The sequence below is a fragment of the Chlorocebus sabaeus genome, chromosome 13 (assembly GCF_047675955.1).
Source record: "Chlorocebus sabaeus isolate Y175 chromosome 13, mChlSab1.0.hap1, whole genome shotgun sequence".
NCBI classification, from domain to species: domain Eukaryota; kingdom Metazoa; phylum Chordata; class Mammalia; order Primates; family Cercopithecidae; genus Chlorocebus; species Chlorocebus sabaeus.
Genome location: NC_132916.1, coordinates 16,559,712 through 16,703,890, shown reverse-complemented (window position 1 = coordinate 16,703,890; position 144,179 = coordinate 16,559,712). Strand labels below are relative to the sequence as shown.

The window sequence follows — 144,179 nt, the reverse complement described above, 5'->3', positions numbered from 1 at the left end:
AACTTGTGGCTCAAAAATAGATCATCATAATTTTTCTTTTTGGTACTGGCAAAGGCAAATCATATCACCCTCTTATTTATCCAGGGGCTCTATCACTAGACTGTCTCTAATTTCTTCCATAGCCCTAGATACTTCTAGTTCTTAAAAAATCTATAGTAACCAGTGTATTTTTAAGCTTAGACAGGTTCCACTGGAAATGTTTTTTAAACTTACCATTTGAATAATTGACTTTTTGTCTTTTAAAAAATCAGTGTCTGTTAGATTCACGAGGCATCTGTGTGTGTGTGTGTGTGTGTGTGTGTGTGTGTGTGTGTGTGTGTGTGTTCGTAAATTGTTCCTAGGGAAGAGAGAAAGATAATACTCCAGGTTTTTCTGAACACTATTCGAAACTCATGCTATTCAGCAATTTAAGGCTTTCTTGTGTTTCTATGGTTATTCTTTGATAAATATAAAATAGAATAAACCAGGAAAAAAAATAACCAAGGGGAAAAAAACCAACCCTTCTTGATGGATGAAAATGTTATCAAGAATGTTGAAGCAGCAAGAGAGAATAACACCATGATAATAATTCATAGTCACCTGAGGCACAAGGAACCACCCCGAGTCCAGCGGAATGGCTTCAACACTCAGCAGACATAAACAAGCAAACACATTTTCTATTTCCAGAATGGAATCATAGTTTTTGCAATACTTCCTATGGTAATGCTGCTAAAATTTTCACAGTAACTGGCAAAGATCCTTCAGCATTCTGCCTATGTAGAGTCTAATAAAATGTCCTGATCAATGTCTCATAGAGCGGCACACCAATCTTGAATCCCCAACAGATATGAAATTTGGGGCAATTCACTAAGCGTGTGTACATGAACTCTATGGCAACATCAGTTCAGAACAATTTCAACATGACTTTTGGACAAAACAGCAAACCATGTAGCAACAGGACAGGGGATCAAGATGAAATCACTCTTCAGGGGAGAAACAGAAACTCAGAACTTCAGGTGTGCTTCTGAATGCCTAGTCCATTCACTCTATCCAGATGACTATTTTTTCCTCCTCAGTATTCCAACATCTCCTCTCCAAATTTCTAGCAGCAAAAACGGAAGCTCTCAGAAGACATCCTTCTCTTCCTAGTCCACCAAGTCCACCAAGATCAAGCATCTGTGCTCATGTAGAACACAACTCTCCTATATTATGGAGGAATAGCCTTTCTTCTAGATGAAGTCAATTCCTCCTCCTGTATCCTGGATCCCAGCCTTGCTCACCTACTTAGAAACTTGCTCCTGAAATTACCTGGGTCGTCTCCCCTGGGATCAAGTTCTCTCTGTTCACTAGAACATTCTAATGACATAGCAATCATGTGATAAGTCCCATCTTTAAAAAGTCCTCTTGCAAACCCCATACCACCAGCTTTGCACACATTTCTTGCTCCCTTTCATAGCAAAAATAAGATAAAATGATTTTTATCCTCATTGCTGCCATTATTTTTAATAACCCACTCTCTCTTGAACTCATCAGTTCAAGCTTTTATCCCCACCACTCCACTGAAGCTAGTCTTGTTTTTGGTCAATAACGACATTCATATTGTCACATCCAATAGCCATGGTTAGCCCTCTTCTTATGTGATCTCTCAGCAGTATTTAACCGAACTGTTCACACTTTCTTCCTTCAAACACCTGTTCACTTGGATTTGGGGACAACATACTTTTCTGATTATCTTTTGCTCTCACTGACCGTTTCTTCTCAGTCTCCCCTTCTTTTTTTGGGTGCTATACATGTTCCAGACTTCTAAATATTGGCATACTCCAGGGATCCATCTTGCACCATGTCTATTCTCTAACTACAGTTTGTCTCCAGGTGATCTCATACAGGACCATGTGTTAATATTGTCCACGAATTAAATTAATGACTCCAATAACTAGACCTCAGCTCTGACATGCCCTCTGGTATCTATCAAATATCTAATATGGCTAATCCTCTGTTTGCCCTTCTCTACCCTGCTCTGTTGCCCAGGCTGGAGTGCAGTGGTGCGATCTCGGCTAACTGCAACCTCCACCTCCCTGGTTCAAGCAATTCCCCTGCCTAAGCCTCCCGACTAGCTGGGATTACAGGTGCACGCCACGCCACCATACCCAGCTATGTCTTTGTGTGTGTGTGTATTTTTAGTAGAGATGGAGTTTCACCATGCTGGCCAGAATGGTCACAAACTCCTGACTTCAGGCAATCTGCCCACCTCAGCCTCCCAAAGTGCTGGGATTACAGGCATGAGCCACTGCACCCAGCCAATATAATTCTTTTTATGTTGACAATATGCAAAAGATAACTCTAAGTAGTAGCACTGTTATCCTAATTTCTCCAGCCAACAAATACAGAGTAACCTTTGATTCCCATCTTTATCCCAGACCTCACCAGCAATCCATCAACAAACTGTGTCATCTCTAACTTCAACTTCTTCTTATCTCTAGAACTCAGTCGTCATTATCTTTCACCTGGAAACTGATTAAGCCTTTAAGTCATCTCTCTGTTTCTTCGTTTGCCTTTCTACATCCATATTCTGGTTATCTATTGCAATGACAAACTTTATTAGAGCACAGTAACTTGAAAGCAACAATTTTATGGTTGTTCATAGTTCTGTGTGTTGACTGTGCTTGACTGACTGATTATTTGGCTGGCTTCACTTGGTGTCTTTAACACAGTTGGTGATAGAGAGTTACCTGGACAATGAGAAAGCTGGACCTCCCTCTCTTTGTGGAGCTTCAGGGCCTGTCCTCTCAGGGCCTGTCCTCCCCATGTGGTTTTTCAGCAGAGTAACCAGGTTTCTCCCATGGTAGCTAAAGACTCCCAAAGTGAGTGGTTCAAGAAAGAGGAAGCAGAAGTGGACGGTCCTCATAAATGCTAGATCTATAACTAGGACAACATCTCTTCTGTCACACTTATTGGTTAACATATGTCAAAAGCCAGCCTAGATTCATGGTGGTGGGAGAGGACTTCACAAAAAATGACTTCTGAAGAGTACGGGCCATTGGGCTCCATCTTTGGAGGCTAGCTGCACATTCTCCAGAGTTATCCTTTCAAACAGAAATCCCATCATGTTACCCTCTGCTGTCAATACTCCCAAAGACTTTCCATCGAACTCAAGATAAATTTCAAAGTCCTTAGCATGGCCTACCAGATCCTACATGGCCTTACTCTTGGATGCCTCTCTAATATTATTCACTCCCACTCACTGGAAACGCCACACATGGTGTTCTGGTTCTAAATTATCTGGATGGTTGCCTCCATCCTTTAGTGCATCTGACATTTATAGTCTCAGGAGGGCCACAGGAATCTCACATTTAAACAAAGTCACAGGTACAAGGTAAACAGATTAGAAATTGCCATTGTTCCTGCAGAACTGAGACTCTCACAAATAGAATTTCAATCACTTCTTCAGGCTTTATGGCCTATAAATGCCCACGTATTCATCATATCTCTTGATAATGGCATTACAGGCAGTGTGGGAATTACTTTCCTCATTTTTAGATTAAAAACCCAAATCTTTTAACCACAATGACTTGTCTAATGTCAGAGACGTAATAAGTGGTTGATCCAGAACATAGAAATACTCTTCTAATTATTTGCTCAATATTCTTGTTACTTTCTCATAATAAAAGGCCAGAGAGAAGAAACTCAGAAATACCAGACTATTGAAAAAGGAGAGATAAAATGTATCAATTTATACTTGTAGTGTGCTGTCTGATCGCCTCAATTCAGTTACTGGATAAAAATTACAGTGCCAAGTGCTCCTTTGGAACTTGCTTTTGTCATTGTAAACACTAACCAGAGATATAGGAGAACAAAATGTAGTCTTTACAAAGCCTTTTTTTTTTTTTTTTTTTTTTTTAAGATGGACTAGGGTGAGTCAAACTTCTCTTTCTCCCTACCTGGTATTTATTCATGTATCAATATATTCACACTTTCCTTCCTCCTTTTGTACATTCAACAATATCTGTAAGTGCCACACACCCTCGATTTGTGCAACTCTTTTGTAGGTCATGCCACCACTGCAAAATAAATAGAAGCCAGGACTTCTGCCTAAAAGGAGTTTGAATTGTAGCTGAAGGAATGAAAAATAGAAACAAGGCGATGTGGGAACAAAACAAGAGACTTAGCCACAAATGCAAAACAAAAGTAAAGGTGAATGTGGAAAAAGCTTTTTAAAAAGTTTATGACCTCTTATTGGAAGATCTAAAATTATACTGTTCCTAGGCATAAACTGCTTCTCACCTCACAACTAAGCCTAAATGTTTCTCAATTGTTATTGGAACAGTTATTCCCTGCAAAGAGTTGAGGGATATTACAAGATATAGAAATTTTTTAGTGAGTTTCTGAGCTATGTATTTGATCTAAATATTATATTATTAATCTGGCTCACAATCTCACAATCTGGATTACAAAACATACAGTTAAGCCTTGAACAGCACAGGTTTCAACTGCGTAAGTCCACTTATTTGCAGATTTTTTTCAGTAAATATATTGGGAAAATTCGTGAAGGTTTGGGACAATCTGAAAAACCTCACAGATGAACCACATGGCCTAGAAATGTCAAAAACAATTAAGAAAAAGTTTTGTATGTTATGATACTAGTGTATTTTATCATGTACTATAATAAAATAGATACGTCTATTATAAAAAGTTAAATACATCAAAACTCACACACAGACACAGACCATATAGGATACCACTGGCAGTTGAGATAAATGTAAACAAATGTAAAGATGTATTATTACATCATAACTGTATAAAAGTAAGTGTGCTAGTGTAATCATTTTATAACCATCTTTTGTTGCTATTGCAGTGAGCTCGTGTTGTGAGTAGCCACTTAAAATGCCCTGTCATGCTAATCATCTCCAGCTGAGTGGTTTCTAGCTCCAGTAACTTGCACGTGGTAGTAAAAAGCGAGCTCTCACTGTTCTCACGTATTTTTCATCACGTTGAGCACAATACTGTAAACTTTGAATATAAAGTGCACGCAGTGCCGCTGCAAGTGCTTCCGAGGAGCAGATAAAAATTATGGCATTACAAAAAAGAAAAAGTTGGACTGCTTGATATATGCCCTACATTGAGGTCTGCAGCTACGGTTGCCAACCATTTCAGACAGACAAATCATCTTGTAAACGGTTATCAAATTACCGTATGGATAAATACAGTACAACACTATGAATGTATTTTCTCTCCCTTACGATTTTCTTTATAACATTTTCTTTTCTCTAGCTTACGTTATTGTAAGAATACAGCCGATAATACATGTAACACATAAATACGTACTTTTTGACTGTTTAAGTTGTCATTAAGACTTCCAGACAACAGGAGGTTATTAGTTGTTTAAGTTTTGGGGAAGTCAAAAGTTGTATGTGGATTTTTGACTGTGGCGGGAGCGGGGGTAGGGGGGAGTAGGGGCAGTGCCCCAATCCCCACGTTGTTCATGAACCAATTATGCTTCAAAACTTGCCTTATCCTGCAGACAAACATTCTCGTGTGCTTAGAAGATCAGAGAGAGCAGCCCCAAGGTTTTCATCATTAGTTTCCGAAGTCTGATAATGCAAGCTGTATTGCAGACAAGAGCAACCTCTCCTATCGAACCTCAGCCTCAAAGTACGTTGTGAGCTGACTAAATGTAACAAGTTAGAGGAACAGAGTAGGGCACATTTCCAAAGCAGCATACCCAGAGATGTATTGCTTTGGACACAGCCTGATACTTTGTTCAACAGCCAAGTGACTTGTCTATCCATTTTATGAGAGCCGGGGGGCGGGGTGGGGGGGAAGAGATATCGCTGGTCTCAGTACCAGCAAGGATTGTGCTTCTCCGGAGCTACTAGTTTTCAGACCCTATCAGACACATAACTGCTTATGTTCCTTTTCTAGTAAATGTATAACATTTCATGGTTATGAAGGTTAATTTTGTATCAACTGACTTGAGCCACAGTGCCCAGATATGTGATCAAACATTCTGGATATTTCTGTGAGGGTATTTTGGATAAGATTAACATTTAAATGAGACTTTGAGTAAAACAGCTTGCCTTCCTTAAAATGGGGAGGCATCCTCCAATCCGTGGAGGCCTGAGTACGGCAAAAGGCTGACCTCCCCTGAAAGTGAGAATTCTGTCAGAAGATGGACTTGAACAGCAACATTGGCTGATCCTCAACCTGCCAGCCCACCTTGATGATTTGGAACTAGATGATCTCCATATTGGAGAAATTTCATAAAACAATACTCTATATATTCTCTATATACCCTCTATATTCTGTATATATTGGTTCTGTTTCTCTGGAGAACGCTGACTAATATGATGGTACACATTTTGTACACTTCTCATTATTTCGATTTTAACACATTTTTCTATTCCTTACTTCTCCTTGATCTCCCTTACCTGGTTTCATTTTAATTTATCTTGGAAAACAGAAAAGCTGCCCTTGACAGCCAGGAGCTGGCCTGGCACTTACAGCTATGCCTTGATGTTCTCCTCTGTAACATAATTTCAGAGAACATCAATATCAGACAAGGACACTGTGACTGATGGATTAAGCCAAAGACAAGACCACTCCAAAACTGTGTCGAAATACAGGCAAAATTATTGACGTTGTTCAAACCACAAAACTGTCTAAACACACCCCGTTCTAGCTAAGATGAGTGGCTGATTTCAACCTCAGTCTAGTCTTCCCTCCTTCTAGATGTGATTTACCCAGATAGAAATAACCCCGGTCTCTGAGTATCCAATCCAGAGTAAAGGCTGCTTGCTTAACTCTTCTGAAAATCAGTAACCTCAAACCCGAATTCTATGTAAAAAACAAACAAACAAACAAACAAAGTTTTTTCAAAAACCGTTCTACTGAGGTGACTCGGTTTCCTATGGCCTTTGTTGATACAAACAATAATTCCAACTTGTTCTGTTACAGGTAAATTTCTCATTGTCTTTGTCTAGAGAGCATTGACAATCTCAATTTATTATATGTATCATGAGTTGCCTTAAGTAATTTCTGGATCAAATCAAGGTGACATGTAATATTTAAACAAGAGTAGCATGAAATGTGAAACTTGAAAAGTGCGGTAATAGTTTTGTATTTTAAACACATTCTTAATACTACATTGACTGATTTCAATGTTTATTTTGGTATCACATCGCTATAAACCAATATTGTATATGAAAAGCACTTCATGAGTTGTCTTAGAGTATTACATTTTCCTAAGTGGCTATACAATATCCTTTTCCTGAAGAAAACCACAGGTTTGTATCATTATAATTCTAAGTTCTATGAGTGTTCTTTAGTGATCAAACACTTTCTAACTGCCACTGCTAGTGCAACCACAAAAAGAAAATACATAGGTTGTATAAATTCCATTTCAATTTAGAAGACAATTAAAAACTCAAATGATTTTTTAAGGGCCAAACAAATCGGATGGAACCACAGAAGAGAAATACAAAGAGAAGACACAACATAATATGACAGACATAGATTTAAAAACAAAAGAGATTTAAGGTTCTCTTTCTAGCCAAGATGGAATAACAGATATTTCATTAACCCTCACTGAAACAATAAAAAGAGAATAACAAAAACAAAAGTCTTCAAGACATTGAAAACAAAAGTCTTCAAGACATTGTACATCCAACAACAAAGAACAATGATCCCTGAGAGACAGGAAACAAGATGAGCCCACGGTTGCCCTGGCTTAGTGCCTTGAGTTTCCAGGCCATAGCACAGGAAGAAGAAACCGAGGCAGAGCATCTGAGCTGTGAAGAGAGAAAGCAAAAAGTCCAGGAAAAGCAAGGCAGCTAGAGCTCACCAGGCAGAATACTGGAGAGGCGAGGGCTACAGAGATAAAGAACCCTGGAATCTGCAGAGGGTGCTTCTTGAGTATTCAACATAATACTGAACAGTGCAGAGGAAGCTATTAAAGACTTGAAAAAGAACTACCCAAACACGATTAGAGGGAACAGTATCTGGCACTCATCCCGTGCTAAAAATATTGCCTATTTCTACTAACCAGATGGAAAACTATCATACTTTATAGGGCACTGTGCAGAGTAGTCAAAACTTCCCCTAATCTAATATTTTTAAAAACCCACAAAGGTAGATAGTAGAGAAGGGAGAATGATGTTTTCACAATTTTATTTATCTTCTTGAAAATCAGCGTGTTATTCAGTATTATTTTCCTGTTTTCTATTTTATTGTTTTCTTCTCTGACCTGTATTATGTTCTTTCTTTTACTTACTTTGGAATTAATTTTCTCTTCTTTTTTAGTATCTTAAAGTAGAAGCTGAAGTCATTAATCTGAGTCACTAATTTTTCTAGTATAGGACTTCGGTGCTATGCATTTCCCTCTATATATTGCTTTAGCTACATCACACAAATTTTAATATGCTGTGTTTTCATTTTCATTCACTTCAACATACTTTTTTAATTTTGCTTTTAAATTCTTTTTTGTCCCATGAATTATTTAGATGATCTCTAAGATTATAGATCTTAGAAGTATAGATAGTTCTTAAAGAAATATCTCAGAGATATTTCTTATTATTATTGCCTTGTACCTTAATTCAATTTTGCTCAATGAACATATTTTCTATGACTTGAAACTTTTAAATTCTTCTGAGACTCATTTTATTGTCCAGGATATGGTTTTCCTTATTAAATGTTCCATGTGCACTTAGAAAAATGGACAGTTTGTTCTTGTTCAAAGAAACATTCTATATATGTCAATTAGGTCAAATTAGGTGAGAGTGTTAGTCAAGTCTTCCATATCCTTACCAGTTTTCTGTCTACTTGGTCTGTCAATATCAGAATGGGTATTTAAATATTCAACACACGTTATGGATTTGTCTGTTTCTCCTTGGTGTGCTTTTAGTTCTTCAGTTTTTGCTTGATGTATTTTAGGTGCTACTATTAAATGCATACATATTTGGGATTATGCATTCTTAATGAATTGATCTCTTTATGTCATTTAAAACCTCTCTTTATTGCTGGTAATATTATTTGTTCTGAAATCCACTTAGCCTAACATAATATAGGTGCCCCAGGTTTCCTTTGATTACTATTAGTATGGCATATTTTTAACCACCTTACTTTTTAAGTTGTTATTTTATCTTTTTTTCTTATTCCTTTTTCCTTTGGAGAATCTATTTTACATATATTAGGCTACATAAAGTTTCCCACAATTCTTTGATGTTATCTTCATTTTGTTCATTCTTTTCCTGTCTGTATTTTATTTTGAAGCGTTTCTATTGCTAAATCTGTAAATTTTTCTTTTGCAGTGTCTAATGTGCTGTTAATCTCACCCAGTGTATTTATTATCTCCATTATTGTAGTTTTCATTTCAGTAAGTTTGATATAGAGATTTTTCCTATGTCTCTACTTAATATGCTCATATCTTTCATAGCTTCCTAAACATATCAACTATAATGAAAATAACTGTGTTACATTCTTGTCGAGTAATTCTATTATGTGTATTATTTGGGGATTGGATTTGGTTGATGGATTTTTTCCTTCATTATGGATCATATTTTCCTGCTTCTTTGGGACACTTTGTGGACACTTTGTGTATTAGGGTTCTCTAGAGGGACAGAACTAATAGGATATATATATATGTGTGTGTGTGTGTATATATATGTGTATATATATGTGTGTGTATATATATATGAAGTATTAACTCACATGATCACAAGGTCCCACAATAGGTCATCTGCAAGCTAAGGAACAAGGAAGCCAGTCCAAGTCCCAAAGCTGAAGAACTCGGAGTCCAATGTTCAAGGGCAGGAAGCATCCCACATGGGAGAAATATGTAGGCTGGGAGGCTAAGCCAGTCTAGCCTTTTCATTTTTTTCTGCCTGCTTTATATTCTACCCATGCTGACAGCTGATTAGATTGTACTCACCCATATGAAGGGTGATTCTGCCTTTCCCAGCCCACTGATTCAAATGTTAATCTCCTTTGGCAACACCTCACAGACACACCCAGGATCAATATACTTTGCATCCTTCAATCCAGTCAAGCTAACACTCAGTATTAACCATCACATTTAGTAATGTGTTATTATTATAAGCCAACATTATGAAATTTACCTTGTTGGATGCTAAATATTTTTGTGTTTTTATAAATACTCTTAATCTTTTTTTCTGGAACAGAAGATAAGTTACTCAGAAACAGTGAGATTTTTACAGATCTTGCTTTTAAGTGTGGTTAGGGAGGAGCAGAGAAGCCTTTATTTTAGTGTTAATTTTCTCTACTACTGAGGTATTTGTGTACTTTTCTTGATGCCCATGATTTAGGAGGATTTTTTTACTATGGTGGAAGAAGAACTATTCTCAACCCTAGTGGAAGCACTGTTGACTTTTAATACTTTCAGGCTGTTCTTCATCTGGCCTCAGATAATTTCCTCACATGCACGTCCTGATTAGTAAACACCTGAAGTTCTGAGAGGGACCTATGCAGTTCCGTCTACATGCGGCACTCTTTTCTCTGGTATTCTGCCATACTTATTCAAGCCACCTTGTCCTCTCCAGGGACACACAGCCTTCTCTTCCCAATTCAGGAGACCACCAGGTTCTATTTGAATTCTTCCTCCCCATGTTGCAGCCTCAAAACTTTCTTCAGGCAGGAAATTGAGGCAATTTTCAGGCTCACCTTGTGTGTTTCACATTTCCCAGGCATCACTGTTCTTTGTTTCCTGATGTCCAATGAGTTGAAAATCATTTTCTCAGGCAAGAGGTTAAATTGAGTCTCTGTAACTCCATTTCCACTGAAAGCATAAGTCCAAGAATTACAGTTTTAAATTTATAAAATACTGATCCCAAATAGGAAAAGAATCCAAATTTGACATCAGATTCCCTGATTTTGCTAAACTATGTATTTATTGGTGCAGGAAGCTGGATAGCTAATAAGAATAGTAAGAGTTGATATTTTATTAACTTTTTTCACTCCATACACAATAAAGGGAAGAATTAATTTCTTCCATTAAAGGCATCTGAGTCTGCTACTACTCTTATTTTCTAAACTGCTATGGACTATTAATTCTCCCATCAGCTACATCAAAGGGAGAACACTTCACCAAATAGAGTGACTGGATAGCTGTCATTTGTTTTGAACGCCTTTTTCTGCATTGAGTACAATATGCAGAATTACTCTGGGAATGATTCAGGGAAGTGAAGATGATAAACAGTGCTCAGTTGTATTTTCCTTTTACTGCTTCTTTATGGACTTCATGTTGCACTTGGGTTGAAGTTCATAGAGGTTTTAATAAATTTAAACCCTGAGAGCTCATAAACCATGTTCCAAACTCTACAGCTGTAATTGTTATTTATTTTGCTCTGCTCTAAGGGATACTAGCACACACTATGTCTCAAAACAATTTTCCAACCTATTTAGCTTATGTATTTATTTAATAAGTATTTATTGAGTACTTACTATGTCAAGACACTGTATGAGACACTAAGCATGTAATACATGAGACAAAAATTAGGCTCTGAACTAAAAAGTACATAGTATGGTAGGAAATAGGTAATACAAGTAAATAAATAAATATGTATTTAAATACATGTTGTGGCCAGGGGCGGTGACTCATGCTACCCAGGATTTGGGGAGGCCAAGGTGGGTGGATCACTGGAGGTCAGGAGTATGAGATCAGCCTGGTCAACACTGTGAAACCTTGTCTGTACTAAAAAATATAAAAATTAGCCACATGGCAGATGCCTATAATCCCAGCTACTAGGGATGCTGAGGCAGAAGAATTGCTTGGACCTGGAAGGCATAAGTTGCAGTGAGCTGAGATTGCACTGCTACACTCCAGCCTGGGCAACAGAGCTAGGCTCCATCTCAAATAAATAAATAAATACAAATTGTGTTAGATGCCAAGAAGGAAATTAACAAGCTGTTATGCTACAGAGTCAAAAGTCCATCAGTTTTGATAATATAGGGGAGTCCTCTCTACAACAGCAACATATGAACTAACCCACTAAGTGACAAGAACTCATCACATCACAGGAATAGCACAAAGGAGAGTAGGTGAAGGGGTATGTTTGTGCTGAAATATTAAGGAAGAACTTGATGTGTTCGAGGAAATGGAATAAAGTTATTGTGGCTGAAGCACAGCAAGGGAGAAAGTAAAACCAGATGAGTCTGAAAGATCAGCAAAAGCCATGCAACTCAAGGGCCTGAATGCAGTGGCTGTGGAAGAATTTAAAGCAGGGGAAGACCTTGCTGGTTTGGGGAACTAAGTGAACAATGATGTCATTTACTAAATGAGAACAGACTCAATGATAAAAGTTTTAGAGATGAAATAAAATGTTAAGCTTGGGCCCATTAGGTTTGGGATGCTAAGAGTTATCAGAATAGAGACACTAGTAAGCTGAATAAATATTTCAGAAGAGGAGTTTGAAATATAAATACAATGTTGGTAGTGTTCAAATGTAGGTTATATTTAAAGGTATCGTCACTGGAGCCTCAGGGTGTTGCTTTGCCAACCAGAAACCTCTGGGACAGGTGGCACTTATGCTTGGGTTTTGCTTTACATCCACTGGGCTCGGGCCAGGCACAGTGGTTCTCACCTGTAATCATGCTTGCTCATTTGGCTCCGGCTCTGTGCAAGGCTGCAGCTGGACCAGGTATACCATAAGCAGCTTCCACTGTGGGCACCAGGGAACACAGAGGTGCCCAAAAGCTCAGAGGTTCCAGGAACACAGAGCCCCAAAGAGGTTGTTACAGCTTGTCACAGCCCAGGATCAGGGACCCACAAGGTCTGGACTCCCAGAAGGGCCACAGGTCTTCTTTCCTTCTTGCCACCCACAGTGTGGTGAGCAAGGGTGGGAGGGCATGTTTTGAGGGGGCATATTTTAGCCCATTTGTGTTACAGCTCTTTCAGTCCCACTGACCAACTCTGGCCTGTGGTTCCTGGACTGGCCCAGCCCCACCACTGCTTCCTGTTGCATGGGGTGACCACTGGAAGCCAGTGGAAGGCAGAAGAGCTATACTGTTACAGCAGCTCTGGCTTCAGGAACCCCGAAATCTGGGCTTCCAGAAGGGTCACTACTCTTCACTCCCACAGTCCAGGAGTGTGTCACTGCCTGCAGCTCAGTGAGCCAGCCAGGAACATGTTATAGTTCCTTTTGTTCCTGCTGTTATCCAGGAAGAATGAGGTATGAGGTTATGCAGACAACTGTAGGGTGAGCAAGTGGAGAGGAGCTTTACTGAGAGATAGAACAGCTCTTGGGAGACCCAAAGTGGGTAACTCTGCAGGCAGATCATCCCAACAAGTGCCTGAGTCTGACTTAGTCTGTGGTTTTTATGTGCCAGAATGGAGGAAGCGGATGCTGACTGGTCCATGCGTGGCTGTGGGTGGGCCTTGAAAAAGCACCATCCAATTGGCCAAAAGACATCAAGGAAGATCTTACTCCTGGTCACAGATTCCACTTGGAACAGTCAGCCCAGCTTCCAGGCTTCAGGCCATCCCTGGCTGGAAGATGAGGTTTCACTGGGGACCCATCCCTTCCCAGCTAGTAACCTGTCTGCCTCCCACTGCCATCAACATACCATCTGCACCAGCCAGACTGTTCATTCTGAGGGACACCTACAGGCCCATGCCGAGTCCCACCCTCAGCCCCCTGCCAGACTTTGTCCCTGAGCTAGTTGGCACCCAAAGTTTCAGAGGTGGCTGAGATGGGTTCTGTTTAAGGCAGTAATTGAAACAGAAATCTTAAGATCAGCAGCAAGAGAAAATAAGCTCATTTTGATTAATAACATACAACAATACGACATTTTAAAATGTACCAGTGGTGGTCAGGTGCAGTGGCTAACACCTATATTCCCAGCACTTTGAGAGGTCAAGGTGGGAGGATAACTTGAGGTCAGGAGTTCGAAACCAGCCTGGCCAACATGGTGAAATCCAGACTCTACTAAAAAAATACAAAAATTAACCAGGCATGGTGGCATGCAACTGTAGTCCCAGCTACTTGGAAGGCTGAGACAGGCAATTGTTTGAACCCAGGAGATGGAAGGTGCAGTGAGCCGAGATCATGCCACTGCACTCCAACCTGGGCAACAGAGTAAGATTTCATTAAAAAATAAAAATAAAAAAATAGACCCTAGAGGCAGTAAGAGAAAAGAAACAAATAATACACAATGAACCTCAATATATCCAGTTGCAGAGTTTTAGATGGAATCCTTACAGGCCAGGAGACAGAGTCATGACATATTTGTTATACTGAAGGAAAAAAAAACTTTTACCCTAGAATAGGATATCCAGTGAAAATATCCTTCAAACATGAAAGAGAAATAAAGACTTTCCCAGACAAACAAAAGTTGGAGGATTTTATCAACACCAGACTTGTCCTACAAGTAATGCTAAAGGGAGTTCTTCAGTCTCAAGGAACGGGATGTCAATGATCAATAAGAAATCATCTGAAGGTACAAAACTCCCTGGTAATGCTAAGCATAGAGAAAACATGGAATATTATAACACATATGTGGGGTGTAAACTACTCTTATTTTAAGGAGAAAGACTAAATGATAGACCAATAAAAAATAATAATTATGACACTTTTCAAGACATAGAACAAGAAGACATAAAGAGAAAAAACAAAAGTTAAAAAGCAAAGAGATGCAGTTAAAGTGTATAATCTTTACTCATGTTTTGCTTTCTGCTTTTTTTGTTTATGCAATCAGTGTAAAACTGTCATTAGTTTAAAACTATGAACTATGTGACAGCCTCATGCTTGCCTCAAATCAAAAAACATACAACAGATACAGAAAAAAATAAAAAGAAAGAGATTAAATCATACCACCAGAGAAAATCACTTTCACCAAAAGGAAGATAGGAAAGAAGCAAAGAAGGCAGAGAAGACCAGAAAACAACCAAATAGCAGGAGTAAGTCTTTATTTATCAATAATAACATTGAATGTAAATGGCCTAAACTCTCCATTCAAAACACAAAGAGTGGCTGAATAGATGAGCAAATAAGATCCACTGATCCGCTGCCTTGAAGAAACACACTTTACCTATGAAGATACATATAGACCAAAAATAAAGGGATGGAAAAAGATATTCCATGCCAATGAAAACCAAAAAAAGAGCAGGAATAGCTATATTTATACTAGATAAAATAGATTTCGAGAAAAACATATGACATACATTTCAAGAGACAAAGAAGGTCATTATGTAACAATAAAGGGATCAATTCAGGAAAAAGATATGACAATTGTAAATATATATCTATCCAACACTGGAGCACTCATATATACAAAACAACTATTATTAGAGCTAAAGAGAGAAATACACTTCAATACAATAATAGTTTGAGATTTCAACAGCCCACTTTCAACATTGGACAGATCTTTCAGACAGAAAATCAACAAAGAAACATCAGATATAATCTGCACTATAGAGCAAATAGACCTAATAGATATTTACAGAACAATTCCTCCAATGGCTACAGAATACACATTTTTCTCCTGAGTATATGAATCATTCTCAAGGATAGATCATATGTTAGGTCACAAAACAAGTCCTAGAACTTTCAAAAAATTTTGAAATAATATCAAGTATCTTCTTTGACCACAATGGAATTAAATACAAATCAATAACAAGAGGAATTTTGGAAACTGTATGAAAACATGAAAAATACACAATATGTTTCTGAATGACCAATGTGTCAATGAAGAAACTAAGAAGGAAATTTAAAAATGTATTGAAACAAATAATATTGGATGCACAACTTACCAAAAACTGTGGGATACAGAGAAAGAAGTATTAAAAGGGAAATCTATAGCTATAAGTGCCTATTTCAAAAAATAACAAAAACATTACATAAATAACCAAATGATGCATTTTAAGGCACTAGAAAATCAAAAGCAAACCAACGATAAAATTAATAGGAGAAAAGGAATAATACATATCAGAGCAGAAATAAATAAAACGGAAATGAAGAAAACAACATAAAAGACTGACAAACTGTTTTTGTTATAAACAAAATTGACAAACCTTCAGCCAGACTAAGAAAAAAAGAAAGTAAACCCAAGTAAAATCAGAGATGAAAAAGGAGACATTACAACTTATATCACAGAAATTCAAAGAATCGTTGGTGGCTACTTTGAGCAACTATATAACAATGAATCGCAAAATCTAGAGGAAGTGGATAAATTCCTAGACACATTCAACCTACCAAGATTGAACCCTGAAGAAATCCAAAACCTAGGCCAAGCATTGTGGCTCATGCCTGTAATCCAAGCATTTTGGGCAGCCAAGGTGGGTAGATCGCTTGAGCCCAGGAGTCCAAGGCCACCCTGCCCAACACGGCAAAACCTCATCTCTACTAAACATACAAAAAAATTAGCCAGGCATGATGGTATGCATCTGTAAATCCATCTAATCGAGAGTCTGAGGCATGAGAATCACTTTAGCCTAGGAAGTGGAGGTTGCAAAGAATTGAGATTGTGCCACTGTACTCCAGCCTGGAAAAGAAAAAAAAAAGAAATCCAAAACCTGCATACAATAATAACAAGTAATGAGATTGAAGCTGTAATAAAAAGTCTTCCAATAAAGAAAAGCCCAGGACCTGATGCTTTCACTGCTGAATTCCACCAAACATTTAAATAAAAGCTAATACTAATCTTACTCAAACTATTCCAAAGAATAGAAGAGGATAAAATACTCCCAATCTCATTATACAAGGCCAGTATTACCTTGATACCAAAACCAAATAAAGACACATCAAAAAAATTACCATGGGCCAATATCCCTGAATATTGATGCAAAAATCCTCAACAAAATACTAGCAAACAAAATTCAACAATACATTCATAAAATCATTCATTATCATGAAGTGAAATTTATCCCAAGGATGCAAGGATGGTTCAATATATGCAAATCAGTCAATGTAATACATCATATCAACAGAACGAAGGACAGAAATCATATGATCATTTCAAATGATGCTAAAAAGCACTTGATAAAATTTAACGTTCTTTCATGATTAAAATAAAACTAAAACCGGGTATAGAAGAATATACCTCAACATTAAAATAAACCATATACAATAGACCCACAGCTATTATCATACTAAATAGGGAAACACTGAAAGCCTTTTCTCTAAGATCTGGAAGAAGACAAGGATGTCCATTTTCACCACTGTTATTCAACATAGTACTGGAAGTCCCAGGTAGAACCATCAGACAAGAGAAAAAAATAAAGAGTATCCAAATTGAAAATGAAGAATTCAAATTATCCTTGTTTGCAGATGATATCATCTTATATTCAGAAAACTGTAAAGACGAGCCTAAAAAACTATTAGAACTGATAAGCAAATTCAGTAAAGTTACAGGACACAAGATCAACCTGCAGAAATCAGTAGCATTTCTCTATGCCAACAGTGAACAATCTGAAAAAGAAATCAAGAAAGTAATCCCATTTGCAATAGCCACAAATAAAATTAAATACCTAGGAATTAACCAAAGAGTTGAACAATCTCTACAATGAAAACTATAAAATGTTAATGAAAGAAATTGAAGAGGACACAAAAAATGGAAAGATATTCCATCTTCATGTATTGGAAGAATCAATATTATTAAAATGTTCATATACCGATAGAATCTACAGATTCACTGCGATCCCTATCAAAATACCGATGACATTCTCTACAGAAAGAGAAATATGTAATCTTAAATTTATATGGAACCACGAAAGACCCAGAATAGCCAAAGCTCTCCTGAGCAAAAAGAACAAAACTGGAGGAATCACATTACCTGACTTCAAATTGTACTACATACAGAGCTCAGTAACCAGAACAACATGGTACTGGCATAAAAACTGATGTAGACCAATGGAACAGAATAAAGAACCTGGAAATAAATCTATACACCTACAGTGAACTCATTTTTTTACAAAGGTGCCAAGAACATACATCAGGGAAAGACAGTCTCTTTAACAAATAACATGGAAAAATTGGATATCCATATGCAGAACAATGAAACTAGGCTCCTATCTCTCACCATATAAAAAATCAAATCAGAATGGATTAAAACCTAAATCTAAGATCTCAAACTGTAAAACTACTACAATAAATCATTGGGGAAAATCTCCAGGATGTTGATCTGGGCATAAATTTCTTGAGTAATACCCAGAGCACAGGCAACCAAAGCAAAAATGAACAAATGGAATCACATCAAGTTAAAAAGTGTCTGCACAGCAAAGGAAGCAATCAACAAAGTGAAGAGACAACCCACAAAGTATATAAGAAGCAATTTTATCACCACCACAATGAAGATACTGAATAATATCAATGATAAAAGTTTCTTATGGAAATTTTTTTTCTATAGGAAAATATCTAATAATCTGATCAAAAAATGGGGAAAAAGTTTGATTAGACATTTCTCCAAAGAAGATATACAAATGGCAAACAGGCATATGAAAAGATGTTCACCATCATTGATCATCAGACAAATGCAAATCAAAACTACAATGAGATATCATCTCACCCCAGTTAAAATGGCCTATATCCAAAAGACAGGCAATAACGAATGTTGACGAGGATATGGAGAAAAGGAAATTTTCATACACTGTTTGTGGGAAAGTAAATTAGTTCAACCACTGTGAAGGACAGTTTGGAGATTCCTCAAATAACTAAAAATAGAGCTACCATACAATCCAGCAATCACATTGCTGGGTATGTACCCAAAAAGAAGGAAATCAGGATATCTAAGGGATATCAGCACTCCAGTGTTTATTGTGGCACTGTACACAATAGCCAAGATTTGGAAGCAACCTAAGTTTCCATCATCAGATGAATGGATAAAGAAAATGTGGTATATGCACACAGTGGAGTACTATTCAGCCATAAAAAATAATAACGTTTTGTCATTTTCAACACTATGGATGCAACTGGATGTCATTATGCTAAATGAAATAGGCCAGACACAGAAAGACAAACTTCGCAGATTCTTGCATATTTGTGGGAGCTAAAAATTAAAATGATTGAATTCATGGGGATAAAGAATAGAAGGATGATTACCAGAGGATGGAAAGGTTAGTGGGGGGTGGGTAGGGGGAAGTGGAGATGGTTAATGGGTACAAAACATAGAATGAATAATACCTAGTATTTGATAGCACAACGGAGTGACTATAGTCAATAATTTAATTGTACATGTTAAAATAACTAAAAGAATATAATTTGATGGTTTGTAACACAAAGGATAAATGCTTGTGGCAATGGATACATCATTTACCACGATGTGATTATTACGCATTACATGTATCAAAGTATCTCATATACCCCATAAATATATACACCTACTATGTACCCACAAAAATTAAAGAAAAGAAAGAGAAAATGAGTAGGTTGAGGAAAGAGCTGGGTCAATTAGTTTTATCAGAGTAAAAGTCGAGAGTGATCTTGTCAAGCGCCATTTCCATGAAACAATGAAAGTGAAAGCTAGGTTCAATAGGTTGAAAAGTGATAGGAAGTGAGGAAGTCGAGATTGAATGAGTGACAACCTGGAAGAAATGAGTTTGAAGGAAATACATGAAGTGGTCAATAGAAGGAGACATGGGATGAAGCAGGGGATTTACAAATATAGGTGGTTTTCTAATGTGCTTACATATATTTTCTCACATTTCTCACCAAAACAAACCCTGAATAAAATATCCTTTCTATTTAACAAGAAATGATGGTTTGTGATACAGATTCTTATACAATTGCGGTAATTCCTGTCATGTAGGTCACTATGAAACATTTTCTCACTGTCTATATAAAACCAAGCACTACCAGAACAAAAGCAGAGAGTTTGACTCCAGATGTCACTTCAAAATGAGGTTATTTTATAATTTCACTGAAAAAAAAAAAAATCCAGCCAAACTTGCAGGATATTTTCATCAAATATGAAAATCATTTAGTTCTTCTCCCATATGTGAGAGACATACAGATAAACGAAAGACAGATAAATAAACTTAGATGAGGGAATAGGGAGGGCATCTCACTGCAAGGAGGCAGCCAAGACACTTGTTTTGGTATTTAATTTGACAACATATAAAGTTTAAGTAAAGGGACTAACTTTTGATTTAACAGTTTCCACCCAAGTAAATGCACGAAGCATATTCTATTCATTTTTTCTAAACACAGTGAGGTTGACTCTATTACCTCAAATTTACAGATGAGGAAACAGATTTGTGGAAGTTAGCTGGGAAGTGTCAGATCCAGGGTCAAAGGCCAGCTTGTCCATCATTAAAGCCAATGCTGAAGATAAATTGTAATGAGCAACAGTAAGGAAAACGGGTAGAAACATAAGCTAGGAAGCAGACTACCCAACTGATACTCAATTTTACTTCATACTAACTCTGTAAACTTGTGTCAGTTATTTTTATATTCTATTCTGGTTTCCAACCTATAAAATGAGGATAAGGAAAATGCTTACTACATGGCATTGTTATGGAGATTAAATGAATTTAAACAGTGCCTGGACCACAGACCTTTATAAATGACAAGTGTTAGTATATTATCTTCTCTTAAGAAAAAAATGGTCTCTCTCTATTTGGAAAGGTCACCCCTTTAATAGAGTATTACTAGTTAGTTTAGTGAGCAGAGATATTTCTCAGTCAAATCACCATAAACCAGTTTTGATCTTATATCTGAATAGAGGTAACTAGAATTTTAATTTCAAAATCATCTCATCCAAAAACAAAATTGTCTTTGGCTCGTCACTGCATGTGTATTTGCTTGTTGTTCAAGATTTCCTTCCCACCAATAACTCTTTGTTTGTCTTCCTGTAAAGAAAATGACGAGGGCTAAATCCATCAGCACCAAAGCTGGGAAGCCCTCCAGGTTCATTTGGAGGAAAATACTCCTTCGAGCTCAAAGGAAGTGTGATCTGTCACAATATTGTATGCCTGCACTAAGTTTGCATCCTGAAAACTCACAGGAAGATAGGAAAGCAAGCAAGAAAAAGCAGCTGGGTGAGACAGGCTTCTGAATTCAGTGTGTGGTCTGAATTCAGTGTGTGACTTTGCCTGCACAAATTGCCCCTTCCTCCTACAAACAAGAGAATTTGGTCAAGTGGATGTGGCAGAACTGGGCTGTTCTGAGATGACAGAAAAGGGCTCCTGCTTTTCCTTTAATTGCAGCCCCTTAGTCTTGTGGTTGCTACATGCAATAAATCTAATTTGGTCAGAAGGACCAGCCCTTACATCCCATCAAAATGTTTCCTGGAAACCTGGAGCACAGAACTCTGATATCCTCTCGCATTGTGGCAGAAGCAGCACAAGGCATAGTGCTGAAATAGCATGGTCCAGGGTAGGGTACAGTTCATTTATTTTGTTGAAGAAATCATTTTCATTGCATTTGCTGGAAGAGCAGGAGTAAGGGCTACTTGACACTCATCTCTTAAATGCTGTACATTCCACCTTGTCCCTGTGATGTAAGAGCAGGAAATGAGGAATACCAAGCACAAAAATAGTAGTTAACAATTGTGTGGGTTAAATGATAAAGCGTGTGTGTGTGCATGTCTGTGTTTTCTCAGAGTGGCCATGGAGTAAGTGATATTTATGCCAAATTATGGTTTTATAGAAATTATTTCAGAGTTCCTATGGTGACTTCTTAACTTATCAGAGTTGGCAGCTTGGACGACTTACAGAGAAATATAGGACTCCCAGCTAAGGAAATTAAATGTTTACAAAAACCAGCCAATAGCAAAGAGAAGAAAAGCTTTGACAGATTAAAAAGTTTCACAAGAGTGGTATTTTTTAATATAAATATAAACTGCCTCAAGACTGCGTAATTATCTTTGTACACCTATGTGCGTGTGTATTCACACAATGCTCATACATACAAACAATTTAAGACCAGGTAATTTTAATTGAAAAAATACATATTTTTCAATTGCATGAATATTCAAGAAAAAGTAAACGTTATTCTGACCACAACTTTTAAAATGATGTCAGTTTTCTACTATATTTTTGTGTAGACCATTTTAGAACATTTCCTCTTTTCAAAAAGAAATCATCTTTGACAGACATTAGTATGAGCACAATATAGGCCCATTTATTTATTTATTTCACAGATGGACAACTAATACAGATGGTACTATTAAAATTATGTCACATCAATGTTTTCAGAGAACTTGGATCTAACTTTAAATATGAAAAAGGATTCATTCAGTAATAGAAAGGGTGATACTTTGAGAGTCAAGGTGAGTCCACTTTCCAAGCAATTCAAGCAATACTTCAACTATCAACTAAATAATTTATTGGACTTCCACTTCCAAATGTAAAAACTGAAATATCTTCCTTAATTGCATTTTTAGCAGTTATGTAATGAGACCATATCAATAACACCAATGGAATTGAGTATGTACAATCGTTGCCCCAGCAAAAGGTTTGGACTGAACAAAAGGTTTGGACAAAAGGTTTGGACGTAACTATGGGCTAAACAATAGAAATGTAACAAGCTATGATTTTTAATAGGTGTATTTTAATAGTTGACACATTTCTGAAATAATCTCAAGCAAGTAAAGCTCAGTAGAAATAAACATTAATTATTTAATCACTGTCATAATAGAAACTTTCCACAATGTTTAAATTATTAAGAATTTTTACTCCTCAGAAAGTAACAGTAAATGGATCATCAACTTTTATTCTGGATCATGAATAGATATGTGTATTTCCTTCCTTTAGATCTATTGGGCACACTTAAGCCTAAAATACAAATTTTTATAGTTCCCAGTTTGGGCAAAACAGTGGCCTTTAGAGTGTCATTCTACTTTCCAAGCCCTCTTAGGTATTATCTCTCCAAAGGATTAAAGTGGCCAATAGTGCCCGGCCTGGAGTCTTAAACTCAAAGATAGAATTTTGCTCACAATTTCTGTTTCTATTATATTTTCATCAATTATTTTTTTCTGTCTTAAATGTATTAATTTTCAGCAATGTTCAAAAGTTAAAATAGAGTCTGTGACATATTTTCCAAAAATGAATGAAATTTAAGTGTCTCAATCAGTTTGGGCTACTATAATGGAATACCAGAGACTGGTGATTTAAACAACAGAAATTTATTTCTCAAAGTTCTGGAGCCTGGGAAGTCCAAGAACAATTTCTGGTGAGTGCCTTCTCCCTGGTTTGTAGATAGCCATCCTTTGCTGTGTCTTCACATGGCAGACAGCAGGGAGAGAGGAAGAAAACCCTCTTGTGTCTCTTCTCATAAGGAGACTCATCCCATCACGAGAGCTCCACCCTCATGACCCCACCACCTGCCAAAGGCTCCATCTGCAAATGCCATCATATTGAGGAATAGGGTTTCAACATATGAATTTGGTTGGTGGGGGTGGGGAGGACACAAATAGCATATGAATGAATTTGTTGCATCATATCCTTGATGATTTAGGCCTGCCAAAAAAGAATGTTTTCAAGTGGACATTAGCTTTGAGTCTCAAACATTTTGATTCCTGCTTTTTAAATTTATCCAATAATCAAGAGAGAACAATAACAATGAAGGATGTGATGCATAGAATATCAACCAGCTACAGCCAGGAAACTTCCAAAAACTAACATGTGAAATTCTAAGAAGAGCTTATAAATAGCTATGTTCATTGCATTTTAGTCATTTAAATTTTCCTGTGTGAGACAGAAAATAAATTGAGAAATTCTATAAGCAATGCCATTCAAGTACCTGAAATAATCAATGCATGTTGTCAAAAGTTACAGAAATAATTTGTGAATTTATTCATCCAACAAATGTTTATGGGGAACCAATTTCATATTGGACAAAATTTTCTGCCTTCATGGAGTTAACATCAAAGAGTAGAAAACAATAAACACATAAGTAAAATTTAATAGGTTGAATAATGGTAAATGTTTAATAAAGCTTAGTAAAATAAAGTATCAATATTGTGTCCATTAGTTTACTATTGCCACCAGATTGTCACATTTCAGCAATACGTGTTTGTTGCTCATGTGTCTGAGATCTGTCAACTATGCTGATGTTGGCAGGGGTTGGCTGACTGAAGGGTGATCAAAGCTGACTCTGGCTAAGGTGACTGGAGAAACCAGCATGTGTCTCCATCTCCAGCATGTTAGTCTGAGCAGGTTATCAGGCTTTGGAAGGGGTGGGAGGACACGTGGAAACAGCCAAGGCTTCTTGAGACCTAGACTTGCACTAGCACACTGTCACTTCTAGCTCATTCAATTGGGGAAAGAAAGTCATATTGTTGATCCTAGAGTCAAAGAACAGAGCAGGTCATCCTGCCTATTGATAGAAGGAACTGGAGAGTCAGATAGTAAAGGATACAGAGACAAGGAAGGGTAAGAAATGGGGCCAATGAAAAAGACATATGGAAAAAGACAAAAATTAGATCAGTCTCTTACATCATACATGAGAATAAATTCTGAAGGGATCAAAAAGTAAATTCTAAAAAATTAAACACTGTAGTACTAGAAGTTAACATGGGTAAATTCTATGGCGTGGATGCTACTTTAAAGGAGAGGTCAGGAAAGAGGTTACTGATCTATTTGATCTAAATGATAAGACACCTTAAGGAGGTCAATAAGTGAGCCACAGAAATATCTGGAAGAAATATTTCAAGTGCAGACGCCATAAGGCAGTATGGAAGAAATGAGGGAAGTGTGGTAGAAATGAGGTCACAGAGGTGGTGGAGGAGTGAGGTGGGACACAAATCTTGTAGGTCCTTTCAGGCCATTCGAAGAAACTTGATTTTACTCTAAGTAAGATGAGAAGCCAGTTAAAGATTATGAGGGAAGGAAAAACATAACCTTATATTTAAGAGGTTTCCTACCATGGACAAAAAGCTGAGCAGGCCGCTGGTTGTCATAAAGAAAATGAATATTAAGAGCCACAGACAATGAGATAAATTGATAAATTCGACATGCAGGTTCATATATACAAAACTACATACCTGGTACCTTAAGGGAAATTTAATGACGATTGAAGGTAAGGTGATTTAAAATTTGCTTATGCTGAATTTAGAAAAAAAGCCCAGCTAAGCAGAGATTTCACCAGAAGCTATGTCCTTGAATATATTACTGCTGGGCCCACTGAGCACAGATATCCTTTCATTTATGTGGTATATGCATTTCTAAAGGTCTATGGAGTTTTGAATTTTAAAGTGAAGTAATTTTCCCATTACTATAATTTAAGATGTGTAGCCCCATGCAAAAATGAAGTTAAAATTCTCCAGAATAAAAAATGTGCCTTAAACAATAAGAGAATTGAATAAGGCATAGGGTATAAAAAGTAAGCCTGTCAAAAGCAATATCCTATATGCACATATAATTAAATTGAAGATACAATGGGAAAGACGACCATATTTGATATAGCCAAATTATATAACAATATAAAATATCCAGGCTAAATTTTAGCAAGAAATGTTCACATCACTAGAGGAAATCTAGAAAACACTCTTCAAAGACACAAAAGTAAACTTAAACAAATGAAAAGATACGCCACGTACTTAGGAAGAAGCAACCTTATAAGGAGATCAGTTATCCCTCAGGTAATTTTGAAATTTAATACGAGACCATTGAAAACCACCAGATTTTTCTTTTCTAGAGCTTGAGAAGTTGATTATAAAGTTCATTTGGGGAAAAAAAGCAAACATACGGAGAGAGTGGCTAGTCTTGTTCTTAAAATCCACTAAAAGTCTCATAACGGTGTAGAATGTGTTATGTAACAAGGCAGAGAGACTAATGGAACAAAATTTAAAAATTCAGAAATCAACTTGGTTACCTATACATACATACATAGAAAATATAGGATACAAATATAGGATACAATAAAGATAGAATCTCAAGTCTAAGCTGAAAAGATGAACTTTTAGTAACTTGAATTGAGATAATTGGGTGTTCATATGGAAAAAGACAAAAATTAGATCAGTCTCTTACATCATACATGAGAATAAATTCTGAAGGGATCAAAAAGTAAATTCTAAAAAATTAAACACTGTAGTACTAGAAGTTAACATGGGTAAATTCTATAATCTGAGAGTGGGAAAACTGCCACAACAAAGTCCAGAAGTAATACAGGAAAAAATTGATGAATACGAGTACATAAAATAAAAAGATTTTTTGGTATGGCAAAATCATAAGCAAATAAAGACAAATGACAAACTGAAAAAAATAGCTAAGTGCTATATCTCTAATATATAAAGATCTTCTAAAATAAAGAAAAAACAGACTAATAGCCCTATTTTTAAATGGGATAGAAAATTATAGAGATCTCACAAAAAAGCAAGTGACTCTTAACTCTCATAGATGGTCAACCTCACTGATAAGAGAAATGCAATTAAAACTACAAGGAGATATCATTTCTCACCTACTAGATCAGCACAAATCCACAAGGTTGAAATCATACTCTGTTGTCAAATTCATGAAGAATCAGACACTCATATATATTTCTTGTAGAGTTGCAAAATGTACAATTTCCAAGGAAAAAAAGTTAATAATATCTAGCAAAATTACATATGCATGTATCCTTTGACGCAGCAGTAACTCTAGGAATCTACCTCAAAGATACGCTGGCAAAAATCCAAAATGCACAGGGCAATTCACTGTACTCCTGTTTAGAACAGCAAATGTCAGAGAATAACTCAAATGTTCATTAATAAGGTACTGGTTGAATAAAGTATGGTAATTCCAAACACACACACAAATTGTTTACAATTATAAAAAGCAGTGAAATATATCTCTGCATATCATTATGTACTATCACAGGAAACTATATTAAAGTAGCAGGTTATAAAATTACACACAAAAAGCATAAGAAAGCAGGGAAGAGATAAAATTGTATATGTGACAACAATTACCTAAGGATAGAAGAGAAAATACTGTTAATACATATACATATCTGTTTATGGTAACAATTTATGGAGAAACCAAAAATTTTAAATTACCTTTAAGTGAGGGAAGAAGGGGAAAAGGCAGTGAGTAAAGAGTAGCCAAACTTCTTTAGAAGGTACTTTACTTTGTATACCTGACTCTGATAAGAATTTAAATTGCTGATAAAACATATTGCAACACTATAATTTTTAGAAGTGAATTTGAAGAACTTATGCTGAAAGTTATTTTCAAGTTTAGGAATTCTAATTCAACTTTTGTAATATGACATTAAGTTATTTTCTAAAGTTAGGAATACGCAACAGCTATTTTGGCATGTGTGAAAACACACACGTGTGGACTGTATTTTTCACTGTGATAGGAGCTCTAGTATACAGCAGAAAGAGATGGAGTCTGGTGGAGAATTTCTCAATTGGAAATCAGGTCACCAGCCAAATAAACAGAAAAAAAAATTCTTTGAAAACAAACAGAAAAAATCTACAATGGTTACAGATTGTATCCAGAAATAATGATTGGGATTTATTCCCTTAATCGATATGATCCTGTTTATGTAATCAAATACAAATATCTCAGTTTACTTCTTAGCTTACTTTTTCATTGGGCTATCAAGCTGATTTTGACACAAAATTGACTTGTTTACCTCCCCAGCACTTATCACCATCTGACATTACATGAAACTAATTTCTTCCTCTCTCCCTCTCTCTTCCTCTTCCTTCTCATACCCCATCTTTCTTTCCTCCGACTGCAATGTAAGCTCCATTAAACCAAGGACTTTGTGTTTTTACTCTTTTAACTAAGTGTTTGGTACCAGTGCCTGACCAATAGGTGATGCCCAATAAATATTTGTTAAGTAAATGAATGGGTGAGTATTATTCATTTGTCACAGCCAAAAATCTACCTGAGATTTGATATGGTCACAGTGCATTTTGCCATGTGTCTTAATCCAGGTATTTATGATGGACAGAATCTCTTGTAGGCTTTTAATGGCACTGGGGCACAGGTGTACATGAGATCAGGGCAGACTGCCATGGCTAAAGAGGATAGTCTCTGAAGGCGTTCACTCCATCTTCCACAGAGCCTAGTTCATGTACCTGCATACAGAGACTTAGGACAGAACCTACCTCATGTGGTTATTCAAGGAAAGTACCCAATACAGTGTCTTGCAGACAGTCAAGAAAATGTATTGTTCATACCCATAAGTTATGAGAAGGGATAAAGGGAAGAAGTCTGAAGGAGCCATAAAGCCCCCCCAGCACTTAACTTCCTCTATTTGCCATTCTGCTATTTTTCATACAGGTGACAATGGTTAAGGTTTTCGAATAGTTTGAGCATCAGCTTCTGAATTAGAAAAGTTGAAACAAAATAATTCCTGCTCAACAAAAACATCAAACAAGACCATTTAAGTGGAAGTGATATGTTGCTATATAATTGTGCTGTGTCCTTACCATCTACCCACTCAAACCACCTAGTCAATTAAGCCAACTGTTCAATCAATCAATCAATCAAACAGCACGTTTACACACCAAGTGTGAGGCACTGAACTCTTCACCATGTAGAGTAATGTAGGTATTTACAGCACTCCCCAGGGAAACCACAGACAAAAGATTCACTAAAGTCTTCTGACTTTTGTTTAACATGCAGCTGCGGGCACTCAGGTATAAACAAAGAGATTTTTTTTTCTCCCAAGAATATATTCTTGGGGACCAGGCACAGTGGTTCACACCTGTAATTCCAGCACTTTGGGAGACCAAGGCGGATGGATCTCTTGAGGTCAGGAGTTTGAGACCAGCCTGGCCAACATGGTGAAACCCTGTATCTTCTAAAAATACAAAAAATTAGACAGGCGTGGTGGCCCGCACCTGTAATTCTAGTTATTCAGGAGGCTGAGGAACGAGAATCACTTGAACCCAGGAGGTGGAGGTTACAGTGAGCTGAGATCAGGCCACTGCACTCCATCCTGGGTGACAGAGCATAGCTCTGTCTCAAAAACAAACAAACAAAAAGAAGAAAATATACATCCCTGGGTTCCAAGTTCTTTCTCACTTTCTATTGTGCCCCATTAATTCCTTTCTTTTGTCTTTTCTGACCCTGCATATCAAAAATGTGAGAGACCAAAACCCATTATAGTCCTAGTAAATAATAAGAACAGATTAAGTCTTGTGATGTTGCCCCAAGAGAAAACATTTGATACTCTTTTCTAATCACAATGTCATTCTCCTATCCAAACTACAGGTTCAGGAATGAAGACTTAGCCCCTGAAAATACTACTATCCCCTGACACAGGGTAACCTTTCTCTTCATGTTTTACATGGAAAAACAAAGTGTGTTCTATTTAAACAATATGTGTTCTTGGATTCAAGGCCCACCTTCTTTATATCCAACATTAGACTATTTTCCAGGAACCTCACTCCAACCTCTTAATATCTTCTCTTTCTGAACACACAATTTTTCCCCCACAAATTTTGTTTTTTCTTATAACACAAATGTCCTACTAATATTACCATATTTTTATTTTTTAATTTTAGTTTGATGGGTGCCTAGTAGGTGTACATACTTATAGGGTACATGGTATGTTTTGATACACACATGCAATGTGTAATAATCACATCATGCCAAATCGAGCACCCAACCTCTCGCGCCTTTATCTTTTGCATTACAAACAGTCCAATTACATTATTTTAGTAATTTTAAAATGTACACTTAAATTATTATTGACTGTAGTCACCCTGTTGTGCTGTCTTGTTTTGTAGGGGGCTTACTGATAGCATGCTTTTTTAAAAAATGAACTTTATTTTTTAGAGCAGTTTTAAGTTCACGGCAAAATAGAGCAGAAAGTGCAGAGAATTTCCATATGACCTTTGCTCCCTCTCTCTCTCACACACACACACACACACACACAGAGCATCCCCACAATTAACACCTTTTGCCTTTATTACAATCAACTAACCTATATTGACATGTTATTATCACCCAAGGTCCATAGTTTACATTAGAGTTCACCTTTGTGTTGTACATTCTATGGGTTTTGACAAACTTGTAAGGACATGCATTCACCATTATAATACCATATGGAATAGTTTCACTGCCTTAAAAATTTGTACACTCTTCCCATTTTTTCCTCCCTCCCTCCAATCTCTCACAACCATTGACATTTCCCCTGTCTCTATAGTTTAGTCTTTTCCAGAATGTCATATGGTTGAAGTCATACAGTACATAGCTTTTTCAGATTGGCTCATTTCACTTAGAAATGTGCATTTAAGGTTTCTCTATGTCTTTTCATAGCTTGATGATTTCTTTTTCTTTTCTTTTTTTTTTTTTTTTTTTTGAGACAGGGTCTCGCTCTGTTGCCCAGGAACAAACATGGCTCACTGCAGCCTCTCCTTTCTGGGCTCAAGCAATCCTCCCATCTCAGTCCCCCAAGTAGCTGGGACTACAGACACATGCCACCATGCTTCGCTACTTTTTGTATTTTTTGTAGAGATGGGTTTTCCCCATGTTGACCAGGGTGGTCTCAAACTCTTGGGAGCAAGTGATCCATCCACCTCAGCCTCCCAAACTGCTGAGATTATAGGCGTGAGCCACCACACCCAACCGATAGTTTATTTCTTTTTATCCCTGAAAAATACCCCATTGTCTGGATGTACTACAGTTTATCCATTCACCTACTGAGAGACAATTTGGTTGCTTCCAATTTTGACAATTATGAATAAAGCGGCTATAAACATCTGTATGCAGGTTTTATACGGACACAACTTTTCAACTCATCTGAGTAAATACGAAGGAACATGATTATGGGATTGTATGGCAAAAATATGTTTAGTTTTTTAAGAAATTGACAAACTGTTTTCAATAGTGGCTGGGTGTTTAGCTTTTTTAAGAAATTGTCAAACTATTTTCTACAGTGACTGGGGTTTGGGCCATACTCCTGAAAGATGCCATTCTAAATGCTGTAATATCAAATGTTGGAATCCCAAAATATCAAAATCCCCAATGTCTAAAATTCCCAAAATTCCAATACTGATAGACCAAAATCACAATATAATTCTGGAAAGATAATTTTAAAAAATGTTTAAAAGACATTTACTTACATTTGTAAAGAAGGTTTGCTTGAGAAACATAAAAACACAACTGAACAGTTTATAGGCATTTGAGATTATGGCATTTGGGATTTTGTCTTTTGGATAATGATTGGCACTGTGAATGGCTCTACCATTATGCATTCCCAGCAGCAATGAATGAGAGTTCTTCCTACCCCAGCAAGAACTGGGGTGTTGTTCATATTGTGCATTTGAGCCATTCTAATATGTATGTAGTGGTATCTCATTTTAATTTGCAATTGGCTAGTGGCATACAATGTTGAAAACTGTTTCATATGCTTATTTGCCTGGCGTGTGTCTTCTTTGGTAAGTTTTTAGAGTACTTTGGACACTAGTCCTTTATCAAAAGCATTTTGCAAATACTTTCTCCCCATCTGTGGCTTGTCACTTCATTCTCTTGACAGTGCTTTCACAAGAATAAATGTTTTTAATTTAATGAAGTACTGCTTATCAATTATTTCCTTCATCGATCATGCCTTTGGTGTTGGATCCAAAATATTCAGCTCAAACCCAAGATCATCTAGATTTTCTTCTACACTGTATTCTAGTTTTATACTTTAGCATTTTACATCTCAGTCTATAATCCATTTTGAGCTGATTTTTGTGAAGAGTTTAAGGTCTATGTCTAGATTCATCTTTTTGAGTGTGAACATCCCATTGTTCAACACCATTTGTTGAAAACTTATCTTTTCTCCATTGTATTCCCATTGCTCCTTTATCAAAAATCAGTTGATAGTATTTATACGGGTCTATACCTGTGCTCTGTTCCATTGATCTATTTTTCTCTTCTTTGGCAAATACCACACTGTCTTTATTACTGTAGCTTTATAGTAAGTCTTGAAGTCGGATAGTGACAGTCCTCCAACTTTGTGCTTCTTCAATATTATGTTTGCTATACTGACTCTTTTGCCTGTCCTTATAAACTTAAGCATCAGTTTGTTGATATTCAGGAAATTATTTTGTGGGATTTTGATTGGGTCTGCCTTGGATCTATGCATCAAGTTGGGATGAAGTGATGTCTTCATAATATTGAGTCTTCCCATCCATAGACATGGAATCTCTCTCTATTTATTTAGTTTTTTATTTCTTCATCAGAGTTTTATGAATTCCTCATAAAGGTCTTATATATTTTTGTTAGTTTTATTCCTAAGTATTTAGCTTGGGGGTAATATTGTAAATGGGATTTTGTTTTTAATTTCAAATCCCATTTGTTTGTTGCTAGCATATAGGAAAGCAATTAATGTTTGCATATCAACTTAATTTTGCTACCTTGTTAATAATTGCTTAGTAGCTCCAGGAGGTTTTTTTTTTTTTTTTTTTTTTTTGGTTTTTGTTTTTTTTGTTTTGTTTTGTTTTGGGTTTTTTTGGTCAATTCTTTCAGATTTTCTACATAGATAATCATGTCATCTGCAGACAAAGGCAGTTCTATTTTCTTCTTCCCAATCTGTATACTTTTTACTTCCTTTTCTTGTCTTATTGCATTAGCTAGGACTTCCAATAAATATGATGTTGAAAAGTGTTGGTGAAAGGAGATGTCCTTATCTTGCTCCTTATCTTAATGGGAAAGCTTCAATGTCTTACCATTAAGTATGATGTTAGCTGAAAGATTTTTGTACGTGTTCATTATCAAGTTGAGTAAGCTCCCCTCTATCACTAGTTTGCTGAGAGTTCTGATCATGAATGAGAGCTGGTTTTGCTAGATGCATTTTCTGCATCTATTGATATGATCATGTGATTTTTCTTCTTTAGCCTGGTGCTGTGGTGTAATTAGACTGCTGCCACAGCCAAGTGTATAAAATCCTCTGGTGAATCTCTTGTGATGATTCAAATCCTAGAGTAATCTCCTGAAGAAGAGAAGAGCCTCTGCTCCATGTCCCATGGCTTCCGCCCTCCTTTCCCGTGCAGGGGCCCAGCCTCCTCCCCACAGCCTTGGGGGCTCTTGCCCCTCCTGTGCTAATAGTAGGTCTTATACAATCTTTATAATGATTTTTTTTTTAACCCACTGAGTATCCCCACCTCCCCCATACCCTCTGACTACTCTTCCCAGTCTCTGGCAATAATCCTTCTACTCTCTATCTCCATGAGTCCAATTGTTTTTATTTTTAGATCATACAAATAAGTGAGAACATGTGAACTTTTTCTTTCTGTGTCTGGTTTGTTTCACTTAGCATAATGACCTCCAGTTCCATCCATGTTGTTGCAAATGAAAGTATCATTCTTTTTTGTGGCTGGGTAGTACTCAGTAGTATATATAAATACTGAGTAGTATATATAAATATATAGTATATATATGCTGAGTAGTGTATATATATATACTGAGTAGTATATATAAATACTACATTTTCTTTATCCATTCTTCTGTTGATGGACACTAAGGTTGCTTCCAAATTTTGACTACTGGGAACAGTACTGCAATAAACATTGGAGTGCTGTTTTCTCTTTGGCATACTGATTTCCTTTCTTTGGAGTACATACCCAGCAGTGGGATTGCTGGATCATGAGGTAGCTCTATTTTTAGGTTTTTGAGAAACTTTCAAACTGGTTGTACTAATTTACATTTCTACCAACAGTTTATGAAGGTTCCCTTTCTCCACAAACTCACCAGCATTTGTTATTGCCTGTTCTTTGGATATAAGCCATTTTAACTGGAGTGAGATGATATCTCAGTGTAGTTTTGATTTGCATTTCTCTGATGATCAATGATGGTGTCATCAATGATGATCATCAATCATCAGTGATGATCTTTTCGTATACCTGTTTTCCATTTGCATATCTTCTTTGGAGAAACATCTAATCAATTCTTTTGCCCATTTTTAAAATCAGATTATTAAATTTTATTCCCTGTAGAGTTGTTTGACCTCCCTATACATTCTGTTAATTAATCTCTTGTCAGATATGTAGTTTGCAAATATTTTCTCCATTCTATAGGTTGTCTCTTCAGTTTGTTGATTGTTTCTTTTGCTGTGAAGAAGTTTTTAAACTTGACATGATTCCATTTGTCCATTTTTGCTTTGGGTGCTTGTGCTTGTGTGGTATTACTCAATAAATTTTTGCTCAGACAAACGTCCTTGAAAGTTTCCCCAATGTTTTCTGGTAGTAGATTCATAGTTTGAGGACTTAAAGTCTTCAATTCATTTTGATTTTATTTTTGTATATGGTGAGAGATAAGGGTCTAGTTTCATTGGACTGCATACGGATATCCGGTTTTCCCAGCATTATTTATTGAAGAGACTGTCTTTCTCCCAATGTATGTTCTTGGCACCTTTGTAAAAAACTGAGTTCACTGCAAGTGTGTAGATTTGTTTCTGGGTTCTCTATTCTCTTCCATTGGTCTATGTGTCTGTTTTTATGCCAGTACCACGCTGTTGGTTACTTTAGCTCTGTAGTACAATTTGAAGTCAGGTAGTGTGATTCCTCCAGTTTTGTTCTTTTTGCTCTGGAGAGCTTTGGCTATTCTGGGTCTTTTGTGGTTTCACATAAATCTTAGGACTATTATGTCTCTTTCTGGAAGAATGTCATTGGGATTTTGATGGAAATTACATTAAATTTGTAGATTGATTTCAGTAGTATGGACATTTTAACAATATTTATTCTTCCAATACATGAAAATGGAATATTTTTCAATTTGTTCGTGTCCTTTTAAATTTCTCTTATTACATTTTTTATAGTTTTCATTATAGACATCTGTCACTTCTTTGGTTAATTTAACTCCTAGGTATTTAATTTTACTTGTGGCTATTGTAAATGGAATTGCTTTCTTGATTTCTTTTTCAGATTGTTCACTGTTGATATATAGAAGTGCTACTGATTTTTTGTATGTTGCTTTTGTATCGTGTAACTTTACTAAATTTGTTGATGCGTTCTAATTGTTTTTTGGTTCAATCCTTAGAGTTTTCCAAATATAAGATAATATAATCTGTAAACAAGGATAATTTGACTTCTTTTTTTCCAATTTGGATGCACTTTCTTTCTCTTGTTTGATTGCTCTAGCTAGTACTTCCAGTACTGTTAAATAACAGTGGTGAAAATAAGCATCCCTGCCATGCTCCTGATCTTAGAGGAAAGGCTTTTAGTTTTTCCCCATTTGGTATGATAGTAACTGGGGGTTTGTAATATATAGCTTTTATTATGTCAAGGTGTGTTCCTTCTAGCCCCAGTTTTTTGAGGGTTTTTATTATTAAGGAATATTGAATTTCATCAAATGCTTTTTTCAGTATCAATTGATATGGTCATATGTTTTTTGGTCTTCATTCTGTTGATATGATGTATCACATTGACTGATTTGTTTATGCCTTGAATCCCAGGGATAAATCCCACTTGGTCATGATGAATTATCTTTTCAATATATTGTTGAATTCAGGTTGCCGGTATTTTCATGGGGATTTTTGCATCAGTATTCATCAGAGGTCTTGGCTTGTAGTTTTCTTTCTTTGCTGTGACTTTGTCATGTTTGGTATCAGGGTAATATGGGCCTCATAGAATGAGTTTGGTAGTATTCCCTCCTCCTCTATTTTTCAGAATAGTTTTAGTATGATTGGCATTAGCTCTTCTTTAAATGTTTGGTAAAATTCAGTAGTGAAGCCACTAGGTCCTGGGCTTTTCTTTACTGGGAGAACTTTATTCTGGGTTCTGTCTCATTACCTGCTATTAGTTTGTTAAGGTTTTGGATTTCTTCATGGTTCAATCTTGGTAGGTTGTATGTGTCTAAGAATTTGTCAATTTCCTCTAGATTTTCCTATTTCTTGGCATATGGCTGCTCATAGTAGCCATTAATTATCCTTTGAATTTCTGCAGTATCAGTCCAAATGTCTTCTTTTCCATCATTGGCTTTTATTTATTTGGATCTTCCCTCTTTTTTTCTTAGTTAGTCTGGCTAAAGGTTTGTCAATATTGTTTATCTTTTCAAAACCTCATTTTTTGTTTTGTTAATCTTTTGTTTTTTTTTTTTTTTTACATTTCAGTTTCATTTATTTCTGCTATGATTTTTATTATTTCTTTTCTTCTACTAATTTTATCTTTGGTTTGTTTTTGCCTTTCTAATTCTTCAAGATGTATTATTAGGTTGCTTATTTGAATTTTTTTAATGTAGGCACTTAATAGCTACAAACTTCCCTCTTAGTACTGCTTTGGCTATATCCCACAGGTTTTGGTATGTTGTGTTCAAACAAACATTGTCATTTCTTTCAAGACTTTTTTCAATTTCCTTCTTAATTTCTTCATTAACTCATTGGTCATTCAGGAATATATTGTTCAATTTCCATGTGTTTGTACAGTTTCCAAAATTTCTCTTGATATTGATTTCTAGTTTTATTCCATTGTGATCAGAAAAGATGCTTGATATTTAATTTTGTTGAATGTTTTAAGACTTGTTGTGTGACTTAACATATGGTCCATCCTTGAGAATGATTCATGTGCTTAGGAGAAGAATGTGCATTCTGTAACTGTTGCATGAAATGTTCTGTATTAAGTCTATTTGGTCTATAGTGCAGATTAAATGTGAGGTCTCTTTGTTGATTTTCTGTCTGGAAAATCAACAGTTTAATGTTGAATGTTGAAAGTTGAACTGTTTAATGTTGAAAGTTGACTCTTGAAGTCTCCAGCTATTATTGTATTGGGGCCTATCTTTCTCTTTAGTTCTCATAGTATTTGCTTTGTATATCTGGGTGCCCAATGTTGGGTGCAAATGTATTTGAAATTGTAATATTTGCTTGCTGAAGTGACCCCTTTATCATTATATAGTAATCTTCTTTGTCTCTCCTTATAGCTTTTGTCTTGAAATCTATTTTGTCTGATACAAGTATAGTTACTCCTGCTCTTCTTTGGTTTCCATTGACATGGGATATCTTTTCCTATCATTTTATTGTCAGTGTATATGTATCTTTAGATGTAAAGTGAGTTTATTTTAAGCAACAGATCAATGGGTCTTGATTTTTAATCCATTCAGCCACTAATTAGGTTTCAATTGGAGAGTTTAGTCCATTTTCATTGAATGTTATTATTGATAAGTAAGCAATTATTCCTCCCATTTGGTTATTTGTTTTCTGGTGGTTTTGTGGTCTTATCTCCCTTCTTTTTTCCATTGTATCTGCCTTTCAGTGAAGGTAATTTCCTCTGGTTATATGGTTTTATTTGTTGCTTTCTATTTTTGGTGTATCCTTTGTATTTTGAGGGATGGTTATGTTACCATGAGGCTTGCAAATACTCTCTTGTAACTCATTATTTTAACCTGATAACAATTTAACACTTTTTGCATAAACAAACAAGTAAAAACAAAAACTTTAAACCTTAACTTTTTCCCCCTACTTTTTAATGTTTTGTTGTTTCTATTTACATCTTATTGTACTGTCTATGTCTTGAAAAGTTTCTGTAGTTATTATTTGTGTATTGGTTTGGTATTTATTCCTTCTACTTAAGATAGGTTTAGATTATATACTAAAGTTATAATGTTATAATATTCCATGGGTTTCTGCGTACTTACTATTACCAGTGAGTTTTGTACCTTCAGATGATTTCTTTTTGTTCATTCATGTCTTTTTCTTTCTGATTGAAGTACTCCCTTTAGCATTTCTTGTAAGACAGGTCTGGTGTTGATGAAATCACTCAGCTTTTGTTTGTCTGGGAAAGTATTTATTTCTCCTTCATGTTTAAAGTATATTTGATGAAGAAATAGGGTAAATGGTTTTTTTTCTTTCAGCACCTTAAATATGTCATGCCACTCTCTCCTGGCCTGTAAGGTTTCCACTTAAAAGTCTACCCACCAGACATATTAGAGCTAAATAGTATGTTGTTTGTTTCTTTTATATTACTGCTTTTAGGATCCTTTCTTTACCTTTGACATTTGGGAGTTTGATTGTTAAATGCCTTGAAGTAGTCTTCTTTAGATTACATTTGCTTAGTGTTCTATAACCATCTTATATTTGAATATTGCTATCTTTCTCTAGGTTTGGAAAGTTCTCTGTTGTTATCCCTTTGAATAAACTTTCTACCCTTATCTCATTCTTCACTTCCTCTTTAAGGCCAATAACTCTTAGATTTGCCCATTTTAGGGTTATTTGCTAGATCCTGTGAGTGTGTTTCTTTGTTTCATTGTTTTTTATTCTTTATTATTTTGTCTCCACTGACTGTATTTTCAAATAGCCTGTCTTCAAGCTCACTAATTCATTCTTCTGCTTCATCACCTCTGTTATTAAAAGACTGTGATGTATTCTTCAGTATGTCAGTGCATTTTTCATCTCTATAATTTCTGTTTTATTATTTTTAATTATTTTAATCTCTGTTAAATGCATCTGATAGAATTCTGAATTTCTTCTCTGCATTGCATTGAATTTGCTTCAGTTTCTCCAACATAGCTATTTTAAATTATTTGTCTGTATGTCACATATTTCTGTTTCTCCAGGAATAGTCCCCAGTGGCTTATTTAGTTCATTTAGTGGGGTCATGTTTTCTTGGATTGTCTTGATACTTGTAGATGTTCATCCGTATTTGAGCATTGAAGTATAAGGTATGTATTGTAGTCTTTTCAGCCTGGGTTGGTTTGTATTTGTACCTGTCCATCTTGGGAAGGCTTTCCAGATATTCAGAATAACTTGGGTGTTCTAATCTAAGATGTATCTGCTTTATGGAGCACCTCAACCCCAGTAATGCTGTGGTTCTTACACATTCACTGAGGTACCATTTTGATGGTCTTTGACAAGATCTAGAAAACTTATCTGAATTACCAGGTAGAGACTCTTGTTTTTTTCTCTTACTTTCTCCCAAACAAATGGAGTCTCTCTCCCTGTTCTGAGCCACGTGGAGCTGGGGGTGGTGTGACACAAGAACCCTTGAGACCACCACTACTAGGACTCTGCTGGGTCAGACCTCAGGCCAACACAGCACTGGGTGTTACTCGAGTCCTGCTGTAACCATTCCCTGGCTTTGGCCTATGTTCACACAAGGACTTGGGACTCTTTGATCAGCAGGAGGCAAAGCCAACCAGGCCTGTGTCCTTCCCTTCAGTGTGACAAGTACCCCTTAGGCCCTGGGCATGTCCAGAGATGTTGTCCAAGAGCCAGGTTCTAGAGTCAAAATCCTTAGAACTCTATGTGGTATTCTACATTACTGTGGCTGAGGTGGTACTCAAACCACAAAATGCAGTCCTTCCCACTTTTCCTTTCTTTCCAAAGGCAGAGGAGCTTTACCCTGTGGCCAGAGCCACTATTGGCCCATGGGGAGTACTGCCAGACTACCATTGCTGTTCCTTTAAGTCACAAAGGCTCTTCAGTCAGCTTGGCATGAATGTACCCTGCCTGGGACTCACCCTTCAGAGCAATGGGCTACCCTCTGGCCCAAGGCAGGCCAAGAAATGCTATACAAGAGCCAAGTCCTAGAACCCCATGAACCTACTTAGTACTCTACCCCACTGGGGCCAAACTGGTATCTAAGGAGCAAGACAAAGTGCCCTTTGTTTCCCCCTCCCCCCTGCCACTTTTCTTAAGTGGAAGGAGTCTTACCCCATAGTCACTATGGTTGGGAACCTGCTGAGTCTCACTTGAAGCCATGAAGTTCTCAGTCTCACTTAAGGCCCTCAACATAGTACCTGAGTATTGCTGTTGGTTATTCAGGGCCCAGGGGCTCTTCATTAGCAAGTGATAAATTTTTCCAGGACTGGGTTCTTCCCTTCAAGGAAGCAGGTTCTCTTCTGGCCCAGGGTGTGTCTAGAGATGTTATCCAGGATCTAGGGCCTGGAAAGAGGGCCTCACGACAATGACTGGGGCCATATCCTGCTGTGGCTGAGATTCAAGATGCAACACAAAGTCCCCCCCACTCTTTCTTCTCCTCTTGTAGAGTGGAGGAAAGGGGTCTCTTTGGAGCTGTGAGCTGTGCAGCCTGGGGCTAGGAGAGGAGTGATGCCAGCTCTTCCTTAGCCATCACAATGCTCCTATAGTCCTCTGTCTATTGGCCAAGTTCAGCACTAGGACTTGCCTAAAAGTTGCAGTCCTTGTGGCCTAGATAGTCTTTCAAGTTTATTTAAGGCCCCAGAGCCCTTTAGCCCACAGTGGTGAGGCTTGCAGGAACTCAAGTTCAGACCACTGGGATTAGTGATGCCCCTCTGGCTAGGGCTGGGTTAAATGCTCCCCACAGTTTGGTCCAGTTCTGTTTTCTGCTATAATAGGACAGCACTGAGTTCAATATGTCACAAATGTTGCAATCTCCCTCTACCTAGCACACAGAAACACTCTCCATGCACTGCCCACCCGCTGCTGGGGAATGGAGGAGGGATGGTGTTGGTGATTCAAGACTGTTTTTCCTACCCCTTCAGTGCCTCTTTCTCTTTCAGTGATATGAAGTTAAAACCAGGTGCTGGCTGGGCACGGTGGCTCACGCCTGTAATCCCAGCACTTTGGGAGGCCGAGGCAGGCAGATCATGAGGTCAGGAGATCGAGACCATCCTGGCCAACATGGTGAAACCCCGTCTCTACTAAAAATACAAAAAATTAGCTGGGTGTGGTGGCGGGCGCCTGTGGTACCAGCAACTCAGGAGGCTGAGGCAGGAGAATGGCGTGAACCTGAGCGGAGATTGTGCCACTGCATTCCAGCCTGGGCAACAGAGAAGAAAAAAAAAAAAAAAAAACAGATGCTGAGTGCTTACCTGATTTTTGGTTCTTATGAGGTGCTTTCTTGTGTAGATAGTTGTTAAATTGGTGTTCTTATATGGGTGACAATTAGTGGAGTCCTTTATTCTGCCATCTTGCTTCACCAGAAATCCAATATTATTATCTTATTTGGTCTAGCTTATCAGTAGCCCTTCTCTTGTAGAGGTCTCCATGGGGCTTTGCTAAGCTCAAATACAGATTCACATATTAAACACTGCCCCCTTTAAACTCTGATGTGCTCTTAAAATATTTGGATATACATAAGACTGACATTTTGTAAAGTAGTATATGAGCAACGTGACAACAAATTAAATGTTTCCTTTAAAAAAAACTAAATACTCTAGAATATGAATAAATGAAAGCAGTCTTTCAAAATGGTCATTTTGTAAGATTATCTGTTTCTGAAAAAACTTGCTGGTTTAAGAACTAATCTTGAAATTGCTTTAAAAAAATTCATAAACGTGTTTTTTGAAAATAAATTTCATTCACATACACTAAAGCTGAATGTCTTTCTTTAAACCACAAATAAAATAATATGAGTACAGTGAATGCATAAACTTGGCTTTAATATTTCAAAAAAAAATCAATTCTATCCTCAAGAAATAAAGACTTAAACACTTGCAGCTATATTAAAGGATATGTTAATATACAAGGAAGCACAGTTCCAGATGAGATTTTCTAGACATATGATGGATGATACGGTTTGGCTGTGTCCCCACCCAAATCTCATCTTAAATTGTAGCTTCCATAATCCCCACATGTCATGGGAGGGGCCCAGTGGGAGTTCATTGAATCATAGGGGCAGTTACCTCCATGCTGTTCTCATGGTAGTGAGTTCTCATGAGATCTGATAGTTTTATAGGAGGCTTTTCTCCCATTCACTCTGCACTTCTCCTTGCTGCTGCCATGTGAAGAAGGACGTGTTTGCTTCCTCTTCTGCCGTGATTTTAAGTTTTTTGAGGCCTCCCCAGCCATGTTGAACTGTGAGTCCATTAAACTTCTTTCCTTTAATAATTACCCAGTCTCAGATATGTTTTATTAGCAGCATGAGAATGGACTAATACAATGGGCTATCATTAATAATTCTGTAGCCTCCTATCAGGAAATGTTTAGTCATATACCCATGTACATTATATTCAGGTCTGTTTCCTTAAAAAGTAGTAGAATACCTGACATACTGGAGACTTCTGAGAGTTTCCCCTTGGTGTGCATTTACATTTAAGAGAGGAGATTTTAACATATTTATGAAGAAGGGTAAATCCTGGTTTTTGCTCTTGAGGTCCATAAACTTGATTAAGAAAATAAAAAGACAGGCATTGTGGGGACACCGGGGATTTTAGAACTTTTCTTTTATGCCCAGAAAAATTTTAAAGCTTCAAAACAGAACTATATCTGTCTCTTTAAGAATTTAAACCTTTTATAGTAAGGTATTATTAAGAATGAACTTCAAAGCATCAATTTACTTTAATAATATTCTTACTATGTACTTGGACACTTACAAGGAAAATGAGGGGGAAACAAGTAAAATTGTAAGCTAAAGAAACAGAATAATAGAAAATATTCACAAAGTACATGCACTGGACTTTCCCAGGAGCAAATTAATTTTTAGTACAAAACTTTTTTTGTATTTTCCCCCTATAAGATTTGGAAAGTACAGAGAGATTAGAGAAAAAAGACAGTCTGGTCTTGACCAACCTGGTGAAACCCCATCTCTACTAAAAATACAGACAGATTAGAGAATAAATTTGGGTAGTAGACCTTGTTCTTTGTCAATTTTGGCAATCTCCTCACCGAAAAGAGGAAGCGTTCTATGAAGGTGAGAAAGATTGAGAGTGATAAACACCATTAAAATACATGGATTGCTTTCATTGTTCTTACATGAAAACAATCACAGAACAGATAAACACAAAGACAAGTTACACTAGTACTGCTCTATGAACCTACAAATGGATGCAAATGAAGCCTAGACTACATAATCCAAGATAAGAAGCAGAAATTTCAGCCACAAAGAATCTAAGTGTAACTTAATTCTAAGGTTACCATGGAAGTTTAATTTTATATTTGAAGCAATCAAAAAAAATAAAATGTTCTATGGTAGTTTAATCTCATCAAAAGCTCTGTGAGTAGTTCACATTTCTATAAATCTCATTTCAAAAATGCAATGTCCTACTGTTAATATGAAATATTGCTATTTGGGCAATTTTAAATTATTATTTTACTAAAAGTGCTTAAAGAGAAAATTATCAATTAACTGTTTGGCACAGGTCATTAAGTTCTGAGGTATGCTGTTGCATATGTCTAGAATACACCAAACCATGGAGTCTACACCACTCTCCTGGCAATCAGTTGCCACAGAAAAGACTGAGGAGCTGCAACATTCCATAACTGCCAGTCTATAATGTCAACAGAACCAGTGTCTTACAGTGAGTCAAGAAATGTTTATTGGCTAGGTGCAGTGGCTCACGCCTGTAATCCCAGCACTTTGAGAGACCAAGGCGGACAGATCCTTTGAGGTCAGGAGTTCGAGACCAGACTGACCAAAATGGTGAAACCCCATCTCTACTAAAAATCCAAAAAAAAAAAAAAAAAAAAAAAAAGCTGGGTGTGGTTGCGCACACTTGTAATTCCACCTACTCACGAGGCTGAGGCAGGAGAATTGCTTGAACTTGGGAGGCGGAGATTGAACTTGGGAGGCGGAGATTGCAGTAAGCCAAGATCACGCCATTACACTCCAGCCTGGGTGACAGAGTGAGACTCCATCTCGGAAAAAATAATAAAAATAAAAATCAAAGTAAAATGTTTATTAAATATCTACTGTGTGCTAGAGGAAAAAAATGAGCAAAAACAGAGAAGAAAGAGCGAGCATGGCAAGTACAGGGAATTATAAGCCGTTCAGGATTCATGGTGAGCTAGGAGCAAACAGTGGGTATCCAGAAATGCAGCTAAAAGGGTTTGTCCTCAAGGACCTTAGATGTCAGGATGCTTAACTTTATCCTGTACATTATGGGGAGCCAACAAGCATCATCAGCAAGGGCACAGTCTGATTTCCATTCTTTTAATCTCTTTCTGGCTACAGTGTATAGGATGAACATGTAGGAAAATAGATCAGTTAAGAGCTCACTGTAAAACTCTGTATGAGCCATGAAAGTCTGAACAACAAAAATGATACCAAAAGGTAAAATCAACAATCGTGGTAGTTGAATGTGGAAAAGGCAGTGAGAGCAGTCTATGATTTTCTTTAACAAAAATTTATATGATGCATATTGTGCCAAGGACTCTTGTAAGTGCTTTATTAATGAAGCTCATTTAACACCCATAAAAGTCTTATAAAGTAAGCTCTACTGGAAACCCAATTTTACAAATGAAAAAATCAGGCCATCAACCAGCTGATTAAGTTGTTCATAGTCACACCAATTGCCTGTGATTGAAACAAGATTTTAGCAAGAAATGGGGTATGAGAATTTATACTTCTTTTAAAATTGTTTTTGGAGACAGGATCTCTCTCTATTGCCCAGGCTAGAGTGCAGTGGCACAGTCATAGCTTACTGAAGCCTCGACCTCCTGTGCTCAAGTGATCCTCCCACCTCAGCCTACCGAGTAGCTAAGATTACAGGCATGCACCACAACACTTGGATAATTTTTTGTTTTTGTAGAGATGGGATTCTGCTATGTTGCCCAAACTGGTCTCAAACTCCTGGGTTCAAGTAATCCTCCCACCTCTGACTCTCAAATGCTGGGATTACAGGCATAAGCCACCTCACCCAGTCCAAAGTTCACATTTCTAACCAATGAACGGTGCTGCCTACCTAGAAGACCAAGGAAGGCTGCCAGATTTTTGCCTTGCGGAACTAAGGAGATAGTGATGCCATTAAGAGAGCTATGTTTGGATAGGAAGGTGAAAATGCTTTGGGCTTGTTGTATTTCCAGTGCTCGTGAGGTATTTAAGTGGAAATGTCTACCAAAGTTATCTGTATTAGAATCTGAAGCTTTAGAGAAACAACTGAGCTGGAGATGTAGGTTGGATCTGTCAGCATATAGGTTAAAATCAAGACAAGAATGACTTGAGATTACTTAAGAAGAACATGTTGAAAAGGTTAATAGAGAGAATGCTGGAAAACATCCACATTTAAAATGCAAGCAAAGGAAGAAGAAAGCATTAAGATAAACCAAAAGAAATTGTCAGGGTGGGAAAGTAATTTTAAAAAATAAAGTTATGGAAGAGAGATAATAAAGAATATCAAAAAGAGAGATGCTACAAAATAAAGACTAAAACACCAATAGATTTAACATTAAGAAAGTCCCTAATGTCCTTGGAAATAAAGGCCAGATTTTAAAGTGTGGAGGAGGAGAAAGGGAAGCTGTGAAAAACAGAGAGAAAATTGAAGGCAGGCCTTGGGTTAGAGATGAAAATATGAATAAAATGCCAGTTTTTAATGAAAATGGAATAGTCCCATGGAATTAACACCAACGAGTCTTTTATACAAAGTCAGATGTGCAAGGGTTTGAAAGCAGAATTAAAGCACTGCAAAAGTGCTACCCTCACTGCTTTCTCTGTGACCCTTGGAGCATGAAATTCAGGGAGGGGAGGATGAGAGAAAGAATCAAGGGAAAGGAAGGACAGAGAGTTGTACGGAGATAAGAATGCAGGTTAGTACATTTTGTTTGTTTGTTTGTTTTGTTTTGGTGAGTATTGAAGGCTATAATGCAAAAGAGTGATTTGCTCAAGAAGTGATTTTAGAAAGATTTACATGGCACTGGTACAAATGTTCAATGGAGTAAAAGGAAACAAAAGAAAGAATCTGAGACTTTTTTATAATGACCTAAATCAGTGCTTCTGAAAGTATAGTCTGTGGATTTGTAGGGTCTCTAAGACTCTTTCCATGGATCAACGTGGTTAAAACAATTTTAATAATAATTCTATAAAGTTAAATGGCTTTTTCACTATATCGCATTTTTGCATGAATGGTGCATAAGCAATCATGAGTTCAACTGCTCACACCTTAGCAGGAATCGAGACAGTAACCCCATGCTGTACTAAGAGTCACTGTGCTCTTCACAGACCTGCACTCACAGAAGAAAAACATGAAATAAATTCTACTTTTAAAACTATAATTAATGGATCAGTAAAATGTATTATTGGTATTAAATCTTGGCCCTTGAGTACATCTCTTTAAATCTATGTATGATGACATGGGAAGGACACATGAAGCTTCTGCCACAAACTGAAGTAGGATGTTTGTCCCAAAGAAAAGCACATGCGTGACTGTTTGAGCTGTGAACTGAACTAACCACTTTTTCCGTGGATCACTATTTTTATTTAAAGAATGACTGAAAAATAAACTACCTTTATTCGAAATTCTGTGTTTGGCAGATATCTTCCTGAAAATGAAAGAACTGAATGTATCAACTCAAGGAAAACTAAAAGTATCTATTACCAATGATTAAGTTCAGGCTTTCAAGCAAAGTTGGAATTTGGAAAATTGTCCCCCACTGGGAGCTTAACAGCATCTCAATATTGGAAGAAATTTCCTACAAGACCAGTTGTAATATGAACAAATGTAATTTGTTGCTATTTTCTAATGACATGTTTCACCATTTGGAAAGTGACATAATGCAGTGAACTAGTATTTTCTAAATGATCAATGCATACTATTACAAAACTACACATGAATAGCAGATTCGTTCAAAGTAGAAGACAGATCAATAGATTTAAATGTGTCAAAGTACAAAAAATTCATTAATGTGGTTTTAATCTCCACATACCAACTAACCTTTAAAAAACTAGCACTTCTTAAGTTTGGGTTTAGTATTAAAGAAAAATATCCACTATTATTTGTAAAGGCTGTTAAAATAATCTTCCTTTTTCCAAACGCATATATGTAATTGTAAATCCATATTTTTGTTCATGTACATCAGCTAAACAATGTATTGCAACTGATTGAATGCAGATGCAGATATGAGAATCCAACTGTCTTCTTCTAAATCAGACATTTAAAAGAATTGTATAATGTAAAACAATGCCATTCTTCTCACTAAATATTTTCTTGCTTGGGAAAAATATAGCGTTTCTTTTTCCTAGAAAAATATTTATGTTTACATGTAATAGGTGTGTTGTTATTTAAAATATAATGATAGGCTGGGCACTGGGCACGTTGGCTCATGCCTGGAGATCGAGACCATCCTGGCTAACATGGTGAAACTGCGTCCCTACTAAAAATACAAAAACAAAATTAGCCAGGCATGGTGGCAGGTGCCTATAGTCCCAGCTACTCAGGAGGCTGAGGCAGGAGAATGGCATGAACTCCGGAGGTGGAGCTTGCAGTGAGCTGAGCACCACTGCACTCCAGCCTGGGTGACAGAGAGAGACTCTGTCTTAAAAATAAATGAATAAATAAAATAAAGTATAATGATAAAGAAATGTTTTTATAGATCTCTCAGTTTTAATTTCTAAAGTGATAGATTGTGATAAAGATAACCTAAATAAGAAAAGCTTTTTGGATCCTCAATAATTTAAAAACTTGTAGAGTCCTGAGACTGAAACATCTGACAACTGTTTATCTAATAGAAAGTGATAAGGGGCTGTACTAGGGTAATGGCAAACCTCTGTAACTGGAAATTGAAGAGCAAGACTTGAACAGAAATGAGGTTCCAGATTTTAGAAAGACATTTAGACTTATGTATCATTTAAACTAGTTGTTTTTGGATGAATTTTCAAAAGAGTTGATTTAGCTGGACCCTAGATACTACCTTCAGGCCCTTAAAAGAATCAGATCCTTTAAGGATGATTCTGTATTATTAAATATAGTGTATTATTTATGATAATTCTTCTTTCTAACTTCTAGGCCACATACAACAGGATATAAAAAGCCAAAAGACAAAGGATAAATTCTTTCATATGTGTGTAATCCTATAAACCCTCTTTGAAGCTGATTCTCATATTTTTGCTTTATAGAAAAGGAAACCAAATATCAGGAAGCGTAAGTAATTTAGTAAGTCACAAGGAAGTAAATAGTTGAGCCTGGATTGTGAACTGCTTTTTTTTTTTTTTTTTAATCAAAAGTCCACGGCTGTCATCCACTTTATTCTAGATGCTTTTGTTTTAGGTTTATTGGGTAGAAGTTGGTGTGAAGAGTTTTTTGCTTTCATTTACTTGTTTATTTTTTACCATGCAAATAAAGAGTGCCTATTCCATTTTACTTGATATGTATGCAACAATCCAGTGATCAAGGATAATATTGTATCACAATGCATTTGCATTCTCATTAGCTATACACATTTAAATGTTAGATAACACAGAAAAGATCTATAAACAAATACATAAAATGCTCCTCCAATGAAACCTTGGATGTCCCATTTTTCTGAGCTTTAAACCACTGTAATTGTTTCCTGCATAGTATTTATGCCTGTGTTCCTCATTAATAGCCATTAATCATGTGTTCCATTAACAGCCACTCTCAACAGAATCAGGACTAAGCTATTAAGATAAGTGTAGGGTGATGGCAATCCTATGAATAACTAAGCCAATAGATGTTGAAATTCAAAAAAGGGAAGTGACTTTTAGCACTTTCCTGGGATTCATCCATGCTATGAATAAATACGTTGCTTTGAAACAAATAATTTTTGTGAAAAATGTTGCATGATATGGATTTGATAGCAATGTTAAATCTAAATTGATAGATAATAAATTAATCTTCCTTCAAATAGAAAGCCTGGGCTAAGCAAGAAGCATCAACAAAAAGATATTTCTATTGTACAAATTACATATTAAGGCTCAATGAAATAAAAGATTATGTGTTTGGGATCAATACTGTATAAAATAATTATGTTTGTAATAAATTGACTCATTTATTTGCAATCCATCTGCTTTTATGAGAGACTTGAATTTTCACAATAGACTTCAGACCAATTGAGTAGGAAATGAACAATTATGGAGTAAAGGGGGAATATACCAGAGGGAAACTCTGAAATAACAAAAGCTTGAAATTGAGGTGCTTTTATACTACATATTAAGTGGTATTAATTTATTATTTCTGAAACATTTTTTATCTAGGTTCCTCAAGGCCATCAATATATTTGAAAGAAAATTAAATTTGTTCTACAGTTCCCTGAATTGTGTATTAAATAGGTGGAAGATACCAAGATATAAATGTTAATACAACTTAAGGAAGGACATGCAATGATAACCAGAAGATTCTATATTCAAAATAGAAGGATAATAACTATCCTCAGTGAAAGATGATAAAGACCAATAGAAAAGGAGAAAATCAATCTCAGCTGAGAATATGAAGCACAAAGTTCAAGTCCTTCTCTAGAGAGCAATTGCATTTTTCTATAAAACAGAAAAAAACACAACTGTTTCTAGAAAAGGGCAATGGGAATGGGGTTGCTCTTCACCTATAATTCTACAAGAAAAGGCATATGGCTAGTCCATAAGTATATACATTTAAGTCCTGGTTCGTTAACAGACTATATTGAGTCAAAAAGGACAAAATGTCTTCATTAAGGTTTTCCCATAAAGACGTTTTATTTTCAAACTGTATCATTAAAAAATCACCCAGATTATTTTATTAAATAGATAACGGCACAAAATATATGCTAATCATTTTTTCAATTGAATTCAAATATGCACATGCATATTCATATATATTTAATACAGAAAGAAACACAGAGAGTGAGGGAGGGAGTTCACTATGTATTAAGTACTGTGTTAGTGAGCAGGCCTCCCTTAGGAACCTTATTACAGAGTACACAGCTAGGTGAGTGAATAAAGTATATTAAAAAATGCATACAAAAGATGACAGAATTACCATTCCAAAAGATCTTGGTGGGTAAGAATCATGAACTGGATCTAACAAGATGTAACTTAAAAGTAAAAAACTGTAGTGTTGCACTGAGCTCCCTCCAAAGCAACTATATATTTACAGGAGATGAAACACATGATTCACCAGGCATGAGAAGAAAGCTTCTGTAATCAAAAACAATTGTATCCATCTTTTTAAACTCCAGCTCCTATCACAGCATCTGGTCCAAAGCAGATCTTTAGTATTTGTGGAACTGACTTGGATTGTGTTTTGGGAATTTTGTCATTGGTAAACCTAAGGAGAGTCAAGAGAACAATGTGACCAAAAAATAAAAATTAAAAAATTAAAAAAAATTGGGACTTTCATTGTACTGGTAGAAAGATGAAGTTTATAATCTGGCTCAGTTTCTTTTTTGTTTTCTTTTTTGTTGTTGTTTTTTGGTCAGGGCAAACTTAGGTCATTATTTTTAACACTAGAACTGTAGTTTAAGAGCAGATAGACAAGCTATAATGAGAATAGACAAACAGCAAGGCCACCGAAAGAACTCAGAACTACATCTTATAAGAAACAACTGAATGATGCCAATGTTTAACTTGCAAAAGAGACTACTCAGTTGATTTCAAATATATGACATATAATGGTAATGAACTATCACTTATTAAGCAATTACTATTGCAATGTATACTCATTTAATCCTGCTGACATGTGAGGTGAATATTACTAGCCCACCCCCCCCCTTTTTAACTAATGAGAAGACTGTAATCTGTAAGGTAAAATAACATGTCCAAACTCATAGAGCTACATAGTTATAAAGCTGATTTATAAAATGATTTGACTCCAAGATCAGGAATTATTACCCTGTGTCTTGTCTTCCACATGAGCTAACCACAAAGGAACTGAGTACATGCAGACAGATTTCAGCTCAGTATAAGAGAATTGTTACATTAGTTCATGGAAGAATATGTTTTTAAAGTATTTTTGTTAGTCTCTAGGAAATCTCTCTAACATTTTATTGTGTAAATTATACCCTTTAATGTAAGAGGATAAAAATAATACTGAACATTGGCAAATAGCCTATGATTAATAGAGTTTACCTATGAGTTATCTGCTTCTAAGATAAATACCTAAAAATAATATTGGAATTAAATGTCCCTTTCAAGATCTACCCTCCCTGCTCCCTGAGAGTGCAGTTAATTTTTCAAGACCAACTGGGGGCATGTATTTTTAATGTTTATGGTTAAGAGATATATACATGCACAAAAATATACATGCACAGAAATGAGAATCACTTCAGAATTGGTGTTAACTTTAGAAAAAAAAAGGCCAAGAACTTACTCTTTGTAACTACAAATTTATTTCTAAAATAGAAGCACTGGTGGATTTAGAAGTAAGGTATAAAATTCAAAAACGTATCCATGTTTCTCAAGGACCTTGTTGTAGGCCACTCTAATTCCATACGTTATGTGACTTTTCCTAGAATTTTTACACTAGAAAACAGGCAATCAAATTTTGTTTGGTTTTAACAACCTTCTTCTCAGAAGCATATGTCTATCGAGGAAGTCTTCAGATAACAAGGACAAATCATTCCTAATAGGTCTATGAGATTTAAGATGTGAAAGATCAACATTATCTTTAGTTGACTTTACTGGATGCCACAACCTTCTGATTTCTGTAATCACTTCTTATGCTTCTTCCTCACTGAGACAAAATCAGAGGTAAACAGAGATTCACCCTAAGAGAAATTGGGGAAAATGAGGAACAGGTTTTCTGCACAAAAGTTTGTTTCTCATTTCTTTTTCAGAAAATAGAGGATCGCTGTTGTTCCCAACAGGTTTGTAGGGAAGAAAATTGGAGAAACATTATTACATTTTCTTAGATGTTGGCAACTGAGGCAACAAGGACTGCAAAACAAGATTGTGTGTCCCCTATTCCCAAATAATCAAAATTGGCAGTAGGGATGGAGGAATATTGGGGTTTTAGGGTTGTTAGGGTTTCGTCAAGCCAATGTATTCCCTGCCGGATTTTAAGGAGAAAAAGGCGCTGGAAAATGGAGTGATGTTAGCCCCCTTTCTTATTTTTCACTGCTGCCAAAAACTAACTCTATCTCTCTCCCCAACCCTTTCCTCCATCTCCCTCCCTTAGATGTGTTTGCACAGAAGAGTGCCCAGTGAAGAGACCGACTCCTTGGATCGCTTTGCGCAAAATCCACCGCTTTTCTCTCCTCCCTCCCTTCCAGCCTCCGAATCCCGCATGGCCCTCCCTCCCCTCCCGCAGCCGTGCGTGGCTGGGGATGAGCCTCTGTGAACTACTAAGGTGGGAGGGGGCTACAGGCAGAGGAGAATGTCAGATGCTCAGCTCGGTCCCCTCCGCCTGACGCTCCTCTCTGTGTCAGCCAGAACTGGTTTCTGTAAGAAAGAGCAGGAGCTGTGGCAGCGGCGAAAGGAAGCGACTGAGGCACTTGGAACCGAAAAGTCCCGGTGCTCCTGGCTACCTCGCACCGCGGTGCCCGCCCGGCCGTCAGTACCATGGACAGCAGCGCTGCCCCCACGAACGCCAGCAACTGCACTGATGCCTTGGCGGACTCAAGTTGCTCCCCAGCACCCAGCCCCGGTTCCTGGGTCAACTTGTCCCACTTAGATGGCAACCTGTCCGACCCATGCGGTCCAAACCGCACCGACCTGGGCGGGAGAGACAGCCTGTGCCCTCCGACCGGCAGTCCCTCCATGATCACGGCCATCACCATCATGGCCCTCTACTCCATCGTGTGCGTGGTGGGGCTCTTCGGAAACTTCCTGGTCATGTATGTGATTGTCAGGTAAGGAAAGCGCCAGGGCTCCGAGCGGAGGGTTCAGCGGCTCAAGGGAGTCCAAAGAGACACCTAACTCCCAAGGCTCAATGTTGGGCGGGAGGATGAAAGAGGGGAGGTAAACTGGGGGAATTCTGGAGGCGACCACGGACAGTGATTGCTATTTCTGTGAGAAAATCTACTTTTCTATTTTTTCAATTGATAAGGAAGTAATCCAAAATTTCAGGAGCAGAGAAGTTGCTTTGGTTAAAGCTACAAAGGTCTAGGGGTGTGGGGGAAGTTATAGGGTAGACTTAGAGCTCTTCCTTATACTGAGCAAAGAGGGCTCTTGGCAGAGTCCTACACTCAGTTCCTCTGCAGGAGCTATGGAAAGAGTAAGTTGTGAATAATGGGAGAGAAATTCTAGTTAGCCTTCCCAAATTTGGTTGGGGCTGTGGTGTGTGTGGTGGGGAGGAGGGGAGAAGTCTTCTCAGTTGTTTTGAGATGGACCTTGGCAACTTTCCTACTCCTGCTGGTTTAGTACTTCCCTGTGCTACAACCCCACCCTTTCTTCTCCCCTACCACAGCAGCCCTTACCCATCTCTTCCTTTCATCCTGAGGCAACACTAGGTAGAGGAAGTTTTCCTAGCGTCTCTCCATGGTGGTTTTCCTCCTGTTATAACAAACATGACAGCTGTGTTGCCTAGACTAGTTTGCCATTGGTAGCTTCAGATCACCTAAGTCACAAACTGCATCTGGAATGGGTAGGTTGGTTCAGGAAAACTGCAGGACATGGCTGTATTTCAATGCCTCCACAAGTTGGAGCTAATTAGGAGTGACCAAAAGCATCATAATTCCACATTAGGAACTGCAGAAACGCTTACACAGGAAGTTTTGATGGGTGCTCTAAACAAAGTGTTTTTATCAAGTAAAATTAATTCAAAAGAGTTGTGGTCCACTTTCTGTTTACCCAGATGTTCCAGGTATATTTGGCAGAGTGTGGAAGCTCTCAATCTTGATTGAGATTGGTATTGATTGTGTTGGTGTTGATGTGTATATTCAAATGTATATTCAAATACTATATGTGAATGTGAAATGCCATATATCTGTTTTTGTTAAAGAATATAAATATTTTAAGACTTTAAAACAGCTCCTAAATTGAGGGTTTTTTCTTTTTTAACCAGGGTATGTGTATGTAGGTAACAAGGCATTTTCATATTTACTTACAATATTTGTTTCACCTATTCAGCAAGTATTGCAGGTTTCAGTAGAGCTCTTAAATCATTTAACAATTGCTCTCTCCAGTATCCTTTCATTATCAAGGTGCTGCAAATTGCTTATAAGCAATTCTTTCTACTTATCTGTCTGATTTCTTTAATTAATGATTTTCAAAGAGTAAAGCTAATTTCCCTGATCTTTTGATGAGGAGTAAGATAAGTATCGTCTGTAAGAAAAGAGCACCATCTATTGAGAGGAAGGCTAACAACAGAAGGAAAAATGTAAGAAGATCAATGGAAGAATTTATTTTTAAAAACATTTACTTTAATTCAATACAATGATTCGCATTAAAGATTAAAAACCAAGTTTCATTCTGCAGTTATGACAATAAAAGTTATAATTAAAGGCCTACTTTGTGAAGAGAAAATATGTTTCTCATTTTTTCTAAAAGAAATTCATAAAATCATACACTAATCAAGCTAGAAGGGACTCTAGAGATTATCTATGCTAAGTAAATAAACTGAGGCACAGAAAATGTAAATGATTTTCTCCAAAAACAGATATTTCATTAATTCAGTGCCACTGAATCTCTCCTACCTAACATAATTTTATGTTTATTGTGCTGGCAAATCATGATTTGAGTTAATTTGACTATTAGGTTGACAGAGTGGGTTGATACAGCAATAATAACTTGGGAATAACAAATTATCCCCAAATTCTGTATGAAATCCTGAAGGAAAAAAAAGCATGAAACAAAAATTACCAAAGCATCTAGGAATCCTGCCATCTGAAACATAATATTTTATTCCTTTTTATTGCTTCTTGGTATTTTCCTTCCTCATTTTTCTACACTTTAGTTTATGTTTTGCAATACAGAGAGGGCCAATAGAGTGGCAACTGGCTGTGAAATAAGCAGATTGGTCTTATTATTCCAGTGTAGATGTTGTTGGTTGGGTGAGTTGGTTTTAAATGCATTACCTCTGGCCTCTTGTTGACTTGGAGAAACATGGTGACAGTGCATCTTACTGAGAACATGATATTATGCTTTATTCTTGGTACTGAAAGTTCTTACAAAATGCAGTACTATTTGAAAGGTCATCCCAAACACCCACCTGTGGCAGGGTGGGTTTTAATTGCAGGGTTAGGTAACCCTCTTGGAATGTGACTGTGAAACAGAAAAATGGGCAAGTTAGTGACAGATGAAGTGACAGGGAAGGCATCTGGGGATTGAACCAAGTATGTCTATTTAGCTGAGAATATTTAACTGACTGTCTCCAGGCTGCAGTGTTTAAACTACAAAATGATCAGTTCAGGGATGTATTGTCCTTGCTAATAGGCTGGATATAATGTTGCATCTATTAAGCATTGAGGAGAAGTGCTCACTTCCTTCTCTATTTCAAATTCAACAAATACTATTGAATGATCAAGTAGCTGCAGTTTTCTGATTATATTAAGGTAATATTTATTAAGATGTTTTAGTCCATTGAGTGAATCATGAGGCTCAGATGACTATGGCAACAACAACAACAAAAATAACTGCTAACGCGGATGCTGTGATTAACTCTTTTGGCTCTGTTTGTACCACCATCATCATCATCCCTTCATCAACAACATTATTAAGTAGTATAACTTAAATGAGATTCTTAAATAGGGCTGCTCTAAGGAATACAAGGGAGGAAAGAAGAAACTGTAATATGTTCTAAAGGTTTAAAATCCAAATGTTAAGTCATAAAAATGTTATCAGTAACCATCACCTGAAAGCTTTTTTTGGTTTTAAAGAAAACTAATGCTTGCAGAATAACTTTATGAAAATTACCACAAAGATTTTAGAAAATGTGATGAAAATATTACAAAAAGTAGCAACCACTTAAAATGGGATGATAGTATTTCATTGTCAAGAACTGTAAAGAAAAAAAATCAAAACGAAGAGTAACAGCAACCAGAGATGTTTCACTTTTTAAAAATATTTAATAACTGAACCAAACTATAGGATTACCCATAACCGTAAAAACTAATATAATCCCAGATGTGTTTATGTTGGCAGATTCTTTGTCCAAGGTTTGTTCATGGAGCTATGAACATGGTATGTACAGACACTGTTGAAAAGTGGAGGGCTAGAAACTTTGAGATCTCAGTGGGCTGTGTAAACCATCCTTACAGTAAATTTCCAATGAAGAGTGCCAAGTAATAGTACCCTCATTTGTAAGACTATTTCTTAATATGGTTAGATAAATTCTCAATATAACTAATTATCAGAGAAGAGCATTTAAATACGTGCAAGATGTTATTGTCATTTCTCCTTCCTAAGAAGTATTTCTAATTTTGGAAAAGTCCTGTGAGCTTATACTTGTTCTATATACTAAATATTTGATTCAGGTTTAAATTTAAAGATGATCAGTTATACTTGATTGGAACAGAAGTATAAGCTTTTAAACTTAATCCCAGATTTAGGTAGGTAGAAATCAGTGAACAATAATGTTTTATCTAATATAAGGATATATATATATATATATGTATGTGTGTATATATATAAATTCATACATACATACATATATATTTGAATCAATTTGAATGCATATGTCACTAAATATGATCATTAGTAATTTTCATAAAATAAAAAGATAATAGTTCATTTAGAAAGCTCAAATATTAATAAAATTCACTTTTTTAAAACCCACAAAATACCTTAGTTAGAGGATGGATTTTAAGTGGAAAACACTAAGTAAAATTCAGTTCTCAATTTAATGGCTTACATTAAAAAATACTAACTTAATTGCATGCCTTTCACTTAGTAAGGGGGAGCTCCTGGTACCTATTACAATTTGAACTTTAAGTGCTATTTTCCCTATAAATACTAATTCAGAGGAGAACAACTCTTCTTCTGTGTCTCCTAAACATACTAAATTGCTTTTACTTTCCTTAGTTGTAAGCTGTGTCTTTGTCATTTGCATGGTATTACCAATGAGTTTCCTACATTCTTCTCTCTCTTTTCTTTCTTGAAAGGATGACCTATCTGATATTTCTTGAAACATCTCCAAAGATAAAAAAATATATAGAATTACAGAACAATTCTTCCCTTAAAGGATGGATGGATGGATGGATGGATGGATGGATAGATAGATAGATAGATAGATAGATAGATAGATAGATAGACAGATAGATTTAAACAGTTGAAGTCTCTTCTGTGCTCGCATTACCCTCCTTTCACTGAGACTTTCACTGAGACTACCATAAATTTAGTGGTGAGTATTCACATGCATGTTGTTAAACATTTACTACATATAGAAACACATATATATAGTAAATATATGGAAACACAAATACATAGTAAATGTTTTTGTATGTTCTCGTAACTTTTTATAACTGGTATCATATCATATGTTTAAGCTTAAACACATAATTTCCCAATTACCCCAAGCTGTTATATTTCCAGTAGGCCAGTGCTAGAAAATAGATGTCAAATAAAACCAACAAACATAAAAGAAAACAAACAAACATTGTGGCCATTAACTCTTCTGAGTACTTTTAACTGATCTTATTTTTAAAACATGTGTTAAAAATTATTCGTAAAAATTTATTTGCAAGCATTTTTCTAAGCTAATTGTTTTAATTAATATTTAGGTATAAAAAACTCAGCTACTGCTGCAAAAAAAAAATACCGGTTAATAAATTTAAATAAAGCACAATTTCTCTACTGCTAAGAAGAAAATAAAAGTAATTAATTGGTGTCTGTATGCATTCGAATAATAAATGCTGGCAATATTTATTTTGAGATTTTGAACATCTAATAGGATCCCTTACATATAAAAATTGAAATATTATTTCTCCTAGGATTCTGTTTAAGGCAGTAGTTGAAACAGATATTTTAAGCTCAGCACAAGAAAAAATAAGCTCATTTTGATAAAATAACATACAACCATATGAGATTTTAAAATGTACTCGTGGTGGTCAGGCACTGTGGCTCTTATAAATGCCAGTGCTTTGAGAGGTGGAGGCAGGTGGATCACCTGAGGTCAGGAGTTTGAGACCAGCCTGGGCAACATGGTGAAATGCTGTGTCTACTAAAAACACAAAAATTAGCCGGACCTGAAGGCACATGCCTGTAATCCCAACTACTATGGAGGCTGAGGCACAAGAATTGCTTGCACCCGGAGGCAGAGGCTGCGGTGAGCTGAGATCACACCACTGCACTCCAGCCTGGGCGACACAGTGGGACTCTGACTCAAACAAAAAAATGAAAATAAAAAAAAAGTACTAGGGGTAAATACCAAGACTAAATGGTGCATGTCATTTTAAAATACAAGAATTTCATGTCTTTAATCCTAAGTTTAATGTTTATCTAACTGAAATAATTGTCTGTGACAGCAGTCTCCAAACTTGTTTTTAGACGTAGACACTCATTTCAAGAACTTGGGACCCAATATATAAAACAGATCACAGAACAACTGTCTAGATGTAACCACATGTTGGGGCCAAGAGCGCTGCTCACCTTGCATCCCCTTACTGCCCACCAGTGCTGTCCCCAAGGGACCACCACAGAATTTCTAGCGCTCCACCAGGCAAAATTTGAAAACAATGGCTTTCGCGTTGTTTCATATCCTTCTCGTGCCCATGTCATGTCCTTCACCTTGCCTTCCACCTCAGTCGCTGATATGACAGTCAGTTTTGCCCAAACATAAGTGAGTAACACTTCATCTTGGCTGCATCAAAATCCCTTACTTTCTGCCCTAGGGCTTTTCTATTGGAGTAATTAGCCTCCATAGGAATCAGCCTGGCACTCACAAAGGCACTATTTGGAAGTTCAGGGAGGTTCTCTTGACCAGGAAATGGAAGCCTGTGGACAAATACTGCCCTTGCTCCCTTCTCTCCTCAGTTGTACAATTCTGAGGTGCCAACTACAAAGCATGTCAGAAGGCCCTGCCCACGTTGTGACCGTCTCAAGAACATGCCTTGTTTTCCTCTTCCCTGGTTTACTCTTCAGGTTTCCCACTCCTTGCCAAGCAACCCCTTTTCAAATGGTTCACCTTCACACAAGGTCGTATCTCACACTCTGCTGAATATCCTTCCTGTTCTTTTATAATTGGTGACTATATGTTAGCACAGGAAAATCTGGTTAATAAATAGAGCCCTTAGAGACCTATCAATAAAAGTTTTTTCTTAACCATCAAAAACTCATAAGAAAAATTCTAATAGGCAGCCCCAGTCAGAACTACCAAGAGAGTTCAGAAGCTAAGCTTTTCCTTCCATTTTTGTTCCTGCCTTGGGATTTAGGAAAGGCTTTTTCGGGTAAGTCTGGCTGACTGGAGAGAGAGTGGGCACCAGTCATGTCCAGTGCTCCGTTTACTTCTTCTTGAGCTCAGGGTGATAGAAGTAGAATCATCTGTGCCATGTAAAGGAAATAAAGCCTCCTGTGCCTTCTGGCGAACTATCTGAGGGTATAAAGAAACAAACAAACAAAAAAAAACCTACCACTCCCTTTTCCATTAATTTTATGTTATATAGTAACATTAAGAGTATCTTGTGATTAATTGAGCTCAAGAAAATTTCAGTCTTCAAAAGTGAGCTGAAGCATCAAATGCAAGAAACGTCATATACAAGAAGCGTCATATACTGAGCTTGCCAAGCAACTCCTTTCTTTATCCATCCTTTCTTGCCTCAGGTAACTTTTTTTCTTTCCCATCAATTTCTCAGATATAAATTTAGAAAGGAAGAACAGCAAGGAAGAAACCTTGCTCTGGCTCAGGACCCCACGTGTCAGTTGTGGCTTGACTTCAAAGCACTGTGTGCCCCACTCTCCGTATCTGTAAAAATGTGCGAATCGGACTAAAAAAATCTTAAACCCTTTCTGGTACTAAAATGTCCTATGGCAACTTCAGTCACTATTAAGCGCATGTTTTTCCCAGCGATACCAATCTCGAGGAAAAAAGTAATAATACACAAAACTGAAACATTGTGGTTGCCATTCCGAATGCCATAGCCCTTTGAATTCTATATAAGCTTGAATAGGTTCTGTCAAAGGGAGAAAGAGCGAGTGCGCACTGAACTGCCAGGTGTGTTTATGATTAGGACAATAAGTGAAACAGAAAGTTACAGTCAAGCCTTTATTCACATGCTTCGAGAGTACAGGCAAGTGATTAAATGGGAAAAGGTGCAACCCCACAATGTTTCATCCCCCCCACCCCCACCCCAGAGAAGCCACCAGGTGAGCATAACATGTTTGAGTAGAAATGCAGGAAGGAGAGGGGAAAGTCATCTTCTTACTGCACAGGGAGCCCCAAGCAAAAGGTCCTGCTGTTTTGTGCACCCAAGGGCCTGGGTGAGAGATGGGGAAAGACAAGGAATGAAAAACAGTGAGTCAGAGTATGTGCTGCCTCCTTAAGGGTTAGGAATGCGTAACGCCTAAGAGCGTGATTGGCAAAGGTGGGGCGTGGGCAAAATTCTTTCTCACACTCTCTCTCTCTCTCTCATTCTCTATATAGGAGATTGTTTTAATATCTGCCTTCAGATATTAGTCATATCCTGGATGTTGTATTCCAAGTCTGATGCAGAGGTTCCACCAAATCTAATCAAGTGAACTTTCGTAAATCAATGGATAAAGCTTTCCCATAAGATGAACTGTGTGATGGGTTTAAACGAGAGAGAGATCATTCCGTTCTGGATATAAGTTTCTGTCCAACCAAAATGTTGTTAAGTACAATTTTTGTTTGGTTGGTTTTTGCTTGTTTTAAATAATATGTTAGCTTATGCACTGTATATAAGCAGGTGTCTTTGTGTATTCAGGCTGCTATAACAAAGCACCATAGCCTGGGTGGCTTACAAACTACAGAAATTTACTCTTACAGTGCTGGAGGCTTGAGAAGTTCATGATGAAAGCACAAGCAGATTCTGCATTTGCTGAGGGCCCTGTTGCATAGACAGCTATCTTCTCCCCATGTCTTCACAAGGCAAAGAGGCAAGGGAGCTCTCCAGGACCTCTTTCATAAGGGCATTAATGGCATTCCTAATGGCTTTGCTCTCATGACTTAATCACCTCCCAAAGGCCCCACCTCCAAATACTATCACACTGGGGAATAGGTTTCAACATATGAATTTGAGGGGAACACATTCAGTTTGAGTAGGTGTCCTAAGTGATTCAAATATTAACTACTCATATTCACTAAAAACCATTAGTGTGATTTAAATTAAGTTTAAGTAAATTAGGCCAACCTGATCCCTTCACTATCTTCCAATATGCTTCATATTTATCTCTTCTATACTGTTTTCTTTATTTTTCTTTCTCTCTGTTTACCCGTAACATATCTCTCATTCTTTTCCTATCAAAATGTTTCTCGTTCTTCAAGTATCAGCTTAAATCCATCCTTTCTTACAGCCTCTCCAAAGTACTCCTACAACAAATTTCCCTGCAATATAACCCAAAATACATGCAACCATTGTTTAAAAAAAATTATGCATTTTCTTATGGCCTTATAAAATGTCACTTGATAAAATTTAAAGACTTGAACTACATCTATCTCTCTGTGTTTAGGTAAGAAATCCAGCATTCAAAGTCGACCAACACAACTATATATCTTCAAAATACTGTACAATTCTAAGCTTTTAGCAATTCAGATGTACCTCAAATTAAGTACAAAATCTAATTTAAATAATTTTCTCAATTCACTTTTTTTTTTTTATTATTATACTTTGAGTTCTAGGGTACATGTGCATAACGTGCAGGTTTGTTACATATGTATACTTGTGCCATGTTGGTGTGCTGTACCCATCAACTAGTCAGCACCCATCAACTCGTCACATGCATATTTAGCTTTTATCACTTGAGTCATGAAAAGTGATCTGTACCATAGATACATATTAGCAAATCATAAATTCATATACAAACACATACATGTCCATATATGCATATATTCCTGAGTTTGCAAACTTTAAAAAGGGAATATATGGTTACTCTTATAATAAAAATGCAGAAAGTAAAATTTGAAGAAGTAAAAAAAATAAAAAGTTAATATAGTCAATCCTCATTATTCATGATAGTTATGTTCCATAAAGTCATTATGACTACAGAATTTGTGAATACTGAAGCTTTGCTTCTAGGGTATATATAGGGCTAGGTTCCTGTGAGCCTCTGATTACAAAATTTTCATCAGCTAATGCATACATAACCTTGTTTTATGTGTGTTTCTGTCTAAAGACGCTTTATTTGACACATAGCTGATTCACTAACGTTGAATTCATGGTCAACAGCACTATAAATCATGCCTGAACAAAACTTCTCTAACACAAGTACTTTCCTCATAAGCTACACCACAGTCTTCTTGGCTTAGGGACACTAAGTAGAACTTCTACACTATGTTTGAGACCATTTTAAACAGTGAAGCCGCCACCATCACCAACAACAAAAAAACACAGAAATGTGAAAAATGTGGCATTAAATAGATTATGAAAAGGACACTTGTTTGTAGTATAAGCTGAAATAAGACAGCAGAGCATTGCCTTGTTTGGCCTTACCTGGGAACTTCCACAGAGAGCAACTCAAATTTTTTGCTGCTCTACACATGTCCACATAGGTCCTCAAATGACTGCAAAAGTCAAGTATTATTTTGAGGGTAACTATTAATAGATTTTAGCAAACAGGCCAATTTTCAAATCCTCAAATAATGAGAATCAAATGTATATAAATGGTTCCTCAAGGAGATATTTTTAAAACATTAGTAAAGAAGAAAATCAGGAAGCTATGTTCTATATTAAACATGGTAACAAATTCATGACATGATGACAAGTTTTATGTTTTATTATAATCAGGTAGAATCATTTGAAAACAAAATGGATTCCCGTATAACTCACTCATCAGTCACCAGATACCTAACCACATCACACGAATTAAAAATATATATAGCACATTGATTGATTTGCATATTTTGAACCATCCTTGCATCCCAGGAATAAATCCCACTTGGTTACGAGGAGTGATTTTTCTAATGTATTATTGAATTCTGTTTGCTAGTATTATGTTGAAGATTTTTGCATTACTATTCATCAGAGATATTAGCCTGTATTTTTTATTCTTTGATATGTCTTTGGTTTTGGCATCAGGGTAATACTGGCCTCATAGAATGAGTTTGGAAGTATTCCTTCCTCCTCTACTCCTTAGAATAGTTTGAATAAGAATGGTGTTAGTTCTTCTTCGAATGTTTGGTAGAATTCAGCAGTGTAGCCATCATGTCCTGGGCTTTTCTTTACTGGAAGACTTTTTATTATGGCTTAGATTTCAGTACTTATTGTTGATCTGTTCAGCTTTTGGTTTTCTTCCTGGTTCAATTTTGGTAGGTTGTATGTATATACTCAAAACAAAGGAAATTAGTGTATCAGAGAGATATCTGCACTTGTATGTTTGTTGCAGCAGCATTGTTTACAATAGCTAAGATTTGGAAGCAACCTAAGTGTCCATCAATAGATTAATGGATAAAGAAAATGTGGTACATAAACACAATGGTATACTATTCAGCCATTAAAAATAATGAGATCCACTCATTTGCAACAACATGATGGAACTGGAGATTATGCTGTTAAGTGAAATACACTAGGCACAGAAAGACAAACTTTGCGTGTTCTTACTTATTTGTGTTATCTAAAAATCAAATCAATTGAATTCATAAACTTAGAGAGTAGAAGGATGGTGACCAGAGGCTGGAAAGGGTAGTGGGGGCTGAAAGGGGGTGGGAGGAGGTGAGGATGGCTAATGGGTAAACAAAAAAATTAGAAAGAATAAATAAGACCTACTATCTGAAAGCACAAAAGAGTAACTATAATCAATAATAAGCTAATTGCACATTTTAAAATAACATAAAGAATGTAATTGGATTGTTTGTCACTCAAAGGATAACTGCTTGAGGGAGTGGATACCTCATTCCTCATGAATGTTTATTTCACATTGTCTGCATGTATCAAAACATTCCACGTACCCCGTAAATATATACACCTACTACATAGCCACAAAAGATACAAATAATTTTAAAATTAAATATATATTAGCATATTTTTTGCATATTGAAATAACATTTTCAAAAGTAAATTGATTCCTGTATATTTCTAAAATAGAAATTTAAGTAAAATTGTGATTATGTAATATAAGTATGTAAATGTCAAAATTATCCTTACAATGTAGGATTTCATTTGTCTGAAGTCTTAGGCTTTTATTTTCAGTAAAGCTCTAAAACATGGAAAGGAAACTTTTACTTAATAAGTAATAACCACGCTATAGCTATAAAATCACAACAATTACTTGAGATTTACAATTAGCAAATTTTGGAAAAAAATTTTAAGCCACAAAATCCTTACTCTAATTTTTGATAAACAACTAAAAAGGGCTCTGCCTACAACTGAATGACTCTAGGACTGTGAATTAGCCTGCTCCCTCCAAACCGAGAATGGTGAAAACGCACAAGTAAATTAGACATTCCATCTGGAAAATAAAATCCTATATTATACCAGAGTAGTTTTATTAGCCAAAGTGAAATTTGGGTCTAAATGATTCTGAGGTGAGACTGTCATCTCATTTTACTATATTAAGATGCACATAAGATCCATTCATTGCATGAAGAGTGATGACTTTGCTCAGTCTTTCCTATAAGAGTTACAAAGCATTTATGCAGCCAACAAACATATGAGAAAAAGCTCAACATCACTGATCATTAGAGAAATGAAAATCAAAACTACAATGAGAGACCATCTCACGCCAGTCAGAATGGCGATTATTAAAACGTCAACAAACAATAGATGCTGGTGAGGCTGTGGAGAAAGAGGAGTGCTTTTAGACTGTTGGTGGAAATGCAAATTAGTTCAACCATTGTGGAAGACAATGTGGCAATTCCTCAAGGATCTAGAACCAGAAATATCATTTGACCCAGCAATTCCATTACTGGGTATATACCTGAAGGAATATAAATCATTCTACTATAAAGACTCATGCACACGTATGTTTATTGTAGCACTATTTACAACATCTAAGACATGGAACCAACTCAAATGTCCATCAATGATAGATTGGATAAAGAAAATGTATTACATATACACCATGGAATACTATACAGTCATAAAAAAGAATAAGATCATGTCTTTTGCAGGGACATGGATGAAACTGGAAGCCATCATCCTCAGCAAGCTAACACAGGAACAAAAAACCAAACACTGCCTGTTGTCACTCGTAAGTGGGAGCTGAACAATGAGAACACATGGACACAGGGAGAGGAATAACACACACTGGGGCCTGTCGGGGGCTGGGGGGCAAGGGAACAAGGAGCATTAGGACAAATAGCTAATGCATGAGGGGCTTAAAACCTAGATGACGGATTGATAGGTGAAGCAAACCACCATGGCACATGTATACCTGTGTAAGAAACCTGCACGTTCTGCACATGTATCTTGGAACTTGAAGTAAAATAAAATAAAATAAAATAAAATAAAATAGAAAGTAAATATTTCAGGTTTTTACAATCAGATAATCTCTGTCATAACTACTTAGTTCTGCTATTGTAGCCTGGAGGAAGCCATAGACAACACATAGACAAATGGATATGACTGCATTTCAATAAAACTTGATACGGACACTGACATTTGAATTTCCATATAATTTTCACATGCCTCAAAACATTATTTTTCTTTTGATTTCTTTCAACCATTTAAAAATGTAAAACTGTTCTCAGCTGGAAGACCACAGAAAGAAGTCGTATGCTGGGTTTTGCCCACAAGCTGTCATTTGCCAAACTCTGATACAGAACATCTTAAATAAAATTTTATTCTTGCAGTGGTCATGAAATAGGAACACATCATCTTCTTTAGAAAATTTGATTACGTATTGTTTACTACATGAAGGCAAAACATTTTGTGAAAATAACCTAGTACTTAGTAGGTGTATATATTTATGGTGTATGTATAAACCCACAAAAATTAAAAATTAACAAAAACCCTAGACCAACTCACAGTATTTCTCAACATCAGAAAATAGCAACACAAATATGAAGTTAGCACAAACCACAACAGTTGCCATAGATTGCTATGACAGAGCACATTGCTCTTCCGGAACTGAGGTTGAAGTTGTGCTATAATAATCATCACACAAAATTATCTCTATTTCACCCCAGGTCCCCGTCTCTAACCCTCAACTATTTATTTCGCTCAGACAATCAGCAAGGTTCATTACCACCCTTAGCCAGTGATTAAGGAGTAAGTGCTTAGAAAATAACATTTCTGAAGAATTTCTCTCTATTGGATATGCTTTGTGGTTATCTTAAATAAGTGCAATTTGCTAGGCTCGTCAGAGTATTTTCGTCTTCAATCTTTTGGAAGTTTTCAGGAAAAATGGAAACTGTCATCTGCAAATTCATATTAACTTCTTGGCAAATATAAAATCTGTCCTCCAAGACACCTATGCCTGCACACCTGCTGCCCTGCACCCACTGCATGTGACCAGATAGTGAGTGGCAGCTTCAAACTCTCTTTATGCCATTTCAAATGTAAAAGCTCATTGCTTGGATCTTTTTTCTTTTCCATCTGACTTATATATTGCTCATTTAAAAAAATGTTTTCTACAGCTCTCAAAAGTTGCTTTGGAAAACGCTATTACTTATTCTTTGGAACTCAGACTGTCTAGCTGGGTAAAAAGGAGTACTACGGTAGGCCAAGGTATTCTAAGGATGTTTGTAATCTCTTTGCTTCTTGTCTACAGTTTTGTTCAATAATTTCCTTAAGACTCAATTGAAATCTCCTCCCTGCCTGACTCTACATCTTTAACTTTGTCCCCATTCATCCATATCTAAATGACTGCTCCTTTGATCTGCCATGCTCAGAGGAAACTTTGTCACATGTACAGGAATTCTTTAGATTAGCCAGATGACCATCAGGAAAACGTTTGCAAGAAGAGTTAAGTTAAAGGAGAGTTTAAACTGGGTAAGTTAAAGGAGAGTTTAAACTGGGTGACATAGAGTCCCCTGCAAAATTTTATAATTCCCAGACTCTCATAAGTGAGAATTGGATCTAAATTCTAGCAAGGAACCCAGACAGGATAAAATGAATAATAACTGCTTCTCCTTCCAATTAATTCATGGAACATCAGAGCCATTACATAAATCCCCACAATATGCTGAGACATGTAGAAGAAGAGTACTTTCAGATCATCTAGTCCAGTGACTCTGAATCCTGGTGGTACCTTAGAATTACCTGGAAAGCTTAAAAAAAAAAAAAAGGAAACCCCCCTAAGGTTAATTGAATCAGAATCTCCAGGGGCAGCTCCTGGGCATAAGTAAGTATAAAAGTTCCCCTGGTGACTCTACCATGCAGCCAAGATCAAGAAGGACAGGTCTAGTTCAACCTATCCATTTTATGGATGAGAAAACTGAGTCCTGTTTGTGAAAAATATTTAACGAATCTGTCTATATATTTTACTTCTCTGAACTTTAAGGGGTTATTTATAGAACAAGTAGTAAATTAAATTACCTTTCAGAAAAGTGAAAGCTCAGGATTTTTTGAAAATTTATTTAAACTTGACCAATCATCTCTCTTCAGTGTAGGCGTAGTGGAGTAGATAGAGTAGTAAACATGTAATGAAAGACATGTTTAGATAAATGCTTGAGGGGATACATACCCCATTCTCTGCGATGTGATTACTATGCATTGCATGCCTGTAGCAAAACATCTCATATACTTGATAAATATACACAACTAACACTTACTAGGTACCCACAAAAATCTAAATTAAAAAACTTGAAAAGCAGACATGTTTAGATTTCTGCCCCTTACTAGTGACTACACTAGACACCTAACCTATTTCAATCTCATTAGTTAACCCTTAATAAAGGAAAAATAGCCATATTCAACCTCACATGAGTTTTAGGTCCAAATAGATAAGCTTTTGATAATAAAAATATGGGAAAATATGTGGTAAACTCTAAAGTGTTCTGTAAAGCTTGGCTGGGCGCAGTGGCTCATGCCTGTAATCCCAGCACTTTGGAAGGCTGAGGTGGGCAGATCACTTGAGGTCAGGAGTTCGAGACCCACCTAGCCAACATGGTGAAACCTCGTCTCTACTAAAAATACAAAAAAGAGCCGGGCGACATGGCTTGTGCCTGTAATCCCAGCTACTCAGGAGGCTGAGGCAGGAGAATAGCTTGAATATGAGAGGTGAAGGTTGCAGTAAGCCAAGATGGCGCCACTGCACTCCAGTCTGGGTGACAGAGTGAGACATAGTCTCAAAAATAAATGAATAAATAAATAAATACTAAAGAGTTTTATTTGCTCCTAATTATCTTCCCTCCTACTGGATTCACACCATCAGTTTGCGAGCTATCAACACTCACCCAGGGCTTTTGCCTTTTGCCTTTCCTTAGGTCAGATATATTATCCATTATAATATTTCTGAATACAGTTTATCTTTCTAGACTCCTAAGTTCTGCAGAGGAGAAGCTAGGCTTTGCATGAGTATCACTGTTTCTTGCCATTCTTCTCTTCGTTCCCATCAACTCCTTCTACATGCACTGGGTCATTCCAAAACCATCTTGTCAGGGTCATGATGGTGTGAAGAGAATTCTAAGACAGGTAACGGCAACTCATTTGATTCTCTATTGATAAGTCTTTTTATATTGTCTAATAAAGTCAGTGGGGGGAACATATGCGAACCGGTGATTTTTCTAACAAAATAGCATTTTGTTACTTAAATCTTGATGTGAAAGAATCTCAAGCAGGATCTAAGTCTAAATGCTAATTGCATGTGACAAAACTCCTTTGTCTCCAGCAGCACCGTTCATTTGAATAAGAAGAAATAACTCACAATGACTTTCTCTGAACACTAGCTTTGAGAATTTAGGCATTTCTAATTTCATCCCTGTGAAGAGTCATCCTGACCCCTGTTGTGTCTGATTCTCTAATCACACAGTAAAACTGGACAAATGATGGAGCTCTTTTCCTTTTTTTTTTTTTTTAGACAGAGTCTCACTCTGTTGCCAGGCTGGAGTGCAGTGGTGCGATCTCAGCTCACTGCAACCTCCACCTCCTGGGTTCAAGTGATTCTTCTGCCTCAGCCTCCCGAGTAGCTGGGACTACAGGTGCTTGCCACCACACCCAGCTAATTTTTGTATTTTTAGTAGAGATGGGGTTTCACCATGTTGATCAGGATAGTCTTGATCTCTTGACCTCATGATCCACCCGCCTCAGCCTCCCAAAGTGCTGGAATTACAGGCGTGAGCCACCACGCCCAGCATGATGGAGCTCTTTTCTGCATGAAGGATGCTTTAATGACAGTTCCTTGGGCCTACGTGTCTATTTCTAACGCCTTCATGATGGATTTTTCCAAGACTTGCAATGCAATGTCTGTCAACTTCCTAACTCAGGAAAGTAAACTCTATAAATAAACTAAGCACAGGATGCAGCAGAGAATAATAACCTTGAATCTCATGGTGCCCTTGAGAACTAAGACTCTTCCAAGTACAGAAGCTGTGGGAACAAGGAGATCAATGGAAGGGAAGGCCTCTTTGTTTCCGAGCATTTTTTCACTGAAATGCTGGGTTCAGTGCCAGTGAGAGGTTGAGCTTTTTCTGGGGGAGTATAAAATGTTAATTGAAAAACGTTGCCAGCAGGATAACCTGAACATCAGAGCCTCATTGTGCCTGCCAAGAAGAACAAGAGAAATTATTATCAACATTATAATTTCATTCTTACTCAGCCTCCATCAGCTCTGGAAAGAAACCCACATGGGCTGAATAAAATTAAATATGAGCATGTTCAAGATCCAAGGCCACTGAAATTGGTAGTCCTATTAAAGCAGATAACATTAATTGAAATCCTTCAAATAGTCTTTCCTTCTGATCACAAAAGGAAGCTTTTTCAAGTCCCTTATAAAATGTATAAAACACGTATTTAAGGACTAAAGATATTCCTTAAAATTGTATAGAACTTTACATTTTTCCCTATATTGAACAGTTTGAGTCTTATAAAATTTTTGTGAGTCTAAACAGAGAAGAAATTGAACAGATTCATTTTAAAGAAATAAGCAGACTAATCTTAAAGAAGAAACATGAACTACATTTGTTGAGCACTATGTACAAAGCACTCTCTTAGAAGTTTCAGATATCAGTGAGCAAAATAGACACAGTCCGACTTTTTCCCAAAGCCCAAAGGTACAGTCTAGTGGATAAGAAAATTAAACAATTTTACCAGTTAATATATGCCAAGAATAAGACTATAAAAACTCACCTTATGTTCTTTCCATCACACTACCAGAAAAACACTGTTCTCAAGGTTTATTACAATCAATTACTGTAGCTCATCTTATTCCACCACCAAACCCATCAATGTGATATCCTCTTAATTTAAGTCTTTATTCCATTTCTCAAATTTTGTTAAAAATATTATTTATGTCTCAGAGGCAAGATAGTAGTGAGTGGAAAAGGCCTTGGTTCATCTTCATAAAAGAATGAAAGAAAGTGCTATTGACCATAATTTATAAGTATTTTTCTCAAAGTAGATATTGCAAAAATTTTACAAATAGTAAGGATATCGGCTCAGAAGAGCAGAGTCCTGTATGAGTGGAATTCGTAGGAAGAAAATCTCAGGAATCATTCTTTTCGGACATTTGTTACTCTGTCATTGTATTGGAACGATGACCAGTCTACTTATGAATACCCTATCAAGCAAAGACAGGCAGGAGAAAAATCAAGCTGGAAGTCAAACCTGCAACTTTCACATTTTACAAAGTTTTGTATCAGTTTTGTGGAATTTAAGATGTGACTATCAAAAGAGAAATTGACACTATCTTTTAGAAAAGGGCCACTATTCTGAACAAAGAAGAAATTGCATATAAACAAATACATCACATTTCCACAAAAGACTTTGGTACATTAGTCAATGCCACAAAGCATAACTTAAAACACATAAACCACACCAGTGATCATTTCCACAGGAGTATTATTTTCTCAGCAATTTCGAAACTCAATATAACAGCATATGAATGAAGGAATTAACATGCTTTCTACACACCCTTGCTTTTATACATCTTTTAAAAAATATTTTATATAAAGATACATGTCTTCTACTATATCAAAAAAATTCTAACAGTAGTAAAAAGATGAAAAATGATGTTTGGTATAGCTGTCATGTTTTTATTCACACAGTTGTTTGAAGTTAAGTTGATATTAAAGCAGAATATATTGGGTCAACATTCTAGTTGAAATAGATAAAGTTATAAAATTTAGCAGACCAAAACATTTTTGGAACTATAATTGATCAAAGAAGCCCTTTGAAAACAGTTGTGTTTTCAGAACAATCATAGGTCAGAATGCATCAATTATCTTTAGCACACATGAGAAACATCTAGAAGCAATGTTAGTACAATCAAAACAAAAAGTAACACTTCAGTAAATATGAATGCTTAACCTGGGCCCATATTTAAGGACAAATAAATATGAACATAGTAGAATATTGGTCCCTAGCAATGTGCCTTGGAGAATAAATTAGCACCCATTAAATTTGAAACTCACAGAAAGCATTATCATCATCACCAACTTCATTGTCATCATCACCATCTTCATTGTCATCATCACCATCTTCATTATCATCATCATCACTGACTTTTACTGAAAGTAACTACAGTTCAGATTCCATACTAACAATCCTTTAATACACTACATTAAAAAAATTTCATCTGTACACCAACCATTAAGGAAGGTATTAATATTTTCCAACTAATACAGATGGGAAAAATAGAATTTAGGCAATTTGTGTAGTAAGCCCAAATTTGTCCAACTAGTAAATGATGGAAGTAAGATTTGAACTGAGAGCTACATTACCCTGAAACTTAAGTGCTTAAAAATTGTTTCATTCAATTGCATCAAGGAGAGATTCTCAAACCAGTTATCGAGGGTCCATTTGGATGGCTGACAGGTATATTAAGGTAGCTTTTACATCTTACTTTCCAGAATGTTCCCTAATTGGCAACGTATTTTCCTTATTGATAGGCTCTTCCTCATGGAAATCGGAATGAAGGAAATGAGATGCCTGTCTCCTTGCAAGTCAAACCCTGGAACTTTTCCTTCATATTAGGCTGTGACATTTGAATTGACCTTTTGTCTCTATTAGAGACCTTTTGTCTCAATAGAGACCTATATAATAATAGACCTTTTGTCTCAATTAGAGACCTAGATCCAGTGAATAACTGGATCTAGGTCTCTAATTGAGTCAGCCTTTTAGCCTGGAAAAATAGGACCCATCAATTATTAGTGGAACTTCTATTTTACAAAACCTTGATTGTGATCTAAAGGTAATGTCTTAATCTACCCTTGACAGCATCATTACTCAATGTGTGACTAGGGAGTGCTAATAATTCCTATCGGCAAACTGGTCAAGAGACAGCCACTCTGCCAGGCTCAGTGCTGAAAGTTGGAGATCTAGTCAGGCTTCCTGGCTGTATTATACAGTCAAGCACTGGGACATTTGCATATTTCCAATTACATTCATGATCCTTTTGTACATTTTTTTTAAAAAAATGAAATTTCCAGTTTTGGGAATGCAAGCTTCTTGAAGACAGACTTTGTCTGGTATTTTTGTTGTTGTTTGTTTGCCTATTTTAATTCTTGTATCTCAGAACCCAACAAAGTAACAAATACTCATGTGACATACAGTAGCTGAAATGTTCCACTACACTGAATTGATTATAATGTTATGTTAATGCTACATTTATTTCAGCCCTTTGTGTCTCAGTGATCCATTCCTAAGTTTTTAAAGTAACTTTTAGATCATCGTTCCACTGAGAGCTAATGTTTGAAAGAAACTTGAAATTCCCAAAATTAAAATTATTGTAAAAGAGTTATTTTTTTATTTTGATGCAAAGATATTTTCCAAGGTTATTTTCTACATTCGAGTTGAGAAGAGAACCTAAGCCCATGAAGTGTTTGCCTTTTCCTTTTCCCAATTTATTGTCACAAGGAATCCAAATGGGAGAGGGGTTATAACAAGATAATAGCAACGGAGAAAAATTGAATCTAGAAGAGGAATTAAATCTGAAAGAATCTAAGAAGAATCAATCTTGAATAAAAGGTTCAACTTTACTCAAGGATTTTTTTGAAGCAACACTAACTAAATTCAAGAAAAGCATCCTGCTCCATATCCTTGTATCCCTACCCTAGCAAGCAAAACACCAGATGGACAGGCTGAAGGCAGATTAGCTGGAATTACTGCCAAATGCAAGTAACCAGGCATGTCGGTGGCACTCCAGCGAGCCTGAATAAATAGACCAAAAGGACCAAAAGGACCCAGAAAAGTAATGGAAACTCCCCCTTTTTACTCATGACTCTTATCCGTAACTCTTTCTTTGTTTCTCAAATGGTTAATGGGGTCACTTACAAAAAGTATGGAAACCTAGTCCATTCAACTCCCATGCCAAATTCTTCCCATAGACTATTCCAGTCCATTCCATATTCTTTGTCTTAGAAACAGATTGGAAAAGAATAAGGTATCTGGGGAGACTTCCAGTAAATGAGATTTTACTTATTGTATCAATATGATGGTCTGAAAACTGACAAATATTGAGAGAAGAATTCTTAGTTGTATGAATTTTTTCTCCAAAAAAATCAGTGGATTTCTGACTCCCTGAGAGAAGAAGATGAGGTGGCAATAGCCATAGTAACAGGAGAACAATAGGAGTAGAATGCTTCCCTAGAAAATGGAAAGAAAGAAGTCATAAGACAATGTATGTTTAAGAAATCCAGATTCATCTTAGAGATGTATCACACAAGGAGGTTATACTAGGTGACACAAGAAAATTTCTAGCCTCTACTCTGCACCAATTATTTCACAAATATTTAAAAGTACCAAGTTTATATCAAGAAAAGAAATTCTTACTTCACGGAGCAGAAAATACACTGGTAATAAAATATTGACAAATATCTCACTCTCAGTAAAATGGGTAGTAAAATTTGTGAATTTAAACATATTTATCAGTGGTGTATAATTACTTCTAGAAAGTAGATACATGGCAGGCTAATTGGAGAATACTAGATTGATATTTGTTTCTGGAAAACTTTGGGGCCCACCCTAAATTAATGGCTTTCTGCCACTATCAGGGACGAAATTCTTGGCAAAATGGGCCAGGAACATGACCCCAATAAGTGAATGTAATATTCTCATTGACACTCTCCATCTAGTAAAACAAATTTTGAAAAATTGCAACGTTCCTGTCACCTACATGAGGATTAGGTACGCTTCTCAACACTGCCATGTTACCCGCACTGTGCTACAACATCTAACATTTCATTTAGAAATCACTTCGTTCTGGTTTGTCACCAGACTTAGGAGAGATATGTCTCACTGTAGAACCAGTGCCTATCATGTGCTTGGCAAAAATAAAAATAAGAAAGGTGTTATATGGAATACTATGCAGCCACAAAAAAGAACGAAATCATGTCCTTTGCAGCAACATGGATGCAGCTGGAGGCTGTTCTACTGAGGCAATGCATGCAGGCACAGAAAACCAAATACCACATGTTCTCACTTATAAGTGAGAGCTAAACATTGAGTACACATGGACAAAGAGGGGAACAAAAGACACTGGGGCTTACTTGAAGGTGGGAGGTGGGAGGAGGGTAAGGATCAAAAAACTTTTATCAGGCACAATGCTCACTACCTGAGTAACAAAATCATTTGAACACCAAACCTCAGTGACATGCAATTCACCTATGTAACAAACCTGCACACGTACTCCCTAAAACAAAAATAGTAGTTGGAAAAAAAAAAAAAGGTGTTAAAGAAATGTATGTTGGCTCAGTGTTGACACTAAGAAGATTTTATGGTGAACAAAAGTAATTATGAAAATATAATGCATTCTATGAAAATTAAAAACATGCCCACAATTCTTAAGATGCTTTAATACATAAAGCTCAATAACATTTTTGTCTTTAGCTAGGAGAAGTGTGAAATTTATAACTTTGATCACAAAGTTAGAGTATTAAATATAACAAAATGTTCCCAGAGTTTGGCTGTACTTGTTAAATTTAGAGTGATTTGTATTTTAGTTTCTATATAGTTCAGTGTTCTTCAGATTTTTAAATATGAATGTCCAATAGTATAGTAAGGAAAAATATAATTAATCATATGAAGACAAGTGAAAAGGGAGAAAATTTCAGAAGTAGCAGATGATCCTGAAAAGTAATAAAGTATTGCATTAGAGAGCTTTTATACTAAAATGTAAATCAATGTTTGGAGTTTTCCTATTAAAAAAACAGTTACATAATTTGTGGCTGAAAATGTTGTTAGTGCCAAGTGAGTCTATTCCAAGTCGGAAGACAACTCTATATTGATTTAATAACCCTTATTGCACTATAAGACTAAAATTTCAGGCTTTAAAAACTAATGGGACTTATTTGCTTTGCCAAATTACTGGTTTATTCATGAATCATATTTTCTCCTCACAAATGCTATTGAGTTCTCCACAGGGAAAGGAAAATACCTTCCAAAAAAACTATCTGACTGAAAAAAAAAATCTCAGTAAGCTTCTTTCTGTTTCCTAGAAAAATGTCAATCAGCATGATTGTTAAATTATAAATAATTGTGTAATTCTTGGATGGAAAACAGTCATCATAAATACATAATTTTATATAAATCAAGATCTACAGGAACAAATTGCATTACCTTTATTTTTCCATCGATTGGTCCTAAAATATTTTGGAAGCCTCCTGTTGCAGGAATTCATTAAATGCCAAAATATTCAGACATCAGCAGGTACTATGACACACTAAAATGGATAAACAGGAATGCTCATCAACAGTTTGGACAAATAGAATTTGAAATTAAGTCTTTACAGACCTTAATTAAATCTCCCTTTTGTAAAACTTAGGAGCATTGAGAACATCCTTATTTCAATTTCAGCTTCCTAAGCAGTATCCTGACATATAATTCTTTCTAATCTGTTGTACTATTATTAAACATTCCAAGTGGTTAAATATCCAGAAAACACACACACAAAACTACAACTAAAACAAATCTTAACTACCCAGATTTTTTGCTTGCATAGCAACAAATATCCAGTTATTTCAAATGCATAATGCTAACAATGTTAAACATTTTTGTCTTTGACAATTGTTCTAAACTTTAGTACTCTTCTGTTTAAAAATAGGTACAATAATCATAGTTGTCTTCGTTACTAGTAGAATTTTTGTGAATATCAGTTTGCACAAAGCCCTGTAAAGAGTTAGTAAACCTTACTGTACTTTATAATTATTTATTATACAGATGGTTTATATTTCATGGTGCAGATATGGTAGCAGTGCGATGTAGTAGTAAAGAGTGTTAACTTTATTTTAAAAACAGGTGTGAATTTAAATTCTGCCTCTGCCTTTGATATTCTTTTGTAACCCTAATTCATATTTTTATTGATTCATGCAACATAAAATTTCCATTTTAATTACTTGTAAGTATAAAATTCAGTGGTCTGAAGCATATCCATATCATTGGGCAATCATTAGTATCGGCTATCTCTAGAACTCAATTCATCTTGCAAAACTGAAACTCTACACTCATTAAACAATAATACCCATTCATTCTTTCCTCCTCCCAAACCCTGGTAATCACCATCCTACTTTCTGTCTCTATGATTTTGACTAATCTAGTTAACTAATATAAGTAGAATCATATAATATTTATCTTATATAAATACTTTATTTCATTTAGCATAATGTCCTCAAAGTTGATCCATGTTGTAGTATATGTTAACATTTTCTTCCTTTTGAAGGATGAATAACATTTCATTGTAAGTATAAACCACATTTGGTTTATTTATTCATCTGTTGAGTGGTTGCATCTATCCTTTAGTAATTCTGAATAATTCTGATGTGAAGATGGGTAAATAAATATCTCGTGGAGACCATGTTTTCAATTTATTTGGGTATTTGGATCATATGGCAATTTTGTTTTTAATTTTTTGAAAAACTGTCACACTGTTTCCCACATTGATATGTCATTTTACATTCCCACCAACAGTCCACAAGGGTCCTGTACTTTTTTCATATCCCCACCAACACTTGTTATTTTCTGCTTTATTTGATAGTGATATTCCAAATGAGTGTGAGGTGATATCTCATTGTGGTTTAATTTGCATTTTCCTAATGAATAGTGATATTTTGATCTTTTCATATGCTTATTACCCATCCAAAAATCTTTTTTGGAGAAAAGTCTGAATAGACTCTTGAATAAGTCCTTTGTCTATTTTTTAAATTGGGTTGTTTGTTTTCTGTTGTTGAGTTTTGGGAGTTATATGTTTTGGATATTAATCCCTTCTCAGATATATGTTTTCCAAATATATTTCCCATTCTGTAGGTTGCCTTTTTACTACATGGAAAGTGTCCTTTGATTGACAAAAGTTTTCAATGTTTATGATATCCAGTGTGTCCATGTTTGCTTTTGTTGCCTGTGCCTTTAGTATCATATCCAAGAAATCTTTGTCAAATCTAATGTTGTGAAGATTTTGCCCTATTTTTTCTCTTAAGGGTTGTATAATTTTAGCTTTTATATTTAGCTCTTTAGTCCATCTTGAGCTAACTTCCATACGTCAGGTTAGGTAAGGTTTCAATGTTATTCTTTTGCATGTGAATGTCTAATTTTCCCAACACCATTTGTTGAAAGGACTGTTCTTTCTCCATTAAAAGGTCTTGGAACTCTTGTTGAAAATCATTTGGGCATGTAGGCAAGGGTTTATTTCTGGGATCTCTACTCTATTCCATTTGTCAATATGTCTGGCTTTAAACAAGTACCATGCCATTTTGATTACTATTACTTTAAAGTAAGTTTTGAATTCAGGAAGTGTGAGTTCTCTGTCTTTGTCCTTCTTTTTCAAGATTATTTTGGCTATACTGTTTAACATAAGATTCCATATGAATTTCAGGATGAATTTGTCTACTTCTGCAAAAACTTCATTGAGATTTTGATAAAGATTGCATTTAATCTGAAGATCACATTGTATGATATGTTAGCAGTATTACATTTCCAATCCATGAACATGGGATGCCTTTCCATTTATTTATGTATTCTTTAATTTTCTTCTTCTTCTTCTTCTTTTTTTTTTTTTTTTTTTTTTTTTTTTTTTTTTTATTGACAGAGTCTCTCTTTGTCACCATACTGGAGTGCAGTGGCATGATCTCCGCTCACTGCAACCTCCACCTCCCTTGTTTAAGTGATTCTCCTGCCTCAGCCTCTGGAGTAGCTGGAACTACAGGTGCATACCACCACACCCAGCTAATTTTTGTACTTTTGGTAAAGTCGGGGTTTCACCATGTTGGCCAGGATGGTCTCCATCTCTTGACCTTGTGACCCACCCACCTTGGCCTCCCAAAGTGCTGGGATTACAGGCATGAGCCACAATTTTCTTTAGCAATGTTTTGTAGATTTTATACAAGTCTTTCACCTCCCTGGTTAATTCCAAAGTGTTTTATTACATTTGATGCTATCATAAATAAAACTATTTTTCTAACTTTCTTTTCAGATTGTTCATTGAGAAAGTATAGAAATGCAACTGATTTCTATATGTTGACTTTGTATTCTACTACTTCACTGAATTCATTTTTAGTTCTAACAGGTTTTTCTGTGTGTGGAATCTTTAGTATTTTCTACTTGTAAGATTATGTCATATGCAAACATATATCATTTTACTTCTTTTTTAATTTAGGTGCATTTTTTTCAAATTTATTTCTCTTACCTATTTTCTCTGGCTAGAATTCTCATGCTGCATAGAACAGAAGTGGGGAAAGCAGCCATCATTGTCTTGTTCCTGATATTAGAGAAAAAGCTTTCAGCCTTTCAACATTGAGTATGATCTTTACTGTGGAATTTTTGTATACAGCTTTTAATATGATACAGTTGATTCTTTCTATTTCTATTGGGTATTTTATCATGAAAGGGTGTTGAGTTTTAACAAATACTTTTTCTGAATTAAATGAGATTACCATGTGGGTTTTTTTCTTCATTCTGTTAATCTGGGATGTTACATTGATTGATATTCATATGTTGAACCATCCTTTCATTCCAGAAATAAATCCCAGTTGATTATAATATATAATCCTCTCAATATGCTGCAGAGTTTAGTTTGACAATATTTTGCTGAGGATTTTTGCCTTGATTTTTATAAGGGACATTGGTTTGCTGTTTTCTTTTCTTGTGGTGTTGTTGTCTGTCTTTGATGTTAGGGTAATGCTGGCCTTATAGATTTAATTAGGAAGTGCTCTCTCCTCTTTGTGATATGGAAAATTTTTGAGAAGGATTGGTATTTGATCTTTTTTAAGTGTTTCGTACAATTCACGAATGAAGCCATCAGGACCAGGACTTTCGTTTATTGGGAGATGTTTTTACTACTGGGTCAATCTCCTATTATTGATCGTTTCTGTTACTTTGTACTTTAGTCTTGAAAGGTGTTATGTATTGAATTATACACTCTCCCACTCCCCCCAAAAAAATCATACGTTGAAACGCTAACTCTGATGTGACTGTAATTGGAGGTAAGGCCTTTAGAAGATGATTAAAGTTAAATGAGATCACAATGATGGGGTACTAATGAGGTTAGTGGATTAGTGGAATTAGTAGCCTTATGAGAATTAGAGAGAAACAGAGAGAGAGAGAGAGATCTCCTTTGAGCAAAGAGGGAAGATCACAGGAGGACACAATGAGAAGGCTGCACCTGCAAGCCAGGAAAAAACTCCCTCACCAGGAATTAAATCAGTTTTCACCTTGATTTTCAATTGACCAGCCTCCAGAACTATGAGAAACATTTTTATTGTTAAAATCACTCAATGTATGGTATTTTTTATAGTAGCTCAAGTAGACTATTACAGTAGTTTTTATGTTTTTAGGAACTTGGTCATTTCATCCAGATTATCCAATTTGTTGGCATATAATTTGTTCATAGAACTCTCTTGTAATCACTTTATTTATGTATAAAGAGTAGTAATATGCCTACTTCAATATTGTAGTGATCTGATTATTCTCTATTTTGTTCTTAGCCAATCTAGTTAAAGATTTGCCAATTTTGCTAATATTTTTGGAAAACCAATTTTTTGTCTTTGTTCATTTTCTCTATTGTTTTTCTAGTTTCTATGTCATTTATCTCTACTCCAATTTTTCCTTCCTTCTGCTAGCTTTGTGCTTACATTGTTCTTTCTCTAGTTCCTTAAGTTTTTAAGCTGTTAATTTAAGATTTTTAAATTGAAGTATTTATACATACAAATTTTCCCTTAGCGCTGTGTTTGCTGCGTCACAAAAATTTTGGTGTGTTGTGTATTAATTTTCATTTATCTCTAAGTATTTTCTAATTTCTCTTGTGATTTTTCTCTTCGAACTATTGGTTATTTAAGAGTGTTCTTAATTTTCACAAACTTGTGAATTTTCCAGTTTTTGTTATGTAATTATGTTATTGATTTTTAAAATTTTATCCAATTTTGGTCAGAGAAGATACTGTATATAATATTTATTTGAAAATTTTTATTAAGATTTAATTTGTGGTCTAACATATAGTCTATCTTGAAAATGTTCAATGTGCACTTCAGAGGAACGTTGTTGTTGAGTGGTCTGTACATATCTGTTAAGCCTAGTTGGTTTATTGTGTTTTGTAAGTCCTCTATTTCCTTACTTATCTCATCTGATTATTCTATCTTTTGTTCAGAGTAAGATATTGGCACCATCTCTTTCCCTCTTCAATTCTGTCCACTTTTGCTTTATATCTTTTTTAATGGTCTGTTGTTGAGTCGTGTTTGTAATTGTTATATCTTCTTGCTGTGAAACATTTATTGACATACAATGCCTTTCTGTGTCACTTGTAAACTTTTTTTATTTACAAAAAGTTAAATGACAAATTATTGTTGCAATAATACTAGCTTTTATAATTGTCAATGTATTTACCTTTACTGAGACCTTTATTTCTCTACATGGCTTTGAAGTATTGTCTACTATACTTCCCTTTCAACCTGCAAGATTCCCTTTAGTATTTTCTTAAATGTTAATAGTATATTTTACTTAATCTCATATATCTATATTATCATTTCAACAAGTAATCGATGTAAATTTCTTAAATCATGTACAACTTGATATTTTGAAGTATATGTACATTCTGGGATGGTTAAATCTAGCTAGTTATCACTTTTGTAATGAAAACACAACATCCACTCTGCGCATTTTTCAATAGTACCATATGTCAATATTAACTAGAGTCACCATGTTGTACAATAGATCTCTTGAATTTATTCCTCTTAACTGTATGTTTTCTTTGATCCACATCACCTCAACCCCAATTCACCCTAACCACCCGAGCCTCCATTCTATTCTCTACTTGTATGAGATCAATTTTGTAGATTTTTCACGAGTGAAATAATGTGGTATTTGTCTTTCTGTGCCTGCCTTATTGCACTCAACATATGTCCTCCAGGTTCACCCACTGTTGCAAATGACAGGACTTACTTTTTATGGCTAAGTCATATACCATTGTGTATATATACCACATTTTCTTTATCCATTCATATATTAATGGACGCTGAGATTCATTCCATATCTTGGTAATTGTGAATAGTGCTGCAATAAACATTGGAATGTAGCTATCTCTTTGACATATTTATTTTGTTCCCTTTGGATATATATACCTAGTAGTGAGATTGCTAGATCATATGTTAGTTCTATATTTAGCTTTTTGAGGCACCTCCACAGTGTTTTCCATAACGGCTTTACCAATTTGCATTCCCACCAACATTGTGTGAGGATTTCCATTTCTCTCCATCCTTGCCACCACTTATCTTTTGTATTTTTTGTAATCATGATTCTAATAGGTACAAGTTGATATCTCATTGTAGTTCTGACTCGTATTTCCCTGATGATTACTGATGTTAAACATTTTTTTCATATACCTGCTGACCTTGTGTATGTCTTTTAAGACATGTCAATGAAGGTCTTTTGCCCATTTGTTAATTAGGTTATTTGCTTTCTTGCTGTTGACTTGTAAGAGTTTCTTATGTATTTTGGATATCAACCCCTTTTCAGCTGTATAATTTGCAAATATTTTCTCCCATTTTGAATGTTGTCTTTTCATTCTGGTAATTTGTCTCCTGCATTGTGCAGAAGCTTTTTAGTTTGATGTAATCTTATTTGTCTAATTTTGCTTTTGTGGCCTGTGCTTTTTTTCTTTTTTTTTTTTTAGACGGAGTCTCACTCTGTCACCAGGCTGGAGTGCAATGGCCCAATCTCAGCTCACTGCAACCTCCACCTCCCAGGTTGAAGTGATTCTCCTGCCTCAGCCTCCCCAGTAGCTGGGATTACAGGTGCATGCCACCACACTCAGCTAAATTTTGTATTTTTAGTACAGACAGGGTTTCACCATGTTGGCCAGGATGGTCTCCATCTCCTGACCTCGTGATCCACCCACCTCAGCCTCCCAAAGTGCTGGGATTACAGGCGTGAGCTACCACGCCCAGCCCTGGCTTGTGCTTTTAAGGTGATAGCCAGAAAATCATTGCAGAAACCAATGTCATGAAGCTTTTTCCTGTGTTTTCTTTTAGCATTTTCATAGTTTGGGGGTCTTCCATTTAAGTTGCTAATTTACTTTGAATTTCTACTTTATCGGGTGAAAGATAAGGGTCTAATTTTATTCTTCTGCATGTGGATATCCAGTTTTCCCAACATTATTTATTGAAAAGACTTTCCTTTCCCCATTGTGTTTACTTGGCACCTTTGTTGAAAGTCACTTGATTGTAAATGCATGGACTTATTTCTGGACTCTTTATTCTGTTCCATTGGCCTATGTTTCTGTTTTTATGCAGATACCTTTTTGATTATTATTATAGCTCTGTAGTATACTTTAAAGTCCAGTACTGTGCTGCCTCCTGCTTTTTTTTTTTTTTAATCAAGATTACTTTGGCTATTTGGGATCTTTATAATACCGTTTGAATTTTAGGGGTTTTTTTCTGTGAAGAATGTCATTGTATTGCAGATGTCATAATTCTATATCTAGAAAACCCTCCATCATCTCAGCCCAAAAGCTTCTTAAGCTGCTAAGCAACTTCAACAAAGTCTCAGGATACAAAATCAACGTGCAAAAATCACAAGCATTCCCACACACCAACAACAGATAGGCAGAGAGCCAAATCATGAATGAACTCCCATTCACAATTGCTACAAAGATAACAAAATACCTAGGAATACAGCTATCAAGGGAAGTAAAGGACCTCTTCAAAGAAAACTACAATCCACTCCTCAAGCAAATCACAGAGGAAACAAACAAATGAGAAAACATTCCATACTCATGGATAGGAAGAATCAATATGGTGAAAATGGCCATAATACCCAAAGTAATTTATAGATTCAATGCTATTCCCATTAAACTGTCATTGGCATTCCTCGCAGAATTAGAAAGAACTATTTTAAAATTCATGTGGAACCAAAAAAGAGCCCATATAGCCAAGAAAATCCTAAGCAAAAGGATCAAAGCTGGAGGCATCATGCTAGCCAACTTCAAACTATACTACAGGACTGTAGTAACCAAGACCGCATGGTGTTGGTACAGAAACAGACACATAGACAATGGAACAGAATAGAGATCTCAGAAATAAGACCACACATCTACAACTATCTGATCTTTGACAAACCTGACAAAAACAAGCAATAGGGAAAAGATTCTCTGTTTAATAAATGGTGCTGGGAAAACTGACTAGCCATATGCAGAAAATTGAAACTGGACCCCTTCTTCATGCCTTGTATTAAAGTTAACTCTTGTATAAAAGTTAACTTGTATTAAAGACTTAAATGTACAACCCAAAACCATAAAGGCCCTAGAAGAAAATCTAGGCAATACCATCCAAGACATAGCACAGGCAAAGATTTCATGACAAAAACATCAAAAGAAACTTCAACAACAGCAAAAATTGACAAATGGGGTCTAATTAAACTAAAGAGCTTCTGCACAGCAAAAGAAACTATCATCAGAGTGAACAGACAACCGACAGAATGGGAGAAAATTTTTGCAATCTATTCATCTGACAAAGGTCTAATATCCAGAATCTACAAAGAATTTAAACAAATTTACAAGATAAAAACAAACAACCCCACTAAAAAATGGGCAAAGAACATGAACAGACATGTCTCAAAAGAAGACATTTATACAGCCAACATACATATGAAAAAAAGTTCAACATCACTGATCATTAGAGAAATGCAAATCAAAACCACAATGAGATACCATCTCATACCAGTGAAATTATTAAAAAGTCAAGAAACCACAGATGCTGGTGAGGCTGTGAAGAAATTGAAAAGCTTTTACACTGTTGGTGGGAATGTAAATTAGTTCAACCACTGTGGAAGACAGTGTGGCAATTCCTCAATGACCTAGAGCCAGAAATAATATTTGACCCAGCAATTCCATTACTGAGTATATACCCAAAGAAATATAAATCATTCTATTATAAAGACACATGCATACATTTGTTCATTTCAGCACTATTCACAATAGCAAACACATAGAATTTACCCAAACACCCATCAATGATAGACTGGATAAAGAAAACGTGATACATATATATCATGGAATAACATGAAGCCATAAAAAGGAACTAGATCATTTCCTTTGCAGAGACATGGATGGAACTGGAAGCCATTAACCTCAAACTAACACAGGAACAGAAAACCAAGACTGCATGTTCTCACTTATAAGTGGGAGTTGAACCATGAGAACACATGGACACAGGGAGAGGAACAACACACACTGGGGCCTGTCGGGGAGTGCAGGGGGAGGGAGAGCATCAGGATAAATAGCTAATGCATGCAGGGCTGACCTAGGTGATGGGTTGATAGGTACAGCAAACCACCATTGCACACGTTTACCTATGTAACAAACCTACATGTCCTGCACATGTATTCTGGAATTTAAAATAAAATTAAATTGAATTTAAAACATAAAATAAAATTAAAAATCTAGCTGTCTTCTATTAATTCAGAACATTAAAGAGATTTGTAAACATAAAAAAAGTCATTATAGTTTTAACACGGATTTTATTGACTCTATAGATTGGATTCAGCAGTATGAACAGTCTAACAATATTAATTCTTCTAACCTATGAACATGAGATGTATTTCCATTTGTTTCTGTCTTCTTCAATATTTTCATCAATGTTTTATAGTTTTTTCAGTGTAGATGTATTTTACCTCCTTGGTAACATTCATTTGTAAGGTTTTTGTTGTTCTTGGTTTTTTTTTTTTTTTTTTTTTGAGCTATTGTAAATGAGATTTTTAAAATTTTCTTTATCAGATGGTTCATTGTTAGTGTGTAAAAATGCTACTTTTTTAATGTTGATTGTGACCTACAGCTTGACTGAATTTTGTTATCAATTCTAACCATTTTTTGGTAGAGTCTTTAGGATTCTCTATACATAAGCTTATGTCATCTGTAAACAGGAACAATTTAACTTCTTCCCTTCTAAGATTAATACTTTTTCTTTCTCTTGCCTAATTGCTCAGATTAAGACTTTCAGAACTATGTTGAATAGAAGTGGCAAGAGTGGGCATGCTTGTCTTGTTCCAGATTTTAAAAGAAAAGCTTTCAACTTTCCCCCATTCAGTGTAATGTTACTTGTGGGTTTTTCATAGATGGCCTTTCCTGTGTTCAGGCACATTTCTTCCATATCTGATTTGTTGAGAGTTTTAATCACAAAGGACCATAAATTTTATCAAATTCATTTTCTGTATCTATTGAAATGATCCTATGGTTTTTGTTCTGCATTCTATTAATGTGATGCATTCATTTGCATATGTTGAACCATCATTGCATCACTGGGCTGAATCACACTTGATCATAGTGAATGATCTCTTTAATAAGATGTTAAATTACGTTTGCTAGTTTTTTACTGAGGATTTTAGCATGTATGTTCATCAGGAATATATGCCTGTATTTTTCTCTTGTATATGTGTTTGTCCTTGTCTGGTTTGGTATCAAGGTAATGCTGGCCTCACAGAATGAATTTAGACAATTTTTTCTCCTTCAATTTTTTTGAAATAATTTGAGAATAATAAGTATTAGTTCTTCTTTAAATATTTGATAGAATTCAGCAGTGAAGTCTTCAGGTCCTAGACTTGTCTTTGATGGAAGACTTTTTATAAATGATCCTTATTCATTATTGGTCTTCTCAGTTTTCTATTTCTTCATAATTCAATCTTGGTAGGTTTTATGTGCCCATGAAATTGTACATTTCTTCTAGGTTATCCAATTTGTTGGCATATAATTTCACATGATAGTCTATTATAATATTTTTTTTCTGTGATATCAGTTGTAATGTCTCCTTTTTCATCACTGGTGTTCTTCAGTGATTTGAGTCTTCTCTTTTTTCTGAGTCTAGCTAAAGATTTGACAATTTTATTTATCTTTTCAAAAAATAAACTCTTTATTTTATTGATCCTTGGTAATTTTTTACAGTCTCTCATTTATTTCTGCTCTGATCTTTATTATTTTCTTTCTTATACTAATTATTTATTTATTTTATTCTTATTTTTCTGGTTCCTTGAGGTGCAACATTGGGTTTTTTTATTTGAGATCTTTCTTCTTTTCTGATGTAGGTATTTACTGCTCCAAATTTCCTGCTAAGTACTGCTTTTGTGCATTCCACAGATTTTGGTATGTTGTGTTTCCATTTTCATTCGTCTCAAGTAATTTTTTAATTTCTCTTTCAGTTTCTTCATTGACCCATTGGTTTTTCAAAAGCATATTGCTGAATTTCCATATGTTTGTAAAGTTTTCAAAGTTCCTGCTTTTATTGATTTCTACCTTTATACCATTATGTTCAGAAAAGTTACCTGATATGATTTCAACCGTCTCAAATTTTTTTCAAACTTGTTTTGAGCCTTACATATGATCTATCTTGGAAAATGTTTTATGTGCAGTTGAGATATTCTGCAGTTGTTGGATAGAATGTCCTGTAAATATTTGTAAGTTTCATTTGGTCTAGAGCACAAATTCCAATGTTTCTTTATTGATTTTGTGTGTGCATGACCTGTCTGTTGCTGAAAATAGGATGTTGAAGTCCCCCACTACTATTGTATTGCCATCCATCTATTCCTTTAGATCTATTAATATTCACTTTATGTATTTAGGTGTTCTGATGTTAAGTGTGTTTGCATTTGCAATTGTCACATTTTCTTGTTGAATGTAACCCTTTTTCATTATGTAATGTCCTCCTCTATTTCTTTTCATAGTTTTTGACTTAAAACTTATTTTATCTGATATAAGTATAGCTACTCCTGCTCTCTCATGGTTTTCATTTGCATGGAAAATCTTTTTCTATACCTTCACTTGCTATCTATGAATGTTCTTACAGGTGAGATGAGTCCTTTGCAGGCAACATAGAGTCGGCTCTTGTTTTTTTTCATTCATTTAGGCATTATATGTCTTTTAATTGAATAATTTAATCCATTTATATTCAAGGTAATTGTTGATAGGTAAGAACTTGCTACTGCCATTTTTTAATTGTTTTCTGTTTTCTACCTGTTTTGCATATCCATTGTTCCTTTCTTTCTCTCTTACTGTCTTCCTGTGTGGTTGAGTGATTTTATCATGTTTGATTCACTGCCTTTTTTTGAGAGAAACAAAGTGTGTTAGTTCATTCTCACACTGCTATGAAGAAATATCTGAAACTGGGTAATTTACAAAGGAAAGAGGTTTTGTTGACTCACAGTTCCACATTGCTGGGGAGGCCTCAGGAAACTTACAATCATGGTGGAAGGCAAAGGAGAAGCAGGCACTTTCTTCACAGGGTACAGGACAAAGCAAGTGCAAGCAGGAGAAATGCCAGATGCTTATAAAACCATCAGATCTCCTGAGAATTCACTCACTATCATGAGAACAGCATGAGGGAAACTGCCCCCATGATCCAATTACCTCCACCTGGTCCTACCCTTGACATGTGGGGATTATAAGGATTACAATTGGAGGTGAGATTTGGGTGGGGACAGAGAGTCAAACCATCTCACTAAGTCTGATTCTGTCACCCAGGCTGGAGTGCAGTGGCACAATCTTGGCTCACTGCAACCTCTGCCTCCTGGGTTCAAGCAATCCTCCCACCTCAGCCTTCCAAGTAGCTGGGACTACAGGCATGCACCACCATGCCAGCTAATTTTAGTAGTTTTTGTTTGTTTGTTTGTTTGTTTTTAGTAGAGATGGATTTTCACCATGTTGGCCAGGCCGGTCTTGAACTCCTGGCCTCAAGAGATCCACCTGTCTCAGCCTCCCAAAATGCCATACTCAGCCACTATACCCAGCCATTACTTCTTTTGTTAAACATATCTATTGTAGGTTTTTGTTTTATGGTTACCATGAGGCTTACAAAAAAAAATCTTGTAGGTAACAATTTAACTTCATAAAATAAAACTCTATATTTTTACTCCACTGCTCACCATATTTTGAATTTTTCAGTGCCACAATTTACATCTTCTTATATTGCATATCCCTCAAAGAAGTTTTTGTATTCTATGATTTTGTCTTTTAACCTTCATACTAAAGATATACACAAGATATACGTGATTTACACACCCCCATTACAGTGCAGTCATGCATCACTTAATAACAGGTGTATGTGCTGAGAAATGCATCATTAGGTGATTTAGCCATTTTGTGAACATCATAGATTGTATTTACACAAACCTAGACGATATTGACTACTCCACACATAGGTTATATGGTATAACCTACTGCTCGTAGACTACAAACCTGTACAAAATTTTACTGTATTAAACACTGAATCTTATGAGACCATCATCATATATGCCACTTGTTGTTGACTGAAGTGTCATTATGCAGCTCATGACTGCACTCTCTTTTACTAGTGAGTCTTATACTTTTAGATGTTTTCATGTTGCTCATTAGCGTCCTTTACTTTCGGCTTTAGCATTTCTTGTCTGGTGATAAACTTCCTCAGCTTTTGTTTGTTTCGGAAAGTTTTTAATCTATCGTTCACTTATGAAGGACAACTTTGCTGGGTACAATATTTGTGAATGGCAGGGGTTTTTTTTGTTTTTCCTTCAGTGTTTTGAATATGTCTTCTCACTCACTCACTCAAGCTTGGATTATAAGGTTTCTGTTGAGAAGTTCGCTGTTAAATGTATTGAAACTCCTTTTGTTTCGCTTCTTTCCTCTTGCTGCTTTCAGGATCCTCTCTTTGTCTTTAATCTTTGAAAGTGTGCTTATATTGTGTCTTGGTTTAGTCTTATTTGGATTAAGCCTGATTGGAGACTTTTGGCCTTCCTTTACCTTGATATCTATATTTTTCTCCAGGTTTGGAAATTTTTCTGCTATCATTTATTAAATAAGCTTTCTACCCCTTTATCTATCTCTAATCCCTCTTGAATGCCAAAAACTGCTAATTTGCTCTACCAATGTTGCCCCATAAATTCCATAAGCTTTCTTCAATCTTTTTCATTCTTTTTTTCTCCTCTGACTGTAAATTTTTAAATAACATGTCTGAGTTTACAGATGTGTTTGTTGTGTTTGTTTTGCTTGATAAATTTGCTTGATGCTCTTTATTACATTTTTCACTTTGTTCTGTATTTTTCAGCTCCAAGATTTTTATTTGATGTTTTAGTCCTTTAATCTCTCTGTTAAATTTCTCAGATAAATTTCTGAATTGTTTTGCTATATGTTCTTGAAATTTACCAAGTTTGTTTATTTATTTATTTATTTATTTATTTGAGATGGAGTCTTGCCATGTCACCCAGGTTGGAGTGCAGTGGTGCAATCTCAGCTCACTGCAACCTCCACCTGCCGGGTTCAAGTGATTCTCCTGCCCTCGCCTCCTGAGTAGCTGGAACTGCAAGCACATACCACCACACCTAGCTAATTTTTGTATTTGTAGTCAAGATGGAGTTGAAGCGCATTGGCCAGACTGATCTCAAACTCCTGACCTCAAGTGATCTGCCCACCTTTGCCTCCCAAAGTGCTGGGATTACAGGGGTTAGCCACTGTGCCCGGCCTTACTAAGCTTTTTTAAAACAGTATTTTGATTTCTTTTCTGATAGTTCATTTATCTCCATCTCTTTAGAGTTAGACCTTAACACCCTATTTTGCCATTTGATTATGTCATGTTTCCTTAATTGTCCTTAATATTCATGGTCATGCATTGATGTCTGTGCATTGAAAAATGAGTACTTATTCTAATCTTTGCAGTCTGACTTTGTCTGGAAATGTCCTTCAATAGTCCAGATATTCTGGGTAGATTGTCTGATGTGGTATCTAAGACCCTGACTGCTGCACCTGTTTCAGCACTAGGGGGTGCCTATGCCCAGGACTGCCATGCCAGCACAGTCTGGGCTGAAATTGCTGTTAGCTAGTTTCTGTGGTTCCCAAGTTTTCAGATGTTTGGGAGGGGATTTTTGTCTGTGGTTAGTGGCTGGTTGGATTTCTGTCAAGAGGAAATGAAGCAAGAGAACTCCTATTTTGCAATCTTGTTCATATTACTCCCCTTTGTCATTTCTTGCAGGATAGGCCTAGTGATAACAAACTCCTTCAGCTTTTATTTTTCTGGAAATATCTTAACTTCTCCCTCACTTTTGAAAGACAGATATAGAATCATTAGGTGACAGTTTTTTTTTTTTCTTTTAGCACTTTGAAATTACCAACCCACTGCCTCTGGCTTCCAAAGTTTCTGATAAGAAATATGCCGATAATCTGATTGAGAATCTCTAAGATGAGACAAGTTTCTTCTGTCTTGCTGCTTTATTCTCTCTTTATTTTTGTCTTTCAACATTTTGATTGTGTGTCCTGAGCATCTTTTATATGTAACAAGTTTCTTCTTTCTTTCTGTTTTTAAGATTCTCTCTTTATCTTTGTCTTTCAACAGTTTGATTATGTGGGTCTCTTTAAGTTCACCTTACTTAGGGATCATTAGCTTTTTGGATGTTTATATTCTTGTCTTTCACAAAACTTGGGAAGTTTTCAACTATTATTTCTTCATGTAATCTCTCAACCACGCCCACTCTCTTTTTCCTTTTGGACTGCCACAATACGTGGGTTAGTCCATTTCATGGTGTCTCATGGATCCCTTACGCCGTGTTTTTTCTTCACCTTTTTTCTTTCTCTTCTTCAGACTTGATAGTTTCAATTGTCCTATTTTCAATTCACTAATTCTTCTTCCTACTCAACACTGCTTTTGAATCCTTTTGGTCATTTTTAAAAATTTCAGTTATTATTATATTCAACTCTAGAACTTCTTTTTGGTTTCTCTTTAGATTTTCTATTTCCTTATTGATATTTTCATTTTGTTCATACATTGCTTTCTTGACCTTCTACATATCCTCCTTTTGTTATTTGAGTAGTTTTCAAATGGTATTTTAAAGACTTCTTTAGTAGGTTTGTCTTCTGATCTCTCTCAGTAACAGTTTCTGTTGTTGTTCATACTTTTTTCTTTCTTTGTATGCCTACTAATTTTTTTTTTCAAAAATAGACATTTAAATCTGATAATCTAGTAACTCTGGAAATCAGGTTGTTCCCTTTCCCCAGAGTTTGCTGTTTTGTTTCATTTTGATTTGATTTTGATTCTTGTAAGTTATCTCTGTGCCAATGATTAGCCTACGATATAAACTTAACGTCTTCTCAGGCATTTTTCTGAGCCTGTGCCTCTCCCTTGACTTGTTAGTGACTTTCTGATTTTCCTAGTATATGCAGTTGCTTTTGAATATCCTAGTCTTTAATGTCTGATCGTCAAAAAAGGAAAAACAAATGAAGTAGGGGGAATATGGTCCTGGTAATTTAAATTCCCTGGAAGTTGCTTCAGTTACAGGAAAAGAAATTTGTAATATTTGGAGGTGAGGAGATACAACAATCACTATCTGTCTTTGTGTCTGCGCCTCCATGATCAGAAGCAGCAGTCAGCACTCAGAACATAGATTCTGATATTTGGAGGACAGAGTTCTTCTTGCCTACCTTGGCTCCTGCAAGCTACATGCAAGCTGCATGCAAGCTTCCTGCAGCTCATGCACTGCCTCCAACCAGGCTCAGGGTAAGAGAGAGAAAGCTGCTAGCCAGATAAGAGCAGAAATTGACCAAAATTAACCACAGTTTACTGTCAAGCATTCCCCTGGAAGTTGCAAGCCTTCAATAACACTCCAAAGTTCAAAAATATTTACAACAGACAGAATATGCTAATGCAGTTGTTATCTAGATGGGAAAACAGATTCTTGAAGCTTCTACTCATCCATCTGCCCAGAATCCTTGCCACGGTTATTTAAGAGATGGTAGCATGCATCTTGAAAGGCTGTGATGAAGATCAGGTAAGAAAAATCCAAGTAAACTCTTTAGAGCAATGCCTAGCATTCAACAAATGTTAGCTATAATTATAATGCTCAAAAACAGTATCTATCTCCATTATTATTTAATTTGTTTTAATGATAATTTTTTGTGGTAATATCGTCAACACTTCACATTTATGGAAATTGAGACTCAGTAACTTGACTAACATCACAGACAGTGTTCAGATTTTTATATCCTAATTCCAAACCCAATATTCTTACTACTAGAATATGCTGCACTGTTTTACTCCTAAATTGGTTAAGAAGCCAAATATAGGAGGAGATTAACAAATCAAGGTAGCTGTATTTACTCATTGGTCTGTGGGTTCACAGCATTTTAATAGAGCCGACTTTGCTCTTAAGATAGAGTAAGCAGTTGGTATGACTCAGGAATCTCTATGAATGTTTCTTCCTTAAAAGGCAAGTTTTTGCTTCTAAATCCTGTAACAATTAAGATTCTAATTAAGGGAACATTGGATAGACATATTAAGGAGCAAAATACCTCTAGAAGGTATTGAAAATACTCACTGTAAGTATAAGCCAGTTGATTACAACTGAGCAAGCAGGTCTTCACTTTGATAACTTCTAGACCTAAAGACCGTGTTTAACTGATATTTGAAGGTATGAAATGCATAACATGGAAAGAGATTTAACCTAGAGCATGGCGAAGATCTAGCTAAAGGCACAGTGTGTAGTCATAGATGCTGAAGGAAGGAAGCAGCTCTAAAAAAAGGTGAGATGGTATCCAACACTAGCTTTCATGCTCCCAGGTCCACCTGAGATGGGTTTTTGCCTGCCACAGATAGACACTGGATAAATATATATGCCGAGATTTCAGTGGTGCGGCAGCTGATGTAGCTACAATGCCCCTTAAGTGGCCTGTACCCATCTGTCAGCATCATTGGAAAATGTCTATTGTTTCCCTCTAGTTGCTGATTTTTGTTGGCTTGCTCATCATGAAGCCTGATCCTCATTGTTATCTTTAAGTACACTGTATTATCCATGCTCACCAGACAAAACCACCTGGAATATCTCTGTTGTTTTAAAAAAAATAGATTTATTGATCTTGCTGCAGCAAGGGACACAGAACATCCAGGGATTTCAGTTTATATTTGGTGATTTGGGAAAGGATTCAAAGAAACGAAGGTCTATCTAGACAGGGTGCTGTCTTAAAGCAAGAGAAATTTGATGAATGAGCATCAGTAATTTTTTATCTAGGAGGCAGAATTAAGCACATAAGGCTAGAGTTGTCATTGAGCAGTGGTCAATGACAATAAGAAGCAGTGGTTACTTAATGTTAACCGGAAAAGGGAGATGCTTACCATTTTTATGGTTGTGGGTGATTTTGGTTTTCTCTCTTGTCCAGGCATGGTTACAAAGTTAACTCATTTTTGTCTTGTTGCATCACATCATGGAGAGACCTCATCTGAGGTTTATATTCTATGGAATTTTGTTCCACAGAGGAATACCACAGACTGATGGTTAGCAACTAGGCTGCTCCTCAAAAGCTCTCAGGGACTTTTTTTGGTCTTTCTCACAATTACTCAACTGACTGTTATATACTGTCCATTCGCCTTCTTTGGCAATAGGAGAGGGATAAAAATGAGAATCAATGTGGGAGTGGTAAGATAACAAGCGCTGGGAAGGTATGGTTTATTCTTATTCGAGTGAAATCTCCTAAGAATGTGAGATGATTAGGAATGTCATAATTAAACAAATATATAAATGTGGCCGTTAGGACCAAGAGAATGCATCATGTTGCTCAGGCATAGCAAGGCAGGCAATTGAGTACAGATTGAAGGTGGTCTCTGTACTTATAAACCAATAGATAAAGCAGATACTACTACTATAATCATCACATATGTTACATAGCACTAAGATTTCATGTGCAAGCATGCAAAAGGTTGAAATGTATTTTCAAATTCGCTGATAGCACAAGATTTGCCTTTATTCAATACTAAAGCTGAGTACTTGTTTAAAGTGAATTTCAATCTTTCATTTTCAAGATAGCTAACGGAAAACAAGCACAAGACTCCACGCCTGGTGTCCAAACTCCAAAACATGATAGAAACTATTTTTTAGATAATATAAAGCAATAAATCAATGGACAGTCATACATTAGTTTATGAAAATGGCAAAGAAATTCTTACTAAACAATGTGATCTTTTAAAGGGCCCTATTAAAGGTTATTCCTGTTTTCTCTGCCATTTTTGAACCAACTGAGAGATAAGACAAAATGAATTAACAACTTCACTACTGATAAATATCTTTATAATGAAAAGTTGTGCAGTAACAATCGCTTCCCAATTCTTATCCCAGAATGCAGCATATTAAACCACCTGATTGCCAGCTTGGACCACTGGTGACCTCCGCACATGTATACCCGCCCCTTTAAAATTTAGAAAATAGAGTAGCTTTGTGTTTTCCTTGGGAAGCTGAATCTCAAAGAAAGAGAGAAAGGGAGAAAGCTATACATATCCTATTCTTTAAACATATAAACTAGCTAAGTCACTCCTCCTTTTGAAAGGAGTGAATAATGGAACTGAGAGAAATCAAAGCAGAGAAATGGTGGATGACTTCACTCATGAAACATGAAGTCAGAAGAAAGGAGTTTTTCCCATTGCGATAAACTAAAACGCTAAAAGAATACCTGAAACTAAGAACAGCCAATATAAGCTGCAGGTAGTGGAGGCAACCCCACTGATATTCCGTAATGAGGCAGATTTCCACAGTGGTAGCAGGCATGTTAGTTTACTCTTTTATATCTTCCGGGCTAGACATAAGCAACCGTGTCCTTTATAAAATTCATGCATACTTACAGAAGAGATACTAGGCTATACCTGGGAGACTAGCACTTCTCTGCAGGATTAGAAGGAAAGATAAGTAGTCGAAATCAGATGACCAACCACTAATGTATTACATCTACTACAAGCTGTCTCATCCTCTGTTTTTATTGAAAACTGCATGGTGTGTAAACTCAGGAGCTAATTCTAACCTTTATCTCCAGCCAGGCTGCACAAGCAGAAGCAGTGAACAGTCTACCAGGGAATATTATCTTCAAGGATCAGCTCAAAGCCAATAATCATCACACTGTTGAAGAGTGACCACCCCAAGAAAGAGACAGGGCAGCAGTGGGAACACAACAAACAGAAGAATTTACACTTGAGGAAACAGAATAAAAAAGCAATCACACAAGGACTTTAAAATAAGTCATATCAGGCATGGTGGCTCACACCTGTAATCCCAGCACTTTGGGAGGTGAAGTCGTGTGGGTCACTTAAGTCCAGAAGTTCGAGACCAGCCTGGCCAGCATGGCAAAACCCATCTCTACTAAAAATACAAAAATTAGCCAGTATGGTGGCCCACGCCTGTGATCCCAGCTACTCAGGAGGCTGAGGCAGCAGAATCGTTTGAACCTGGGAGGTGGAGGTTGCAATGAGCCAAGCTTGTCCCACTGCACTCCAGCCTGGGCAACAGAGCAAGACACTGTCTCAGAAAAATGAATGATAATAAGTCATATTTCACATCTTCAGAGAGATAAAGGAGAGAATTTGTTTACGAAATAGGAGGAAGCAATTCAAAAATAATAAGAGGTGGTTATTAACAAGCAAAGCATAGCACCTAAATTCCCAGACAGCCTAGGTTTCAATACTGGCTCTGACAACAATCAATAGTTGGATGTCTCCAGGGCAAATTGCTTAACCAATCTGTGTCTTCATTTTTCCATCTGTAAAATGAAGATAGTCATGGTATATACCTTATATGTGTGGTATGAGGATTAAATAATTTAGCATTAGTAAAGCACTCTGAACAGTATCTGACACATAAATGTTTGTTAAATAAACAAACAAATTGGAAATTCTAAAAATAACAACCATAATTTTTGGCATTCAAGATTTTATGGGTGAGCTGAAAACCAGAAGGAGAGAAGGCAAAGAGCATGTTAATGAGCTGGAAGAACATAGAAAATGGGATGGAGGCCGAGCACTGTGGCTCATACCTCTAATCCCAGCACATTGGGAGGCCGAGGCGGGCAAATCACATGAGGTCAGAAGTTCAAGACCAGCCTCGCCAACGTGGTGAAACGCAGCCTTTACTAAAAATACAAAAATTAGCCAGGCATGGTGGTACACGCCTGTAGTCCCAGCTACTCAGGAGGTTGAGGTAGGAGAATCGCTTGAACCTGAGAGGTGGGAGGTTGCAGTGAGCTGAGATCATACCAGTGCACCCCAGCCCGGGGGACAGAGTAAGATTCCTTCAAACCAACCAACAAACAAACAAACAAAAAAAGACAAGAAAAGAAAAGAAAATGGGACAGAAATGGAGAGTATGAAGAAACACGTAAGATACTAAAAGGATAGACACAGAAAAGCTAAAGTTTATCTATTAAAGGTAGAGAACAAAGGAAATGGAAGAGAGGCAATATTGGAAGAAATAACAGCCCAAACGTCCTATAACTAAAGAAAGGAGTGAGACTAAACTGATGTCTCTGTGTTCCAAGCACAATAAATATTTTTTAAAATTCTTGCCACATTTTAATAAAATGCAAGAACATACAAAAGAGATAAGATTGCAAGTACTACAAGAGAAGAGAAAATTATATTTTTAAAGGGAATAGAATTAGAGTTCAACAACACAGTTGGCATCAAGAAGACAATGAATAGAGCAACATTTTCAAAGTGAATAAAAACTACTTTGAATCTTAAGCCAAACCAGCTCTGTTAGAGGTTATATCCTCAACATACACTAGAAACATGCTTTTTAGAGATATTGAAGTAAATAGCAACATAATCAGTTACAAATATTGAAAATGATACAGTGAACAATAGGAATGAGACAAAGCAAAAAGAACTGGCATTTTTCATTACAAGGATGAAATTATGTATTTGTACCTTTTTCATAGAGATTAAATCTGTTTTTTATATAACCAACTAAAATAAGCACTTCTTTTTTTCCAGACAGAGTTTCACTCTGCTCCCAGGTTGGAGTGCAGTGGCGTGATCTTGGCTCACTGCAACCTCCACCTCCCGGGTTCAAGCACTTCTCCTGCCTCAGCCTCTCGAAGAGCTGGGATTATGAGTGCAGGCCAGCATGCATAGCCAATTTTTATAATTTTAGTAGAAATGGAGTTTCACCATTTGGGCCAGGCTGGTCTCAAACTCCTGACCTCAAGTGATCCACCCACCTCAGCCTAAAATAAGCATTTCAAGTGCTCCTATACAGGGGGCTTGAAAGACTTACAAGACTCAACCCCACCTCTGAGATACGCACCATGTGTTAGAGGTAGGAAGGGTAGAACAGTGAACAGACCCAGGGAATCCCAGTCTGTCATTTACTGGCTTTACAGATTGGGGAAAAGGTGCTGATGTCTCTGAGCCTTAGTTTTCTTGCCTGTAAAATGGGGATGATGAAGTGCCCACTCCATCAACTTTATGAATTCCTTAGTGCAATACCGGGCATGTAGACAATATTCATTTTCATTACTCCTCTTCTTATGTATAAGGAGATGCTTGAAAAGGCAATCACCATGTAGCAGGAGTTTACATTATTTTTATGTTATTCTTTGTATTTTCCTGTATTGTGTATTTGTACAGTAAGCATGTGCTATTTTTACAAAGTTTAAATAATGCACCCTGTAAAGGAATCAGCATTTTTAAATTATCAGAAGAAGATTTCAGAGATCATTTTTAATAATCTCAGAATAACTAAGACCTTTATGAAAAACATGTACAGGCACATACACCACAGGTAGTCAAAATGTAATACTTCTAAGGAACAGAAACACTATGAATAAAGTTAAACAATAGCAATCTTTGAGGAAATATTTGCAGCATGTATCTTAAATTTTTATAAATCAATAGGAAAAAGACAACCCAATAAAAATGGTCAGAAAAAGAAAATAAATTCATAGAAGAGGCAGTACAATTAACCCAGATATAGATGAAATTATTTTCCACCTCTAAATAGTATATTGTTAATTGAAACAATAATGGCATATTACATATCATTCATAATATTGGTAGATATGGCTGGACATGGTGGCTCATGCCTGTAATCCCAGCACTTTTGGAGGCTGAGGCAGGCAGATCATTTGAGTTCAGGAGTTCAAGGCCAATTTAGGCAATCGAGGGAGACCCCATCTCTACAAAAAATAAACAAAAATTTAGCCAGGTGCAGTGGTGTGTGCCTGCAGTCGCAGCTACGTGGGAGTTTGAGATGGGAGGATCATTTAAGCCAGTGAGGTCAAGGCTACAGTGTGCAGTGAGCTGTGATCAGCCCGCTGCACTCCAGTCTGAGTGACAGAGCAACACTCTGTCTGAAAACAAACAAACAAAAAGATTGGTAGATGTTTTAAAGTTTTTTGACATCAAATATTGGGAGGATGTAGGAACAAACGATCATGTGCCTCAGATCGGAGGACAACTGCTTTGCCAGGTAATTTGGGTGACCTTCTCTAAACAGAAATGTGGATCCTCTGGAAACTGCTAACACCAGCCCAGAGAAAGATTTGCACAAAGAGACAGTTACAGCAACACCCATTGCAGCGTTGCTAATAATATTGAAAAATGAACAACGTAAATGCCAAGTGGCAAAAAGGATACATAAAATGAGGCATATTCATATAAAATACTACTACACAGCTATTTTTTTAAAAATGAACTAAGCCAGGCATGATGGCTCACACCTGTAATCCCAGCACTTCAGGAGGCTGAGGCAGATGGATCACCTGAGGTCAGGAGGTTGAGACCAGCCTGGCCAACATGGTGAAACCCTGTCTCTACTAAAGCTACAAAAATTAGCTGGATGTAGTGACGAGCACCTGTAATCCCAGCTACTCGAGAGGCTGAGGCAGGAAAATCTCTCGAACCTGGGAGGTGGAGGTTGCAGTGAGTCGAGATCATGTCATTGGACTCCAGCCTGGGCAACAAGAGCGAAACTCCATCTCAAAAAAAAAAAAAAAAATGAAACTAAGTCTACAGGTATTAAAATGAAGAACCCACAAAATTATATTGCTGACTAAAAAGTTGAAGGAACTCACAAAATATATACAAAGTAGATAGAATATGTTACTATTTGAGTTAAGAAAATAAATAATGTAGTCCGGGCGCCATGACTCACACCTATAATCCCAGCACTTTGTGAGGCTGAGGTGGGCGGATCACCTGAGGTCAGGATTTCAAGACCAGCCTGGCCAACATGGTGAAACCTTGTCTCGATTAAAATATATAAAACAAAAAATAGCTGGCCATAGTGGCGTGCACGTGTAATCCCAGCTACTTGGGAGGTTGAGGCATGAGAATCGTTTGAGTCCCAGAGGCAGAAGTTGCAGTGAGCCAAGATCATGCCACTGCACTCCAGCTTGGGCTGCAGAGTGAGACTCTGTCTCAAAAAAATAAAAAATAAAAATAAATAATGCGGCATTGCATATTTTCTAAGGGTACATATTTATGCACATAATTATTGTCAAGGCAATGTAACGGTCCAAACTCATGAGGCAGAGAGAGTGTGTGGTGTGTATGTGTTTGAGGAAAAGAGGCATATGATACTGGAATTGGCTTAAAGGGGTCTTTAGTATTATTTGAAACTTGTGTACAAGTGTTTTGTACACAAAAATTTGTGTTTTCATAAACTGATTAAAATTAATTTTAACATTGAATGAAAAAAGAAAGTTTGACTCAATACTTGTTTAAAGACTACATGTGCTAAAGGAGATATAATCAAGTCATTACTGTAATATAAAACAGACTAACCTGAAGAGAATTGGGAGAAAGAAGAAGAAAGGAGGAAGAAGAAGAGGAATAGGAGAAGGAAGAAGGAAAATAACAAGAATAAGAAGAAATGGAATACATAGTAGAAGTAGCAGTAACCGCAGTAATAGTAACAATAGTCATTAGCAGAACTCAACCTAGAGAGATCACACCCGTGGAAAGGATCAAAAGACATCATGAAGGAGATAGTATTTGAATCGGGCTCATTATCAATATTTCACTCTAGGTATATTTTGGCCCAATCTTCCATAGTCATATCCTAGAACTGGACATCAAGAACTCCAAAATCTCCCTTGTAAGAATCATCACCTTTCAGACCAGCACCTCTTCCTTTCCAGACCCTGAATCTGATACCTCCCCCAAAACTGAGCTCTTCAAGCCATCATCCTCATTCCTTTTTTATAAACTACAAATCTCAAATGAGCACCTAATATTGCCAAGCAAATGTTTCTCTACTAAATTTACTTTCCTGTTCTCTTCTCTTCTAGACCTCCGACCTTTTCTTCTCTATCATTTCCTTTCATAGATACTTCTGGGTTTTATTTTATTTATTCATCCAACAAATATTCATTTTGTTCCTTTGCAATAGAATTCAGAACAGTGAATATGGATTCTTTCTTGAAGTTTTGCTGACAAGTAAAACAAATTAAAATTATAAAACAGAAAAAAATGCAGTTAATAGAGGTCTTTCAATAAAAAACAATAAAAGCAGGCAAAAAAAATTCTCAACAGATCTACAAGCCTCTTCTGTATCTGTACCCATATTTTTAGTCTTGTTGCTCATCATAATCAAGAAGAAATCAACCAATCCGCATGTGCTCCAAACCCCACCCCCTTTCAGTTTCTCAAGGACATTGCTCATACTCTATTTTCCCTGCTTCTTCAAGTTTTCATTGCTACAACATGATTTAGTAGCACACATACATTCTCTATTATATCAAATCATAAGGAGGTTGTTTCTAGGATTTTTGTTTTGTTTTGTTTTTAGAGACGGAGTTTCACCACTTTGGCCAGGCTGGTCTTGAACTCCTGGCCTCAAGTGATCCTCCCACCTCGGCCTCCTAAAGTGCTGGGATTACAGGCATGAGCCACTTCACCCAACCTTCAAATCACGTTTTTTAAAAAACGAAATAAGGCCAGGCATGGTGGCTCATGCCTGTAATCCCAGCACTTTGTAAAGCTGAGGTGGGTGAATAACTTGAGGTCAGGAGTTCAAGACCAGCCTGGCCAACATGGTGAAACCCTGTCTTTACTAAAAATACAAAAATTAACTGGGCATGGTGGCACACGTCTGTAACTCCAACTACTCAGGAGGCTGAGGAAGAAGAATCGCTTGAACTTGGGGCTTGAACTTGGGAAGTGGAGATTGCAGTGAGTTGAGATGGTGCCATCGCACTCCAGCCTGGGCGACAGAGTGAGACTCCATCTCAAAAAATAAAAATAAAAACTAATTAGTTAATCAAAACAAAAAAAAAAAATCTTTCTTGAACTCACAGTTCTCTCTTTCCCTCTTGGTACCAAAATATCTCCAAAGACTTTTCTAAATCATTGGCTTCCAGATCCTCACTTCCCATTTACTTTTTTTTTTTTTTTTTAACTCTTATCTGTTTATCATCCAACCCTACTACTCCATGGAATTTGCCAAGGTTCTTTACAGGTATTTTCTCAAAGGCAGTGAAAATATTTCTGTTACTCAATCTCCTCGCATTCAGCAAATTTGACCACTATAGATTTCATGATAATCTTTCTTCTTTTGACTTCTTTAACCCCAGCTCTGGGTTTCTTGCTTAAATTCTCTGGCCATTTCTAAGTTCCTCTGCCTTTCTCAGAGCTTTAACCTAGGCCCTCTTCTCTTCCGTGCATATACTTTCTCCTTAAGTTTTCTTCCTCAGTTAAACTACTACTTCCTCATATAAACTACCCATATGTCAACTACTCCCAAAGTCACATTTCTAGCCCTGTCCTCTCTTCTAAACTCCACATTCCAACTGCCTATTTAATTTCCTTACCAGTTACATAATAGGCACTTAGCAAAAATAAGAAATAAAAATAATATCCATTGCGTATATCCCCTTTCAGTAATTCCTTTTTATGCTGCAGGTCTGTTATCCTTAAAACCAGACTATGAGAGTAAGCCAGTATTTCCAAGAAAGGGAAAAAGAACCCACAGGGAGAGCCATTGACTATCAATTCCATTATAGAATTTTGAAAGCTTTAGCTTTAAGATGCAAAACTATATGGATGAGAAAGGAAAATGTTTTTCATGAATTCTGAAAGCTTGCACTTAATTATGAAAAACATATCCTAGGCTGCATGTGGCGGCTCACACCTGCACTTTGGGAGGCCAAGGAGGGAGGATCTCTTGAGCCTAGGAATTTGAGACCAGCCTGGGCAACATGGTGAATCCCCATCTCTCATCTCTACAAAAAGTACGAAAGATTAGCCAGGCATGGTGACGCATGCCTGTGGTCCCAGCTACTTGGGAGGCTGAGGTAGGAGGATCGCTTGAATAGAGGAGGTCAAAGCTGCAGTGAGTCATGATTGTGCCACTGCACTCCAGCCAGGGCGACAGAGCCAGACCTTATCTCAGGAAGAGGGTGGAGGGGAAGAAAGGTCATCCTAAAAACTGAAAGAATACAGCTTATGCAATAGGTCATACATTCGAAAATAAAAGCTGTTGAAAATGTTGATGATCCTGCCACACAGAGAGGAAGACAGGAGAGAAGAAAACATTCTGGGTTGAGGAAAGACATTTGAGAGGATAGGAGAAAAAGAGCAAGAGAAATTAACTCAGTGTGAGCCCTGCCTTTACCAACTGATCATCTCATTCCCTCACTCTAGGAAAAACTCTTTATGGGGAAATAAACAAAAGGAATCCAAAACAATAAGAGATGTGACCTCTCGCCTGACTGGAATTCTGGAGAGAGACACTTCACAGAGTGTCCCAGGGTCCCCTGGAGTAGCTAGAGGGGAGTAGAAATCTGGCCAGATGATGCTTGGCAAAGAGAAACTGAAATGGTCTTTCAATATGAGGAGGAGACCCAAAATGGGATAGAGGAGGTTAATGGAGTTGGGAACTTTTGTGCCAGCCAGAGGCACCTGCGCTGCGTGTGGGAAGTGAGCCCTCTAGAGTCTTGTGGCAGAAATCCAGGGGATACACCAGAGAAATCATCAGGCTCCCTCCAGGAACAGCTCTGAGAGCCAGAGTTGAGAGGTGAGCAGGGAGGGGCTGGAAATATGTAGGGTGGGGCTCAAGACTCATACACACTGGAGTGCTCTGTAAGAAAACGATAAAAAATCATGAGTAAAAATAAGAAACTAAAGCAGATAATTCAATGGAAAAAATGATTTACAAATATAAAGTTTTAAAATTTGACAAATAGCACAAATATCACAAAATTCAGAAAATATACTTTTTTTATCTTTTTAATTTGTTTTCATTTTTTAGAGATGAGATCTTGCTCTATTGCCCAGACTGGAGTGCAGTAGCATGATCGTAGCTCACTGCAGCCTTGAACTCCTAGGCTCAGTAGATCCTCCCACCTTGGCCTCCCAAAGAGCTTAGGATTAAAGATGTGGGCAACTGCACTTGGTCAGAAAAATAAATATTTTTGTTAGTTAACTCCCTGCCATACCTCTGTAATGCTTTCTTAAATGGTAGGCTGCATACTTTAGGAATGCCTGATTATTTGATTAAAATTTCAGATTATCATTTTCTATATGGAAAAGGGAATAATAATTAGTTTCTCTAGCATGGTTAATGAAAAATTTATTTATTTTTATTGATATTTTACATAATTTTTTAGTTTGCAAATCGATCCTGGAATTGTCATTTAAATTTGTAAGATTGTCAGATTTGGGCACATTTCTATCAAGATCATTTATTATACAAGCTATAAGATTTATCAGGAAAGTTATCACATAAGTGAAATGTAATCCAATATGTTAAGACGCATGAAATATGTGATTTCACATACAGACATACTCATGGCTTTAGTACTGCTTTAGTACTGCAGCAAACTTAATGCCTTCAAATGCAAGAATCCTGATAAATTCTATTTCAAGACAATTGCCATCAAAAAGTTACAGTCCATGAATAATTGAATTTTACACGTATAATCAGCTATAGTCATGATAGACGAGAATTGCTTGACTAGATATGATAAAAATCAAATCCTCTACTTACAAAAACCTGTGTAAGATGATTTTAAAGTTGTCCCACAGATTGGCTTCTGCCTGACATTTCAAACCTCATTTCTCTCACACTCACATATTTCTGACGTAGCCTGCAAAGAATGTACTTCGAGATTAAACTTGCACTTCCAGGATGCCTTCCACATCTTACTCCTGCTATTCCCTTTGCCTTATGCTCTGTGAGTTGCCTCATCTCTGTGCTCCATAATCGCCTGCGTGTTTGTATGTGCATGTGTTCTTGTACGTACTATCTACAGACGTGCACAATTATAGTTCTTGATAATTTTAACTATATTTATATAGCTAAAATTTTCTCTTTTATATTTAGTATTACTATCCAGTCTGCCTCTACTACTTGACTGGAATCTCCCTCTTTCTATTAGACCTATCACATGACTGACACATTACAAAAAAAAAAAAAAAAAAAAAACTTCACTGTGTGCTCGCGCCTGTAATCCCAACATTTTGGGAGGCTGAGGAGAGAGGATTGCTTGAGCCCAGGAGTTCAAGACCAGCCTGAGCAACATGTTAAGACCCTATCCCTACAACAGGTTTTTTAAGTTAACAGGGTATGGTAGCATGCACCTATGGTCCCAGCTACTCAGGAGGCTGAGGCAAGAGGATCTCTTGAGCCCAGGAGGTTGAAGCTGTAGTGAGCCCTGTTCATACCTTTGTATTCCAGACTGGGTAACAGGGCAAGATCCTATCTTAAAAAAAAAAAAAAAAAAAAAAAAAAACTCAACAAAGCAGCATCATTGCTATTATTACAGCTGTTCAGCCCATAGGCACATCATTGACATCATTATAAATAGCCAAGCTAATACTGGAAAATAATTCTATATCGAATCTCAAAAAAGCTTCCTATTAATTCATGCAAATTTATTATTGGAAGCTTACCTGTATTTTACATGAGTGTCTTTTACTGACTCGGACACTCTTCTTCCTTTATCTCCTAGATACACCAAAATGAAGACTGCCACCAACATCTACATTTTCAACCTTGCTCTGGCAGATGCCTTAGTCACCAGTACCCTCCCCTTCCAGAGTGTGAATTACCTAATGGGAACATGGCCATTTGGAACCATCCTTTGCAAGATCGTGATCTCCATAGATTACTATAATATGTTCACCAGCATATTCACCCTCTGCACCATGAGCGTTGATCGATACATTGCAGTCTGCCACCCTGTCAAGGCCTTAGATTTCCGTACTCCCCGAAATGCCAAAATTATCAATGTCTGCAACTGGATCCTCTCTTCAGCCATTGGTCTTCCTGTAATGTTCATGGCTACAACAAAATACAGGCAAGGTGAGTGATGTTACCAGCCTGAGGGATGGAAGGTTCACAGCCTGATATGGTGATGTTATAAGCAAAGTAGTATTTATAGAGAGGTCCATCATCTTAGTCAAATTGTAATTTTAATTATTCTTTCTAGTAAAAAAAAGCCTTTGAATACTTTAAAATTGGAATTTTCCTCATAATTTTAGGCCTATTAAACCCTTTAAAGAGAATATAATCTATTTATTTCTGATTTCTCTGTATTTACTTCATAAAAATGGTGTGTAAATTAGAACATAGCTCTCCCAAGAGTAATTGGAGCTTAAACCCAAAGAGTATTACACTGAGGCTTGTTGAAAATTTTCAAGTGGCTGATTACATAGCAAATTTGTCTTTCTACACCTAATATCAGAATATTGAACAATCTATCAAAAAATGAAGTGAAAACATCCATTACGTGGAGTCTCCTACAGACTTTGGACAATTATTACATTTTTTATATCAATGTAGACCTCATGGAGGATCTAGCTCATGTTGAGACGTTCATTTTTGTTCCCTTAATGAAATCTTAATGTGATCAAAGTGGACTGCAAATGAGAAATTTAGAAAAAAAAAAAAAAAAACATTAGAAGTAAAACTTTCTTTGAAAAGTAACAAACAACTGAGTTTCTTCCACAATTTCTTTATAGCCTTAAGTTAGCTCTGGTCAAGGCTAAAAATGAATGAGCAAAATGGCAGTATTAACACCTTATGACATAATTAAATGTTGCTGCTAATTTTTCCTTTAAATTCCTTTCTTCTAGGTTCCATCGATTGTACACTAACATTCTCTCATCCAAGCTGGTACTGGGAAAACCTGCTGAAGATCTGTGTTTTCATCTTTGCCTTCATCATGCCTGTGCTTATCATTACCGTGTGCTATGGACTGATGATCTTGCGCCTCAAGAGTGTCCGCATGCTCTCTGGCTCCAAAGAAAAGGACAGGAATCTTCGAAGGATCACCAGGATGGTGCTGGTGGTGGTGGCTGTGTTCATTATCTGCTGGACTCCCATTCACATTTACGTCATCATTAAAGCCTTAGTTACAATCCCGGAAACTACGTTCCAGACTGTTTCTTGGCACTTCTGCATTGCTCTAGGTTACACAAACAGCTGCCTCAACCCAGTCCTTTATGCATTTCTGGATGAAAACTTCAAACGATGCTTCAGAGAGTTCTGTATCCCAACCTCTTCCAACATTGAGCAACAAAACTCCACTCGAATTCGTCAGAACACTAGAGACCACCCCTCCACGGCCAATACAGTGGATAGAACTAATCATCAGGTACGTAGCCTCTAGAATTAGGTGCATCCACTGGGGATGACATAAAAAATTATAAATCTTTGTGCCAAACTAGGAGTTTAATCCATTATAGAGGATGAGAATGGAGGGAAGAGGGGAGCAGACTGTGGTTCTAGTGTTAGAGAAGAGGTTTGTTATACAAATTGTGTTCTTTATATTTGACTGTACATATTCATTTAGGTATAAAGATACACCAATGAGAAATCCATGAAACTATTCAAAATAACTATTTTTATGGCTTTTACTTCTATGCAAAATTTATGACTTTAGCACATTGTGGAAGTAATTCTGATCTAGAATCCTTTTCATTTTCCACAGAATTATTATATAATTCATAGATGTCACTCCAAAATCTCTCTTATTTCTCAAAAGCCAGTCTTGCTCTGGCTCTGTGATTAAAGAGAGAGGGTCAGTGCCTTGCCCACTGTGGTCATGGATGCAAGATATTCACAGAAAATTAGCATCATGGAAAAGGAGAAAAGATTAAAAGATGACCATTCCTAACTTCTCTTTAGCTATTGGTTTGCTACCTGAACTCTAGCAATATCAAACATATTAACTCTAAAAATATCAAACATATTAGACTGAATCATATATTTAACAGACGAATCATATTTAACATATGAATATTAATCTAAGAAATATTATTAGATAAAACAATTTTTAACAGACCTCATGCTTATTGGAGAGAATAGGGTGAATAGTGACTAGCTTTTGGAAGGTGTATTTCTGCACCCAGAAGAGTACAAATGGGGACCTACACAAAATATTCAACACTTACACACAATGACATAATCATATGGGAAGTCACAAGGAGGAAAGAGAAAAGGCTGTCTCCAAGTTAATACTACATGGTTAAGTCACTGGTTGGCTAACTTTGGCCTCTGATCTATAAAATCAATCAAATACATGGCTTAATTTTTAATATTAATCCAAGTAAGTAAATTTTAAATAATGATGCCAGCATCCAAAAATCACAGCCTCTATAATTTTTTTAACAGTGAATTCAAATTGAAACTTCCTATGAAGTCAAGGCTGGAGTCAGAATCTTGGCTAAAGTTCCTAGAGCCAGGGGTCAGGACTGTGAGGACGGATGGCTCCAGAGAAATAAATAGCAAGTCAAATGGTTGAGGAGCTAGGGAAGGCCTTTGACAGCACAGGGTGCAGCGGCTTCTTCCTGCTGTCTCTTGACCACACCCTGTCTCTCACTGTCCCCTCTATACCCCACTCTGCCGTCCAGCCAAGCCCAGGCTCAACCTTTCTAATTGACCAGAGGACTAATGTAATATGGCCCAGATGCATCTGTCATGGGCGACATTAATCCTCATACCCCTGGTATTCAGTGATGCTCAGAGGAACACAGGAACTCGCACCCCCTAGAGAACATGAGGTAATGATGGCAGACCCACTTCCAGCCAAAGGGAGATTATTAACTTATTATGTCTCACTTCTAATTCCATTTCAGAAATGAATGCCAGAAAGAAATGGTTTTGACTCTGCTTCTCTTCTCTATGTTTTTTTCCACATCAAGACCTCTAAACCTACTCATTTTACTAGGGGCTACTTTTTAAAAGTAGTTGCAAAAACAACCATTACTTTTGCACCAACCTAATGCTAAGCAGCTCTCCTATTCAGTGGCTGCTAGAATCTTGTAAGGAACTTTAAAAGGGCAGGGATTTAAATAGATTTTCACCAACCTGGGGATAACACGTTAAAGACTGCAACTTAAAATGCCTAGTCCTCAGCTAAGGGTAAAATATTTTGCTTTGAAGTAAAATATTTCCACTGGAGCAAAATCATGGCCATTATGAAGTATTGACTCTTTCTCCTTCAGTCCCTACCTGTACCTTCCCTGTCTTGCTGGGCTCTAGAGCATGGCTGCTTAGTAGTGTACCCTGGACTACTGCAAGGACCTCTTGCCACATATGACCTCCCAGCTGTCCTTCACTCAACCTGCCTTCGTGGAAATACAGCTCCGAGCCCATCTGGTGGAGCATTTCTCCTGAGTTAAGCATGATTATTCTTCAGTTGCCAGACACTGCCCTTGACTCCCTTCCAAATTCAGCATTTTCACATCAGTATGGCTATTGTACAGCCGGATAGAAAAGAAGCTAATTGGAGGAGTTCTGTTCCAAGTAACTAAAAGGTTTGCTTTAAAAATACATCCAATTAGGCCTTATCTTCATTGCTGCCTCTATGAAGCAGCATTAGTGTAAGATAACAGCAGAAACACATTAGCCCTGGAATTGGCTGCTGTCCCCAAATGCCCAACTGAGAGAACCGGACACAGAAGAGAGGCTACCAGGAAAAGAGGGAAAGATGCTCCGACATATTTAAAAATTAAGACAAATCAAAGCTCTCTTTAGCTAATCTCCACTGATGTGTCATCATTAGAACTAAAGCAGTTACAACCAGACAACTGGAACAATACATAAGCTGCTAGTGATAGTTGCAATAATATATCAACATAATAAAATGACTTGAAGGAGAAATTGGAGACTTGATGGCTGTGTCTATAGGACATGTTGAATTAGTTGTACAAACCCAGAATGTGACAAACAGGTGTTTAGTCGTCATTTCACATCATGATCCATCATGTTGGAAAACAAAGCTAACAGGATTTGCATTTAACCTTTCAACTACTTGTTTGAAGTTTATATTGGTTGTGGATGTTTATGTTCTGCCTTATGTATTTGTACTTTCTTTGAGGAATATATTATACTCTATATGTCACATTTCAAGCACATTAGTCAACTTCATATTCTGCAGATCAGAGATCCAATATCAAACCTTCCCAGGGTGTCTATATTCTGACAACTGTCCAGTGAGGCAATGTCCATACAGCGCAAAGTGGAGTGGCGATTTGGCAGTTATCAAGGTAATTTGATAAGCCAATGAAAAAATTCTGTGCCCAAAATAAGCTTGGAGTCATACTTACACAGTTAAGAGCTGCTCAGTCAGCTTTTGCTACACAACAAATCATTCCAAAATTTAGTGGCTAGAAGCAACCATTTACTTAGTTTACAATTCTGTAGAACAGCCATTGGAACGGGGCTTGGCTAGACCATTCTTCTAGTATTGGCTGGGCTCGCTGAGGGCAGCAGCCAGATGGGTGGGTGGTCAGCTCGCTGATCTACGTGGCCTCAGCAAGAATGACTAGCTCCACGTGGACTCTTACCCTCTAGCATGTTACCACAGCCTTGTTCTCACGGTGGTCACAGATTCCAAGAGAGAGAAAAGAGAGGAAAGCTTCTTTTGGCATACAGTAGGAACTGGCATACAGTCAACTCCTTGCTTGTTATAGGTCAAATGAAGTCATCCTGCCAACCTAGATTCAAAAGGTGGGAAATTAGACTCCATCTCTTGCTGATAGGATCTGCAGTCACATTGCAAAAGGATAGGGATATAGGGAGGGAATAATTATGACCACTTTCGCTAACAATCTGTAGTAAGGACATGCTGCATGAGACAGGGAAGCCATTACCTCCTGAGAACAGGAGCCATGTCTGTCTTGCTCTCCCAGGTCATAGTCTAGCACATTAAAAAGAAAGTACTTCTGACGGGGCACAGTAGCTCATGCCTGCAATCCCAGAACTTTGGGAGGCCAAGGCGGGTGGATCACCTGGGGTCAGGAGTTTGAGACCAGCCTGGCCAACATGGTGAAACCCTGACTATACTAAAAATATGAAATTAGCCAGGTGTGATGGCACATACCTGTAATCCCAGTTACTTGGGAGGCTGAGACAGGAGAGTCGCTTGAACCCAAGAGGCAGAGGTTATAGTGAACCCAGATCGTGCCATTGCACTCCAGCCTGGGCAACAAGAGCAAAACTCCATCTCAAAAAAAAAAAAAAAAAAAAGAAAAGAAAAGGAAAGGAAAGAAAGAAAGAAATTCCAAAATATCCAAAGCACTGGACAGATTCATGTCTGTTGAATGGATAATGAGAGGGCTGAAGATATTTCAGGAGATGTGGCAGGCATGACCCCTTTCTCATGCAACCGACGAACAACCTAAATGACTGTGTAACCCTCTGACATCATTTCCGGCTTACTGTCAGTAATGGGAAAATATTCAAAATAGGCCTTCTTCCTTTTCTCCTCCTCAGCCTTTATTACTCTGATCCAATGTTACTTATACTTTTCAGAAAATCAGATTCATGGTTGTTTTCTAATTTTATTTCTAACGAGTGCTTTTGATGAGGAGACCAAGAGATTGATTCAGTGCCCTAGAGAGGTCTTTCCCTAGCTGAATATGAAAAAACAAAAAAGATGGTCTCATGTTTTTTTGTGCATGCCTGGACTCCGCCTACTGCTCCAGCTGTAGCCTTTGTGCCTGATTTATGTTCAGCTTGCTGTCTTTATGACTTTTAAATCTTTATTAGGTAGACTCAGGCATAGGCATTCATTTTCCATCTGCTCTCAGTGCAATTTAATTTCTCCACACATGCCCTACACTGCTGTTGTCCTGTTGAACTCCACTTTGCCTTCAAACACTTCCCCCATTTATTTCCATCACTTCGGGTTCAACTCAAACCTGAACTGCTGGCCACTGCTAACCTGCCTTGCCTACTTGGTTCCCACCTGAATCATATTATCTAATGCATTTTCTTTCTGTTGTTGTTTTTTGTTTTTTATTTTGAGATGGAGTTACTCTGTCGCCCAGGCTGGAGTGCAGTGGTGCGATCTTGGCTCACTGCAACCTCTTCCTCCTGGTTCAAATGATTCTCCTGCCTTAGCCTCCCCAGTAGCTGGGATTACAGGCATGCGCCACCACAGTCGGCTAATTTTTATATTTTTTTAGTGGAGATGGGGTTTCACCTTGTTGGTCAGGCTGGTCTCAAACTCTTGAGGCCAAGTGATCAGCCCACCTCAGCCTCCCAAAGTGCTGAGATTCCAGACATGAGCCCCCGTGGCTGGCCTCTAATGCATTTTATGTCTTGACACATAGGTGATTATTGAAAACGTTTAGCATTATATGGGGAAAAAAGCAACACTGTTAGATCAGTTGAATTGTCACTAAAACGGTGTAGTTTGGTGCAAAAGTAATTGTGATTTTTGACATTACTTTCAATGGCAAAAGCTGCAATTACTTTTGCACCAAGCTAGTACTAACAACCACCATGATAATAATGCTGCCTTGCATTTATATGGCAATGTACAGATGCAAAAGTGCTTTTATGGGCATTATCACATCTGCTTCCTGTAACAACTCTGCTGGGTAAATGTGAGAAAATAAATGCTCAGGGAAGTTAAATCACTAGATAAGATCAAACAGCCAGGAAGAGGTAGAATCCAGACAAGCACCCAGGGCTTCGAATATGACTCCACAGCTTTTCCCTGCTTCCCCACGCAATGCCACTTTGAACTCAATTATTATCACATGGTCTCAGCCAGATTCTCAAAATGTACTACGAGCTCCAGAAAATGTAAGTTCTTAAGAACTGCTCTGATAAATTACGTTTGTTATGTGAGGGTCCAAGAATCCACCTTTCAAATGAAACAATAAACTGAAATCTCTTATTTAAACTGTACCTTCATCTCCAAAGCAGCAAATTTACTGTTTTGTCTAACTTGCCTAACCATTTCAGTTAAGCTGATTGACATGAATGTTTTCACCAAATGAGTTACGTGTTTTGTGAAATAATGTAATTATCCTTGGAAAAAGGCTTAATATTCTGACATATCTACCTATGGGTCTTATAGGAAAAAGTAACATAATAGTGATAAAGTGAACATCATGGCTTGTCCTGCTCATTCCTTTCCATTAATATGACAAGTCCAGTCCTAAACTCTCTAATTACTGTTATTAAAGCACTTTCTTGACGTTTTAATCAAAATAGCAGGTCAAGAAGTTAGGAGATGCTCTGTATTTGGTTTAACTGTGAACTGTATTATCTCCAGCTAAACTAAAAGCAGAAGCCTAATTTTAAAATAAACTACATCACTCTCAGACGTTGATCTCGGTTTTTTTTTTTTACAAGACATCTGTGGAGAGTTCATTTGGGAAAGAAATTATTTCAATTCAATGGGAAAAAAAACCTCAAATGAGAATAGCTCACAATATTACAGCAGTGGACAACATTAATGCATATTTTGGGAATGAAATCAAAATGGTTATTCTTTCAGTTCTATGGTCTAAAAAGAAAATGGTTCCAGGTGTGCGTGTGTGGGGGTGTGTGTGTGTGTGTGCATGATATAGGTGTGTCTCTTTTTGCATGTATGGAATTAGAGTAAATGTAGGTTTAAAATTAATATTTCATACATGGCAGAAGAAATTAGTATGTGTTTCTATAAATTATTGTGATATGTGAGAGAAAATGTTGTTTAGTTAAAAATGTGTTTATCCCTAGAAAAATTTGGCTTTTAGACTATTCATAATAACATATATTGATCATTTTGTGTCTGGGATGGGATATCTTATTTAATCATATTAGATATAGATTGTAACCTCTACTCTATAGTTAAGGAAATTAATGTTTAAGGAAGTAACTTGCCCAAGGTCATAATTAAAAAGTAGTGGCTGGGGATCGGGTGCAGTGGCTCATGCCTGTTATCCTAGCACTTTGGGAGGCCAAGGCAGGAGGACTGCTTGAGGCCAGAAGTTCAAGACCAACCTGGCCAACATAGTGAGACCTTGTCTCTACTAAATTTATAAAAAAATTTTTTAATTAAAAAAAATTTTAAAAGTTAGTGGCTAAGTGTTGACTCCAGTTAAATTCTATCTTATAACCCAGGCTTTTAATCAATGTGCCCTGATATATTCCAGTCTATTTTTCACTCTTTTCAGCGTGGTCTCAGACCTCTGAAAAATTTAGGGAAATTTAGTTTTAAAGATTGGATTAACTAAAATGGTGCAGTATCTTCTTGTACTCACTGTTCCAACTAATGCAACTAACTGAAAAACAGAGCAATATATTTTTCCTTTAAAACCTAACAAAACGAGATGTCATCTTATTTGGTTAAACTTAAGTGGTGAATTGCTATTTTATAGCCCTTTGTTGTAAAAATATTCTCACTGAGATTAAGTGTTTTGGAACATGTCAATCTTTATTTTCTACTTCATGTAGTTTGGGATGCCAGATATGAAAGGTGCATATTTTTCTCTTTTAACTTTCAACAACACCACATTTATTTTTCCTTCTACCTCTACGATTTTGAAATGCAGTTTCACAGTATTTATTTTTGCTTTTGCGTTTTTCTCCTTCATACTAAAGGAAAGAATGTTTGAATGTATATGACCTATCACAAACCAGCTGTTAATTTTTCGATGTCATTCTGATCACTATATCTTTTGGCAGATTGCAAATAAATATTTGTAAGTTGCTAAAATTTGACAAAAATGGCAAAATTAATTTGGAGAGGACATTATGTGAAATAGAAATTTCTGTGGGGTGTGGAATAAAATTTGTTTTTTGATAATTTTCCTTTTCTAATTATTATTTCCCTGGAAATCAAGAATCTAGAGCCACAATGTCATCAGTCTTCTCCCTTCACACTCAGAATTTGTTGCCTTTTAGAGTAGGGTTTCTGAGTTTGACATGAATAGGAACTTTTTATGATTAAAAAAAAAAATTAGAGCCAGGCCAGGCTTGGTGGCTCTCGTCTGTAATCTCAGCATTTTGGGAGGCCGAGGCCGGTGAACTGCTTGAGCCCAGGAGTTCAAGACCAGTCTGGGCAACCTGATGAAAGTCGATCTCTGCAAAAAATTTTTTTAAAAAATAGCCAGGTGTAGTGGCATGCACCTGTAGTTCTAGCTACTCAGGAGGCTGCTGCTCCCTGCAGCCTCTACTTCCTAGGCTCCAGTGATCCTCCCGCCTCAGCCTCCTGAGTAGCTATGACTATGGGCACACGCCACCACACCAGGCTAGTTTTTGTACTTTTTGTAGAGACAGGGTTTTGCCGTGTTGCCAGCCTGGTCTTAAACTCCTGGGCTGAAGTGATCCACCTTACTCAGCCTCCCAAAGCCCCAGGATAGCCAAAATCCTAAAAATTTAAATGGCTCCAGTATTTACCCAGATCATACTACTGATCAGCTGAACGTTCTTGGGCAAGTTTCTAACACTCTCTGCTTGCATTTCCTCATCAATAAGAAAGGCAATCACTGTAGTAACTACCACTTAGCTTTGATGTAAGCAGCATTTCCTCATCAATAAGAAAGGCAATCACTGTAGTAACTACCACTTAGCTTTGATGTAAGCATGATGTATGATTATCCATCCAAAGTGTCAGGCAATTGGCTAATATTATTACTCTAAGCCATCCAATGAGACTTTACTATTCTCATCTTTTCCTTTCCTTTTCCCACAAAACTGAATTTCATCTCTTGTAAATAACATTTAAAAGGAATGAAATAATGTGCCAAAAGAGATCATAAAGTGGACTAACCCAAGCCTTCTCAACCTTGGCACTAGTGACATTGTAGGCACTGTAAGATGTTCAGCAGCATCCCTTGTCTCAACACACTAAATGCCAGTAGCACCCACCCATCTCCCATTGTGACGCCAAATGCCTCCAGTTATTGCCAAATGTCACCTGGAGTGGAGGCAGGCAGCAGAAGTCAGTCAAGAACCACTGATCTAACCTGTTTAATTTTTTTCAATAGCTGGAGAAACATTAAGGTCTAAATTAGTTGTGATTTTTTAAAGCAATGCTTGAGAAAATTGGAACCAAACCCCAGGTGTCCTGACTTTAGTCCGATCCTCCTCTGAAACATCACACTGATTTCTCTAAGGAAAGCTTTCTTCTACACCACTAACCAGTTGAAAAAAAAAAGATTCCATATTCATGGAAGACAAGGCAAAGGCACAATTCTTCAACCCTTATATTACTTCAAGCTTCTTTTAGAAAATAAAATGACCTTCAGCTTGAGACACTATTAAGAAAAAAATTAAAGGCCAATAAAGATGAAGATATTGTTAGAGAAGCCCAGGAGGCTCCGAATGAGGTCAAATCTCATGGCGGTATTAAAACATTAAGAGGAGTTGTAGACAAACTACAATGAAATACAAATCATAATCTCCAAAGCAAACAAGAATGGAAGGACTCCTGGAAAACGAGGGTAAAGAAATAGTCTTAAGTTTAATGGGAATATTGTAGCAATTGAAAACCACAGAATATTTAGCTTTGTACAAATTGTTTCTAGAACCTGGATTAAACCATTAAAATGTATTTTGAAAGTACTTAGAAAGAAAGCAAGTAACCTCTAAGAGGCAAGTTATTATTAGTTATGGCAAAATAAATTTTATTTTCTTAGAAAATTACTGGACCAGGAAATTAGGCAAACCCTATACCAATTGTGTTTCTAACAATAGATTTGACAAGCTCTTACTAATTTCTGTAATACTATCCTATGTTTAATTATGATCTAGATAATGGTACAATGAGGTAGGTTTATAACTTTTTTTTCCAAAGTGAAAGCAAGTTTATTAAGAAAGTAAAGAAATAAAAGAATACCTACTCCATAGACAGAGCAGCCCTGAGGACTGCTGGTGGCCCATTTTTATGGTTATTTCTTGATGATATGCTCAACAAGGGATGGATTATTCATGCCTCCCCTTTTTAGACCATATAGGGTACCTTCCTTATGTTCCCATGGCGTTTGTAAATTGTCATAGTGCTGGTGGGAGTGTAGCAGTGGGGACGACCAGAGGTCACTCTTGTTGCCATTTTGGTTTTGATGGGTTTTAGCCGGCTCCTTTACTGCAACCTGTTTTATCAGCAAGGTCTTTATGACCTGTATTTTGTGCTGAACTCTTATCTCAGCCTGTGACTTAGAATGCCTTTACTGTCTGGGAATGCAGCCCAGTAGGTTTCAGCCTCATTTTATTCAGCTCCTATTCTAGATGGAGTTGTTGTGGTTCATATGCCTCTGACATTTCCCCCCTCCCTTTTATAAGAGAACCCTTAATCCAAAGAGTTGCAGAGAGATGAAAATCCATCTTCTGTAACTTCTTCAGGCTGAATAGGGGCAATAATATTCCTGCCTAGCTATTATGGGCTCTTGTGTTCAGGGTAGAGAGAAGTTCAGTCAGAAAGCATCAGTATGGCGAGGGCCATTCATGAATCTTGAGTTTCAACAAGAGATGATATCTGGAAGATTAATAAGTATTTAGTTTAAGAAAACATTCAGTCAGCTTGTCCTGTATTCCTACACAAAAAGTGTAACAGGAATATATTCCACAAGAATAAAGCAAAATATGTAAAGTTATTCCAAGTAAACTAAATTAGAAGGCTTTTCATGAACTGGACAACTGTTGGAACTAAGCTGATACGGGGTTGTTAGCTGTTTGTAATGTGCCCAGAATTAGAATACTGATTTAGATTTTTACATTACCCATCCCTCTTGTTTCTTCTAAGCAGCAGTCAGATGTTACTGGTTGGTTTACAGGAATAAGCAGGATTAGCCTAAATTGTGGAAACAATCTTAAAAACAACTAATGAGAATTTAATAACAAGTGTACAATAGTTTGTGAAACATAATATTTCTCTCTCGTTTCCCATTTTTACTAAAGACAAATCATGGTAAGACTGATTTGCTTTATTATACATGGCCTGATTATTTGTATAAAGTGCAGCAAGAATAATTATTTTTCACATAAGCTCTTTTTAAATTGGCTTTGATGGAACTCTATTCCACAGAAGGAATTTCAGATAAGACTTTTTTTAGCTGAGCTGAGCCATGGGTTTGTACCCTCAAATACCTATGAGTTGGGTCAATTTCCTTCCTCTTGAAGTCCCAAGATAACTTCAGGCTTCTGGACCTGACCGAAAGTGATGTTCTTTACTTAACATAGGTCAGAAACCCTGAACAGGGACTGTGTAGGCAAAATATGAGGCCAGTTCCCCAAGGGGCTTTTATTGGCTTTATAAGTCAAGTTTAATTCCTTAAAAGAAAACACACCATTCCAGTCAAAGCCTTGGCAAGATAACCAGTTTCTCCAATTGTGTCCTGTTACAAAAGACAACAGATTTTTATTGCACCTGTACAAATAACTATACTGTCATGCATTAAGAATACTCACAACTAGTTTCCAAATTCTGTAGAAATCAGGTAGAGAGAAATAAATATGCTCCAAATTTTGTTCATAGGAGTACAGTCAACTGTTAAAAGCTGTAAATAGCTTAAAAGAAAAGTTTTCTTGACTCTGAAAAACAAAACAAAGAATCAGCAATGTTCTAAGCAAAGTTTAAAAGATTACTTTAGTTTTATTGGTTTACTGAATTTAGTTGACTCCTGTTTTGCTTGATATTCATGAATATTCCAGCTCTTCATTAAAGTTCTGAAAGTTGTTTCCTCTATTCTAATGTTACAATTTCCAAAGTTATCAGAAACCTGCATTTAAGAACACCTGTTAGAGTTTTATAGCTGATTATAAATCACCTTCTAAAGAGGATTAAAATAAGACAACAATTTTCTGTGGATGATAAAAAGTTTTAGGACAGCCACTATTAAAGCCACAATTGATAAGGAAATTTGCTTACTTCTGTGGCACACAAAATTTTACACAACAGTTATAATTATTAATAACATACACTAAGTCATATTAGAATTATAGGAGTTTCCCATAACTTTGGAACATAAACCAGTAACACATTTATGCAAATAGTCTAAAGCAAGCAAAACACCATTTCACATTTGATAATGCTTCCTCTATGATTTTTATACCAAATAAGCCAAATTTCACCTTTACATTAATGTATGATTAATGCTAAACCTAATTTTTAATAAAATCTTATAGACATATTTACCCAATTTTAATGTTTAACCATAAGGTAAGATCCTTATAAACCTTTTGTAACCCTTTACATTTTTTTAAAGTAAGAGCAGATCAGTGCTTTAAGAAAAATCTATTGTGCTTTTATTCCAATGTTGAATTTATGGAAAAACTAAATAATACTCCTTTTTAGGCAATATGTTCACATACAGAATCTCTTACAATTAATCCTTACAAACCTTCCACAACTTGCTTAAATCTTTAGTTGTTTTCTTACTTAAAATAATTCTTTAACACTTTAAGCAGAAAATATTCACATTCTTATGACTTCTTATAATTTTTCAGCAAAAACACATTTTACTTTCTTTACACACCTTGCATGTAAAATTGTTTCTTTAGTAGTTTTAATTACATGTTATAACGTTAACTCTTAGCAACTTCTATTCTGATGAAAACCTTGGTAAATTTGAGATTTTCATTGTGTACTGGGTGTGAAGCCTAGCCCAGAACACACCAGGCAGAAGTGCAGAAAGGAGCTGGCTCTCCAGCATAGTTAAGGGCATGACTAACTCCACATGTCCCCAGACCTTACCTAGCAGTAAAGCAGGCAAGTTGTACAGTAAGAGTCATAGTGTCATTTTATGAAGCATTTAGAAGACCTAACAACCTTTGAATTGTACAACATTTCTTGCATAAATTCCTTTTCACAAATCCTTTCACAACTTACACAGAACATCTGAGACATTTGTGGACTTTCTGACTTGCCCTTAACATCCCTTCTTTTAAACAACCAGTTATTTTACTTTAAGACAAGAATTTACCATACAGGATCCTTTTGTATATAAAATCTCTTTCTTTATGATCTTCTTTGTATAGCTAGGGGGCATGGCAAATTCCACATGTCCCCGGGTCTTATCTAGAATTTAATGCCTTTAAAGTAGGTAAATTGAACAATTTTCAAAAGTCAAAGAAACAGTTTGACCTTAAAGCATTTAGCAAGTCTGAAATCTGACCTTCATTTAGACCAAATGTCTACATTTTTAAGACATTTTATTTTACGAATCATCTTTAAAACTGTCTTTATTTCCAAAATATTAGTAAAGTCACGTGAACAAAGAAGCATTAAAGTTTCTATTTTTCTGCTGAAATATTTTATTTAAATGCTTATTTTTCTAAGCCAATTAATTAGAGCCCTTTTATATATAAACATACAACACATATAAATATACAGACAGAAGATTCAGCACTTGTAATATTTTCATTTGCCAGTTTCTTAATTGGATGACTGGCTTCAGGGTGGAGCCCTTGGAAGAACAGGGCCAGGAAAGGGATCTCTGGTGCCTCCTGTTTTTTCCAAGGAGTCCAGACAGAGTTTGAATGTCCACTTTTAATTAAACTGATATTAACCATAGCACTCTTTAATAAAGTTATTTTAGAATTTCTTATGCCAAATGGCCAGTATTTCTGGCTTTTGACCTTCACCAAAGGTAACCATACTGGTGCTTAGAGAAAGGAAAATTTCAGACAATCCATGGAGAAGAAGAAAATAGACATGTTCACACAGATATTAAACATGAAATGACTCATTTTCTAGGTGGAATTGAACCTGGACTACCACTGTGAAAATGCAAAGCCTTGGCTACTGAGCTACAATGTGGGGCAGTCTCCATTTCCCTTCCCAGGAAGAGTCTAGAGTAGTTAATTTTGAGCTTGCAAAGGCTTGTAACTATATAATATGATTTTTACAGCTGACTATGACATGAACCCTAAAATTCCTATTCCCTTGAAGGTGGAGACCAAGAGACGGTACTGCCACGTGGTTAAAAGGTCAAGCTCCCAAGGTGGAAATTTCATCCAGTTTTTTTTGGTTGGTTTCAAGGACGTCCAGCCAACTTTCTTACTGACCAGCTTGCTGGGGCTTACAGGTATTGTAAGCCCGTGTTCTATCCTAAAGCATCCCTCAACACAGAAAAACAACCTCATAACACAAAATACACCAGCTTAAGAATAGTCTTAGAATTCTTTTTTGCATTAATCAAAACTCTACAGAGGAGATAAACACTGATTATTTTATTTTATTGCCATTCATTCAACCATTTGCACAAAGAGGGAGAAGATAGAAATCTGACTGGTAAGAAATTCTTACTTTTTTGCCAGCATGCCAGGGTTCTGGGTTCCCTTTCCCTAAGCAGTCCTAGTGATCTGGCTTGTGGCACCATTGCCCTAGAAGCCAAGCCACATTATAAAGGAAATTTTTTTTTCATTCTGGCCAGAGCAAAGTACATGTGATAAAGCATAGACATTAGCCACTCCGCTTAGCACCCACTATCAAACTAGTAAGCCTTAAATTTACCCCCAGATGGGCCCCATCATCTTTAATCCAACCTCTGACTTGGAGTTTCAACACGTGATCTCTGGGCAAGACAGTTGTCCTGAGTAACAGAAAAGATAGGAAAGAAAGGGAGAGAGAGAAAAGCGTTGCCTGTGGCAGGGTGGGGAAGGTGGAATGATCAGGAAGGCCAAAGAAAGACCCACCTGTTGCAGTGACACTGTAAAAGTTCAGGCAGCTGCTTCTCAGTAGCAAAAGGATCTTTACCAGCATTCCTATTAGCTCTCAAGTTTCCCCTTTTGGGAAGGAAAAAGCTCCCCATGTCCCACGATCCTGTACATGTCCAACCCTGTCATCCACAGCCATCAGCCAAGAGTGCAAGACAGATTAATCCCAAGAGAATAGCAGTTAATATCCCATAGCATCAAAGCTGTTCTTAGCCGAGAGGGACTTTACTGAGAGGGATCTCTAATGCCCTAAATCTTAGAAGGGACTCTGACTGTCCTAAGTAGGGCCTCTAGCCCCAGTTTATAAACTTTAAATTGACTCCCATCTTAACAGTTGCAATCAATGGAGGAATGCTTGATAACCTTGGTGATAAGATGAAAAACCAAGCATACTAGAAGTATTCACTAAAATTAAAAATACGGTAATTACTAGAGAAAGATTTTAGTCCAAAAATCCAACTATAGAAACATAGAATGTGAGTGGTAGCACGTAAGAAATAAGTCATGGGGATTTTATTTCGTGGACCAACAATATGATGATATAAGCCATCTAACCCATTGAAATTATAGGTCTCATCAACAGAATTTTAGTGTCTAGAACCAAAGAAATGTTCGCCTCACTCTAATAGACAGTACACTTCAGGAATGAAATAAGCAAATTAGATTGTGTTCAGAGATGAGTACCCAAGATGGCAGAGGGAATTAAAATAATTGCTCATGATTACCCTGGGAAATAGAAGGATCAGAAAGGACAACATAGCTATCTTCATATACTTAAAGCAATGTGAATTGGGAATTGGACTTATCCAACATAACCCCACTTATGAAAGCCAATGGGTAGAGGTTACAGAGAAAGCTATTCCAGTACAACCAAACGCAAAAAAGTTTTTAAGCCACTTTCTTGAGACATGATTGACTTACAAAAAGATGTACTTATTTAATGTATACAACTTGATGAGTTTAGAATTTTCTAAGCTTTGAGTTACAGAGATTTTCTTGTTACTGGAAGTCTAATATTCAAACATCAGCATTTTGCCTGCATGAAAGGGACATTGAGAGAATTCAGATGTTAAGATTTGATGATTAGAGAATCAGAGGGAATGACCCTTTGAATAAGGTTTTTGGTTTTCTTTTTTTTTTTTTTTTTTTTTTTTTTTTATTTATTTTTATTTATTTTTTTTTTTTTGAGACAGAGTCTCGGTCTGTCGCCCAGGCTGGAGTGCAGTGGCGCAATCTCGGCTCACTGCAAGCTCCGCCTCCTGGGTTCACACCATTCTCCTGCCTCAGCCTCCCGAGTAGCTTGGACTGCAGGCACCCACCACCGTGCCTGGCTAACTTTTTGTATTTTTAGTAGAGACAGGGTCTCCCCATGTTAGCCAGGATAGTCTCGATCTCCTGACCTTGTGATCCGCCTGCTTTGGCCTCCCAAAGTGCTGGGATTACAGGCGTGAGCCACCGCTCCCAGCCAGGTTTTCAGTTTTCACACGTTCTACCAACTTCTTGTAGAACACTGCTACAGTGAAATGCTAATGGTGGTCCATGAATGACAAATGTTAGGAAATGTGGCCTATCATAAGATAGGTCATGGGGACTGATAATACCTATAAGCATTTAAAGGGCTTTGAAAAGCCTTTCTCTCTCTCTCTCTTTCTCTCTCTCTCTCTCTGTGTGTGTGTGTGTGTGTGTGTGTGTTACATACATACACATTTCATTTTCTAAGCCAAAGATCTACAGTTCTCCAATTTATCTGAGCACAGGCCCAGTTTTTCAAGGGACACCTTATAACATCTCACAGAATAAAGGTTTCACTAGGCAATGTTTAAAAGCCACTGCAGATAATCAGTTCCAGTTAGGCATGAAAATATTCAAAATTCAATGTTTCACTGAATAATTGTCAAAGTCTCATAATTCTAGGCATTAATCAGAATCCTAAAATTGATTGTTAAACTCTTATTCTTACTCATTTAAAATATATGCTCTAAATACTTCGGTATACAAAAAGACATTAAAATTTCATATCTCTGAAAATAGAGCAGGGTTTTTTTCCCTTTTGTTTTACTTGGGTTTTCACTTTTGTTTTGCTTTGTTTTCCAGTGATAGTATAAGAAAAAAATGTATGTAGCTTTGGAGTATAAATCACTGAATTAAACTATACATGGCTAAGAATAAGCATTATAATTGGCACGTTGTTCTGTTTTTGAATGAAATATCTTTGCAGAAAATAGATTTATTTTAAAAGTCATCTAAACTCAACTGTGAGAATACCAAGGGCTAACAGTTACAATATTTGTCTGTGAAAGAATGTAATTGGAAGCCAGAGAGCCTGGGTTCTGGTGCTAGCCCTAATGGAGACCATTTGTGTGAGTTTTTCATCCCCTGGCTTAAGGGTTGCTTATGGTTGCTTAAGGGATCCCTTCACAAGCAGGAGTTTCTGAGCTCTTTTGACTACTCAAGAATTAGGACTCATTGGCCGGGCACGGTGGCTCAAGCCTGTAATCCCAGCACTTTGGGTGGCCAAGGCAGGTGGATCACGAGGTCAGGAGATCGAGACCATCCTGGCCAACATGGTGAAATCCTGTCTCTACTAAAAATTCAAAAAACTAGCCCGGTGTGGTGGCGGGCACCTGTAGTCCCAGCTACTCAGGAGGCTGAGGCAGCAGAATGGCGTGAACCCAGGAGGCGGAGCTTGCAGTGAACAGAGAATGTACTGCTGCACTCCAGCCTGGGCGACAGTGCGAGACTCTGTCTCAAAAAAAAGAATTAGGACTCATTTCTGGGTTTGACTGATTATGCCATTCAGACTCCAGGGCCAGCTTCTGTTAGTGAACAATAAATGTAATGACCAAAGCTTTCTCTTGTGAAAGAGAGATGTATTATATTGAACAAAATAAGTCCATATTCACAGCATTGGCACATCAAGAAAGCATTGGCAGATCGGGTCTGGATCTTTTGGACTACCAGATTATTCCACCTCTCTGTGAATTCTTCTTTGCTGAAGTTGGAGCCTTTGTTCTATAGATTCCATATGTCTGATTCAGGCAATGGAGCTTGGAAGAGGGGATGAGTTTCCTATTATTATTATTTAGGTACATGGAGATCTTTGCCTATGAGTCATCAGCTCCCAAGTTTTTCTGTATGGTTCTGTTTTTATGGTTTCTGTAATAAATGAGATTTTGAAGCCTGTTACTGGCTTAAACTCTGTTAGGCTTCAAAAGTACCCAAGCCTGTTATTGCCTACAATTGTAACTTTGAATGGCATCACAAAGAGAAAACAAGATATGGAGGTGGAAGAGAGTGGCCGCAAAATAAAAATATTAAACCAGCTTTCCTCCTGCGATGCACCTGGGCACACCACTTCACCTCTCAAGGTTATGTTTGCTTCCATAGATTGACAAAGTGGAAAAGGTAATCTCTTCAATTTTCTTTAGTTCCAAAAGTGCAGGAAATACACACCAATCTTTGTGTGGATAAAGATTAAAAGTGCCTTAAATCAACTTCAGTTTGAACCTTAAAAGCTTTTCAAACATTTAATTTTTTAAAATATGACCAAAAATAGCCCAAGTTTTGGAATTTGCTACTTTAATTCCTGGAAAAACTACAGTTTAAAAAAATTGTTGACAAAAATAGAAAACCGATAGCAGAAAATTGTGTATCCAACATATGTGTCTAAGCATCGTATCTAATGTCAAATGTCAAATCTACTGACTGTACTGTGGTTATCATCAGAAAAGAAACCCAGCTTTAGAAAATGGTAGAGAGTTCCAAAACTGCGAAGGAGATATCTTAGCAAGCAAGCAGGTTGGTTTGTCACAATTCTGTGGGTGCTAGAAATAGACAGTGTGACTCAGTGGACCAGAGAAAACCACTTATTACTCACAGCACAGTAAACAGCACAAGTATCAGCATGCTAATGCCAGTTCCTTTGCCTTTGTGTCTCGTGATGTGACACAATGAACACAAATTGCTGCTACACATACGATGAGTTGCACAGCAGCTGAGGAGCTCGTAGATACGGGTTCAGTGTCTTTTGTAGCAAGCAGTGAACAAATTAATCCTCCTTCCCCAGGAGGCAGAGTCTCAAAATGCTGTGGTCCTCATGTGATCAGGCAGTGAAGGTTGTTAATTGACTATATGACTAGCTGTAGAAACAACTCAGGTTGAGAAGATAATTAGATCTTGTAGTTCAGCTCAGTCAGTAAGAATGGGCAGGGTTGTTCAGTGGACTCTCCCAATAATTGACATTCAGCCTAGCATATTCTTGGCTGAACTTAAATTTTTATACGATTATGGCACCCCATCAGCAACTTGAATTAGATATATTGACATATTGACAAGGACTAGGACCAAATCTGTTTCCACTTATTTCAGTCAATACTGGATTAGGGCTATTGTCAACAGAATCCCATCCACGGGATGAGGTCAGTCTGTAGTATTGACCTCAACCATGCACTCCAGGATCCCAGACTCAACTAAATAAGTCACAGAGAAGACTAATAGGTCAAATTTCAGAAAAGCACCTAGCTTCCTTTCTTACAGTATGCATAGATTGCTCCACCATACCGTGGATATTAATCCAAACACAACAGGAACAGTTGGCAACCATACAAATTCTCCCCCATGCAGCCAGCCTGTAGTCTAAGGTCAATCGATGACCCGTTTACAATCAGGGAGCTAAGACCGACCTGTTGATGTTTTATGGTTTGTTCCATCTCGTTGGCTATGGTAGCTAAACTTAAGAATAGGGTCCTGACCTGTCTCTAAAATGTGGATGCTCTTGCTGGGTAACAGTACTCACACTTCTGTATGGGAATAGAAAACCACATATCTCTCAGGCAGGATAGCCTTCTTTACCTAGGGAACTAACAAAGGGAATGAAATCCAAAGAGTGGTGCCATTGCCAATCATTGCAAGAACTCAAAGATGAACCAAATAGCAACCCCCACATGCGACAGTGGATGGATATCCTCTGGGCCACTCTCTCCCACATATGAACATATAACTTGATTTGGATCACCATGACCTTGGTTTGGTTAAGCTCTACGGGCAGGGTCACCAAGTAGTTGTCACCTGGACAGCCCTACATAGCATGACTCAAGGGCACTCAGTGTCAGGAGAAGCACATGAATTAGTATGAGCTGTCTGAGTGGTTGCGCGGGTAAAAGGGTGATTCATCTGGGGGAGCTGTCTTTGATACACCAGGCACGGTAGAATAATTCTGGACCAAGCAGGCCAACAGGAGATTTTCTGATCCCACAGCACATGGATGAGGATGATAAATTCATCTGATAAATCCAGCAGTGGTACAGGTTGGCAGTCAGAGCTGCTGCTTATCTCTGATGGACCAGCCTCTCATTTTGCCAACTGAGAGGCTGAGATTCAGAGACAAAAAGAGCATTCATTTTTCCCTCCTCTGAGCACCTCCAGGGTCTAAGGTATCCTTTCCCCAATGAAGTGGGGAGTAGTGCCAGGGAAGCAGTGAGTCCGGAATGCTAAGGGGTACCTCCAGGTGGAGATTGTTTCCCTTTCCAGAAGCCTGGAGTTGAAAAGGGCCCCCTGGGTGGTCTGATGCAACAACCTGCTACACTGACCCAAGCGTCACCTGCAGCTTAGGTCCCCAGCCGTATATGGCAGACTTTCTAATCAACTTGTACATAGGACTCAACAGGAGGCATGCATAGGTAAGGCATGTATTATCTCTAAGATCTAAATAGTCCAATTAAGTGCCAGGCTTCCTTTCTCTTAGGAGAGCCATAGAGCAAAGAATATTTTATTTACAGTCTAGGATCAACTTTTGAGTCTTAGTCCACATTGTTTTGGAGATTTTGACTTGGGTGGCTGGTCCTGTATCTTATCAGAATTGAGAGCCTTTCTGGGCCTTCATGTGATTTAGCATTGGCTAATTTTATTGAGACCTTTCAATAGAATATCATCTATATAGTAAGCCCAATTTCTCTGCAAAAAAAAAAAAAGAGAGAGAGAGAGAGAAAGAGAGAGAGGCTCGTCCTGTGTTTTGACTCACCTACTGGCAATAAACAACAGGGAAATTCAAGTAGTGCTGCAACAGCCCAGTAAACATGTTTTGGAGGGTCAGCCAGGGAAGGGGTCTTAATCTTTGGGCGCAAAAGGGATTGAGAAAAATACACGGCCAAAGTCCAAAATGGCACACCAGGTGCAATCACAGAGAATTGATTCATTTACAGTCACAATGTCTGTGACAGCCAGGACTATAATACCAACAAAATTCAGTTGGCAATGATGTACCACAAGCCTCCAGATTCCCATTAGCTTTTTTTCACTGGCCATACAAGGCTGTTACATTGAGATACTACATTTTTCATTAGTCACATTGTATTTAAGCCTTTGATCAAGGCTATGGTTTCCTTTTCTCCTTCTGGAATTCTGAATTTTTTTTTTTTTAACTTAGAAGAGAACCAAAGCCAAGTTGTGTCCAGTTGTGCGTGCATCCTTCTCTCCCTCTCTACAAAGGGCTCTTCCAACCAAAACAATCTCCCCTGGACATCATGAACATTTACAGAACAAGGATGTAAATTATCAATAGCAATTACACATTCAGCCCTGGGAGCCACAAAAGTAGTAGATAACAGGGCTCTAAACAGTCCTGCCCAGAGGATAGAGTTACTTCCTTTCCAATTTTTTTTTTTTTAATCAAATCTGGGTAGTTAAATATGTGGTCCTTACAAGAGAATGACCTCAAGAGAACTTAGTGCAATCCCTCAGGAGGACCTAGTACTTAGTCATTTGAGCATGGATATCAAAAAGCGACATAAGGCGGTGCAGTGGCTCGTGCTTGTAATCCCAGCACTTTGGTAGGCTGAGATGGGTAGACCGCTTGAGCTCAGGAGTTCGAGACCAGCCTGGGCAACATGGTGAAACTCCGTCTCTACCAAAAATACAAAAATTAGCCTAGTGTGGTGTTGCATGTCTGTGGTCCCAGCTATGTGGGAGACTGAAGTGGGAGAATTGCTTGAGCCTGGGAATGGAGGTTGCGGTGAGCTGAGATTGTACCACTGCAATCCAGCCTGGGTGACAGAGTGAGGCAAGAAAAGTAGTGGAGTCCTCTACCATGGAGGAAGAAACGTCATCTTAAAAATGCATTGGTCATGCTCTGGGTGAGGGTTCATCATCAAAGCTATCATTCTGTCCAGGACAGAACAAGTCTAGGGCAGCTTCAACCCTCAGGCTTTAAATAGCTTCCTCCATGGGATTTCGTGAGATTTTATTCACTTAAGAAAACCTTCTTCGCTTGGACACAGTGCCTCATGCCTGTAATCCCACCACTTTTGGAGGCCAAGGCGTGTGGATCACTTGAGGTCAAGTGCTCAAGACCAGCCTGGTCAACATGGGAAACCCCGTCTCTACTAAAAACACAAAAATTAGCTGGGCATGGTGGCACATGCTTATAATTCCAGCTACTTGGGAGGCTGAGGCATGAGAATTGCTTGAATCTGAGAGGTGGAGGTTGCAGTCAGGCAAGATCATGCCACTGCACTCTAGCCTGGGTGACAGAATGAGACTCTGCCTCAAAAAAAGAAAAAAAAGAAAAGGAAGGGAAGGGAAGGGAAGGGAAGGGAAGGGAAGGGAAGGGAAGGGAAGGGAAGGGAGAGGGAGAGGAGGGGAGGGGGAGAGGAGGGGAGGAAAGGAAAGGAAAATCTTCTGGGATTGGCCATAATGTAGTCACTAAAACAGAAATCCAGGGTAGCAAACCTTATTGTGGGACATGATTCTGTCTAAATGACGTAATTTGCACAGTGTTTTAAAGTACAGGGTCCCACATGAGACAGCCTCAGTTCTGCATGCTCTAAGACATAACTTTCTTACTCCTTGATTACACCAGTGCAGCAGCCAAGTGTCGAACAGCCCCTCTGTCTGCCGATCAAAGCACCCCTGGACTTCTTTCCTTTCTCTCTCCCCATGGATCTGCATCTTGGTACTCTCTGTGGGAATACATTGCCCTTCAGGTGTATACAATTGTAACTTACAACTTGACACAGTTGTGCTTTCCTCCCTAATGGGGCCCGGAATGTTCTCTCGGTCCTTTACCCTATAGGAGAGCAAACAGAAACCAGGGCAGCTTGTTGGATTTGATCCCTCACTTTTCAGCCTCCATCTATTGGCTCAACTGTTGTTCATCAACAGATAGGACAGAGGTGGACCACTCGCTGCCCACCTTCTGCACCATTTGGGCTAGAATATTTGCTACCAGACCCAGGGAGCTCACAAATGTCCCTGAACCCAGCTTATGAGTTCTTGCCTTTTTATTCTTCCAAAAAGTTGTCGTCTGTCTTGGCACCCTGCACTTTGTGCCACTTTGGGAAGAATCTCAACCCCTTAGAAGACGGCAAGAAGTAACAGGATTCCAAAGGAGATGACTAAGCAAGCAAGTAGCTTGCTTTGCCACTCTATAGGTGCCAAAATTAGACAAAAGACTCAGACAATTGACTACTCACAGCACAGCAAACAGCAGAAGCTTTAGCGTAATAGTGCCAGTTTCCCTACTCCCAAATCCCACAAGGCAATACGATGGGACCAGATGGCAGTACACACACAGTGGGTCATCTCACAGTTGAGGAACCCAGAGCTTAAGTCTCAGCACCTGGGGGAGCCATAAACCAACCTCCCCTAGGAGCAAGCAGCCACATTGTGGTCAGTGCTGTGATCACCTGTGCCTACTTAATTGCCTGTGTGACCAGCTACAGAAACGATCAGAGTCAAAGGACAGTTAGAACTTACCATTTCTCAGGGTCAGCCAGGGTGTGCAGGGACACTTCTGGCCATGATGGACTGCCTCTCCCTAAAATGAGAATGACCTGACCTATTCTTTATTATTAGAAAACATGTACTGAAATATTTAAGGGTAAAGCAACAAATGGTTTAAAAAGATGGTGTGTGTGTGTGAGAGAGAGAGAAACAGAGAGAGAGAGAAAGAGAAAGAGAGAGAGAGAGAAAGAGAGATAAAGCAGATGGTAAAGCACATGGATAAAGCAAATTTACCAAAATAAAATTTTAAAAAAATGATCTTTTACCCTTTTACACTTATTATACAAACATCTGCTTTTCTCCTCAGCAATATTATAATGAATGATAGCAAAAATTATTTGTTAATTACACAACTTGTTATATTTCCACAGTCCTCTTTCGTTACCTGAAAATACCAGGCCACATTTCCATGTGTCTGAGCAAATTTTGTTACTGTTCAACACATATGCCAGGTTTACAGTGGCGATCAGGTGGGGTGTAATTCAAATCAGTTACAGGATAAAAAAAATCATTAATTTTGAGAATTGGGTAAAAATAAAAATATCTTTATCTGGAAATAAAGAAGATCAGAAGTACTGAAAAAAGCATTGCTTTTCTTTCAAAATGTTGATCAAGTCATAAATGATTTGAGGCTAAAGAGGGAGGAAGAGGGTAACGAAGGGGGAGAAAGAGTTTCGATTAGAAGGTATTTTTTCAAAGAAGGTATCAATAATATCTCTACAATGACTATACAGTTGTTTTCAGTAGTATACACAAATGAAGAGCATATTCATAATGAGCCAGAAGATTATTCAAAATGTCTGAAGAGATTGATTAATGTCTTGACATTTAAAAGAAACTGAAACTTGCAGGTGAAAGTATACGAGAAGGTCTTCAGTATAGTTCCTATGGGCAGAAGATGCTCAATAAATGTGTGCTGCAACCACATCTGAAATGTTCACTGTCTTTGCTCTTTCTCTCCTTTCAGCTAGAAAATCTGGAAGCAGAAACTGCTCCATTGCCCTAACAGGATCTCATGCCATTCCGACCTTCACCAAGCTTAGAAGTCACCATGTATGTGGAAGCAGGTTGCTTCAAGAATGTGTAGGAGGCTCTAATTCTCTAAGAAAGTGCCTGCTTTTAGGTCATCCAACCTCTTTCCTCTCTGGCCACTCTGCTCTGCACATTAGAGGGACAGCCAAAGTAAGTGGAGCATTTGGAAGGAAAGGAGTATACCACACTGAGGAGTCCGGTTTGTGCAAGACAGCCAATGGAACCAAAACCCACTGTGGTATGTGAATTAAAGTCATCATAAAAGGTGACCCTTCTGTCTGTAATATTTTGTGTTCAAGCAAATATTTACGACCTCATCAAAGAAAAACCATCTTTTGTTAAGTTCACCATAGAAGCACATAAAGTAAATGCTACCTCTGATCAAAGCACCTTGAACGGAAGGTCCGAGTCTTTCTAGTGCTTTGCAAGGCAATGGATCCATTATTCTATTTTAGATCTTTAACGTTTACCTTAAAATTAGCATCTGGCTAAGGCATCATTTTCACTTCCATTTCTTGGTTTTGTATTGTTTGAAAAAATAACATCTCTTTCATCTAGCTCCGTAACTGCAAGGGAAGAGATCAGCATGAAAGGTAATCTAAACCACAGTCATGTGTCAGCTGTAGAAAGGTTGATTCTTATGCACTGCAAATACTTCCAAAGAGTCATCATAGGGGAGTTTTCATTCTTAGGCTTTCAGTGGTTTGTTCCCCAGTTTTAAATGTGCAATTTTCTTGCTCCTATTTAAGTGTTCACAAAAGGTAATAGTCAATGAGCTCATCACTTCATCCATGCAGGAAGTCAAGCATTAAAATGTACTCTTTATTTCTCACTGATTTCTCCATACCGCATGCTCCCCACATATTATTTTCTTTTTTTAACTCAGCTCAGAATCCTTATGCCTTTTGAATCAGTGTAATAAAATGGCAGATGTTTTTGTTGATTGCCAGAACAGTTTCAACTTCTTTTAAATAATAGATCCAATAAACATAATCTCAAGACAGACTCAAATGACCATATAAAAAAAGTGTGTCATCTATTTTTCAATCCTGTGTAGCTACTTGGATGTGAAATATTAACAATGGCCCAAAAATATTTTCCTGAAGATTGTGTTTATATAATGTTACCACCAATATTTTGGTCTTTTTGATCTCTGCTAAATGTCAAGATTTCCTTTGTAAAGTGTCAATCTTCTAAATAGTTTCTCTAAGACAATTCTCCTCTTTGACTGATTTTCTTTGTTGTGAAACACAGTAGAGATTTGGCAATCACCCATTTTACTTGATCTAGGTAGACAGCCAAGTCAGATGGCCCATGCCAAGAAGCTCTCCATTTTGAACTTTTGTCAGCATTGATTAAACTAGTCAAATACCCCTTGTAGTTATCTATGAAGATACAAGTGAAAAACTAGGCTGCTGACTTCTGAGTATTCCTGAGTCTACAATCTGCTGGAAGACTCCATTGTAAAATTTGTATTTCTTCATCGATCTGACAAGGCACAAATATGTGCCAGATATCCAAAAGCAATGTTTCTAGAAAACAGCTGTCGGGATCAGAATAACTGAATTTAGTCTCAGATCTATTGGCTATAGTTATGTGGACTCAACCCATCTATCCAGTAGATGGGAAAAAACAAAAGCCAAAATAAGTGTTCTAATGTTTCCTTCTGATGAAGTTTCCCGTTTGCTTGTAATAATCTCCATTTCTCAAATATTATGTTCCATAATAGACAGATATTATGTTTAATTTTTTATATTTTCTGACAAAAGTAGCTAAAACTAGGACCTTAAAAAGATTTAGAATGTTAAAAAAAAGTGTACTAGTTTGTATATATTTACATATATACACTACTAGAGCTTCCATAAGTAAAATGGATAATTCAAACAGAGTACAACGTAATATTTGTATGTAAATAACAGAGGAGGAAAATTCATGCTTTTCATGGGCTATGATGGTTTCTCTCAAGGGATGACATAGTATTGCTTTTGCTCATCAGGCTGTTTTTCCACAAACATTGTTTCTGCTTAATACCAGCTCCTAATACGAATTATCTGGCAAGTTGTTGGAGCAACTTTCCCTTCAAGTAGGACCTGATCTATCTTTTTCCACAAATGTCATGCGTGTGAACAAGTTTCTTCCATGTCATCTTTGAGACTCTACACAGAATACACAATAAAGGGGGTTATTTTTAAAATAAGACATTCTAAAGTAAATAATAAATAAGTGCATTGTCAACATTTTTCATTCAAAACCATTTTTTAATGTAAATTTGCTAGAACCACCTTGCAATTCCAAGGCAAGTAGAGACATAACAACCCCGACTCAACTAGATGGTCTAAGGTTTCTGATAAAATCTGAAGATAAAGAAAATGGAATATTCTGCTTTTTTCTTCCCTCTAATTTTACCCTTGCCTAAGGATGTGATTTCTTTCTGGGTTGGTATCCCAGAAATGCAGACTATAGATATGGGGCAGAAGCTTTGCTTCTTCACCTGATCACTTGCTGTGGAATTTCTAGCTTATTCTGTCCCAAGCAGTTAGTGGTATTTTCTCTTTCAGTCTCCACTGTTATTTTGCTCCTTCATCCGTCTTTCCTTGCCAATCATTAGAAAGGGAAGAAGAGGAAAGAGACTTGGCTGGGGCAATTATGAATCCCTAGGACCCTGCTACTAATGTCCCCATAGGAAGGCGCTATCTGTCCTCAGAAGGGGATTTGATCATACTTCTGTTTTAAGCCTCTAGCTGTAACATTGTAGACCCACTTTAACAGCTTGATGATGGTGAATAAAAGAGTATAGCGAAGAAGCTAAAATTTGAGCTTCAAGGTCATGCAAACCAACGTCTGAATACACTTTGAAATTTTTCGACTTTATGGTTTTGAGCAACATATTTAAGCTCTCCTAGCTTCAGTCTTCTCTTAAAACCGTGGATGATAATAGCAACCTTACTGAATTGTGGTCAAGATTAAGTGACATAATACATACAAAAAGTTTGGCCTACCAGGCAGCCAATGCTTCCTATGTGCAGTGAAAATTATAAATGAAAACTATCAGCACCAAAACAACAACAAGGGAAACTTGGGGAATTCACTGGGAACAATCTCTGCTCATCTTTGGCACTAAACCCTGAGAGAAATCTCCTTGAGAAGGGAGGAAGCCCCTTAAGGGAAGCCTTCTGTGATAGAATCCCAACGGGGCTGTCAGAAGGAGAACTCCTAATCTGGCCATTTGAGGCACTTCTCAACATTGAAATAGACAGTTGCAGTTTTAAAATAAACTCTTCTAAGGCACAGCTATGAGTAGGTAAGAGAGCATTCATTTCCTTCAATAATATGACTATGTTGATAAAACTGATATCCATTCACTTGCAAATTTTATTATCGAAAAAGTCTCACTTAGCTCATTTAATATTATCCAAAAGATGCTAGCAAATTCTGTTTCCCACATTATCACAGCATGCCCTTTACATCTCAGGATCCAGGCAAAAGTTGAAATTCAGAAACATAGATATGAAATGTAGCTAAGATACAAAGAAAATACCTCTGCAAAGATTCTGACTACATTTAACAGAAAGTCCCCAAACCATTCAAAGTCTTTACTTAAGTCTATTTATATGTTTAAAAGCTAAAAACAAGATATTTTTGGTAATGCTTCAATTAAATGTTTTATCTAAATATGTGGAAATGATAAGATGCATACTGCATCTCTCATATAATAAAGATAATCAGTTTTATATGGACATATTCTCCATCTACTGGCAATCACCAAGATAAGATGGCACTAGAAATTTTTCTCCAGCTTATGCCATGAATACTGCAGAAGCTGATACTATCAGTTGTGTTTTTACAAATTCTAGAGGGTTCTAGCCAAAGCAACCTAAGAATAGGACATGGTAGCTTAAGTTTCTCAGCTCCTCAACTGGCCACACACACCTAAGTTGTGGTTGTACAATTCTTGAGGTCAATCAGAACCAAAAAAACTGCTGCTGGAAGAAATATTATCCTCTTCATAGAAATATCCACCAACAGAAAATTGGTTTCTCAAGGAATCCCTACTGTCATTGTAGAAATATCAAGATTCTTGCCTGGATTCTCAACATAATTCTTTACTCACTGGCCTATTGCTTGGGCTCAGGAGAAGAATGAGAACATAAAAGTTCATAAATGCCTGGGCCACTACAACTCTAACCACTGTGTTTCCCCCAGTTTGGTATGGTTCAGGATCCATAGTCACAGAACAGGGCGTGCAGACTGCATTTAAGACCACTGCAAGTAGAGTCTAAGGCAAAAGTCAATTAAAGAGTCCAACTCTGGGACATCCATTTAAGAGCCATTTAATCCATTTAATTACAAATAATTTCAACTCATAGTCAATGTTCTTCACTGTCATCAAAATATAAAAAGTACAAGGAATTGTGTACATTACAAACTGCTCCAGAAGCAAAACCAAATGTAGATAGCTTTGTGAGCTGCATTGTGTGGCAAATGTTCAACCTTTTGTTATGCAATACTACCCATATTGAGTACCATTCTTAAAACAGTAGACAGATGAGTCAAGTTCAATTTAATGCAAACCATATTATTGTGTCCTAAGCACTTCTGTTACTGGAAAGGGATCTGATAGAAACTCCAAAAGAAGATTCTTGGACCTCATGCAAGAAAGAATTCAGGGGAGTCCATAGAGTAAAGTGAAAGTGAAACAGGTCAGGATCAATGGTCTTGTTGTCAAAGGTGTTATCTGAGCTCACTGTCTCACAACCAAGAAAATTAAGGAGCATGGACACAAAGGGTGAGGTTGGAGCAAAAGTTTAATAAGCAGAAGAGAAAAGCTCTCTCTAGCAGAGACGGGAGCCCAAGTGGGTTGCTGTTTTTACAGCTGAATCCAAAAGCTTTCGTAAGAAACTCCTCTCATCGCTGTAGCTATTTGAGTAACTTCTCTTATCTGAAAAGCTGTCTGTATAACTGCCTCTATCTGTGCAGCTACGGGATGTCTCTAGGCAAGCACAAAGCATAGCTTCTCTTGTTGTATAACTGTGGGTTTGTTTTAAGTAAGCCCCTTTTCCTCCCTGTGGAAGTTCCCACAGAGCAGAAAAAAGCAGGAAACTTTTTCCTGGGAGCCCACTAATCACACACTGAACAAAAGGCTTTTGTGCTGGGCCTTACTTTCTAAGAGTGCAGCAGTTACAGTCTGAGTTTTCCCCAGGCTGCTCCATTTTTGCCTGTAGCTATGATTTTTCAGGCAGGCTGCTTCTCCAAGGACTAGTCTTAGCTGTCTACCTAACTGATTTGTCCTTTTTTTCTCCCTCAAAAGCAAGTTTATTAGGAAAGTAAAGGAATAAAGAATGGCTACTCTGTAGGCAGTGTAGTGCCAAGGGCTGCTGGTTGGCTATTTTTGTGGTTATTTCTTGATTACACGCTAAACAAGGGGTGGATTGTTCATGAGTTTTCTGGGAAAGGAGTGGGCAATTCCCAGAACTGAGGTTTCTTCCTCTTTTAAGACCATATAGGGCAACTTCCAGACATTGCCATGGCATTTGTAAACTGTCATGGTACTGGTGGGAATGTTTTTTTAGCATGCTAATGCAATATAATTAGCGTATAATGAGCAGTGAGGACAATCAGAGGCAACTTTCATTGCTGTCTTGGTTTTGGTGGGGTTTGGCCGGCTTCTTTACCACATCCTTTTATCAGTAAGGTCTTTGTGACCTGTACCTTGTGCCAACCTCCTGTGTCTTCCTGTGGCTTAGAATGCCCAACCTCCTGTGAATGCAGCCCAGGAGGTCTCAGCCTTATTTTACCCAGCCCCTATTCAAGATGGAGTCGCTCTGGTTCAAACACCTCTGACACTTGAATTACAAATATAAGGGCCATTGACATGGAGATTTTAAAGGAGGAAAAGTAGATTGACAGTGGACTAAAGGTACTTTTGTAACAGGGTACTTTCCATACAATATTGAATAAATGCAGTGTATACATTTTTAAAGGAATTTTAAGAGCTCAGAAATCATTAAAATTAAATTTATCAATTTTTGAAAGCATCTTCTGACTCAAATATATGAAAAGATTATTCTAGACCCTAGGCAGATATTCAGAGAAAGATCAATTTTCTAGGGGTTTTTCCCATCATGCATTTTATGCAAATGTAATACTATACTTTTTCAACTCACTTTGCATTTCCTGTTACCTTGTACTGAGAACTTCATTGAAACCTGCACTTGAAATCGCACTTCAACTTTAAAAAATTACAGAAGTTGTTTTCCACAGGTATGGAGTGGGATGTTAGAGCTCTAGACATTAATTCCTAGGAATCGCATACCTACGGAAAACAATCCTCTGATCTCCTATGACACAAGGGATGAGACCTTCCTTTTTGTCTCAGACTCAAAAAACAGTAAGTCTTTAATCCATTTGCATCCAAAAGTACTTCATATGCTTGAAACTAAAGTAAAACTTTTTTGCAATACATTAATATGCTCCTAGAACATACTACTGGGTCTCAGACAATGCAGAAAGTTTATTGTTTATTTGGGAAGAGCAAGATAAGAATCAAGTTGAAATATAATAGAGGGCAAGGAAAAAAGATGAAAGCTTAATCCTATTAACCATTCTACCATTGGAATGATTTGCCAACACACCTTGCTGCTACTTAGAGAAAGTAGTTCACCTCACTACCTTTTATCCAAAGAAATTATCTCTAAAAGCACTCAGATGTTTTGTAGAGCAAGTAGCAATCAATTCAAAGTTGCAAAGTTTCTGTAGAATCTCTCAGACCAGGTACAGGACCTACCAAAGGCCACAGCCAAGCACAAGCAGCTACATTAGACAGTCTTACAGCTCCGTGTTTCAGGAAAACTTCTGTCCTGTGGGAGCAACACAAAACTATACCAGTTTTTTGTTAGTGTAAAAATTGCCCAGTATTAACCAGAGCAACCCAAAATGTTTCAGGGTAAGAGTAGATATATTCATATTTTTCAGATGATGTGTCTTCATTTTTGATTTTGAAAGAACAGTCATATTAATTATATCCCATGTAGGGGGCTACTGACAATTTCAATGGCACCTGAATTTGCCTCTATCATACATCTCAATGATTTATTGTCATCCAAAGCTATTTCATGAATCAAATATAGTTTTCTACCTGCCCCACAATTGTGTACATAAAACCTAAACCTCTTAAGCAATAAACCTCTTTCATTACACAGGTTTAGATTCGGAGTTTCATTGCTTAAGTTCCAACTAAAAGGATTACATTCTTAGCATAAGAATACTCATTAGGAAAAATAAGCATTTATTTTAGGTTTTAAAGAGAGAGCAGAGAGGCCCTTTGAGACAGTGGAGAAAATTCATCTTCATATTGTCACAAGCACCATAACAGGAACGTTTAGCAACAAAAACTTTCCAGAGAAAGGTGGTTTCCAATATTACCTACAACTTCCTTTGCAATCTGATTTTTGAAAGGACCTAAAAGTTGAAAGCAGGCTATCACATCCCACTTGCTTTCAAGTCTCTTAAACTTAAACGCTCTTTTGCTTCAAATGTATAAATGTTTTATTTAAGTTTGCATTGTCCAATGAGGCTAGAACTGTTTAAATAAATACACAAGGTTACAAAATACCAAATGGAAATGAGAGAAGTGATGTAAACCACAGAAGATGTAGGAGAAGAGAAAAAAGAGGAAATAAAGGAGACAACTGATTTCCTAAGAGTCTGGGTAAAATTGAACATAGCCATATTCACTGAACAACATGAGTGAGTTTCATTAATTTAAGCACAGCAAAACTGCTTTAATTAACAAGACCAGAGAGAAGGGAGAGGAGATTACATTTGCATGACATAATGGTTGTGATTTCACTGTCCAAGAGGACAAAGACAAAGAAGTTCTGGGAAGGAGAATAACAATTATTTTCCCCCATTTCAAGAAGGGCAGAAGTGTCCCAACACTACCCAATATTTGCAAAATTCAAATGGCTTATAGGCTCTCCTTCCCTGGTTCCCTTAGGAACTGGGTTTCTGGGTTGCAGAAGTGCTTTTCATAGTCTGTATCTGGTTGTGGTGGCAATGTCACCACCCTACACTGCTGTGACACCGAAACAACCAAGCCTAGAATCAGCTGGTGACTCTTTTCATCTTCAGGGTAGATTTGGCTACCAAGGTTGTTCACTGCTCTGTGATAAGAAGGCTCAGTGACAGGTGTACAGCCTTCAGTAAAGTCTCAAAGGTTCTCCCAGCAGAGGTAAACATGTGGGTCCTGCTGGTGACATATTAGACTTCTTACTTTCCCCAAATAAAAAAGTGCCGACTGGGTGTGGTGGATCACGCCTGTAATTCCAGCACTTCTGGAAGGCTGAGGAGGGCAGAACTTGTGTTACAAGGTTAGGAGATCAAGACCATCCTGGCCAATATGGTAAAACCCCATCTCTACTAAAAATACAAAATTAGCCAAGCGTGGTGGTGCACACCTGTAATCCCAGCTAGTCAGGAGGCTGAGGCAGGAGAATTGCTTGAACTGGGGAGGAGGAAGTTGCAGTGAGCCGAGATTGCGGCATTGCACTCCAGGCTGGTCAACAGAATGACGCTGTCTCGAAAAAAAAAAAAAGAGTGCCACATGCCATGCTATGTGCCCAAAGTTTCCATCGCACAATGCAACCTTGAGATGCAGTATTAAATTCTACACGTTTCCTACCATAGTGATACCTGTGGCTTCTCTTTGCTGTGTTCTGAGATGTCATGCTTTGAAATCAGTGGCCATGATCATCTAAGGATTCCGCCAGAGACGTCCAAAAGATGAGGTTTCATTTATAAAGTGAATTTGAATAAAATGGCCAGTTAGGTGTTTTCAGAAACACCTATCCCCTACTTGCCTACCCTGTAAGGGTTTAGGGGTTTGGGGGGAGGTTTTGTTTGTTTTTTTGTTTGCATTTTTTGTTGCTGTTGCTTATTTGTTTGTTGTTGTATTTAAAACTTTTTACTTGTCCCTGAAATGTTTGTCATTACACAGATACACACTCAGGATGAGAACTACCAGACTAGATTAGGAGGTCCACACCACCAATTGACATGTGTCTGTGCTCATGACTTGACATTGCAGTGGGCCAGCTACAACCCTCCCCACCCCTCGCTTTCACTAAATAACAACTCTCTTCTCTCCATCATTTTGACTTAGAACCAATCAGAATTCAATCTCCAATATCCTGACTAGCACAAGAAATCCATGGGTTGATTCTTGTTCTCCTGCATCTCTGCAGGTGGCAAACCTGATTCCTAATGCCTGTTCCTGCCTCTGCGGGGGTCCATTTAGAAAACAGGAAAATAACAAGGGCTTCTTGTAATTCTCTTTGACTGTAATACAATTTGTTCCTGTCTGCCCCCAGGCTCACCCAGTGCTCTGTCTCAGTGGGCAGCTGTAACTGATCACTGCTGTATTAACTGAAAACTCATTTGCTTTATGGAAATTCATGGCCCTTATTTCTCAAGGGACCAGAGAAAACCAATAGGCCTACTTCCCAGCAGAGTATTTTCCATGCAAGCTACTGCATCTGTATAAATTAGGTTCAAATAACAGAGCATTTCCAGGATTTATAAATTCAGTATTACAAATAGTAATCTGGCAAGTGTTCTCAGGATCCCCTTGCTACCTGTAAATCAATCATTTAACTTCCGCATGGACTGGGGGAAAATAATAATAAGAAAAACTGATGTTTACCTGAAGAGCTGCCCAGCGATTTGTGTGTTTTCTTAATAAACTTTACCCATGTATTAAAAGAATAAAATGAGAATGGAGTTAATTCTGACTACGGGATTCCTTTTTCACCTTTATAATGAACTCCTTCTTTCTAACTAAATCTTATCATAACCAAATCTATACACCAAATTATTTAGTACAATTCCTAATAATGGCTGAAGGACCATTTATTTGAAGCAATGTTCACCACAGCAAAATTCCAGTGAAGGCTAAGAACTAGGACAGTCCCTTGAGGATCCTTGTGCCAGGATGTAGGTTGCCGCATGAATGTGCACGTGCATATTAAAATACGCGCACCTCTTTTAAGTCTTGTTTTTCTCAGAGTAAGGTTGAAACTCACAGTAGGAAATTGAGAGATCAGTTTGGTGACTGTTTTCTTATTGATCCTGAAGACAGTTGAAGCAATCATGCTGGTTGTTCTCGAACTAGCTGGTTTACCACAGAGACAGCTGGAGACTGAGCAAATAAAGACATCATTGAGGAAAAAGGCTACCTTATACCTCATGCAGAGCTGAGGCTCTGATAAATGGGAACTGCCAGATAATAGCTATGCTGTTTCTGACATAAATTTAAAAACTAGAATTGTTCCTTCTAGCTCTGTTTTTGCATAGTGGACAGAGATCTTTGTAAAAAAAATAGGAAATTAATGTTAAATTGGATCTGTAAACATAAGTCAGTTTGGCTCCATTGTGTCAAAAGAGAATAGGAGTTTTAACTTGTATCTGTGTTTTGTTAATATTTTGAAGTATAGGAACCTCATGTCAGCCTCATATATGATTGGAGACTTCCACATAATTGAGTTTTAGTGAGCACTGTTACAAAAAATCGTAATGGAAAAACTAAAATGTCAATAATAATTTCAGATGTGTATTTTAGTTCTCATAAGAACGTCTACATTCATTTGCAAAATAGTTCTATATCTATTCTTGAAACATATTTCTTTAGTTCAAGGTCTGATGAGCTCCCAGACTGTTGGGGATTGCTCTGCAGCCTCTCAAGCTTTTGAAGACTCCTGTGATGTTTTTAAATGGCTGGTTTGGTTGAAGTTTCTCTTACCAGTCAGGCACTTTGCATTTTAAGTGTACTTTGCCACCAACACCCCCCCAGCACACACACACATGCACACACACATACACACACGCATGCGCTCACACACACACACAACACAGTGAAATGGACCCGCGGGAATTATATGATAGCTGTAATCAAAATAAAATGCAATCAATACTAAAATACAATTTACCAAAAGCTTACCTCCTTATTTGAAAGTCCAGCATCAATAATTTACTTGCACTCTTGTTATTTACATTTGTACTCTGGAAGTAAACTTGAAAATTATAATTTGCTTTCAATTATACTTACTCTGTCTAAATCTTAATTTGAAATTTAAATTATTTTATCTCTACCCAACCATCGGTTTCATGGAAATGTTTAAATTTTCCTTTGAGACGGAGTCTCGCTCTGTTGCCCAGGCTGGAGTGCAGTGCTCGATCTCCGCTCCCTGCAATCTCCGCCTTCCAGGTTCATGCCATTCTCTTGCCTCAGCCTCCCGAGTGGCTGGGACTACAGGCACTTGCCACCACACCCAGCTAATTTTTTGTATTTTTGTAGAAACGGGGTTTCACCATGTTAGCCAGGATGGTCTCGATCGCCTGACCTCATGATCCGCCTGCCTCTGCCTCCCAAAGTGTTGGGATTACAGGCATGAGCCATTGCGCCTGACCGGAAATGTTTAAATTTTCATAAATCTTGAATCCATAAAATTCAATGCTACCATTTATAATTCAATACTCCTACCATAAAAATTTCAGTGTTAGACATACCTATATGAATATTGGCCTATAAATCCCCATTAATTTAATAGGAATTAAGTTAGAAATACTAATATATATATTCCCTTTGTATACTAATTGTATATCCATATAATGGCATTTTAGTACCATTATATGAAAGTATATTTGCCATTCCATGAAAATGTATCTACCAATATAAATAGAATATATAAAGGGAATATATATACCAATATAAATAGGAATTTATATTGGCATATACATTTCCATTACTTTAAATGGGAATTAAAGAAAAAATGCCAGTTTTCACTAAGTCATCCTTCCCCTGGCAATACATTTCCTGAACTTTTACATACTTAAATAACCAATTCTGAACATGTAAAACAATGAGTGATCTTATTGTTTTCATTTTATTATGTTATATGAAAAAAAGAAATCCTGCAAGGGCAGATTTATTTTTAAAAAATTGAAAAACTACTCTGTCAAACATAGCACATAGAAAAGTTAAAAAATAAAAAAAAAGTAAGTCTAAACATTAGGTGCTCTGTCATTTGTCATTTTTTTATAACATTAATGACACATTTTTTCCTACCCAAATATAATTTCCACTATAAAATAAAAGATGTCCTCCATGTTTTAAATTGCATTTGAAATTCAGGTAACTAATAACCCTTGGTTTTAAAAGATACCTATAATGTTTCTGTGGGGAAAAAAATCAAAATATTGTAAAGAATCTGAGTAAATGAGATCCTCTCATGGTTGATTCAATTCAGACATTTTAAACAGACTCCTGCCCACAAATTATTTTTTCTCTCCAGGAATAGGAATGGCAACTGAATTGTTCCTTCTTTATTCTATAGCTTTAAGTCAAACCTAACATAAGCAATCAACTCTTCCACCCATTGTCCTCTTTCTAGCTGCTTGTATTCCTGAGTCTGAGGGAGGGCAGAATTAATTCATTTCCTTGACAGTGTTGGGGGTGAAATAAAAGCTAGACCCCTGCTGCTCTGCACGTGGATTCAGCTTCTATGCCAGGGTGACATTTTAATTTACAGTAGTCCAGATACCTAAACAGGACATAGAAATGTCAACTGGTCGTATTAAAATAAAAAAGTCTAGAATAGTTTCTGTTTGACGGATTGTGTATCCAAGTAAATAAAAACACAATCACCTTTCAAAACATGGTATGAAATCCACAGTTGTGACAGTGAGCATGACGTGTTTTCTGTGTGTGTATTTAAGCTCTTTCCCTACATCTGCTTTTCAAAAATATTTGCCTAGGCACCTGTATTTCACCTATATGACCCTGCCGGGAAAATAGAGACAAATACATATATTGTTTGTTGTGATAATGCACAAAAAGGAATGTTTTAAAAGAAAAACACAACATTGTTTTCCTTTTGAAGGTCTGGGAGTTTTTCTTTTAAGTTTTTGGGTTTTTTTTTTTCTTCCTCTTCATTAGTATGTTAGTTCCATCATCATGTCTGTTTACTATTGAAAAATAAAAATTTTAATTTACAGTAGAGACAAAGATATTATTTCACATTTTATGCACATTTCCAGGTAGGACAGGATGATCAGATGTAGCTTTCAAAAGAACTACCTGCTAAATCATAATGGTCTCATGTGCAGATCAAAATGTCAACTAGTATATCAAAGAGTGAACAATTCACTAAATTATTTTTACATTACTCCTATTTGACTGTTTAAGATAGTTGTATGTAAAATATATAAATGTTTGCATTGTATTATTCTTGATGTACCAGCATACATAAACATATTAGGCTGTATTGTGAGTTTCCTGCATGTAATATGTAACGTGTAATTATATGTGATAAATAAAACCTAAAAATGATACAAATCTAGATTTTCTCTTGTCTTTCTCATTCTCACATAACTGACCCATTTTAAAAGAATATTCCCCAAGTAAATGTTGCAATGTAGGTAAATAGCCTAAGAATCAGAGACAACTTTGATACTAAATAAATACTTCAAAATAAAGAAGTGAGCTTTCTCTCTTCATGAATTATGTCTTTTTTTTTTTTTTTTTTTTGACAGAGTTTTGCTCTTGTTGCCCAGGCTGGAGTGCAATGGCACGATCTTGGCTCACCACAACCTCAGCCTCCAGGTTCAAGCGATTCTCATGCCTCAGCCTCCCGAGTAGCTGGAATTACAGGCATGCACCACCATGCCCAGCTAATTTTTTTGCATTTTTAGTAGAGACAGGGTTTCTCCATGTTGGTCAGGCTGATCTCGAACTCCCGACCTCAGGTGATCTGCCTGCCTCAG

General features: G+C 37.0%; 1 protein-coding gene across 4 annotated transcripts; it reads left to right on the top strand.

Moving 5' to 3' along the window:
- Positions 1–51,647: 51,647 nt before the first annotated feature.
- Positions 51,648–142,386, top strand: OPRM1 (opioid receptor mu 1). 4 transcript variants are annotated; one of them, XM_073022322.1, is made up of 4 exons: positions 51,648–52,190; positions 104,617–104,969; positions 105,743–106,263; positions 119,590–119,688. In XM_073022322.1, exons 1-4 carry the CDS (start codon positions 51,901–51,903, stop codon positions 119,686–119,688), a joined length of 1,263 nt encoding a protein of 420 aa, XP_072878423.1. In that variant the 5' UTR covers positions 51,648–51,900. The 4 variants fall into 4 exon arrangements, with proteins under 4 accessions (XP_072878423.1, XP_008005836.3, XP_008005837.3 ...); XM_008007645.3 differs by lacking the exon at positions 119,590–119,688 and adding an exon at positions 108,116–108,292; XM_008007646.3 differs by lacking the exon at positions 119,590–119,688 and adding an exon at positions 106,600–106,680.
- Positions 142,387–144,179: the final 1,793 nt, after the last annotated feature.

Coding starts and splice junctions, on each gene's coding strand:
- OPRM1 (XM_008007645.3), top strand. CDS start 51,901: ATGGACAGCAGCGCTGCCCCCACGAACGCCAGCAACTGCACTGATGCC. Junction 104,970..105,742: donor TACAACAAAATACAGGCAAG/GTGAGTGATGTT, acceptor CCTTTCTTCTAG/GTTCCATCGATTGTACACTA. Junction 106,264..108,115: donor TGGATAGAACTAATCATCAG/GTACGTAGCCTC, acceptor TTTCTCCTTCAG/TCCCTACCTGTACCTTCCCT.